The sequence below is a fragment of the Carassius carassius genome, chromosome 2, assembly GCF_963082965.1.
Source record: "Carassius carassius chromosome 2, fCarCar2.1, whole genome shotgun sequence".
NCBI lineage: Eukaryota > Metazoa > Chordata > Actinopteri > Cypriniformes > Cyprinidae > Carassius > Carassius carassius.
In genome coordinates this window covers 9,491,961-9,613,856 of record NC_081756.1, presented here as the reverse complement: position 1 = coordinate 9,613,856, position 121,896 = coordinate 9,491,961, and the positions used below count along the sequence as shown (strand labels likewise).

Genomic DNA, 121,896 nt, shown 5'->3' with positions numbered 1-121,896 from the left:
TTTAGCTAATGAGTGCTGGTCAATTCCAACAGAGCACACACTTGTTAATGAGTCTCAGATCCAAAATACACACATTTATCTTTAAAAAGCCCCTTTTAACGTAATGTATCATGGTTAAAAACAACAGAGAGATACAAACTCGTAAATAGTCCTTTTTAGTACTCTTTTAAAAGGAACATGACATTTTCATTAAAGGGATCTAAAAAAATAATAATTCTATTTTCCTTTCAAATGGAAACAAAAATATTAATATCTCACCGTAAACAGTAAAAAAAAAAAAAAGTTTAAGTTGGCAATCATTGAAAAACAGAACAAATGTTTTTGAATAACGACCTGAACCTTTTAGGTTACAGTAAACCGTAATAAACCCAACTCAATATTATTTATTGTTTGTACAGGCTATTGACTGAAAAACACTTTGTTTCATTTCTTTTGTCACATTCTTTTGCTAAATGTAAAGTCTTTTCGTTAAAAGATGCTACACACAGAAGAAGGACAAACTTTAATGGCTGTCGTGAAGATCTTCAGGACGGTGGGCTGTCCTTGGTGAAGATGAAAGCACCATGAGCAGTGATGTGAGGTTAGCATATGAGACGTCAGCCCTGCAGGTCAAACGTCCTCAGACAATGGCTAGAACAGCAGTACGCTACAAAACTCACAGTGGTTCTGTGCAAAAAAATACAAAGAGCAAAGAAAATCAGCTTATAATAATATGTCCTGAGATCTTGTGCAGAAAACATGCAAACCTTTCTCCTTGCTACAGTAGGTGGTTCTATTTGTGGTCCAGGTTTTGTGTTGTAAGTTTACGTCCAACCATTTTTATGCAAATTTTGAGGTTGAGCTTAATAATATCTACAGGAAAATGCTTGATATGACCATACATTTTCAAAATACCTTTGCACAAAAGATAATGCAATAAATTGATGTGTATTGTCTGAAGTTTAACATCAGTCAGAATGTGTTAAGATGATGGCAGCCTTTTTCCCAAAAAATTATATATATATATATATATATATATATATATATATATATATATATATATATATATATATATATATATATATATATATAAATTATATAAATATATAGGGGTGAGCTGGACCGCAGACAGAAGGCAAAAGATGTATGTATGTATATATTAACAAGAAGAAAAAAAGAAACAGATTTACACTTTAGATTAAAAAAAATTTGTAAAATTACAAATCTCGGAAAATATAAAGACCTGGGCAATATATTGGTTGACCACTAATCTTTGCACCCGGTTTACTGTATGCCAAGAAATAATTATAAGTTGGATCACTTCGAAAAGTACAAGTATGCCTCTACTCAACAAGTCACACTAGGCTAAAGTATTATTATTTTTTAAACCCTAAGACAAGTAAAAACAATATTAATAGTGATGCTCGCCTTACCAAAACCAAATAATGGAGCATCGAAAAGACAGAGGTCAAAGAAACCTAAAGTACATTTTGGTATGGTTGGCTGAAAGGAAACTATCTCACAGGGCAAAAGCTTTCATACCGGAGATCAAAATATATGTGCAGATGAATGTGTGCGTATATAAGGGAGGTCATGTTACTCCCACAACATGCAAGCTTTCACAAGGCTGGTCGATGAAGTGCTATTGAAACAGTGAGGGTTTCCTGTTATGCCTTCACAAAACACACTCACACACACACACGGCCCGAGATTGAAAACGAAGAGCATTACGGGAGTAAAAGAGAAAAATGGAAAAAAATTCCCTTAAACAGATGGCCTCCCTCTCTTTCTGTCGCTCACATCGCTCGTCTCCAAACATCAGCCGAACACTCGAGGTAAGAGGTAATTGGCGAGTGGATTAGATCTCTTAATGCACGTGAAGTAGCTAAGAGCAGCAGTGGAGCAGGATGATTGGGTTACGCTGCTGGATGCTGATACCAAAACCACAGCGTTGCATTACAGATGGAACATGACGGGCAACGGAGCAAGCACTGATCATTTCAACCAATCAAACGAACAGGAAGATGAGGAGATAGAGGAAGTGACAGGGGTCAGAGAAACCAGCGTGAGAGAGAGAGGAAAACTGAGATGTGTGGAAGTGAGGATGCTTTTGGTACATGAATATGCACATAACAGTCAATCCCAGAATGCACATGCATTTAAAGGGGACATACAGTACACTACCGCTCAAGTAAGATGCTTATAATGTTTTAAAAGAAGTCTCTTATTGCTCACCTAGGGTGCATTTATTTGATTAAAAATATAGTAAAAACAGCAATAATATGAAATATTATTACAATTTTAAATAAGCTGTTTTCTCTTTGAGTATATTTTAAAACAATTTATTCCTGTGATGCAAAGCTGAATTTTCATCATCATTACTCCAGTCTCCAGTGTCAAATGATCCTTCAGAGCTGAAAACAGCTGTGCTGCTTAATATTTTTGTAGACACTATAATTTTCTTTTTTTTCAGAATTCTTCTAATAGAAAGTTCAAAGGAACCACATTTATTTGAATCTTTTTATTTTTTATTAAAAGATATATTATTTATTAAACATCATAAATGTCAGTACTGTCATTTTTTATAAATTGAATGAATCCTTGCTACATAAAGGTATTAATTAGAAAACTAAAAATCTTACTGAGATCTAATTTTTGAATGGTAGTGTATGATATAAATATGGTTTTCTTTGATCTTTGCTTGAGATGGATTATTGGATTGAAAGGGTTGTTCACACAGCACGCGTATTTTCGTCTAAAAATCCGAGACGCAGCACTCAGGATTGGTTTTAACAAAGCACAGTGCAGGATGCCTCCTCTGCCATGTTACCGTCCAATGAAACAGTTTTCATGCTAACTTGCTACTGTGAACAAAAACACACAATGCTTGCCCCGCCTCCAGGATCTTCTGATTGGTCCACTGCTTTGAAACAGATTTATAAGTGGTGCTGCGTGTAAAAGTTGGAGTTCTTTCAACTTGACATGGCAAAAACGCAGCGAGATGGTGCAAAAGATGCAAGGCACATCCGTCTAGCGCGTTAAAAAAACAATAGAAAAGTAGCGCATTGAAATTAAAAAACCGTGTTCTGTGTGAACGGCCCCCAAGGTTGGAAGATGGAAAAAGGTTAAAAAAAAAAAAAAAAAAAAAAAAAAAAAAAAAAAAATATACGCTGTTTATTTTTTATTTTGTTCTTCTTGATTAATATAAGTGGATAAAAAATAAAAAATAGTCTGATATAAACACTTTAACTACAGAGTGACAAAGAGGAAACAAAAGGGAATTTTGTTTCCATACCTCTTGTGCACTCCTGCGAGTGCGGTCTCTCTGAGAGGAAACGGTTTAGGGTAGACGACGGTGAACATGGGCTGACTGCAGCGGTGACAATGACCCAGAGGGCACTGGACTACATCTAGCAGACTCTTGGGCAACAGGAATGGTGTCAGGAACTTCACATCTGCACACAAGACGGGAGAACGTGAGAAGATTTAGGCTGGTGAAGGTGAAGGAACCTGATGCTTTGTCGGTTTGTTTGCGACTCTTACCCTTACTGGTCCTGTTGTAGGCTGCATGTAGTACTCTGCACGCCAGCTCTTCCAGAGGCAACACATGGTCAGTGTCAGACCCGATGGCCTTCACTTCAGAGGGCAGAGGAACAGTCACATCTCCCAGCGTCAGACTGAGCTGCTTCACGTCAGAGATCTGCACAGCTAGACCACATCTGTGCATGCAGACAGATTAATAACACCAAGTGAACAGGTTGAAAAAGCCAGGAAACAACCACATCAACGACCATGAAAAGCTATGTATACTGGCAAATCAGCAACTGTCATACTTTTTGTAATTGACTTATAATGCCAGATTATTTCCACCCAGAATCTGTTTGGGATCGGCAAATCGCTCTCGGGAAAATATGCAGCGAAAGCAGCTGAACATTTTAAAAGTTAACAAGTCGAGTTGACAGTTTATAAAACTAGTTGGAAGATTAACCATAGCAAATCTTTGAGATAATCAAGAGTTTTGTTGCTCGTCTGAGGAAAGTAAGTTCTTGCAGAGTCACATGTGTGAAAGAAAAAAATCAATGTTGTTTACTTTGAGAAATGGATGGAAAGTCTGACCAAAGACTCTACACACATTTTTCCATGAGTTTCTGTGGCACCGTTTGTCCAGACGCTTACAGGCATCTCAATGATTGCTGCACGCTGATTCATTATTATGTTAAATCAACTATTTCAGATTTAAATGCCCATATTGACACATTATGTATTTGTGTGTGTGTGTGTGTATAAATATATATATAATTTAATTAGATCAACTCTAATTGTCTTGTACTGAATCAATTTGATTCTTTATTTCTGGGCTATATATGATCTGAGAAAAATAACAATAACATTTTACATTTTACAATTTAAACTTTGAAATGGGGGAAAAAGGAAATGACATTTTTCATAAAAATAAAAAAAAACATATGAAAACATCACCAAACACTATATAAAAGGCACAGATTTATTTTGACTGGTTTATGTGAATATTATGTGAATATTGTTTAATATTGTTCTGTAATTGTTACTAAATGACAAATAAAAACAATGTTATATTGATCATTTGCTTATGTTGTTTCAACCATTAGCATTTCCACATAAAGATTCAAAAGAAAATAAATGTATGATCACACGTCTTAAAATGCTAGATGTGATTTATCATGATTAATTAGAGAAATATGTGCAAGTAATTTTTAAAACATAAAGTGTGGAGAAAACGCCCTCACCCACTGCAGCCGATGACTTTGTTATAAAGATACGACGGGAGCCCCTTCAGATGAGCGTTGTTGTCCACAAAGACAAACTGCAGCTCCATGGAGCGCCCCAGATCTGACAAAAATATACAACATCAGTATATTGGCAACAACATCAAATAATTCACCTGGTACTCGTGCAGTATATTCCAAGTCATCTAAAGTGATATAATAGATGTGCACAAGGAACAGAATACTTCTCAATATTAATAACTTCTGGTTTATTCCAAAAAAACATCATATGGTTTCACAGAACTCGTATGGACTACATTTGGGCTGAGCATAACTAGACAACTGATTAATTATGATGCTTACATTACCTTTCAAAAGTCTGGGATCTGTAGCATTTTTTATGCTCTCCAAGGCTGCATTTATTTAATGAAAAATACACTAAAAACAGTAATGTAGTTAAATATTATTAGATTTTAAAATATCTTTTTTTATAATCAATAATATATAAAAAAAAAAAAGCAATTTATTACTGCGATGCAAAGCTGAATTTTCAGCATCATTACTCCAGTCTTCAGTGTCACATGATCCTTCAGAAATCACTCTAATACGCTGATTTGCTACTCAAGAAACATTTCTTATTATTACCAGTTTTGAATGTTTTTTTCAGGATTCCTTGACGAATAGAAAGCTAAAAAGAACAGCATTCATTTATTATGTAATAGATGTCTTTCAACTGAATGAATTCTAGTAGAATAAAAGTATTAATTTCTATCAAAACAAACAAAAATCTTACTGACCCCCATATTTCGTCCTTCTGTATAATTGTGAATGTAATGTAATCTTGATCCTATCTTCTCACCCAGGGGCAGTGATGTCAGGCAGTTGGCAGCCATGGAGAGCTCGTTGAGGTCGGGCAGCAGACAGAGCTGGCGAGGAAGGCAGTGCAGCAGGTTGCGGTCTGCCGTCAGGCACTGCAGGGACAGACACAGGTGCAGACGCTCCGGAAGAGTCCTCAGGAGGTTCATGGACACGTCCAGAGTCTCCAGCTCTCCGAGATCTCCCAGCCCTACCAATACAAGCACATATACATCTCTGTTAAAGTTTCAATCAGGTAAAAGCAGGATATTATAACCCTAGAGACTCTTGTTATGCCCTCTGCTGGCAAAAACAGGAGCCTTACACCATAAGACATTAAAAAGAAACCATATTTGTATTAATGCATTGCAATGCATTTCACTAGTTAAAATATTCTTTTATATTTATAAAAAATAACTGTTGGAACAATTGGAATAATTCACATATGATAAAGTTAAGCCGGGAACAGTCTCGGCTTCAGATGAAACACTGCCTAATTAAAATGGGAAAAAGCAATAAAAAGACTGATCTAAAACAACGTGTGTGTTTTGAAGCAAAGCATTTAAAGAGAGGGTCAAAGAGCTTAATCATTTTCTCACAGTCTCTTTATAAAGTTTTACTCCTTAGAAGCATTTAAGTGTCACATTGGACACAAAAATCTAAGTTTCTCTGCTAAATGAAGTTTAATAACTGCAGTGTGTACCGAGGTTTAAAAGTCTCCTCATACTATTTGAAATTGTTTGATGCGGTTAAAGCTGCTGAATTACACATGGATAAAAAAAAATGTTATAGATAACATCTATGAATTAAATGCGCTGTTTAACTAGAAGCATTATTAATTACAGCACTGCAGGAAGGCAGCACTGTATTTATACTCCACTCTCAATTTTCACAATCTACTGCAAATAATTCAGTTCGAATCACACAGACTTCCTTCAACGTTAGGAATATTTCAGGTTAAATAAGTTCATAAATGCATGTAAATCTAAATCATGTTCTATTTTAGTTGATGCATGCAGCATGCATTTATTTGCAGTGAAATATTATTTTTATTGATCTTAAGCACGTAAAAGCAATAAAACCAAATATAACAGCAATTCATTCTTTGTTTATTATCAGACTTTCCTGTGCATATCAGAATTGAGAATCACTATTATCAGTAGCAGCAATGCAACCGTTGTCAGTTTTTAGAGTCATGCTGATAAATGTTCGCGCATAACCTTGCGGGAGAAATTTCAGTTGATTGTTGGCCAATCGAAGATGTCGTAATGAGCGCAGCTGACCAATCTCTGGACAGATGACTTGAAGAGCGTTGTCACTCAGGTCCAGTGACTGCAGCTTCACTAGGTTGCCAATTGCTGGAAAAACACCATAATGTATCATGTAATGCATGAAGTACCTGGCATCCAAATATTGCTATATACAATGTGATCATGAGATAAAATTACCTTCAGGAATTATCGCAATATTGTTTGAGTGCAGGTATCTACATGAAACGAAAGAAAGATGGCGGTAGTATTTGTCATAATCTTGTTTTTCATCAGATGTCGTACAAATGTAGCACAAATTATTAGATTTTACAAAACTCATATTTGGCCTATTTACGTCACAAAGCTATTAATTATGCGTGGGTAAGAAAACGTCCCAAAGATTGATGGACCTCTACTGGACAACAGTAATATTACAGTAGAACAGAACCGGTAACTAACACAACATTGTTAGAAGACCATAAACAAAATTCAGTATAAAAATGATGAATACTCACAATTCGATCAGGTTGGGAAGCTTCTGAGCCAAACTGTCTGGCTGACAGAAGGAAAACAGTATGAGGATGCAAAATATTTTCATAATATTTCAATACAGGGCTAAATCAGATATGAAAACCACATCACTGCGACTGAGATCTTACAAGTGCAGTGAGGGAGTTTCTCTTCATGAAGAGACGCTCCAGGAACTGCATCCCTTCATCTCTGAGGAGCTCCACAGGGAAACTGTTGAGGTTTCTGTAGTTCAGGAAAAGATTCTTGTGTCGCTCTTGCTTGGCCATAAAAATGGCTTCATGGAGTTCAGACGCCATGTGCTGCGAGAACCGTCTTGGGCTGAGAGAGTTTGCCCTCTTTCAGCTTCTACTTTTCCATCCTGAAAGAAACATCTTTAGACATTTTTTTTTTATTTATATAGAATTACATGGATTTATTAAGAATTAGGACAAAATATACAGAGTAACTGATATAAAAATATATATAAATATAAAGAACAATATAAAAAAATAATATAATAAAAACAATAAAAAACAAAGGCGAGATGTATTGTACAGAATGACAGCAACACTTGAACTTGACGTTACTCATGAACTGATGTTTAGTTTACTAGCAGCATTAAAGCTTTATGTAATGTCAGATGCTAAATAAAGATGATGCTGTACTGTCATTCAGAGTCTGATAAACAAATGACGAGCGTACATGTAAATTAAGTCTCTAAATTTACACAAATCTAATCATCGACTAACATCATCTCCTCGGCAGCTCAAAGTGTTCCTTTTTAGAATCAGCGAGCAATAAAGCAAACGAAAAACACGACGATGGATGTCATGAATGAATGGGCAGCTTACACAGCATCCCTGTCGTGGATGAAATATGAATAATTCCCTGTTGAAAACCACTGCGGTTATTTATGAGTTGTTTGTGTACCGAACTGCTCTTCCGTCTGAAAACAAACGCGTCACTGGATACAGACAGAGAGCATCATGGGTAATGTAGTTTTTTTTATTTGTAGTTTTTTGTTTTTCATCAAAAGAAAGAAAAAAAAATCGGTAGCGTCTCATTTCACTGTTCTATAACTAATAAATAATCTAATAACGTTAATATGATATAATATAATTTCAATGTACGTTTTATTTATCTTTTTAAAAAACTAATTTTATGCTTTTGAACACATTTGATGCTTTCAGAAGTCCACTGACAAAATACTGGAAACACCACATTAAATTACTCATAATTCATTGTGTTTATCTGTTAAAAGCTACTGCTGCTATATTGAATAATGCATGATTTAATTTTGCTCATGCATGGCGTCACTTACAATACCGTACATATAACAGTCCTTCCTGATATGCATAAACACTGTACAAAATGCCTTGAACCATGTTCATTTTATGAATTTATTAATTCACTGACATGCAAAAGGACATCTGTAGTTAATGCAGGTGAAAATATGCAGAAGGCATTTAATTCAAATGTAATTATAATATGTATTAACATGCTGTCTTATGCATTAACTATAATGCTAAAATTGAGTTTACAGTACTGCTTCACGATTAATCCGAACCTACTACTTAATATGCAAATCGAATCACAAAATGATTTATCTGTATTTATTATCAATAATGTCTTATAATTATTTTCTCTTTGCAATATGCCATCATAATTCCATTATGATCATTCTCTCCATCTTCCTTTCCTTTTTAATTTTTTCCTTTTTCAAATGTACACAAAAGAAAACCACACAAATAAAGTTAATAAGTGTCTTTTTTAATCAGAACAGCCAGGTTTGAACAGACTTGGACCACAAAACATTCTCCATTCTCCCTTCCCATTTAGGATCTGCAACCCTCTTTAGACACGAACACATACATATCGAACACGTCTTAACTGAACAACCAAACATTGCGCTCCCCAGCATCAAGGAGTGAAAGGAAATAACTTGAGACATGACACAACCCTTCTTCACGTTCTAGATGGCGCCATCAGATCTCGAAACACCTCCAATGCTCCCCTCTCAACCCTCACGTAACTATCAGAGCAACACCACGTGTCTGGACTTCAGAACGAGCATCTGGTGAGATGATGGAGAGCAGCAGTTTTCAGCAGCAGGGTACAGTGAGCGCCGAGGAACAGGTCACTTCCTGTCCTTCTGACGGCCACTCAAAACCTTCAGCCCTGAGAAGATCTAGCCCATAGTCAACAGATCTGTTATCAAGAAATCAGCCATTGGTCGCGTGTTGCGGCTCTGTAAGCGGAGACAGTCAGAGGGGAGCATTAGGATGGTGTCTTGCACAATCACCGATTAACAAAAACTACGAAAAACGCAGAAAAAAAAGACCAACATAACATTGGTGGCACTGTATGATCATTGCTTGATATTTTTTCCCCTAAAAACTCACATTTCCCTTATAAAGTTATTCGAAAAAATTCAGGATATTTACAAGAATATCTTGCATCTGGATACTATTTCAGTTTAATCGGCTCAATATCTGCATGGACAATATTTCATCAAACTGCTGTGAATGAAATATGTAAATATCAGCTAACATTTCTTCAACTATATATCACATCTGCTTAGTTTTATTTAAATCGCACTGAAATGGTTCATTCCACATGGTGTTTTTTTAATAATAAAAAAAATATATATTGCTATAAACCAGGACAAAACTTATGATTATGTAAATTGGATGCACCTGACAACAACCAAAACTCAAGTATATCGGTTCATATCCAAAGTGTTTTTGCTTCGATTAACATTTGGTTTCTGATGCAAGTATACACAACAATGAATGTGTAATGAAAAGATAAAACAGAACAATGCCAACCGTGAAATTCAGAAACATGAAAGGGAGAGGAGAGCACAATCAGTATATACTGGAAAAAATAAAAAAATAATCCATTCTAGATATTCCATCTTTGCCCACAAGTTAAAAGATGGATAAATTAAACAGCAACAACATTCCAGCACATTTGAAGTCAACGGTCAGACCTTTTTAATCTCAGAAAATAAATAATAAAAAAAAATTTAAGCAAGATCCGATAGGAAAGAAAGCAGCTAGTCGTACAAAAATGTCCGTAACTCGGTAATTTCTCCACTCCGAGATTGTGGTTTGTAGCATTTATGTGAGGTTTCACCCAGATACAGAGAGCAGTAATATTGTCCTTTTCATGAAAAAAGGTCAGATGTACTTTATATATAGGTACATAAAAAAAGAGTGAGGTAGATAAAATGTCTGAAAAAAAAAAAGTCCCCATGGAAAAAAGCATATAAAAATATCTAAAATATAATCAGGGGTTGGGTGTGGTGGGGGGGGGGGATACAGTGATTATAAACGTATCACAAAAAAGAAAAAGGATATAGACAAAATAAATAATAAGTAATAACTTAAATAATAAGGCCAGGGTGAAAAAAAAAAAGTCCCAAAAACTGGCACTCATAGTCAAACCTTTATCTCAAATCCATATAAGTGATCTATGTTACAAACACAGCTTCTGCATAGAGATATGCCCAATCATATCTGTATAATAGTTTATCAGGCTCTGCTCGGAAGGAAGGAAGGAAACGCAGAGTTTAGAAGATCAGGGCCTTCGAAGGGCGGCAGGATCTGTCACAAATGAGGCTGAACAATCAATCCAAAGTATGAGACGAGTCTATCTTTTAGCACTGAAATCAATTCAAAATTTGCCACATTTTCAGTCTTTGTTTTGTTGATTAAAGAGGAATGAACAGCGAGACAAGAACACATCGGGGTCTGAGATCGAATCCTTTAGGAGTCTGACCTGAGAGTATTTGTTGCGCATTAATGTGAAGAGAGACACAGTGTCGAACTGTTACAGAATCACTGGGTGCCACCATTAATGGCATGAAGACACAAGATAGTGTGTTCATCTGCCATTCTTTAGCATTTAAAGAGAGATAATCTATCAAAACAGAAGGAATTAAACAACTTTTTAACTCTTAGAATGAACATTTTTTTGTCTCGTTTTGCAGAACTATAAGCATCATAAAATGGACTCTAGTGGAAAGGCAAAGGATTACACCTGAAAAACTTTTTACATTTATATATATATATATATATATATATATATATATATATATATATATATATGTATATGTATTACAACCACAAAAGAAAAACAATAATAAAATAGCAGCTTTTTTTTAGCACAGACATGTAGATGATCAATCTGAACTGTAAAAAAGGTACAAAAGTGACCGACGAACGATGCACATGCTCTGTGGTCCGACGTACGACTAAACAACCAAGAGAAAGAATTGCTCCAAAAAAAAAAAAAAGCCACTACTTAAAACCTCTTGAGCTTCTTTTTTTATCCAAAGTTTCTTTGCAATGTAATATCTGCTGCATCTGTTGCTCGACTCGTGCCTTATTTCATCCTAAATGCGTCAAACCCTAAGCAAGAAGACAGAAAAGTGGGACTCTGTGATTTTAAATGAATAATTCCATCCAAAAATGAAAATCTGCTGAAAATGTTCACTCTCTCAGGCCATCCAAGATGCAGATGAGTTTGTGTCTTCATCTAAACAGATTTGGGGAAATTTAGCATGACATCACTTGCTCACCATTGGATCCTCTGTAGTGAATGGGTGCCGTCAGAATGAGAGTCATATTTTACACATAGTTTAAAATTTTAAAAAATTTAGTTTAAAAAATAACCTGCCTTCAAGATAAATTTGTTTATTACAAACAGCTTTTCCCTTCACAAGCTGTTAACTGATGGACTGGAGTCGCGTGGATTACTGTGATGTTTTTATGAGATGTTTGGACTCTCATTCTGACGGCACCCATTCACTGCAGAGGATCCACTGGTGAGCAGGTGATTTAATGATCCATTTCTCCATCTCAGATGGCCTTAGGGTTAGTACATATTTTGTAAACTTCCTTTTTTGGGTGAATTATTCCTTTAAGTTAGTTTGGATCCCTAGGGAAAAAAACTGTCACATGTATTTAGAGGAATTTGGATGCACAGAGAATTAAATGACAATTTGGCAACATTGATAAAAAGAAAAGAAAAGACAGACATCTGGCAGATTAAAGAATTTCTTCTTCACTACGTTGCACAACCTGATGATTTGGAGAAAACGGAAGTCAAGGATTTCCATCCCCAGATCTGAGTTGGGCCAGGGGAACAAACTTCTAAGACAAGCAAAAGAAAAACCTTACACATCTTTCTCTAATTTAGACGCACGTCTTTGGAAACAAAGACAAGAGCAAGTGCTTCGCTGTTGGATTGGCTTCGAGATATGCAGAGCGTGTCGTAATAATGCCACCGTACCACTACTGGCTCTGATAGACCTTCAAACCAGTTTTGGAAGTTTAGAAAAGTAACAAAACGTAACAAAAAACAGTCAGCTTATCGAGTGCGAGAGTGAAGGTCATGGTTTTTCAGTCAGTCATCCAGTCTAAGGAAATAACAAATGAGTTCATGTCAATCAATTCAACGATTCAATCGAAATGCACAAAAAACAAAGAAATCCAAACTTTGTCTGTTGAGGTATGACTGAAAAGATTGATTGCCTGGACTCTCAGTTTGTACCATTTCATCTTTCCTTGTCTCTTTATTTTAATATTTCTTCTCAGGAGACCACACAGTGGCTTGACAGACAGGGACATGTCCGGAAACAGGACCGGGCTGCCGATCAGCAAGCCGACGACTGGGGCAGAGGCAAGGCACGCTCGTTCTTACGTCCCCCGTTCATGTGAGCGTAAGGCTGGGTCTCGTCAAATGGGCTCTGGAGAACCATTGAGGGCCCGTTTGCCGCAGACGTGGGGAGCGGGTGCTTGTCCGTGGAGCTGGGGGAGGAAGGCGGTGAGGACGGGCCGGCTGGGGTGGAGGAGCCTTGGGACGCAGGGGCACACTGTTGAGGGGAGGCCAGAGAGGGTGCGAGGGGCTGCAGGCTGGAGGACGGCTCCAGAGGAACGTTCTCCATGGTTCCCACATTCTCCATGTCTAGCTCTTCGGTGTCCGGGGGTTTGTTCTCCTCGCTGTAGAAGAAGCTTGTCTCCTTGAAACCCTCTTCCAGGTCGTCCTTGATGCTGCTGATGATCTCCAGGAAGGACGGCCGCATTTTGGGGTTGTATTGCCAACACATGCGCATCAGTTCAAACCTGAAAGAGCACAAGAGCACACAAAGAGAAGTTCAGCAACATGATCCTTGAGAAACATCAAATCTAGTTGTTGTCCAGTCCACATGAATGAATGATATTTGGCCATTTTAAGATTATGTGTGTCGGATAAAACGAAGAGCTAAAAGTCAATTACAAAGTTTCTGACAACAGATAATTATGACAAAAAAAAACACACACACACACACACACACACACACACACACACACACACACACACACACACACACACACACACACACACACACATGTATTAATAGTATTGTATTAATAGTGTTAAATTATTCTATTCTGTATATATATATATATATATATATATATATATATATATATATATATACAACCCGAATTCCGGAAAAGTTGGGAATTTTTTTAAATTTTAATAAAATGAAAACTAAAGGAATTTCAAATCACATGAGCCAATATTTTATTTTTAATAAATTATTTTTATTTTATTCACAATAGAACATAGATAACGTAGCAAATGTTTAAACTGAGAAATTTTACACTTTTATGCACTTAATTAGCTCATTTAAAATTTAATGCCTGCTACAGGTCTCAAAAAAGTTGGCACGGGGGCAACAAATGGCTAAAAAAGCAAGCAGTTTTGAAAAGATTCAGCTGGGAGAACATCTAGTGATTAATTAAGTTAATTGATATCAGGTCTGTAACATGATTAGCTATAAAAGCTTTGTCTTAGAGAAGCAGAGTCTCTCAGAAGTAAAGATGGGCAGAGGCTCTCCAATCTGTGAAAGACTGCGTAAAAAAATTGTGGAAAACTTTAAAAACAATGTTCCTCAACGTCAAATTGCAAAGGCTTTGCAAATCTCATCATCTACATTGCATAACATCATCAAAAGATTCAGAGAAACTGGAGAAATCTCTGTGCGTAAGGGACAAGGCCGGAGACCTTTATTGGATGCCCGTGGTCTTCGGGCTCTCAGACGACACTGCATCACTCATCGGCATGATTGTGTCAATGACATTACTAAATGGGCCCGGGAATACTTTCAGAAACCACTGTCGGTAAACACAATCCGCCGTGCCATCAGCAGATGCCAACTAAAGCTCTATCATGCAAAAAGGAAGCCATATGTGAACATGGTCCAGAAGCGCCGTCGTGTCCTGTGGGCCAAGGCTCATTTAAAATGGACTATTTCAAAGTGGAATAGTGTTTTATGGTCAGACGAGTCCAAATTGGACATTCTTGTTGGAAATCACGGACGCCGTGTCCTCCGGGCTAAAGAGGAGGGAGACCTTCCAGCATGTTATCAGCGTTCAGTTCAAAAGCCAGCATCTCTGATGGTATGGGGGTGCATAAGTGCATACGGTATGGGCAGCTTGCATGTTTTGGAAGGCTCTGTGAATGCTGAAAGGTATATAAAGGTTTTAGAGCAACATATGCTTCCCTCCAAACAACGTCTATTTCAGGGAAGGCCTTGTTTATTTCAGCAGGACAATGCAAAACCACATACTGCAGCTATAACAACAGCATGGCTTCGTCGTAGAAGAGTCCGGGTGCTAACCTGGCCTGCCTGCAGTCCAGATCTTTCACCTATAGAGAACATTTGGCGCATCATTAAACGAAAAATACGTCAAAGACGACCACGAACTCTTCAGCAGCTGGAAATCTATATAAGGCAAGAATGGGACCAAATTCCAACAGCAAAACTCCAGCAACTCATAGCCTCAATGCCCAGACGTCTTCAAACTGTTTTGAAAAGAAAAGAAGATGCTACACCATGGTAAACATGCCCTGTCCCAACTATTTTGAGACCTGTAGCAGAAATCAAAATTGAAATGAGCTCATTTTGTGCATAAAATTGTAAACTTTCTCAGTTTAAACATTTGCTATGTTATCTATGTTCTATTGTGAATAAAATATTGGCTCATGTGATTTGAAAGTCTTTTAGTTTTCATTCTATTAAAATTTAAAAAACGTCCCAACTTTTCCGGAATTCGGGTTGTATATATATATATATATTAAGGCTGAACGATTTGGGAAAATAATCTAATTGCGATTTTTTTCCCCAATATTGCGATTGCGATTTAATATGCGATTTGTTTTGTAAAGATTTTTTTATCCTCTTTTTTCCCCAACAAAACGTAATGAATTATTTAAATATGACCAACACAATATTAGATGCATTTAGTGTGAAATGTTCTTTCCCATAGGCTGGGCCTATTTGTTATAATTAAATTAAAACATGTATGACTTGAAATAAATGACATTTTTATTGAACTGCTCGTTGCAGAAACATCTATGGCTTTGCCACTGTGCATTTCAATAATTTAAACAAAGGTATGCGCACTTTGTAAACACTGTGTGCAAAATTTACAGTCTGAAGAAAAAAATAATTAAAAATAATAATTATCTTACTGCTCCAAAGTCAGTAACATTTCACACAACTGCAACAGCATTTGCTTTGAAAATATTTAGTAAAATCAAAATAAATAAAGTTATAAATAAAAAAATGGAGAAATGCACTTTTAAATTAGACAAAAACTATTTGAATATTATAATTTGGAATAGATCAACCTCACTTATCAAGTACACAACAATAACACACCACACAGACTAAAGTTCACTACGAGTATGGCACTGCCAGCTATAATGATCCAACAGTTTTGTTCTCAGTGGCTCACAGGTTTTTTGCTAAGAAAACCAGAATATTGACTTTTGCTGGCTTCAAGGATGAGCGAGTGCAAGTCACAATATTCCCTCCTGTGCTAAAAAGACGCTCTGAGGGAGCGCTTGTGGCAGGTACACAAAGATACTTGCGGGCCATGATGCACAACTGTGGGTAGCTGATCTTGTGCACCCTCCACCAAGCCAAGGGATCATCTTCTCCATCAATGGTAGGAGTCATCAGGTAATTGTTTAACTCTGCCTCTGCGACATCTTCAACAGGCAAAGAAGGAGAGGCTGCACTGGTCTTGAAAAAACTGCCAAGAGACCTCTTCGCCTTTTCCCCCAAGGGCTGTGCACTTTGAGGCATCTGAACAGTTTCAGTACGAGACCTCTTCTCCTATTAGATAAAAACAACAGCCATTAGTTTTCCAGTTAGATTTTACAGAAAAATTGTGTTTTTGTGAAATACATAATTATCATTTACCCGATGATATGTACGCTGTGCTAAGTCTACCATCTCTGTCTTCAGTCGGGTCTTGATAGCAGGGATGTTGTCAGTACTGATGTACTGTATTTTGAACCTAGGGTCCAGGAAACAGGCAACATCCAAAAGCTCCTGGATGTTTGGGTCTCCATATTTATTATTGAGGTATGCTAGGACTTTGGTTTTTATTGATTTAGTCAGGTCAGTGTCCTCAGCATCTTCAGCCAGGACTGATGTGGCAAAAAGGTGAAGAACTGGCTTGAGGTAGGAGATGCTCACATACTCCTCTCCAGAAAGAGCATCAGTAAATTCCAGTAGAGGATGCAGTGCCTTGTGAATCGACTCCAACACATCAATATCTTGCCAGGTTGGGATGAGGGAGCGTGCATATCGATCTCCAGACAATACCTGAGAAATGGCTTTGGCCTGTTCAAGCACTCTAGCAATCATCATTTCTTTAGATCCCCATCTTGTTGGGCACTCCGTTATGAGGTTGTGCTCAGGGAGTTTGAGCTCCCTCTGTGCCTCCATCAGTGCTGCCTTCTTCTTCCAACTGTGGGAAAAGTGTCCCACCAGCTTCCTGCACAGTGCTGTTGCCCTTGACACTCTGTCATCTTTGAGTGCATTTTCTGAAAGAAATAGAAAGTAGTGTATTACACACAATTAAATTTGAGTTTTGTGATTCAAGGCTATCACTATTACACACTCACATTCTCTGTCATTCTAAAATGCACACATCCACACCCCTGTCCTCTCTCTCTCTCTCTCTCTCTCTCTCACACACACACACACACACACACACACACACACACACACACACTTTTTGTGTTTATTTAGAACATGTAAAAAAACAAAAACAAACAAAAAAACAAAAATGCAGGTGGCCATTCCACAACAGACATAAAATCAAAACATAATATTTCAATTTACATATTAGAAAAGGAGTGGGAGGAAATATTAATTTAATGAATCCCCAACTACACATAATTTATATATTTGTATCCAGCTTATTACTAATCGACGCATCTCTCTCTTTTGCGCGCACGCACACACACACACACACACACACACACACACGCGCGACATAACTTACCAATGGCAAGATGTAATCTGTGCCCAAAACACTGGAGCCTCGTCCATTCATTAAGCCGCGCAGCCAGAACCATATTTGACGCGTTGTCCGTCGTGATGCAGACGTGATTCTCCTCGTGGAGATCCCAGCTGGCAAGCCCTTCTCTCAGGCCGGCTGCAATATTTTCCCCTGTGTGGTCGTCTGGGAAGTAGGTAGTTTGTAGGCAGCGAGCTCTGAGGTTGAAATCTTCATCAATAAAATGGACTGTAAGACTCTGGTAAGGCTCAGCTGTGCGGCTTGACCACATATCTGTAGTGCTAGCAAAAAACTCCACCGTTTTAACCTCCGCGGCGACTTTCTCTTTACACTTTTTGTACAGCTCCGGTATGGCAGTCTGACTGAAGTATGTACGGGAGGGTATATTGTACCGTTTATCAAGCGTATATGTCAATGCCACGAATCCAGGCTTGGTCATCGTGCTGAGAGGCATCATATCTTTGGCTATGAACTCGGTTATTGCCCGAGTGATTTCCCCGTGCCGTTTTGAATTACGTTCATACGGAGTGACACTTTCGAACATTTCGGTCAGTGATCCCTGTCTTGAGGTATTTGGCCTGTCTGGCGCACTGGTGCTCGGTATTTTGGTCATACAACTGTCATACATTGATTTGTGGTATTTTTTTAAGTGCTGAAACAAGTTTGTAGTGTTACCCCGTGAAGTCGCAACGGGAGCACGGCATGCTCTGCATAACACCTGAAGCTGTGCAGCATCTTCTTTTTTGAAACCAAAATAGTTCCACACCACCGACGTGCTGTTCCTCTTTGAGATTAAAGTCGCAGCTGTGTCAGTTACTGACTGTTCCGTCGAGGCAGAGGCCATTGCGCTACAGGTTAAAGATGAACTGACAGGATGAAAAGTTGTTGCAGCCGAGTTCTCCGCTCTTTCGCTCGCGTCACGTGCCCACCTCAAATCGCGCACGTAGCGATTAGAAAATCGCATTTTCTCATATCGCGATATTATCGCAAATGCAATTAATCGTTCAGCCTTAATATATATATATATATATAAATATATAAATTTGTTTAATGAATTTATTATAAAATACATTTCTAAAATGTAATTATCATAATCAATATAACATACATAATGCAATAATTAAAGCATTTATTACATATAACAAATTAATAATCTTAATTCTGGATTGCGTCAGTTAAAAAAGTCATTTTAAGTTACTACATATACATTATATATATATATATTATATATATAATTTTTATTTATTTAATTATTATTATTTTTTTAAATATATATATATATATATATATATATATATATATATATGTCCTTTTATTATCAATTTTATTTATTTATTAAAATATTAATAACAAAATATTATACTTTATAAAAAATATTATAATGTGCAATCTTTATAATATACATTATCAATAATTTAACTTTTTGGTTGGTGTCATAAAAAAAAAGTCCTTTTCATTTTAAATAATTTAAGTCACTCTACACACACACACACACACACACACACACACACACACACACACACACACACACACACACACACACACACACACACACACACTTAACCATTTTGTTTATTAATTTTAAAGTTATAAATAGTATATATCTATACTTTATCAAAATAGCATTACAATCTTCATGTATAGACTACTTGACATAAAAAACTATCAATAAATCTATCTTATTGATTTGCATTGTTAAAAGACGAAGTCTCTTCATTTTAATTAATATTAGTATGTATATATTATAAAAATGATTATAATAATCATTATTTATTTTATAATAATAAAATGATTGATTTTAAATGAATAATAATAAAAATGTACACCTTATTTATAAATACCTCATCATTTAATCATAGTCACTCTATATATTGAATATTGTGCTTTTTAACATTATAGTCACATATACTGAAACTATAAGACCTAATTTCTCCTAAGATCTTGTTCAAACCTCCTACGCCTACTTGCCGTAGCTCTGAACAACAGGTGGCAGTGTGACGAATCCGTAACACAAACATGCATGCTATCAGCGGTTACGTCCCAAACCCACAGCTGCAGTGAGCTCATGGTGAATGCTGTGACCTCTTTACTGCACAGCAAACACACAACTGTGATGAAATCACACTGCAGAGCTGGAGAGAGTTGTAAAGGAGGCCCGAGAGCGCCAGTGAGGGGGAAAAATAAATAAATAAATAAAAGCGTATGATCTCGCTGACGCTAGAGCATTCCAGTTCACCATTTTAATTATAAACAAACAGGCTAAGAATACCAGAGGAGTCTGCTGAAATAAATACTGGGATGCCTGTGCCAGCTCACACACTAGTCGAGTAACACACACCATTAGTCCTACAAACACCAGCGCCGGCTACACACCCACACACAGCTAGCGCAAACATCAGCTGACAGTCACAAATACCCGAGCACCACACACACAAACATTCACACCAGCAAATCCAAGTGTGGTATTTTCACTGTCTCACACACACACACACACACACACACACACACACACACACACACACACACACACACACACTGAGGCTTTTGGCTCTCCAGCTGTGAGACAGAGAGACTGGACTCACTGCCCTCTGTGTTTGTTTTTCCTGCATGGCACTAGATGACGTTTCCATTGATGGGGAGGTTCAGGCTGATTTTAGCACCTCCAGTGTTAAAAGTGCGATATGAACTTGACTTAACCTTTGGAAGAACAAAATATGGATTTTCGGAAAAATATGGATCACGATGTTGAAAAATTTAGCTCAATATGCAAGAGAGAAGTTCTTAGTAATTTCATTCATGTTTATTATAAACATTTAGATTTTTTTATTTATTTAGATATTTTAGAAATTGTATGATGATTATATTACAGCTATAACCAAAAATACTAAAGAAAAGTTGAGTAATTATTAAGCAAAAAGTATTACCTTTTTATCTTTATTTTCAAAGAAACATTTCATATAAATACATATTTCTGAATAACATTATTGATGAATATCATCAAGTTTTCTTAAGGTATGCAAACTTTCCTTTTAATGGTTAACCTTGATACCCCTTGTCCTTTCCATTAGTTAATTTCTTTTTTGATGATTATCATCACGACAACCAAAAAATTAAATCATACATGACAGACTTTGATTTGGCGTGCAAAAGCTTTTCAAAATTGTATAATATTTACAGTCTCTGGACAGTTATACAAAGTAGTCTTTTTTCGTATTTTTACAATTCCAACTAAAAGAATATGAAAACATGAAGAAAAAAAAAGTATGAATCTAAATAACTCAAAATAGCATTAATGCTAGCAACAATCCTGTGCTAATGTGTCATAAAGGCACTATACGGTTTTCACAGTGATCCTGCTTAGTTTTCTTTTTTTATTGCCAGAGCAAAAATAAACAGATCAGCTGGTCGTGTTGTGTGTGAAATATCAGTTCATTCACACTATTTCATTTGTCAACGGTCAACATTTTACTTCAGTGTGAAATAGGACATTAGTAACTAGAACTAGAAATAACTAGAAAAAAAATGTAGGACAGGGCTTGATTTTATACTTCAGTAATAGACTACATACTAGAAACGAGTCAAGTGGAAGGATGCGAGGAATTGAAAAATTAACTATTGGTGATGTCAACCAAAAAAAAGAAAGGTATTTCAAAAGGAAAGCAGGTTCTTTTATTTTTATAAAAAGTTGTAAAGTATTACGAGATCACCTTTAATTTGCCACTTCTAATTGGTAAGCTACGGAAGTTCTAAGCGGCCATGCATTATGTTTTTTCCCCTTCTTGTTATCTCTTTGTCACGACTTAATTTTCTCGTGATCTCGACATAACGAGAGTTGTTTTCTCGTTATAATGACTTCATTATCTCGTGATCTCGACATAACGAGAGTTGTTTTCTCGTTATGATGACTTCATTATCTCGTAATCTCAACATAACGAGTTGTTTTCTCGTTATGATTACTTCATTATCTCGTGATCTCGACATAACGAGAGTTGTTTTCTCGTTATGATGACTTCATTATCTCATGATCTCGACATAATGAGAGTTGTTTTCTCATTATGATGACTTCATTATCTCGTAATCTCAACATAACGAGTTGTTTTTTCATTATGATTACTTCATTATCTCGTAATCTCAACATAACGAGTCGTTTTTTCGTTATGATTACTTCATTATCTCGTGATCTCGACATAAAGAGAGTTGTTTCTCGTTATGATGACTTCATTATCTCGTAATCTCAACATAACGAGTTGTTTTCTCGTTATGATTACTTCATTATCTCGTGATCTCGACATAACGAGAGTTGTTTTCTCGTTATGATGACTTCATTATCTCATGATCTCGACATAATGAGAGTTGTTTTCTCATTATGATGACTTCATTATCTCGTAATCTCAACATAACGAGTCGTTTTTTCGTTATGATTACTTCATTATCTCGTGATCTCGACATAACGAGAGTTGTTTTCTCGTTATGATGACTTCATTATCTCATGATCTCGACATAATGAGAGTTGTTTTCTCATTATGATGACTTCATTATCTCGTAATCTCAACATAACGAGTTGTTTTTTCATTATGATTACTTCATTATCTCGTAATCTCAACATAACGAGTCGTTTTTTCGTTATGATTACTTCATTATCTCGTGATCTCGACATAACGAGAGTTGTTTTCTCATTATGATGACTTCATTATCTCGTAATCTCAACATAACGAGTTGTTTTCTCGTTATGATTACTTCATTATCTCGTGATCTCGACATAACGAGAGTTGTTTTCTCGTTATGATGACTTCATTATCTCATGATCTCGACATAATGAGAGTTGTTTTCTCATTATGATGACTTCATTATCTCGTAATCTCAACATAACGAGTCGTTTTTTCGTTATGATTACTTCATTATCTCGTGATCTCGACATAACGAGAGTTGTTTTCTCGTTATGATGACTTCATTATCTCGTAATCTCAACATAACGAGTTGTTTTCTCGTTATGATTACTTCATTATCTCGTGATCTCGACATAACGAGAGTTGTTTTCTCGTTATGATGACTTCATTATCTCATGATCTCGACATAATGAGAGTTGTTTTTTCATTATGATGACTTCATTATCTCGTAATCTCAACATAACAAGAGTAGTTTTCTCTTTATAACAACGTAATTTTCTCATGATCTGGACATAACGAAAGTTGTTTTCTCGTGATCTCGACATAACAAAAGTAGTTCGCTAAACAACTCTGGTTATGTCGAGATCACAAGAAAATTAATTCGTTATAACAAGAAAACAACTCTGGTTATGTCGAGATAAGGGATGGGAACCGAAAACCGGTTCTTATTCAGAACCGGTTTTGTTCTTTGAAAAGAACCGTTGAAAAGAACGGTTCTGGTGCAACACGTGACCAAGCGCTGTGAGCAGCCTTGAGCCGGTGTTCTGAATATTCGGCGTTTCCCGTAAAGCAACGGTTCTCAATTGTAGTCCTCGCGCCCCACTGCTCTGCACATTTTGAACGTTTCTCTTGGCGCTTCAGACATTTGTTTTATTCGAACATAAGTGCCCTGCGAAGTGGACATTACAGGATATTCAGCCATGATTCCAGTTTGAAGCGAACGTAGCTATATGTTCCAATCAAAGTGCATTGAAGTGTGCAACACGTGAATTTAAATTGTATTGATTTACAGAGGTATATGATGTCACAGTTGTCCATGTTTAAAGACACTGCACAGCACAAATCAGTGAATGAATGTTTCGATGTGAGGTAAACTTCAACAGATTTCCCCTGCTCAGAGAGTAGGGAGCAATGAACATTTGAAAAACAGTTCATGCACGGAGTTCATTTCTAACGAGCTGATTATCTGAATCAGGTGTGTTAACAAAGAGAAACGTGCAAAATATGCAGAGCAGTGGGGTGCGAGGATTGGAATTGAGAACCGCTGCCGTAAAGGATGTCACGAACCAAATAACAGACACGCCTCCCTGCCTCTTTAATTACTGAGCACATTGATTCCAATGACGCGCATTCCACAGACTCGTTGCGCTGTCGCGTCTTCAATTGCCAAACAAATTGTTTCCCATGACTGTATGTGCACTCGCGCCTTTGATAACTGTGCACATCGTTTTGTCTGACTGTACATCTAACGGCAGCGCGCTGCACCTGCCGCCACTAAATTGCATTATATTTGTCCCATATTGTCATTAATATACATACTGGCTTCAACTTGGACCACTAAATAAATAGACTGCTATTGTTATCCAAGTATGAGGGTTAGATTATTTAGTGTACAGGTCACAGGTCAAGAGTGATAAAGTGATAGAAAATATTAATTTTAATATTAATAATGCATTTTAAATGTTTAAAAATGTGGAAACCACTCATTGCATCACACCATCTCCTGACTGCATTATTATTTGCAAAATAGGGACTTTATGGAGAGTGTCTATACATGTTTAAGTTTAACTGTTTATATTTAATTAATTAAGGGAAATTAACAAGTGTCTCAGCCCTCAAGGGACTATTTGGCCAACAAGCTTATTCCTGCTTGAAAAGCAAAACGTTATTGATAGTGTAAAAAACATCAACTTTGAAACACATGCTGATTGATGGACTAGCATTACTCAGCATTACTTACTACCTTCCAGCAAAGCTACATTCAGTAAAAGAGTAAAAAACAGTTCATTTAAATGAAACCAGAAGCCGAACCAGAAATTTTCAAAAAATACCCCACCCTACATATGAAGATCTGTACACTGTTATATATGTTGCATTTTGACATTGCCAAATTTTTAATTAAGTTGACAGTAAGTAATAAACAGTATTGAGCATTGAATAGTTGAGTATTGTGCATTTTTCCTTACATCTATTTCTTAATAATTGTTTAATGATTTTAATGGAACCGGAATCAGAACCGGAACCGTTAGGTGGAACCGGACCCGGAATCTGAAAATTTCTAACGATTCCCAACCCTAGTTGAGATCACAAGAAAATTAAGTTGTGATAATAAGAAAACAACTGGTTGTGTCAAGATCAAGAGAACATTAAAGTCTTGATAATGAGAAAACAAGAAGGGAAAAAAATAATAATGCATGGCCACTTAGAACTTCCTTGGTAAGTTGCACATAATTTCCGGTTTTAATCAAACAGCTGGACTTCCGTTAGAGGCTGAATTTGGGTGACCGTTGGCACTGTTAGTCTCTGCAGTCATGCACTGGCTCATTAAAACACAAGACAGAAGCAGCCGCAGTAATAAAGCAGCAAGTACCAGCCCAAATCCCTCCCACATGCCCTGCTCCACTCCTGTTCTGGCTGCCTTAAAGACCACTTCATCCTTCCCAGCACTTCTCTAAAAAAGAAAGTGGTAAAAGGTGCCAAATGTTGACTAACCACAACAAAGACCCTAAACCAAACATCCTTGCGATGAAAATAAGGCACAGGCCAATGCAAACCATTGTGCAATTCCCGTCAATGGACAGTGGATTGAGAAAACGCAAACTACAATTTGTCCTGAAACAAAACATCATTGTTAATTTGTTTCGCCAATAAATAAAGAGAAAAAAATGGCTTCCTTTTTATTGTTTTTGTAAAAAAAAAAATTCTAATTAATTATTATATAATTAAAATTATATAATTAAAAAAATTATTTATAAATCAATTATTTTAAAAAATCTATATTTTATTTTATTTATTTATTTGCTATATGGACCTTTTTCTGTTTTATCCAACTAAGCTGAAAAGTGATACACAGTCATTTAATAGATTAAAAACAAAAAAATAATTAAAATAAAAATAAAATATGGTTTACACATACAGCCAATAAGTAAAGCTAAATAGTAATGTAAGCTACCTCTGACCTCCAAAACTAATTTTCCATTCTTTGTCAAGTCACCTTGACCAATAGAACATAGTCTGTTTTTCTGTTAAAGTCGTTTCATTGTTGATTCAGTGATGTCATCATCCAGCTCAGTCTTTGTACCCCTTTCATCTCAAGATGCACACACCCACCTCTCTCCTTCCTGGTATAATGTTATATTATTAAAAATGTGGAATCCCTGTAGTGCATTGAGTGTTTGTATGTCACTGCCAGCTCTCACACTTCAGCTAAAACACAGACCTGAAGTCAGACACAACCTAAATCAAACCGCGCCAAAGAAAACCCATAGCTTGGAGACTCTAACAGATAAACAAATTATACTTAAATTTGGACCCAGCCCGCAGAGGTAGAGAGTTAGGCTCGGTAGATTTAAAATCCAAAACAAATAATTGCCAAAGTCAAAAACTTGTTGGGTAAATACCATTAATTCTCAAGCGAATCCAGATTTTTAATGTCTATTCTTGTTTTCAGCTTTTTGATATTACCACCTGAATTATACAGTAGGTGGCAGACTTTCTACTTTTTAAAAGGCAGAGTCCATCCAAACATTTCAATTCTGTCATCATTTATTCACCATCATGTCCTTCCAAACCTAACATGAATATTCATATAAAGAACTTTCAAAGTATCCACATCAAGATGTTGCACCAGGTTTGTTTGTCAATGAAACCAATCCTGCACAGATGGTACGAAAAAGTAACATTGAATTTTGGTATGTAACACACTAAAGTATCATAAAGCTTCTCAAGACTGTTATATGGACCATTTTAATGGGTTTTTTGTGTCCTTTTCGGAGCCTGACAGCTCTGGAAACGGTTTACTTTCACTGGATGGAAAACAACAGTTTGGAAATTTTTCTAAACACTGCACTTGGAACAACTAAGTGAGTGAAAGGTGTGAATAAGATGACTTACAGCATGTCAGGGCAGTTGTCTGGTTTGAATAGCAGTCCTCCCTCCATAACAAATCGCAGTACCTGCTCATTGGACATGCCCTGATAGGGTTGCTCGGCCAGGGTGGCGATTTCCCACAACACCACCCCAAAAGACCTGTAAGAGAACAGATGAGAAACGTTTAAATAGATCGACATTGACAGCGACCAAAGTGTCTACAAGATGATGATCTTCTGTTTCAATTCTGAGTGAGTTCAGTTGAAAGCTCCCCACTCGCAAAAGAACTGCTCCCTGAAGAGTTTTTTTCAAGATATATCAATATTTTCACTGACAATGAGTGATGTGTGTACCTAAAACTTTCAAATGGGAGCAAGTTGTCATTATAATGAGTCAGCAGCTCAGACAAATTATATAATATAACGTGCCGTGGTCTTTTGATAATAAAGCTATTAAGCACATAACAGAAATACCTTCAAGTAATGCTTTTTCTTTCGGGTCTTACTTGTATTATTTTCCTGCAGATACAGTAAGTGTTGTACATCTAAATTAGATACAAAAGAGCTTCAGAGCCAGCAAGTTAACCAGACATTCCATATAATCAAGGCCTGACTGTGACTCTGGACAGACATGAAAGATGAACTGTAAGGGCAGACTCTCCAGACACCTGGAAGGAAACTTGAGCGCATTGTAATTAAGTTAAATCCTCTTCCTGAACAGGGAGTACTTGATTCTGATCCTTAACAAAAGATTTAAGCACAAACCTCCCAGCGAGCTCAAAAAGCTACTTATTACAACACGGGAGGACGAATCGAGTAAAGATTCCTTAAAACTCTGGAATGCCGCTCATATCAGCCGCAGCTGTTACCGTTTCCGGAAAAGCGCGGTCTAGACTCCCCAAGGCTTTCATTGAAATGAGACTAGCATGAGGGCCGATGAGGCTTGATTGCCAGCTTCTTCTGAAATATATGGAAAGATGTTTCTCCTCATTGCTTACCGCATTAACGTATGCACCATGTAATGGAAAATGTGTGTTGAGCTGTGCGAGTGTGGTTTTCATTTGTCATTCAGCTAGATGAGAAACTGAAGTGATCACTAAAGTGGCGGTCTTTGCTCAAATGCAGATGTCGTTCTACAGCTACAAAATCTAGATTGATGTACCCTGATACACGGTTCACTATACATCTCTGTTAATATCTCTATGACTGTAACTGATTCTCTATTGAACACATGAAAGCTTACCAGACATCAGACATAGTGGTGAAAACTCCATCTTTGAGAGACTCTGGAGACATCCAGCGCACAGGCAGCAGTCCCTTGCCTCCTTTTCTGTAGTAATCAGTCTCATAAATGTCCCGTGTCATGCCAAAATCTACAGATTTGAGGATAAATGAGGTGAAGTTACTAAAGGTCTATAGTTTTACTTAACAAAATAAAGAACATATACTAGCAATTCATTACTTAACAAAATAATGAACATATACTAGCAATTCATTACTTGTTAATTATGGAATTAAAATTGGGGATGCACAGATACTAAACACTAAAAAGTCAAAGTGAATATAGGCACAATTAATGGAATATAATGCAAAATAAATATTATTGAAAGTATGAAAGATGCATAATTCTTTTGAAATGTTTGCCATAATTTACTACAAACCAGTTAATTTATTGCTACAGTACACAATGGTTAAATTAATGCAGCAACAGAGATTTTCTTCCGTATTACAACAGATCCAGGAGCTTGCAGTTGATTGCAATAGCAATCAATAGAAGCGGGTTTAAGCAGAAAAATGACTGGAGTATTGTTTCACCAAAAGATCCGGTGCTCGTGCATCGCATTTGTGCTACCGTAGTACACCATATCGGTTTTGCAAGGGGAACAAAGGGCCATTTTATTTGGCCTATATTTAAAGTATTCCCATACTTTTGATAACAGTGGTCTCTGTTTTTGTGATAGAATGCAACTTTCTCCATTCCCGGTATGCCATTACGCGAGATGTAAACAGTGTGACGCGTCGACGCATTTCACGCACATCGACGTATTTTTGTAGTCGACGTAATCGATGACGTCGATGCGTCGTTGCAGCACTGCTATACACTTTTTAAAGCATTTCACATGTCAAATACAAGCCAACAGAAGTGAATACATTTCCCCCACAATTTCATCACATACCACCAATTTTGACAGCAAAATCCTCTGCCACCATGCAATTCCTTGCTGCCAAGTCTCTGTGAACAAATTTGTTGGCATTGAGGTAAGCCATGCCGTCCGCGATCTCTCCTGCCATCTGAATCATCTTCTTCAATGGCGGCAAAGGCAAGCTGGAGATGTTCTGAGGACGCAAGAGGAAGAGGAGAATGATACTGCAGCTCTACTCCAAAGCCCAGCGAGTCTTGTGCATTTCATGCTGAGGCTTTGCATCACGTGAATGGAAATCAGTTTGGAACTGAGTTTCCCATGTGTGCATGGGAAGAACATTTAAAATCAGTCACTTACAAGGATGCATTTTTCATTTAGAATACAGACTATGCAGTACACATCGAGACATCACACTAGGTTTTAGAGTTCAAGTCTTGAAGGAGCTTATAGTTTAGAAACAGTGTCTCAGAACTGCCCTTAAGACACAGAAAATAGCAGTGAATGCAAGAGCAGATGATTAATTCTGATGAAAGGAAATTGCTCAATTATGAATCAAAATTCAACTACACTACTAAACAGATGGCAATTCTTAGCTTTCAGGAATTTAGAATAGCAGTAACAAATTCAGTCCTAGTCAAACCTTGATCAATGACATGAAGATGTATCGTGTATAACTTTATTCACCTTAGCGGATCGAAGTGAACGCAAGTAACTCTTCAGATCTCCTCGTGTCATCAGCTCCATGATCACCAGGGTTGGCTGACCCTGCGAAACTACACCCAGCAGACGCACCTAAACCAATCACAAACCACATCAGAGGAAGCCACCAGCTAAAAGTCAACATTAGTTTACACCAATGCTGCCAATCTTTAAAGCATCAGGTGAGATCTGTCATGCATTCTCTGACTAACCACATGGTGACAGTTGAACTCCTTCATCACAGAAGCTTCATTGAGGAACTCGATGCGCTCGTGCAAGCTAGCCGATTCGTTGACCGTTTTTATAGCCACCCTGGTTTCCGGCTCATCTTTCACAACACCTTTGGCAATGCCCTCATACACCATACCAAAGGATCCTTGTCCAAGCTCTCGGCACATTGTGATTTTCTCTCGCTCCACTTCCCATTCATCCGGCACATACACTGTAAACAAATACAAGAGGTACAATTATTCTCGAAAAATGATGTTGAGTCGATATTGCCCTTACTGAATACTCACTTTCTGCTGCGCTGAAGTACTCTGGGTTAACAGACGTGTAAAGGTTTCCAAGCCTGTCGCTGTTTCTGTGGATTCCAGATAGCATTTGTTTATCATAAACAGCACTAAGATATTTAATAGAGAACAAGCATGAAGTATTTCAAGGTAAGTCCCTGCTTTTTTTTATTTATTACAGTATCTGGAGTGTCTCAAAAAGGTGTTTTGTCTACAGAGGCCTATATGGAGTGAAGGTGTGTTAAAACTGGTACCGTCTCTTGTTCAGATAGGTGAAAGCCACTCCAGCGATGATGGCAAAAATCAGGAAAATCGGGATGATCATGAAGTACAGGTAGTGCTCATAACCTGATTCTTGAGCGTACAAGAAGAGAAAGTTTGAAACTCAACAATCTATAACTCTTACATTTTAAAAGTTGAAAGGGATGAAATTCATAGTAAACTTACGATCAACTTGAATCACATAGAAAGCCATCGGTTCTGTCCATGACCCGTTTCCAGCCAGAGATGTAGCCCGTACACGGACAGAATAGTTCCCAGGTCCCAAGTTGGAGAGTTTCACCCCTTTGTGCTCCCTGTAGTGTTGACGTGATACACACTCATGCTTCTCAGGCTGTTGTAGAAAAAGAAATACAAACACATACTGGTAAATGTAATGCTATGGTAAAATGTGACAATGACAATGACAATTTATTTATATAGCACAATTAACTACAACAAGATTTGACAACTGAATTTATTTGTCGGTCAAACTTTAAGCCATCATCAGAGATGAAGCCAAGGTTTTTTACCCATGATTTTAAACACAGAGTCATCCCTCCCAAATCTAATTTTGGGGAATTTGAAAATTCAGATGGACCAAAAAATATAATTTCAGTTTTCTTTTCATTGAAAATTTAAAAATTTAAGGAAAGTTAAGTCTTTACATCTGCCAAACATGTCATAAGAGACTCAAGACCCACAGAGTTTCGTTTGACAGGCAAATAAACCTGAGTGTCATCCGCATAACAGTGAAATGACAAACCATGTTTTCTAAAAATTGAGCCAAGTGGGAGCATATAGAGGGAAAAAAAGCAAAGGAGCCAAAATAGAACCCTGAGGAACCCCACAGGGCAAAAAAGCATTACTCGAGTAATGCTCACCCATCTTGACTGAAAAACTCCTATTTGCAAAATATGATTTTAACCAATCTAGAGCAACACCTCTTAATCCAACACAATGTTCTAAACGTACAATGAGAACAGCATGATCGACTGTATCGAAAGCAGCCGTCAAATTCAAGAGCACCAAGACTGCAAAATCACCCGAATCACATGCTATCAAAATATCATTAAGAACCCTCAAAAGTGCAGTCTCGGTAGAATGGCATTTACGAAAACCTGATTGAAATGTTTCAAACATTGAATTGTCAGATAAAAAATTTTGTAGCTGTGAAAACACAATTTTTTCCAGAATCTTGGAGATAAAAGGCAGATTAGAAATGGGCCTAAAGTTTGTTAAAACTGATGAGTCCAGATTCTGTTTTTTAAGCAGTGGGTAAACCACTGCATGCTTTAAACAGACAGGCATAATGCCAGATTCTAAACTGTGATTAATGATGAACAAAAGATATGGAGCGATGTCAATAAAAACTTGCTTAAGTAAAAAGGAGGAATAATATCCAAGGACGAGCCCGAGTGCTTTAGATGCTCAACTATTTCCAGCAAATCTGGAAGAGAGATTAGTTTAAACGGACTAAAAAATGTATTGGCGATGGAGGAATTAGATGGTTTACAAAACGAGGGAGTTATCCCCAGCCGGAGATCACTAATTTTACCATCGAAAAATAATAACAATTCTTCACATGAAAGAGAAGAATCCCCAGAAAAACGACAGGCCGGTGGATTAAGAGTAGCATTAATAATGTTAAAAAGAGTCTTTGGTCTAGAACAGTTTTTGTTAATTATATCTGACAAATGTCGACATTTTGCTTTTTTCGCTGCTTTCTGATATTTAAAAAGAGAGTCCTTTAAAATCTCAAAGGAAACATGAAGCCTGTCCTTTTTCCACTTTCGTTCTGCTCTTCTACAACAACGTCTGAGAGAACGAATAGAATCATCAATCCAGGGTTCAGAACGGGTTTTAGGCTGAAAAGTCCTTAAAGGAGCCACAGCATTTAAAACATTAGAACAGGTGGAGTTAAACCTGGAGAGAAGTTCCTCAATGCTAACATTACAGGAAAAGTCAGCAATAGATGGCATCACTTCATGAAAAATGGATGAAAAAAAGAGTCTTTGGTAGTATGAGTAGTACGCCGAGAAAGGCGGCCACGAGATGGGACTATAGGTGCAGCAGTAGAACATGATACAGTAAATAAAACAGACTTATTATCGGAAAACCCATTTTCACAGACTTCTAAATCAGAAATACTAAGTCCATGCAAAAGCACTAAGTCAAGTGTATGGCCATCCTTATGAGTGGGACCATTAACCCCAATAGAAAAGTCAAAGGCGTTCAGCAAATGGGTAAACCCCTTAGCTAAATGATCATTCATCCAGAAAATATGAACATTAAAATCACCGAGTATAAGAAGCTTGTCGTATTTCAGAGTCACATCACCCAGGAACTCAGCAAACTCCGTTAGAAAGTTCGTATTAGATTTTGGTGGTCGATAGATTACCGCTATGAAAAGCGGATCACCAAGTTCTAAAACAAAAGTTGAAGTTCAAAGCTGCTGTAGTTACTCGCCACTGAGCGAAAAGTAAAATGATCTTTATAAATAGATGCAAGTCCGCCACCCCGACCAGTTGTGTGTGGAGAATTAAAAAACAAACATTTAGATGGCAAGAGTTCAGAAAAAGGACTCAGATCACCTGGACAGAGCCAGGTTTCAGTAAGAAATAAAAAATCCAAGTTTCGGGTAGAGAACAAGTCGTTTAAAATGAAAGTCTTGTTAATCACCGATCTGGTGTTGATCAAAGCCATCCTTAAAGACAGAGGACTTAAGGTAGATACCTTGCATTGCTTTGCCCGTGGTAGAGGACGAAGATGTTTCAAACACACTCCTCCACAATAAAAACGTGGAGAGAAAATAGGAGAATATATACCGAAGAGTGGGACCATCACAGTCGGAACCAGGGGGATTAACCACTCCCGAATCGGATCCAGGGAGCGCCGGTGAACCACACGACTTCCGAAAACTCCATCAGAACAGAGATGCTCTCTGTGTTTCAAAAGCGCAAGCCTCAGCTTAACAGATGTGCCAGTCCGTTTTCCTCGGCGTCGCCTCCGCCTCCAGGCCGGTAAGGAACATGGCCAGCAGCGTAGATATCCAGGTATGGTTGATAGTAGTGGAGGAGGAGTATAATACGAGCCATTCCGTAATTGATATGGCAACGTGTTTGCAGAAACTTGCAGATTAAAAAGGAATGCCCGATCGTAAGTCAGTATCAGTGAGGCGAGCAGCGGCTGACAGATAAAACTAATTAAAATAAACAAACAAACAAACAAACAGTACATGGAGCGGCAGACGGCAAGCCATACACATCGGTGCCATCTTCAGATCTCAGCAAAATGTCAGCAATGTGGTATAACTACCCTGAAATTGTGAATGAAGAAAAAAAAAGTCCTGTTGCATTAAAAAAGGGACAATTTTAAGGAAAAAGAAAAGAAAGCATTATTAAAAAATACTTAATTAATAACAAACAATGAATAAATAAAGGTTATTTTTTTCCCTGAAAGTCTTGAATGTTACACCACTTGACATTTTTGAACCAATGAATCAAACGTTAGTTTAAAATTGTATAAAAATAAATAAATGTAAAAAAAAACTTATTATGACACGAGTGATCAAAATACAACAGTCACCTCTGTTCCAAGACGATAATGTATCTCATACAGCAGGATCAGGCCGTTGGGCTTTTGCGGTTCAGGCCACTTCAGAAACACTGAACCCTCCAGACCTTCCCAAGTCACAGGACCAGGAATGTCATCTGCTCTGTCTACAAGAAAAAAGAAATCAGATTTGTCAATGACGTATTTGAAAACAGTGCTTCACCTTCCATTGCATGTTGATGTCCTGCTCTTACCTGCCGCTTTGGTGCGGGAAAAGATAAACGCGGCTGCGCTGCAGTGCCAAACCTCTTTGTTGCAGGCGTGCACGTCGATGCGGTAAACAGTGAAGGGCTGCAAGCCACTGATGTCAGCGCTACGCTCCTTCAACTTCTTCTCTATAAAGGAAAATTCCTGTCTAGGCAACTCATCATGAGAGAAGTTACCCTCTGTCAGGTTCCAGTTTCCCGCCAACAGAGTGTGGATGGAAGTAGCGTTGGCCACACCAAACAGATCCCGCCGTCGCCTGTCTGGAGGTCTGGAACCAAAGAGAGGAGTAAAACTGCAACTTTAAGCTCAACTTCTGGATGTGCAGTAAATTGAAACTGGCTTTATTTAAAACATTTACAGAAATTTTCATTAAAAAAAATATATAATAATAAAGGATGTTTTAGTATCAGCGCATCTGACCTCTGATAAATCTGAACACAGATATTAACTGTGACATCTGCCCTAGTTTGTAAAATTGGCTTTTTTTTAATGAAAGTTGAATGTACTGTATAAGTTAAAGCACCATTACGTTTTGTAGTTAGAATTTTGAAACCGTGTCTGTTTAAACATTAATTCCAGTGCAATTCCTTTCACCAAAGACTTCCATTGTAAATGGATTAATATGCACGTAACCTGAAAAAATAAGAATATGTATTTTATTATAATTTATCTGCCTGGATTGTATGAAACAAGCATTTTCATTTCTAAAACATATACAGAGAAGAGGAAAGAAAACACAAACTTGTAAAATGCATGGTGTATAAAATCCATTTTCGTTTATACATAATTATCACTTAGAATCAATATTGGTCGCCATAATTTTTCAGGATTTCTTCTAATATTATACATGTCTTTTCCGGGCAACTGTGTATGAAAACTTTAGTTTTAAATGCAGTTTATTTTCTGTGCTAATCGACAGCAGTTCAGACACATGAAGGGAGCTTTTTTTCCTTAATATTGGGGAGACCATTTTTAACCCCATTTATGAACGTGTGAGGTAACAACCACATGGCTGTTCTCCCATGAGAGCAAGTTACTCTCGTACTTGCCAAAGCAATCACGGATCCTGTCCTCAGATGATCTGGCAATGACTCAATCCCCTTGAATCCTTCCACACACACACACACACACACACACCACAGCTGGTCTCTATTCCTCGGCATGCTAACACTCACACGCTGGAGCATTTTGTCCCTCAACTCCCTATAAGCTGCAAGTCCTTCCTCTGCCTGCTAGACACACATCCTACCACCACAGATGGGTTGAGTTTGCCTGAGAGCATATGATATGAAGCTATGCATCCCTCTGTATATGACTGGATATGCTGGCCCAAACACAACCTTGTCTAATCGCTGGCTAAGTTAAGAATGGAATACAAACCTATTGCATACTACAATACAGATGAACTTTTTCAAAGAGATCAGTATTTTTATATACATTATTTTTTTTCAGCAAGGATGCATTAAATATACAAAAAGCAACAGCAAAGACTTTTATTGTGTTACAAAAGATTTCCATTTCAAATAAAGGCAAAAAAAAAATGTTTTCAACATTGATAATAATAAAAAAGCAGCAAATGCGCACATTAAAATGATTTCTGAAAGACACAATTTTATTTCTAACACTTATAAGAACAGCATCCAATTTAAATAGTTTTTTTTTTGTAAAACTATTAATATCCTTACTGTCAATATTGATTAATTTAATACATTCTTGATGTATATAAAAAAATGTGGTTCTGGTGTAGTCTTTTTTTATTTTTTTTTATTTTATTTTTTTAGAAAAAGCCACATGATTTGAAGTTTCAAATGAAACCCCTAAACCTAAATTATTAACAAAACCCCTTTTTAGTAAAAATACCACTAAAAACAGCACAAGTCATATGCTAGCAAGCCATTCTGGACATTTCCATTCTCTAAACCAGTGACTTTCCCTCTTCTTTTCTGTGCCTTATGTTCCCACATCTCTTTTTCATTCTCTCTCAATCTTCTTTCCGCGGCTCCCTCCGTGCAGAGCGGCATTCATTGATCTGTGTGCTCTCCGGCTGGAGGGGAACTTCCCTTTATTTCATTGGTATTCCAGATGGCATTACTGTGCATTTCCTGGCAGCCAAGCGGTTTAAGGGGGGAACGGCAACTGAATGGATATGATTTCCTCTCCTTCTCGTTCCCCCTTCCTCCCGCTATCTCCAAATCCTGAACTTCGAGGGAACTCGAGGCACTTTCCTCAATATCTCGGTTTTCAATAAAAACTGGTTGTGCTGGCCCGGGTACAGACATAGGCACAGGTGGAAAGAGTACAATAATATTCTCCTCAAGTAAAAGTACCATTACATTAATGAAATTTTACTTTAGTACAAGTAAAAGTACCAGTCTAAAAATCAACTCAAGTAAAAGTAAAAAGTAGCTCATTTAAAATTTACTCAGAGTAAAAATTACTTAGTTACATTTTAACAGTGGGAGGGAGTCAAAATGGGACAGGCCAAGGGTGTCAAACTCAGTTCCTGGAGGGCCACAGTCCTGCACAGTTTTAGATTTAACCCTAATTAAACACACCTGATCCAGCTAATCTAATCATTTAGGTTTATTTGAAAACTACATGATATGTGTGCTGGAGCAGTGTTAGAACTAAACTCTGCAGGGCTATGGCCCTCCAGGAACTGAGTTTGACACCCCTGTGATAGGTCTATTAATCTCAAAGGAATCAGTTATTTAGAATGTCAAAGCTTTATTTTAACCACCAATGCAACGATGCAATTATTTAGCTTACCTCTACATTCTTGCGAAGGGTTGATGTCTTGTCGAGATTTTATAAGCTGCTAGTTTGGTCTTCCTAGGCAAGTAAAGCTTACACTGCATAATAGAGCACATATGGCCAGGGGTTCACTTCACTTCCTTCGAGTTCAACTTCAGAATATGATGGGATTTCGTTTTCAGCGGTGTCTGCACCACTAACGCCTGTTTTGTCCGTCTGCATCTTTCTTGTGATTTTAGCGCCAGTTTGCACTCCTGCCCATTATTTACTGACGTAGTTTCCAGCGAGAGATTTTTTTTTTTTTTTAATTAATGTGTTTTAAAATGTAGCGAAGTACAATACTTTAAACAAAATATACTTAAGTAAAAGTAAAATTACAGATTTAAAAAATTACTTTAAAAAGTATTAGTACACAAAAAAGCTACTCAATTACAGTAACGCGAGTAAATGTAATTCGTTACTTTCCACCTCTGGACATAGGCTACTTCTCAGCTGTCTGACATAGTTCTGGCCCCACTGCTTTCGTCGTCAGCCAAGCAATGACAAACATGCAGAGGAAAAAAATTGAGCAGACGCAGCAGGGTAATCTAGTCCCAAATAACCCAGGCCAGGGTGGAGAATGGATGCCATTTTGATGTCCTGCATTGCCTGAATCTTGAATTCACCGATGCATTGATTTCAATAGAAGCCCGCTCAGGTATACAGCGATTTTGGCGCTCTCGGCGGGACACATGCGCCGCCCTGCCTGATGATGGATGATAATAGGATACAGATGCCGTTCCTCATTTTAGCACAGAACACTTAATGTGTTACACCTTTGAGATCAGAGAGAAAATGTAACATCTCCTGTGCTATTTGGATCCAGAACCAAGAGCCCAGCCCGTACCACATGATTACTAACAGCAGGGGCGGAGGGAAACAATCACTGAGGGAACGCTGAAAAGGTTCCAAAACAACCTCTCGGACAAGAAACGAAAGAGCCATTACAAATGCTACCATCCAGAGACATCAAGAGTCCCTTTCAATCTTCATCTTTGAGATCATGAAAGGTCATCATGGATTTATTGATAACTGAAGCTTTTAATTTGAAGTTTAATGGATGTTTTGTACTGGCTGATGCATCAAAACATGGATAGGAATGAGGTCACCTGTACAAGGCTTCAACTCTGACATTCATTTTGAGATTGTTGCCAATTTAATTAATACTGTACAGAAGGTCATGCTTATGTCATTCCAAACCTGCAGGCTGGGATTTTTCTGTGAAGTACAAAAGTAGTCTCCATACTGAGCCTTTTTCTGTACAATGACAATTTATAGTAAAAGTAAAAGTATCATGAAAGTGGTCTTTTATGGCCAGTAAGATTTTTAATTTAAATGTTTTATTTTTTATTGTACTTTGTTCGACCAAGGACACTTTAAACTGATTGAACCGATACTGGATATTGCTGATAATGATAATTGATTATTTGCAGATATATATATATATATATATATATTATTATTATTTTTTTTTTTAATCAATAATACAAACATTGAAAAAAAAGAAAAAAGAAAAGAAATAAAAAAAATTGTTTGAAAATTAGTTAGAAATAATGACTTGAATTTTTATAAATAAATGTAAATAAAATATATGTAATAATTCAAAAACAAAAAATAATTTAAGTATTATTTAATAAAAAATATGTATTTGATTATGATAAATTATTTGATTTGATTAGATTTTTCTCTCTTCTTTTTGTGTCTCCTATATTATTTTATAAAAAAATAGATAAAATAAAAAGATAAATAAAAATAAATGTAAAAATTCTTACGACCCCAAACAGTAATGTAAAAAAAAAAAAGAAGACAATTTGTTATGATATTTTTTGGAGAGAGTAATCATCATATTCCTAATAAAACTCTTAAGTTTACCTGGGGGTGAATATGGCATTGTGGAGGAAGTTCTCAAAGGCTTTGCGGTAGTAGATGTCCTCCTCGATTCGCTTCAGATCCTCCTCTGTTTTAGGGCATGGACAACAGGGGACTTTGTCCCGCCCCCCAGTTTCAGGATTGGTGGGTTTGGTGTCTTCGATTTCTGTCAAACCCCCGGCTGAAATCCTGACTGGGATCTTCAGTTCTGTCAAGAAACAACATAAACATGGTTACATTTTTCCTGTAGTGACCTTTAGTGACCAAATCTGGTATTATTTCAATATGCTCAAAATGTATATTCGGAAAGTGCTGCAGAAAAGCAAGAAAGCAAGCAAATTATATTTAAGTATGAGTAATGGGAGGCTTTGAGAGCAGCTCTAATATTATTCAGACAGAATTGAATAGCTTGAATATGCTGCACATTATTTAATTATGGCAAAGCTCTTTGCATTCTGACATTGAATACTAAGAGTATTCAAACAGAAATGAATCTAGTTCCACTAGACACATGATGCTTCAGATGTTTGCAATAATATGTTTAAACGTTTCATGGATAAATGTGTGAATTGCTGGTGGGCAAATGGTGCTCAGTTTAAGGGTGTAATGTAGACCAGACCTTTGGAGCAGTAGTTGTGCTGGTAGAGCTCACGGTCCTCGCTCTGCTGCTTCCAGCGGAGCAGGTAGTAGGTGTGGTTTCCATTGGGGGACACAGGTGGAGACCACCGCACCACCAGCTTTGATGAAGAATTAGAGTACACACGAATGTCTACAGGCATTGAGGGTGCTGGAGTAGAAGAAGAAAAATAGTTCTTCTTTAAGCAACCACAAATGTTTACTTCTGAGTAATTCCCTTTGGAGAAACCTGAGGAAAACCATGAATCATCCCTTCTGGGGTTTAAGACTACAACCACCGAGTTACTTGTCTAGATTTGAATCCACCCTACATGGAATAAATTGACACTGCTAAAAATCCTATTCTTAATCAGCAACAAAAATTATTGAAATGTTCTTAAAACACTGTCTACTTAAAAAGCAAAACTGCATAATGTGTGTATGCTAGGGATTGGGATGGTTTGATTTTCTTTAAAGGGTTAGTTCACCCAAAAATGATGTCATTAATGCGTCTCACCCTCATGTCGTTCCAAACCCGTAAGACCTCCATTTATCTTTGGAACACAGTTTAAGATATTTTAGATTTAGTCCGAGAGCTCTCAGTCCCTCCATTGAAGTAGTGATGTCCGATTCGTGAATGAATCGTTCAATTTAATCGGCTCTTCTTAGTGAACCGGTTGAACCAGTTCACCAAATCGAACTGAATCGTTTGAAAAGGTTCTCGTCTCCAATAAGCATTAATCCACTAATTACTTAAGATGTTAACTTTTTTAACGTGACTGACACTCCCTCTGAGTCAGAATACACCAATATCCTGGAGTAATTAATTTACTCAAACAGTACACTGACTGAACTGCTGTGTAGACCGAACTGAAGATGAACACCGAGCCGAGCCAGATGACGAACGAACACGCCCACTGCTGGAGCAGTTCTCGTTCTCGAGTCAAGAGCCAGTTGCATCGGTTTTCGGATCACCAGTACACTGAACTGAGAATCGTTTCTGTCGGACGCGGCCGATTTGAGAACCGATGAGCTGATTCTCGTTCTCGAGTCAAGAACCGGTTGCATCGGTTTTCGGATCACCAGTACACTGAACCGAAAACCGTTTCTTTCGGACGCGTCCGATTTGAGAACCGATGAACTGATGCTACTGCGTATGCGTGTAAAGTATTTCGGAAAGTGTGATAAAAGATCTATATACATTTTTATTATTATTATTATTTTTTTTTTTTTTTAAGATGAATGTTTCTAATCTGTGTATTGTAGATTATGAATAGGCCAGAGGGGGTTTCAGGGAAGTTGGACAATAATTAAGAACTCTAAAGACTCTATGTTTAATAGGAATAAGGGATGATTTATGAAATATGTGTACTGTATTTATAGTTAATGATGACATTCACAAAATGAGTTTGTAGTAAACAGAACATGAACACGAGTAGAGCAGCTGATTATACTGAACTGCAGCACGTGCCGGTTAGAGTGATTCTCGTTCTCGAGTCAAGAACCGGTTGCATCGGTTTTCGGATCATCAGTACACTGAACCAAAACCGTTTCTTTCGGACGTGTCCGTTTTGAGAACAGAGGAGCTGATAATACTGCGCATGCGTGATTCAGCGTGAAGCCGACTGACTCACAGCGCATCTGAACCGAACTGATTCTTTTGGTATTTGATTCTGAACTGATTCGCGGGTAAACCGAGGGCTTGAATGAAGGGGCAATCTGGCGAAACGTAAGTTCATTTAATAACAAATACATCGCAATGGTTTATGTATAGTAGTTTCTGCGCTGATGACACCTAATTTATTTACTTTATATCTTCAAGACTTAAATCCTCATATGCACATTATTGCTGTTACTGTATTTGGGTGCGTTGTTGCAAAACTTAATTGTAAACTTTTCATGATTATGAGGTTTTTAACTGACTAAAGTTATGATTACTGACTTTATATATTTTAATGTTTGATAGACGTGACGCCATTACGTCATCGCCAATGACGTCATTACATCGAGCGTAAAAGAACCGTTTTTTTCAACCGGTTTATTGAGTCGAACCGTCCGAAAGAACCGGTTCGTGGAAAAGAATCGAACTTCCCATCACTACATTGAAGCTGTGTGAACGGTATACTGTCCATGTCCAGAAAGGTAATAAAACATCATCAAAGTAGTCCATGTGACATCAGAGGGTCAGTTAGAATTTGTTGAAGCATTGAAAATACATTTTGGTCCAAAAATAACAAAAATTACGACGATTATTCAGCATTGTATTAACTTCTGGGTCTGTTGTGAGAGAGTTCACGACGCTACTGACGTATGACGCTGCTGACTTCTGGTGCGCCCAATAACAAAGATAACACGTCAGCAGCGTCATATGTCAACTGTCACAGCAGTCGCACTCACAACAGACCCGGAAGAGAAGACAATGCTGAATAAAGTCGTCATTTTTTGACCAAAATGTATTTTCGATGCTTCAACAAATTCTAACTGACCCTCTGATGTCACATGGACTACTTTGAAGATGTTTTTATTACCTTCCTGGACATGGACAGTATACCGTACATACATTTTCAGTATGTAATATTTTGAAATATTTAAATAACATATATTACTATATTTTTAATAGTAATATATTTTAAAATGTAATTTTTTCCTGTGATGCAAAGCTGAATTTTCAGCATCATTACTCCAGACTTCAATGTCACATGATCCTCCAGAAATCATTCTTATATGCTGAATTGCTACAATAGAAATATTTTGTTTGTTGTTTGTTGTGGTGCGTAATATTTTTGTGGAAACTTTTTTTTAACAGTGTAAAAGTCTTTACCGTCCCTTTTGATCAATTTGATATGCTTATTAAAAGTATTATTATTATTTTTTTTTTTTTTAAGGAAGTTTTGCTATTTTAATGAACAAAAGAATAAGTGCACAGACTAGGAAACATGCAAAAAATGACTTCAATTAAATTCATGACGGACCTGAACCTAGTTCCTTACCTGATGGTTTAGTCCGAATGTACACCACTTCACTTTTCGCCCCAAGACGCTGTCTGTCCTTGTCCCTGTCCCTGTCCTCCACAACTAGCGTTACAGCTTTGACAAAGATAGCATACTGAGTCCAGGGCTTCAGCATGGACAGTGTAACACCTGGGTTCTGGGTTTGGTCCTCCTGTAAGTCAACGTCAACCATGTTCCAGCTGTCCGATCCACAACCGTCCTGACCATCAAACTCTGTCAGGTTCTGGAAAGGACTATGAGAGAACATAAAAGGCTACTTACAAAAGCTTGAACATTTTAATGGTACTGAAAAAGGCTGCTTAAAAGACAGACAAAACAAGATTGAATAAAAGCAACACTTACGCTTCTTTGTAGTATACAATAAAACTGACAAGGTCTCTGGAATTGGGTGGTCGAAAACCATCCCACGTCAACTTAATTCTATTACTACTCGTGGTATTCGATATGAACTTAAGGATTTCACTCTCACCTAAAAAAAATCACATTTACAAACATAAAAATGAAACATTAATATGTACATACAGTCTATACTTACTTTAATTGTATAAATTGAGAACGAATCATATTTACAGCTTGCACGGTCTCCATTGTTGCGGAAATCTCCTTCCAAAAACTTCTCCTTAATTCCGGTTTTCTCCCACATTTTGCGGATCTCTGACATGCAGAGTTTGGGATTCAAGCGGAAATACAGTTTTCCAGCCTTTATGGTGAGATTGTGCTGGGACCAGTCCCACAAAAGCTGTAGATGCTGGTTATCCAAGGCAGCAAATGCATACATGCTGAAGATAACATAATAACAATGAATAAGTGACCAAAAAAACTAAACAAAAAACAGATAAAATATACTTCACCAGTAGTCTACCTACATACTGCAGTTTGTTAAAGGGTTAGTTCACCCAGATAGCAAAATTATGTAATTAATAACTCACCCTCATGTTGTTCCAAACCCGTAAGACCTCCGTTTATCTTTGGAAAACCATTCATTGAAGCTGTGTGTACGGTATACTGTCCATGTCCAGAAAGGGAAGAAAACATCATCAAAGTAGTCCATGTGACATCAGAGGGTCAGTTTGAAGTTTTTGAAGCATCGAAAATATATTTTGGTCCAAAAATAGCAAAAAAGACGACTTTATTCAGCATTGTCTTCTCTTCTGTGTCTGTTGTGAGAGAGAGTTCAAAACAAAGCAGTCTGGATATCCAGTTCGCGAACTAATCATTCAGTTCACCAAATCGAACTGAATCGTTTTAAACGGTTCGCAACTCTAATACGCATTAATCCACAAATGACTTAAGCTGTTAACTTGTTTAATGTGGCTGACACTCCCTCTGAGTTAAAACAAACCAATATCCCGGAGTAATGCATGTACTCAAACAGTACACTGACTGAACTGCTGTGAAGAGAGAACTGAAGATGAACACCAAGCCGAGCCAATATAAGAAGAACCGAGGAGCTGATGATACTGCGCATGCGTGATTCAGCGTAAAGCAGACTGACACACAGATCGCCGCTCGGTGTTCATCTTCAGTTCTCTCTTCACAGCAGTTCAGTCAGTGTACTGTTTGAGTGCATGCATTACTCCGGGATATTGGTTTGTTTGAACTCAGAGGGAGTGTCAGTCACATTAAAAAAGTTAACAGCTTAAGTCATTTGTGGATTAATGCGTATTAGAGATGCGAACCGTTTAAAACTATTCAGTTCGATTTGGTGAACTGAATGATTCGTTCGCGAACCGGATATCCAGACTGCTTTGTTTTGAACTCTCTCACACAACAGACACGGAAGAGAAGACAATGCTGAATAAAGTCGTCGTTTTTGCTATTTTTGGACCAAAATGTATTTTCGATGCTTTAAAAAACTCTGATGTCACATGGACTACTTTGATGATGTTTTTCTTCCCTTTCTGGACATGGACAGTATACCGTACACACAGCTTCAATGGAGGGACTGAGAGCTCTCGGACTAAATCTAAAATATCTTAAACTGTGTTCCAAAGATAAACAGAGGTCTTACGGGTTTGAAACAACATGAGGGTAAGTTATTCATTACATAAATTTGCTATCTGGGTGAACTAACCCTTTAACTATAGTGTTTTCTTTCATTTTCCCTCACAGAAGCGGTCAAATGTAACACATCAGCGAGGCAAAACTGCTGTCTATTTGTGAAAATGTGCTTTGATGCACTTGTTTGATAACTTAGCGGTCAAAAGCTGCAAATGCACTTTACAGACGCCGCGACCTTAAAAGAGGCGTTTTGGATGTCTACCTACTGTACCTTTTTACTGAAGCTTTTAATTTATGACTATTACAATGATTTTATTTTTGATATTTGTAGTCTTGGTTGACTTGTACTTTTTTGCTTGTATATGTTGTAGCGCTTTGAGTATTAAGAAAGGCGCATTACACATAAAATCTATTTTAACTACTGTCACTTTCACAAATACCTGAACTCTGTGGTTATGAAGCTGCAGTACGTTTGTGCCATTACTTGATATATACGCTGATGATTCACTGGCAGTGACGTAAATTATCATAAAAGATAAACAGCTTCAGTAAAAGCTGTGTTTGGAATGTAAGCACTTCACATGCATTAAGAGCAAGTGTTTCTCTTAAACCTACAGCACACTGAAAGCGTTAGTCTGATGCATGTCTTGTCACTTTACACACACACCTACATTTAATAGCTTAAAGATGCTGTCTAGTCTGTATAAAACAAATGCTCTACTTGTTGTATTTATCACAGCTATATAACAGCCTTGACGTTTGTTTGGTGATGAATGTTTTAAGGGAATGTAACGGAATGGACTTATAAACGTGGAATATGTAGATGGAGGGTTCGTTTGTTTATATTTGTCTCCAAAAGCATTCCCTGAGCTCACTTTAGTCTTTCATAACAACATGGCACAGAGAGGCCTGTTTTGATCTGTCCTGAATATGGGATAACAGTAAACAAACAGGGATTGAATTAAATTACACATTTCTTCTATGACGCACAGGACCCATTCAGTTTAAGGAAAAGTTTGACGTTAATTCTGTATGTACTTTCTCTGATTCACACACCCTTATAACCAACAACAGGCATGTGATCAACTAAGATTATTTTTTAAACCTGTTTTCCCCATTCAAAAAGACAATATAATAAAAAATAATACACTACAAAAAAAAGAAGTGTATTGAGGGGCTTTAAATAAAATATTGTAAAAACAAAAATAGTTATACATTAACATCACTGATATACAGTAATAGTAATAACTGAAGTGTATTGATTAATACAATTATTTAAGTTACAAATTAAAAAACAATATTTTTGTTATTGTTATATATAAAAAATATATATAACAACATAATTCTAATAATAATAACAACTGAAGTGCACTGATGAACTAAATAAAATTACGTTTTAAAAATATTTATATTTTAATATATATATATATATATATATATATATATATATGAATAACATTTTTGCTATTGACATTATATAGTAACATTATATAATAACATTATAAAATAATAATAATAATAATTGTTATTTACATAAACATATACTGCTCAAAAAAATAAAGGGAACACTTAACAACACAATGTAACTCACAAGTGTTCCCTTTATTTTTTTGAGCAGTTTATAACAATAACATTATTATAAAAATAGAATGATAATAGTAATTATTATTGTTGTTATAAATTAATATTTGTTGTTATATTCATATGATATAAAATATATAACAATATATTATTATTATTATTATAACAGTTATTACAACAATTATTATTTACAAATTAATAAAGAAATATATAAAATACTTTTTTCAGATATAAGCTCAATATACTCAATTTACAACCCGAATTCCGGAAAAGTTGGGACGTTTTTTAAATTTTAATAAAATGAAAACTAAAAGACTTTCAAATCACATGAGCCAATATTTTATTCACAATAGAACATAGATAACATAGCAAATGTTTAAACTGAGAAAGTTTACAATTTTATGCACAAAATGAGCTCATTTCAATTTTGATTTCTGCTACAGGTCTCAAAATAGTTGGGACGGGGCATGTTTACCATGGTGAAGCATCTCCTTTTCTTTTCAAAACAGTTTGAAGACGTCTGGGCATTGAGGCTATGAGTTGCTGGAGTTTTGCTGTTGGAATTTGGTCCCATTCTTGCCTTATATAGATTTCCAGCTGCTGAAGAGTTCGTGGTCGTCTTTGACGTATTTTTCGTTTAATGATGCGCCAAATGTTCTCTATAGGTGAAAGATCTGGACTGCAGGCAGGCCAGGTTAGCACCCGGACTCTTCTACGACGAAGCCATGCTGTTGTTATAGCTGCAGTATGTGGTTTTGCATTGTCCTGCTGAAATAAACAAGGCCTTCCCTGAAATAGACGTTGTTTGGAGGGAAGCATATGTTGCTCTAAAACCTTTATATACCTTTCAGCATTCACAGAGCCTTCCAAAACATGCAAGCTGCCCATACCGTATGCACTTATGCACCCCCATACCATCAGAGATGCTGGCTTTTGAACTGAACGCTGATAACACGCTGGAATGTCTCCCTCCTCTTTAGCCCGGAGGACACGGCGTCCGTGATTTCCAACAAGAATGTCCAATTTGGACTCGTCTGACCATAAAACACTATTCCACTTTGAAATAATCCATTTTAAATGAGCCTTGGCCCACAGGACACGACGGCGCTTCTGGACCATGTTCACATATGGCTTCCTTTTTGCATGATAGAGCTTTAGTTGGCATCTGCTGATGGCACGGCGGATTGTGTTTACCGACAGTGGTTTCTGAAAGTATTCCTGGGCCCATTTAGTAATGTCATTGACACAATCATGCCGATGAGTGATGCAGTGTCGTCTGAGAGCCCGAAGACCACGGGCATCCAATAAAGGTCTCCGGCCTTGTCCCTTACGCACAGAGATTTCTCCAGTTTCTCTCAATCTTTTGATGATGTTATGCACTGTAGATGATGAGATTTGCAAAGCCTTTGCAATTTGACGTTGAGGAACATTGTTTTTAAAGTTTTCCACAATTTTTTTACGCAGTCTTTCACAGATTGGAGAGCCTCTGCCCATCTTTACTTCTGAGAGACTCTGCTTCTCTAAGACAAAGCTTTTATAGCTAATCATGTTACAGACCTGATATCAATTAACTTAATTAATCACTAGATGTTCTCCCAGCTGAATCTTTTCAAAACTGCTTGCTTTTTTAGCCATTTGTTGCCCCCGTGCCAACTTTTTTGAGACCTGTAGCAGGCATTAAATTTTAAATGAGCTAATTAAGTGGATAAAAGTGTAAAATTTCTCAGTTTAAACATTTGCTACGTTATCTATGTTCTATTGTGAATAAAATATTGGCTCATGTGATTTGAAATTCCTTTAGTTTTCATTTTATTAAAATTTAAAAAACGTCCCAACTTTTCCGGAATTCGGGTTGTACTTCTCAGGTCAGAAAATATGAAAATCTAACATGGAAAATTAAATTATTTTAACAAATATTACTGAAAATCAACTCATCATAATACCGATTCCATGGGTTAAATTCTGAATTTGAATACGGAATTCATTAAGCATCATATATCATCTGATTGGCTCTGATTTTGAGCAGCTTAGTGTTAAACGTGGCCAGACAAACTGTTAAGACATGGTGCAAAGTGTCAAATTCAAATCTTACTCCTCCCATAGTTCCTCTCCATGGATGTGTCTCAGGCTCTTGAGGAAGGAGAGAGAGCTCAGGGCGTGTGATGAACGGATCTTAATGTATCCCGTCACTGTCTTGATGAGTCCCAGAAAGTTCTCCAACTCTGAGGCTATGTTAGCTAGAGAGATGGAGGAAAAGAGAGCGTGTCAGTGAGAAGGTGTGAACCAATCGCTCCAGTGCTGATTGAGTAGCTGCTGTGCTGCAGGTACTCACTGCCGCGGCGGATGTTGATGTGCAGGTTGCCTTTGATAACAGTGCAACCCTTGAGGGACTGAGCCGCGTCCACCGAGTCGATGACCTTTTCATCACAGATCTTGTCACACAGGCCGTCACAGGCAGTGCAGAACATGCTGCTACACACACAGGGATAAAAGGAAGATCAGGATGCGACGCCACAAAAACCAACATAGAAGAACCAATTATCTCACTTTCACCTTATCATGTGACCTTCAGCTTGGTGAAAGCTAGAGTATGAGTGCAACTTTTTTTTTTTTGCTCTTTACAACAAAGGAACATGATTGGTTTGATCAGAGTTCATCAGAAGTGTGATTTGTGAGTTTTCATAGGGTTAGTCTGATTGCTTTGCAGTTAAGGATCTGAACACTTTTGTCAGACTTCTCTGCACTGTGGGGGAAAACTAGTGAATTTAAAACTAGAGTACTACAGTCTTATAAGTAAAGTAAAGGCCATTATCATTAAATAGATCTCATTTTATTTTATACTGTGAGTGGGTTTACTTGTAAAGTATTCAGAGAGCTGTGAAATAGATGAGTAATATAGTTTAACGCAAGGAATAGAGGATGTGTAGAACTGTGCAACTGAAGGTTTTAATCTGCAGGATTTTCACAAGAAATTCTGTGGATGTAGATGCCAAAATTCTATTTTCTTATTTAACAAACAAAAATAGATAAAAATGCAACTGAACAAAAACAAATATTATCTAAAAACAGGAATAAAAACAAACACAAATGTACATAGAATCTTCACTGTTTTATTCACAAATTTTCACTAAAGCCTGGTTTCACAGACAGGGTTTAGATTAAACCAGGATTAGGCCATAGTTCAATTAGGACCTTTAAGTACTTTTTATAAACGTGCCTTAGAAATAAACATTACTGGTTTGCATCTTGAGACAAAATAATGACACTGACATCTTTTAAGATCAATCAGTTTAAGTTAATCTTTCAGTTAAAATAGTCCAGACATGCATTTTAGCCTGGGATTAGGTTTAAGCCTTGTCTGTGAAACCAGGGAAATAAAATATTACCATTCATGAAACACACACTTTAAAAAAAATAAGAAGTTAAATAGTTTGTACCTCTGGTTCTCATCACGTGTGAATCCGGGTGGACAGTCAGACATACACTCTCCTCCATGGATCACGAAACGGTCGTAATCAGGCAGGTGGACTTTGGAGCAGAGGTCCTTGGTGATGCAGCGCCAGCCCTCAAATTTGTACGTGTCGGATGGACAGTCCTCCACGCAGCGGCCCTCGTGATAGTAGTGCTGGCAGGCGGCACAGGCCCTGTCGTTGTCAGGCACAGTGCAGCTGCCCAAGCACTGGGGGTGGCAACACTCGCCTGAGTTCGTACACGCCCGCTGTCCGCACCACTTCGGACAAACTGGAGGGAAAACACAAGAGGGGGAACGCTGACGTGAAACATTTTCAGGGTTTGTTCAAAGAAAACTATGCTAAACTAAAAACTGTTTCAGTGTATTTCAGCAGAAAAAAATATTTTATGGAAACATCCTCAGGCTAAAGAGTTTCACCAAAAGAGATGAAAGGGTTCATGGATAGTTGTAATATTTGACCCTGGACCACAAAACTTTCTGGAAATTGAGATTTATACATCCCATGAAAGCTGAATAAATGAGCTTTCCATTGATGTATGGTTTGATAGGATCGGACAATATTTGGCAATAAAATTCTTAGCAATGCATACACAATCAGAAATTAGGTTTTGATATATTTACAGTAGGAAATTTACAAAATATCTTCATTGAACATGATCTTTACTTAATAACCTAATGAATTTTGGCATAAAATAAAAATGGATAATTTTGACCAATACAATGTTTTTTTTTGGCTATTGCTAAAAATATCCCCCAGCGACTTAAGACTGTTTTTGTGGTCCAGGGTCACATTTCTGAAGGATTTGCTTTTGTTTGCATTATTGCTTATTAGTGATTTTTCACAAAGAAATGTCTGAATATTTGCCCACAAATAATAATAAATAAAAAATTTTTTTGCATAAAAATACCCCTTTTCTTGCTTTCTTTTAAGGATTATTGTAAAGCAGAATAATAATAATTGAATAATTTATAATTTAATATTTAATAAAAAATACTTTTTTATGACTGTAAAGCAATGATTGTAACTTAAAAAAATTAGGAATACATTTTAAATTAATCGTAATGTGTAACAGATGCTATAACAATGTAAAGAACACAATAAAACAATTATACTATACAATTGTAATATACTATTTTAAATATGAAATTTATTTTGATATATATTATTTTATTATAACATTTGTAACATCAAAAATTGTAGCATTTAAAATGGAATATTATGAATACGACAGGACAGCATTAATCATACTGTACTACAAATACTACAACAATATAAAAAATAAAATAAACAATTATATAATATACAATTTTAAATAATACGAATTATATAAATATTAGAGGTCGACTCTGCCTCGGCAAAACCGATAAATCGGCACCGATAGTTGATTGCTGGAACAATCGGTTATCGGCAAAAATCCATGGCGATAGTTTTCCGCATTTCGTGCCTTGCTGGAGTGAATAAATAAACTGTTTTAGAGCGCTGCTCGAGTTGAACGTGATGCGCCCGGAGTGTGTGTGATACCGGTGAGTTCTCCTAGACTCAGCGCTGCTCTTTTATTAGATAATCACTTTAGTGTTCAATAACAGAAGCAGTTCAAGTGTGGGAGTATACATTGTGCAGGGATAAGTGTAGGGCCCTATGATTTCCGCGATGCAGAAAACGCGGACGGAATCGCGGAATCCATTCATAAAACGGAATTCACAGTTTAGCACACGTGACGCTCGCAGTGATTTCAGCGTCTGCCGTCTCACTAAATGAGGACGAAAACACATGAACATCTCCAGAACTGCTCTGAGAGTCACTTCATGAGCATCTGACCGTTTGATTTGAGCAAAAGCATCATGTCACATGCACAGAATTGTAAAGGCTTTCATTTATTTTGCCCCTTTGTTTGCCAAAAAAAGTTTGCTTAATTTTAAGTTTCATACCTTGATTTGATAACTTAAAACTTAATGTAAATACACACAGAATTTTTGAGGGGAAAAAATCATTAGGCTTCTTTAAGAAAAAATAAATAAAGTTGTTTTATGCGTTCAAATAATTAGACATGCTAAATCAGAATTTGGTAACAATAAAAAAATATGGTGAAAAAATAAAGCATTTCATAGGGCCCTAATCATGTAATTTTTGTTAAACTTTTATTAAACTTTTTTGAAAATGTGTAAGTTTCATGATTTTTATTTAATTAGACTTAATTTATGATTAATAAACTTTAACTATTAAAAAGGAGTGGAGCAAAATTAAAAAGGAAAAAACTGAATCCAGAAAAATGTAATAACAGAATTTGGAAATAAATGAAACGGAATTTAGGAAAAAATTAAACAGATTTCTTGGGGCCCTATTAGAGTATGGTAATTTCAACATTTACTGTTACTATTATTGTTATTATTATTACTACTAGGGGTGTAACGGTACGCAAAAATCACGGTTCGGTACGTACCCCGGTTTTAAAGTCACGGTTCGGTTAATTTTCGGTACAGTAAGGGAAAGAAATGCAAACATTAAACTGCAGGTTGTTTATTACTATAAACTTTTTTTTACAATTTGTTTACACTTTTTTTAAATACTTTTTAATAAAATATATATAAAATAAAAAAAGAATAAGAAATAAAATACTGCTGCAAAGTTCTCCACTAAATAAAATACTCTCAGTCTCAAACCAATATCATATAATAAAATATAATGAAAAATATAAATAAATAACTATGATTACAGTGCAGCATTACCAATCCCAGCTTGTAGGCCTGCTCATATTTAAAAAATATATATCACTTTTCCAGCATCAACAGTTTCAGTTTTTAGTTCTCAGATTTCGTTATTGCGATGGACCGATCGGAATTAAGAGCAAAGGTCTGTTTAAATGCCGACGGGAGCTACGTTTGAATTACAATCGTTTTTTTCCTAACGTGATAAAATGATACACAGGTGATGGGATCTGCTTTTCATACTGCTTTCAGATCCTCCTCGCAAGACTCATTTTTTAACTAGTTTACAACAATCAGGAAGTCAAATGCAGGCTCAAATAAATTTAGTTAATTTCCTGATCTGACTGTGAGGTTAAAAGCCAAGCTTAAGCCCAAGCGGTTTGCAGCTCTGGGTCAGGGTCATGTGTTAACACGTCCTTGCCCCGTTACTGTCTATCTCCTCTCGACCTCCGCAGAGTCTTTCAAGCTTGACTGATAAACGTTAATGCAAACAGCTCCAAGGATACAATGCTGTACAGTTCACAAAGGCGGTGATGTATAGGAACATACTTCACCACAGTCAAAGGATTTCTTTATGTATACACTTTCTTCTGCCAAAAATCTACTTAAACTATCAAAACCTATGACCTAATCACCATTAAACGCCCTGGGCTGGTGGGAAAGACTAATTAACTCGAGGCAGAAAGTCTCATTAAAAACTATAGACAACAAATTATGCCAATAAAATAATGTAATGTGACAAACATATATTTTATATGCAATAGACTTAATTGTTCATTTTGAGAAATAATTATGCTACTTATTTTAATTTAAGTGTTTCACATGGAAATCACATCATGTATGCAGCAAACAAGTAAATGATTATTTCTTCCAAATAAACTAAAAAAAAAAAAAACTAAAAAAAAAAACATGGAAATCACATCATGTATGCAGCAAACAAGTAAACGATTATTTCTTCCAAATAAACTAAAAAAAAAAAAAAAACTAAAAAAAAAAACAATCCAACAACATATATCTTAACAAACGCCCTTGAAATCTAAGGGGGAAATATTTCAACCCCATCAAAAAAAAAAATAATAATAATAATAAAATAAATAAACAAATAATGAATTAAAATAAAATAAATGCCAATGAAGAATAACTGTGGAGTGAAATATTGCAAACCTTCAGAAAAAAAAAAAATAATGATAAAAAAACTAATAATAAATAAATAAATAGACAAACAAACAAACAATCAAAAGGGGGAAAATTCAACATAAATGTTAATAAATACCACTGAAAATAATTTTTGGAGTGAATTATTGTCACCCTTCTAAATAATCTATAATAAATAAAATGTATTAAAATTAAATAAATAAATAGTAACATATAAGTTAATAAATGCTCCCTCAAAAATAAAATAAATAAATAAATACATTGGGAAAAAAATAAAACAATTATTTCTTTGGGGAGGAATTATTGCCACCCTTCCACATAAACTAAATCCAATATGTTAATTATATGCCCCTGAAAAATAGTTAAATGGTGCAACTATTGCCACTAAGTTAAAAAAGTGAATTTGTGATCTTCCAGGCACACAGACAGATAAAAAAACGTCAGCTCTTTTTATATATGGCGTATACAGTGCATGCGTTAAGTGTGAAATCCAGCCCCACTATGCAAATCCAGTCCGTGTCTTCTATCCAACCGAGACTACGCATAATTCGACCAGAGTCCTCTCTCTGCTATCATTCTAAATAAGAGCGGATTGTAACAGGGGAGAGGAAAAACTGATTCAGGTCAGAGCACCAGCAAGAAAAACGCCAGCTTTAGCACAAGAATGTCCTACATTTAGATCAGAGAAACTCAGCTGCCCGATCTTTCCTTACTAAAACCTGGAAGACAGGAAACTCGCTTTCCAAATGGCCACGGGTAGACGAATCACATATCTCAAAAAAGCCACAGAAAGACTATTTATTTTATTTTTTTCTTTCCACAGTGGCAAAAGAATGACGTTTTTTAGGGAGGGTCTTCGGATAACCTTTCAAGCAGGGTCGAGCAAGTCCAAGGGGAGAAGAAAAGCTGGATGCAAAAACACACTCGAGATGTAGTTTACATGCAACAGTCGTCCTAGAGGACGCTTGTGTTAATATAAAAAAAAAAAAAAAAAAAAAAAAAAAACATCTGATAAGAGTTAAATGATAACGCTTTTGTGGAAATGCACGTTAAACCTTGTCTGCAGTTTAATGTGTATCTGAGAGAGTTATTCTTGATCACAAGCAGGGTTCAAAGAGCAAATTCTTGACAAGAGAGTCGGCCGTTCACTTTTAAACAACCAAATTTAAGTTAAAGGGACAGTTCACCCAAAAATTAAAATTCTGTCATTATCTACTCACCCTCATGTTGTTCCAAACCTGTACGAGTTTCTTTCTTCTGTTTAACACATCATATATTCTGAAGAATGTTGGTAATAAAAACAGTTGCCGTAAAAATACTACGGCGGTCAATGGCTACCGTCAATTTGAGGGTAAGTAAATGATTACAGAATTGTAATTATTGGTTGAACTACTACTTTAAAACATTAAAAACATGCAGAAAACTGAGGTCTGAATCCATCTGTTTTGCTTGCAGTTACCACAGAGAACCATTTCAGCTATCATCAGGTCATAATGAAGTCAACCCAGCTCATTTTGGCTGACTGAGGTAGCCCATCTTCAGCTAAAGGACACTAACGGTGGAGTACTCACAAGGCCACCATGCTGGAATCTCTGTTAGTCTAAACACGGAAAAAAACAAACCAGAACCAGACACCCTTGACTGAGCGCCTTTGTCAGGGACGTTAAAGAGGACAGCTCTATATGCGTCCTTTAAAACAACACGTTCAGGCTCTGAAATACTTTTTTAAAATATGATAGTTGGTGCTTTTTGGATGTGCATAATTATTAAAAGATAATTTACACTTGTTGTAAGCGCATGTTGTTTTCTCAAGGGCAAAATGTGATAATTAATGGATCTGCTCTTTTAGTTACTTTAGCCAACAGCTTTTCAGTTGCTAATGTAGTTCTTTATCAGTTTCTAGTTCTTTATACTATTGTACATAAAGACCGTGTGAAATAGTTTGACTAAACCATTTTTTTCCCTGTACTGATATCAATCCCTATAATAGATTTCTATTTTTTATTTATTTGAAACTGTATTTTATTCCTGTGATGCAAAGCTGATTTTTCAGCATCATAACTTCAGTCTTCAGTGTCACGTGATCCTTCAGAAATCATTGAGAACAGTTGGGCTGCTTTCATATTTTAGTGGAAACCACAACACATTTTTTTTTTTTTAGGATTCTTTGATGAAAATAATTTATTCGAAGCAGAAACACAACACCAGTGATTCCAAAGAAACGAAGTAAAAAAAAAGAAGCTAACTGCAATTTCAGCATGGTTTTTGATATACTTAATCTGAATCTCAGAAGCGTGTTCATTCACATAGTTTCTGTGCATCCAGCTGCAGGGACGTTTAGCGAGCCGGAGTGATTCCTAACATGCTGGTCAACAAAGTTGATTTGCAGTTGTGGAAAGAGCCAGCTGTGCAGTTTTCCATGTCAACAACACATGCTGTTTTGTATATATTCACAGGAAAACTGGAGAATATGACTAAACAGATCTGAATAAATATTTTTAGAACATTTCAAAACATGTAAAAAAAATTAAGAAATAAATACAGGTTGTAAAATTGTGGTATTTGCAAAAATATTATTAAATTCAATTAAATACTGAATAAAATACAGTACAATGAATAGCAAAATGGGCAAAAAAGCAGCCAGTGTTTAGATTTACGTTGACATATATACGTTGTTTTTTTTTCTAGTCCTGCTAAAGCCATCTGCACTGCGCTCACCACATAAACGCAGACATCTGTCAAACCCAAGACATCTTGCTGTCCGGCCAAACCATAATCTACATCAGAGGTCTTCAAATTCGGTCCTGGAGGGCCGCTGTCCTGCAGAGTTTAGCTCCAACTTGCCTCAACACACCTGCCTGGAAGCTTATAGTAAGACCTTGATTAGCTGGTTCAGGTGTGCTTGAATTTGGAGACCCCTGATCTACACTGTTTTGTTGCATTATGCTGAAGATGCACAAGACATTGAGTGGATAGTTCAGACAAAAGTGAAATGTATTAATTTGCTAACCCTCGTGCCATTCCAAACCTTGGTAAGATATAACTGATCGCAATAAATATTTTTAGAACTTAAAAATAATAAATAAATAAAAAATAAATAAAACAATTATAGTTAAAAAAATAATTTGTTGAATAAATATGGGGCACAAAATGGGAACATTTAGCAAAAACATTTTTTTAAATAAATATACACATCTATTACACATTTTAGCAAAAAAAGTCAAATCAAATAAAAACAAAATGTATGAATTTCACTCTTCAGTGGAACACAGATGATGATGTTTGGCAGAATGCTGTCACTGAAAAAGCTCCTTGCATAACAAATTTTGCGCTATAGTCCGAGTCTTACAATCCGAGTCCGTACAATAGCTTTAAGTGAGGAAAACACCAAAATGTGAGGCGTTATTTACTTGAGTACCTTCACCAAACATATCAATGTCATTCTGTCATTCAGATCATTCTACCTAGTGGTCGATACATCGGCTGATATTTGCCATAACTTTTTTGGCTTTAAACTATAAACTTGTGAATTTAAATTAAACTGTGCTTTACGCATTTGCCCATTGTCATATTCATATCATTTTCACTGTGTGCTGTATGTAAAATGAGGATTACCCTGGCTATATTTGAAAAATATGATTTCCAGTAGAGCTGAAACAACGAATCGATTTAATCGATAAAAATCGATTATTAAAATAGTTGTCAACTAATTTAGTCATCGATTCGTTGCTAAATAACTTTTATTTGCCGTAAGCGGCTCATTTCATGCATATTTCAAATCTGCGGTGACCAAAGTGTGGCAGTAATGAGCCACCGGAGGTTTTACTCAGCCAGTACAGCAGGAGAAGTAGCGAATAGCCAATAGCTGGCCTCGTTTTATGTCACGTGCTTCCCGAACAGCGTCTCTGCAGCATTTAGCGGGATGTGGGAGACTGGGAGTACTTTACTTTGAGCCTTCAAAAAAGAAGAGTAACCTGTAAACTCTGCACTACTGAACTGTTTAAGGGGACGTTCACATATCGCATCTTTTGCGCGCTCAAGTTCGTTATTTCCAACACCGCACCGCATCGAGTTAAAAACATCTCAACTTTTCAGAATGCTGCAAGCGCATCGCGGGTCATGTGACAAGAACTAACCAATCAGCTTCATCCTTTCCCATAACAACGTTGAAAGCTCAGCTAAGATGAGGGAACAGCTGATCATAGCTGTATATGGATTTCCATTTTGAAATAAATTTAGTAGCAGAGCTACTGCAAGCGATTTTTTGAGCTGCAAATCCATTTATCATTTGCTGAAATTTCCGCGTCTTCAAGGAGAGAGCACGTCATGGTTGCTTAGCAAAGGCAGACGCCTCAGGGGCGCTTCTGCGCGAGCGCTTTGGAAAGAAGGATAAAGCGGCGCGCCTAGCGTTTTCCACGCGTTTTTAGGCACGATATGTGAACGGCCCCTAAGACTTTTATTTGTGCAGATTCTCCAGTACAATGTTGTTTGCAAATGTTTAGTCGTAAAAGCTGATAACATTGCTTTTTAACAGTTAACATTTAAAGCTTTACAAACATGTTCTGTGATCAGTTTGTCGTTTACCAGTTCAAAATTCAGTCGTGCAGCCTAATTATGACTGAATGAGAGAGGTAAATGTTTAAAGATATTTGAAATGCCCTTTTTTTCTAAGTATTCACTGCTCTTTTTCACACAGCAGGTTTTTTGTGTGTGACTGTCCAATTTTTTTTTCTGGACAACCTTCTGATGGATTTTACTTTAAATTGTGAGTTCCATTCAGGTTTCATGCCACTGGCACTTTATTCGAAGGATTGTTTACAATTTCACAGCATAAGCTATAAAGCTGTTTCCCAGTAAATAATAAAATACAACGCACTGCAATTTTATTCTGTTTTATCCTTATTCTTCGTGTAAATATGTTCTGAAAGATTCCTTAATAAGCTTCGTTCGGGATGTTAAACTACTTTAGGAGCTCTAAGGACTGCCATGGTGAAAACATTATTTTAAATCTCCTTGTGAAATTTGCTAGAGTATGGGTCAGTGTTCTGATTGCAGAAGAGTTCGACATAGGATTACTAACACAATAAAACAACTCCAGGTATATTTTTGATTAGGATATGACAGTGCAAAATGGTTAAAATCTCTTAAAAATCTATGCTGAAGGATAAAGACCATTTATTAATAATTTACTTAGGGGGGAAAAAATGGAAAAAACTAAAATATAAGTACATAAACCGATTAATCGATTAATCGTAAAAATAATCGACAGATTAATCGATTATCAAAATAATCGTTAGTTGCAGCCCTAATTTCCAGTACACACAAACTTCACAGAAGAGTCCTCCTGCTGGTTACAGTGTTTACTTTTCTTTTATTATATATATATATATATATATATATATTATATATATTATATATTTATTTGTGAAAATACACGTTTCTTTTACACATTTATTTTTAAATCCATTGGCAAATTATTTCAGATTTAAAAATAATCATATCAGTTTTATATCGGCCCCTCTATTTTCCAAGATATCGGCATCAGCATCGGCTGTCAAAAGACACATATCGGTCGACCACTAATTCTACCTAAAATTTTATGCATCTCACAAACAAAAAAGACATTCATAAAAGTTTCACTGACATGTGGATGTGTCCTTTGTGGCTGAACTACTCCTTTAATAGATTGCTCCATATCAGTGGTGGAGGGACAATGCCAAGCCCTGTTACATTAGGCCAGCTTTCAAAGAAGACCCCTCAGATATCCGCCCCGGCCCTTCCCTGCATTCCCCATCATGGCGCTGACAGTCCAGGCACAGAAAGGATGCCTCAGGCGTTTTTATTTTTAGTCACCTCAGCCTCTCTTCCTTATTAATTCAGGAAACTCTCCAAGTTCATCTCAGGTCTTTTCATCACTGCTGATCTTGGCTGCCACAAACCAGCATGTCTGAGAAAACCAGGTTGCATGCGCTGGCACAGTGCGTTCCCTGTCGCTCTCCAATAGAGTGAGAGCCTGCACGGCGACAGCAGCAGATAACGCGCAGAAGAATAATGTGCAACATCCACCCTGAAATATTCCTTTTGTTCCCCAGTGGGTCGGAGAACAATAGGAACGTACGGCTCCCAAGTCTCAAGAATTATTACGTCTCAAAGACATCTAATCTAATACCTGAAGGTCACATGTAGTCTAAAATGCGGTAGTGATGAAAATTTGTGGAGGATGAAATTATGTTCCTTCCTGGAGAACATCACTGATGTGTGCATGTGCAGTTTTATTGGATGAGCTGACTTTGAGATGCGGGATTTCTGCTCAAACAAAACTACTGAGATACTGAGATCAGTCTAAGGTCAGAAACGTACCCTTCACAGGCATGCAAATGCACAGCCAGTGCTTTGCGTGCCTGCCCTCGTTGAACCTAAAATGTTTTTGTGCATCAATGTGGCCAACCTTGGTACTTAAGAGGGCGAAAGTGTTCCCTTCAAACATTTGTGCCATTTAACCAAATGTGTAACTAGATATAAACTATTAACCAACTTCTCTTAAAAACTGTTGCTTCACCATGGCAGCTGACCAGAAGTAGTAAACTAAACACAGAAGACGACAAGCTTCTTCATTTATCAAGATGAAAATCTATTAATTCACTAGAATCATTTGAGTTGTGCCTAATGGGTTGCTGTTCATATGTTATTTCACAGCTACTTCTTCCAATGCATCATCTGCAACGTATTACCTTTAAATTCAATTGGGATAACCAATTAAAATAACTGTTTGCTATTGTAATATACTGTTAATCTTTTTTCTGTGATCCATCATATGCTTATCACATCATATTCCAAAGTGACTTACATAATGCAATTAATGTCATGTGCAAAACACACACATCTGGATTTGTGGCGAATGAGAGAGGCACTCAAGTTTATTTTTAGTTCTCACAAGCTGGTATTTCAGTTTTGCTTTAAATGAATTTGTTTGGGCTTGATGTTTATCCTGGAATAATTGGTTTTATAATTAATGCCACTATAATTATTTTATACTTATATATTTTTCATTCTTGTTTTGAATATTGCTAAATTGGAAGGATTGTTGTAAAGTTATGGAACTAAAAGATTTTTTTCAGAGTATTTATAACATTTGTAAATGTTTTGTTTTATGTATTTCATATTATCAATGTTATAATAAAATGTGACTTGTACATTGATGCAACTCATCAGCATTTATCCTCTCTTAATGCAATGTTGACCTGGTGTGACTAGAATAGTCAGGTATGACTTATTTTACGGAAAATATGGTATATATACACATATACACACATGCATATAAAATAATCAATATTAATAATAATTCTGGTTATTAAAACCCACATTATGCAACAACAAAAAACATCACCTGCTGTCTTGATCACCAAGAATGAATGAGGTTAAGCGTTTGTTAACCTAGAAAATACATCACTTCTCAATTATCTACTAAAATAATAATCTAGTGGTAACAAATCTAGATCATAATAATGTTCATCAAGCACTACATGCAGAGCTTCTGCAGGAGCTCAGGCTGGGCAGAGCATCACTGCTCTCACGGCCGGAGAGCCACCTGATAGAGTTTCACTATCATATCAGATGGCAAACATCACCCACAACACGCTTGGGCTTGATCAAAACAAGATCCATCAGCCTCACACTATAGAATCAGAGAGGATGTATTAAATTTACCAAAAGCCATTGTAAAGACATTTAATGTGTTAGAAAACATTACTTTTGAACTTCATTAATTCATTAAAGAATCCTGGAAAAACATGTATCAGAGTTTCCACAAAAAAAAATAAAATAAAAAAAATAAGCAGCACAGCCTTTCAACATTGAGAATAAAAGTTTCTTAAGCAGCAAAACATCATATTACAATGACTTCTGAAGGATCATGTGACACTGAAGACTGGAGTAATGATGCTGAAAATACAGCTTTGATCACAGAAATAAATTACATTTTAAAATATATTCAAATAGAAAACAGTTATTTTAAATTAAAATACTATTTCACAATATTACTGTTTTTATTATATATTTGATAAAAAAAATGCATCCTTGGTGAACAGAAGAGACTTCTTAAAAAAAAAAAAAAAGTTTTCACACAGTTAAAGTCAATGGGGTCCAATGTTGTTATAATTTCTTATCAAAAATGTGTTATGGTTATGGTGAATTAATGTGACGTGAATGCAGTAAAATGATCAGATGACATTATAAAAGAATAGCAATAAATAGGGACGGCTGAAGCTGGACAAACAAATAAACTACACAAACGACTTGAAATCAAAATCAATTCGACTTTAGTAGGAGAAACCTTCCAGAGCTCTCGCCTGTCAGAAGTCACTGACTAAAGCTGACATTTTCCCTAACGTCCTTATTAGGCTCCTGCTCAAATCTGGCGAAACCAGTTAACAGGCGTTTTACCTGAGAATAAGAGTGTCTCAGACCTGTCTGCTCTCACATAATAGGCCCGTAAAACCATTTTAATAAGCTTGAAACCTTCACATTTACTGTACTCAATCCCAGCTTACAGATCCAGAGGGCTGAACGGTTATTACAAATCAGAGAGTTGGCTAGGTAACAGTCTACCATAACATTGGCTAACAATTTCCAGATTTCTAGACCTAAATACATGAAGTGTTCAGGTGCCATTTTCCCCCACGAGCCTTGCAAAAGAGCGGCTGTTTTTGACTTGCTCTGGGGGCCTTTTCATGAATAGTATTCACTAAGATTGACTCACATAGCGCTAATAACAAGAGTCCTCATCCAGACAGCCTAAAGGTACTAATGTCAATGGTTTGACGCCTGTGATCCACCCCAAAAAAGTTTGGGGTGAAGAAAGAAAAAAAAAAAAGAACGCAAACATTGTGAACTTTTAAAATCCTCTAAAGAAACTCGCGCAAAGTGCTGTACGTGTAATAAAACAGGACTCAAAGCGGGGCCGCAGCCCAACGGCACTGTACTCATAAATCAAGGACAGCATCTGAATGACAGGAATAAGAAACTCTTTTTAAAGTTTATTCCCGTCACAGGTCTGCGGTTTGAATCTGGAAGGACTGGTGGGTGTCTTTTAGCCTCGTTAAACAGGGCTCAGCACACTCATGGGCGTTTGAGGTCCTGCGATGTTTCGGATATGCCCGGCTAGCTGGCAGCGGAGAGCTGGCTTGGCTTGTACAGTCACCTCTGCTTTGCTTTCCCCTGTCTTCATGCTCTACAGAGGCCAAAGGTGCTGGTAGTACAGGCCATCCTGTGGTGACAGGTTTTTTTACTCGCCTAAGCTTCTAGAACTGTTATTTGGTGAAGGGTCTTTTCTGCCTCTCCTAGTTATAATCTGCGACTTGTTTTAAATACAAGACATTAATATCTGTTATGCAAATGCCATTCAGCCCACAATATGATTGGCTTATGCGAAGTGCTTTTTCCTCTTAATCTTCGAATCTGCATCTCAGGCTACGTCTACTTTAATCCGGATACATTTGAAAGCGGTGTTTTCGTTTTAAAACGCTCTCCGTCCACACTAGCGTTTTTTAAAGCGCTTTCCAAAAGTGTCTCATCCACACAAAAACGTCAAAAAATGTTAAATTGGCTTTCTGCGCACGTGTAAAGCCTCAAAAAAGCTCACTGCAGATGATACTCACAGAACAGACATGAGACCTTTTCATGCTGTTTTTCTGACAGGAAATTGTATTTATTTTATTTACGAACAGAACTCACCATTTACTGACACGCGTCCAGGTTGCACAGACTCACGCTCAACTCACTAAAACCTTTTAATTTAGAGAAATTATTATTATTTATTATTGTGGATACTGTCAGGAGGAATTTAAATTTCTATAGTTTTTTAAAATCAATTTTACAACTTGTAATTGATATATTTTTTTTTGCAACTGAAATTATTATACATATTTTTTTCTTATATCACCCACCACTAGCAGCTGCCATTTTGCAGTAATGCCAACAAAATAAAAAGCTGAAGTACTAACAATATCACTTTGACATGCTACATGAAAAAAGGGCTAAGAATGGTGCTCTACTGTAAGGCTAGTTTTCACATCAAACACAGGGTCAGTAGATGATTGGGCCCTTGGAAGGGGCACTACACAAAAACATGAAATCCCATCCAGTAGTGTCGTCAGTGAAAGGTGAGAGATCAGGGCTCTGCTCCAGACGCTGGGAGACTGGAGGGTGTCAAGACCCTGGAGGAACAAACCAAAAGAGGCCGGACTACACCCTATTACAGTCACACCACTAACAGAACTGTCCTGAGAGGACTGACCAATCCATTTCAGCTTTATATACTGTAGCAAATAACTCATTTAAACAATTAAAAGCTTATATTTAGGCTTACAGAGTTCAACCTTCCTGTGCTAATATTTCTTTAGCACCTATTTCCAGTAACACCAATAAAAAGTGTAAACTTGCTTGATGGAAAAGTTGGATCGGATGAAGTGGAAAAGACTCAGTGGCACTCCAGCCCACAGCGAATACTCTCTAAATAAACTTGAGCTATATCCATCTTATATTGAGCTGGTCATTCCCTGAAACACTAGCAGATGTGGATGTAACATTCAGTAAGTGACACACTATTTCAAGCAAGTTCTTATTATAGCCTAAAGCATGGGCATATTTGACCATGACAGCTTACCAATAAGAAATCGATTGTGTAGCATTTGTAAATGGAGCTGGACTAGGGAGTGAGGGACTGTTTTCTAATTAGGGATATAAAGCAGGGGTTAAATTGGGATGGAATGGTCCAGAAAGACCTTCAAATAAACAGCTGAAAAATACAAATAAAACATTTTGACTGAAAAAAAAGTCTGATTGTCAAACCAATTCATCCATTAATGCTTCAGTAGACATTTTGTCTAAATCAATCAATCAACCAACAAATAAATGATTAAAAAAAGGACAAACATTTGCATTTTTAAAAGGGATGAAAATCTTAAAAGGGATAAAATTCTTTGAAAAGAAACATTTAAAAATAAAAATACAAATAAATAAAAGAACACATGCCGAATTAGAAAAGAAAAGCTTAAGTGATAACAGTGGGGTAAAGAAAATACTGAGCAGATATAATCGATAAAGCAGAATTTTGAACAATAATAATAACTAGAATGTACATTTCCTGAAGAAAATGTGAGTGGTGCTTGCAGTGGCAAAACTCGGCGCCCTGTAGCCACCCATGATGCCTGTGTGATGTTGTGGAGCCGAGATATAAGTACTTTATTTTGCTATATGGTTGCTAATGTGCTCTATATGGTTGCTATAGTGTGGCTATATAGTTTATGGGGTGATATTTAAAGACTATTGGCCAGCCTGATTCCAGAAAGCCAGAGCCAGTGTTTCTATATAGTAATTTTGCTGACATATAGCTTTTATATGTTGTTAAACAGTTGCTAGGGTGCTTAAAGTGGTTGCTAGGGCATAGATATGAAGTTGTTATGTCACTACTTATGGACTGCTTGATAGGCTGAGTCAAAAGAGCCCTCTTCCAAGCCTCTACGACTTTCTGATCCAAAGATATGATGTCAGATCATTTTTCCAATGTTAAGTCTATGGGATATTTTCACACATTTTCTTCGCCCGCTGTACGAATATCGTAAGTCTGATTGCTTAGAAAAGTCATAGCACACCTCTCCTTAATAAGTCGCACGATTTGACACCTCATTCATGGGTCTGCGACAAAAACTGCGGGAGGAGTAGCGCGCCAAAGTTTTGTCAAGGCGAATAGTAATAGTGATGCCTTGCCTCCGGCAAGCACCACTAATGATAATAAAACAGACAACTTGTTCACATACAAAGGAAATATCAAATGAAACTTTCGTAATGATCTTACTCTGTTTAAAAAAAGCATCTTTGATTACAGTGGAAAATAAAAAAAACACACAAAGCAATATAATATAATAGATACATCAGCTCATTATGCTGATCAACTGATAATAATAGATTTTAATCAATATTAAAAGTATTTTAATAATAATAATGCTGATGACTTATTCACATACAAAATATATACGACATTTTCAGAAATTGTTATCAGGATTTAAATTTGTATTTTTTTTTTTTATATCCACCTTATTCTTCAGTGAGGAAGTAAGCCTATGGGCCAGACTTCCGGTTCATTAGCCGATGTGGGGAAATAACGAGAAGAATAACAATGTGCAGTAAATGGTAAAACTGTTTGCAGTACAAACCACTGAGTTCATAATTAAGATAAAACATTAAAATAATATGGTAAGACACACCAATTGACAATATAAAGCAGCAAAATGAGAGCGGAAGCCAGACCCATAAAATGTACAACTGGCGGGGCCCGCTTTTACAGGAAAGTGACGTGACATTCAGCAAAGTATGGTGACCCATACTCAGAATTCGTGCGCTGCTTTTAACCCATCCAAAGTGCACACACACAGCAGTGAACACGAACACACACACACACACTGTGAACACACACCCGGAGCGGAAGTCAGCCATTTATGCTGCGGCGCCCGGGGAGCAGTTTTGGGTTTCGGTGCCTTGCTCAAGGGCACCTAAGTCGTGGTATTGCCGGCCCGAGACTCGAACCCACAAACCTAGGGTTAGGAGTAGAGTTGTTCCGATTCCGATACTAGTATCGGAAATATCACCGATACCACAACAAATTCTGGCATCGGCGAGTACATGAACCCATATACCGATCCAATACCATTTTCTTAAACAAGACCTAGTTATGACCGCTAGCTTTGCCTTACCGTTGCATGGTTCTTCTTCGCTGCTCAGAATGCATTGCAAACACAGGAAGTTGTGCTGTGTTGCCACAAGCAACCCCTGTTTAGAGCAGCGAAGAAGAAATGAAAATGCGTTAGCAGCACTGATCTATATATGACTGGATCGCTCATCGTGTTCTAAACTGCCAACAGACAGTGAAGCCACTTCTATATTATAGATCAGTGGTTAGCAGTATTTCCGCTGTTTAGCAGTATTTCAGACTGGACCAACCAGACAGTAAAACGGCGACTAGGGATGCCACAAGTACTGCCACTTCACAACCAAGTCGGTGCTGAAAATGTAAAAATTGTGATGATACCAGCGTCTCTGTAGTACCGGTAGTAAGTTACCGACTCCAGAGTATATTCTGTACCCGCAGCTGCGTTCAGTCACTTCCGTGTTAGTCTAAGCGCAGGGCTCCAGACGGTAGCCGAATATATATTAGTTTCTGTGAATATTAAACTGGAAAATACTATTTAAATATTACTCCTGCAAATTCTACATCTCTGTGGGTGACGGGCGCAGATGCGCGGGAGCTCGCTGTTTTGTAGTCTCTGCCGTTTGTCACTATATGAGGACACGAACGCATAAACCGTCCCTTCATGAGAATCTACCATTTCATTTGAGAAACTGTCATATCATAAACACAGACACTCAAAGATCTTCATGGCAACCCAATAAAATAAATGTTCAGTTTAACGTGAGTAAATTGACAATATATTAAGTAGGGATGCACTGGTTGACCGGCCATAAATCGGAACCGGACGGTTTTTGCGTAAAATACGCGATCGGCAATCGGCCGGTTTTTTGTCTTTTTTCGGCCGATTTTTCCGGAAGTGCGCCCGCGTGCACATACTACATTGTAATCATTCGCGATGTAATTTGTGTGGAAGTATTTTGAAATCTTTGCACAGGACACCGGCAGCCGTTTAGTACTGGAAATGCAGAGCTTCATGTCTGAGGCACAGATAGCAGGAAGTGATCAGCCGTTGGTGTACTGGCGCACAAATAAGAGTCCCTTTTCTGCACACTCTAAAGCTGCACAAGCATACTGTATGATCTGTCTGCACCCTGCACACGAGTAGACCGTGAAGAGATGTTCAGCTCAACTTCTTGCATCTTGGATGAGAAACGAAACGGACTAAACTGTGACAAAACTGAAATGCTTTTTTTTTTTTTTTTTTACATTAGAACTTGCATACACATTTGAAAAGCCAGAAGTAAACGTCAGTTTTGCATTAGGATGATTAATTTTATTTTACCTTAAAATTACACCTGCTATAGCACACTGAAAACAAGTGTTTCATTCATCCATTTAAAGATTTTAAGGGTAATGATTCACATTTATATTTTTTTACTTTTGACAATAGTTTTTTAATTTTTTTATTGGCTCAAGTAAAACAATATAGATGTGAATCATTAACCTAATTATTTTTTTTAATTGGATGAATGAAACACTTTGCATCATTGTTTTATTCGCACCAACATTATTTGATTTTAACATTTTGGAATAATGTATTTATATAGCATTATTTATATAGCATACTTTTATTTAGTCTCACTGGTAAAGACCTTTTTTTTAATTTCAAACAAAATTTAAAAACTAAAACAAAGACTGAATGCTGATTAAGAAACATCTTATTGAATGTGTGTTGATTGTGTTGTTTGGACTGTAGAACTATGCAGTTATTGCCTTTAATTTCACATGGTTACAGTTAATCTTTTCATTTAAGGCCAGTTCTATGTAGTTTCAACCCAATTCAAAAACAAAAGCTAAAGGCTGATGTCTGTACCATTTATGTTTGTATTGAATGTAGGCTACTTCCTGTGCAGTTGCTGCTGTTAATTTCAGATGGTTATGGTTATTGTTTTCAATAGCCAAAAGCCAGTTTGGCCTATTGTAAAAAAATCGGTATCGGAATCGGCCATGAAAAATCATGATTGTGCATCCCTAATATTAAGCTACTGTTGTAGCCTACAGTAGATTTGGCTATGTCTCTATGGAGCAATAATAATACATCTCTATTAATAATAATAATTATGCTTAGACGATTGCTTGTTTTTTTACTTTTGTTGTAAAGATATTATCTGATTAATATATAATTTTTTATATTCCTAGACTTATTTGTTGCGGTTTTTTATACAGTTATATTGTAAAACTAAAATACCTTTTTTAGTTTGCGGTGTTAGATTTTTGGCTGCATTTGAAGTTCTTTTTTGCTTAGGAAATTAAATAATATTACTGTCAAATTCATGTCAGATAATAAAAATACTGTAATAAATACAGTAGTTCACCATGTATTTGATCATGTTTTATTAAGGGATAAGTCTGAAGCACACCATAAAATAATTCTAGCAATTTACACAGGGCTAGTAGTATATACAGCTGTATATACAGAGACACACCCAGGTATCGGATCAGTACTCGGTATCGGCAGATACCCTGAGCCCAGGTATCGGAATCAGTATCGGGAAGAGAAAAAGGGTATCGGAACATCTCTAGTTAGGAGTCAAACTCTCTAACCACTAGGCCACGACATAAAGTGGATATAAAAAATATCTAATTTTATATCAACATTTTGCTGAATATATAAATAATAAATGAAACCGTATTTTTAAATAACAACACCAATAATAATAATAATTTATATTATTATTTATGTATAAAAAGAAACAATAAAAATAAAAATAAACATAAGACTATTTAAAATTATGATTATAGAACTTTATCAACGATTTACTGGTTATCACAAACCACAAGACATGAAAATAATAATAAACAGCTTATCAGCATAAGATATCATTTTTTTATATATATGTGCATACCTAACTGAATAATTTAAATTAGAAGGCATAAATGGGTTTTGAACCAGTTCGTGTCTAAAAAGTATGAACACAGTCTGGTGGGTTTAGAGCAGAAGGGCTGCCCCTGACGCTCAAACGGGATTGAGGTATTCGGTATAAATAGTGCAACGATAAATCTGGATTCTGATTCATGATCTAATGAACAACGCCAGTGGGCTAAACCCATCAAGCCAAGCCCTAGTCTTTCCACTTGGTCATTTGAAGCACCAGCAGAATCAGATGTACTAGATTATAGTCTTATTCTGTATTTCCACTTGATGGCAATCAGGTAGTGACCCACTTCACCAGCTTGTTTAGCAGCAGCAGCAGCGATGGGAGTTTAGTAGGTGCCAAACGTGGCAGCCGTGGGGAGGACGGGAATAATAATGAGGGATGGAGCGGCAGTCAGTAAACAGCAGCAGGCTTAGGCAGATCTGAATCATAGGGATTGATCCCTGTACCAGACAGGTGTCCTGTTCCTGCACTCACTGAGTAAGGCAGTCTGCTTTGGGCCTGGAGGATTATCTTGGCCGGGTAGTCTATGAGGGAGTGAAATGATGTCTGCGGAGGGAGGGGTGGTCAGCGGGGGTTGAATAAAGTAGACAAGACAATGCTTGCTCTATTCCACCTAGTTTCGAGAGCAGCGGTGTGGCGCTGGCCCTCTGCTCTTCCTTGTTAAGTGATAGCTAATGGACAAAGACATGCAGAACAGGCTCTTACTGTACTTCACCAGACCGCAAGACACAGTATAGAACACATTAGATAGCGAGATGATGAGTGTGTAATGCTATGAGTAAACGAGAAGGACAGAATTGCCTCGGCTGTTACAGCAGAAAAAGGATTACAAGGATCTTAAAAAGGTTAGTTCACCCAAAAATTGAAAATGAGCCCGTAAATACTCACCCTCAAGTCATCCTAGGTGTATGTGACTTTCTTCTTTCAGAAAAAAATATTTGATCTTTCAAGCTCTTTAATGGCACTCGGCGGGTGCTACAGTGATTCAGTCCAAAATAAGTTAAATAAAAAGCACACATCCTTAATAAAAATAAAAAAAGTAAAAAAGGAGTACAAAATGAATGAGCAATTTTATTCGCGTTAAAACTAATAGTACGGAGGAAGGAAGGAATGATCGTGCTCCGCTCTGCCATATCTGCGGGGTATCACAGCTCAGACACAGGAACCAGAGCTGAATGCAGCCGCTCTAGTCAGTGCTTGTGTTGGGATTATACCATCACGTTTCTGAACCGTCCCAGAAGTGGCTCTCCAAGGCGTTTATACAGCGCTCTGTCGTGCCACATAAAAGATTGTCAAAACGGCATTTATTATTTGAATTTACTGAGAAACAACCCCAACTGCATTCTTATATAAACTCTATGGTACACATGCGTATCGAACCGAAAGACCCATACTGAAATGGTTCGGTATGAATACGTGTACCGTTACACTCTCTCTCGCACACCTGCGCGGTTTAAAACACCAAACAGTTCCGCTATGACAAGAACAAATAGTCTCTCTCTTGCTCCACCCATGAACGATAATATCGTGTATCATCAATCTCACGGGCTGACGATATGACGATTTGAATAATGACCATATCGCCCAACACATGAAAATATAAAATTCTCATAACTTCTTGTTAAAAGTTATTAGCTGAAAGACTAATAAAATATTTTTTATATGAAAATATTTTATATTTAAGCAAACTTTATATTCTAAATGAAATACTATTTAATATTAATAAATTAGATTTTTATACAGTTGCCCAAACATATTCGATTCGTATTAAACCAAACCTTAATCAAAAGCCTGTAACTCAAAAAAAAAAAAGAAATAAAAAATAAAAGTACACTTACACCCAGCCTTAAACCTCCTGATACCCAATGCATTGACTAGACAGTAGTACGGGCTCTCAAGATGTGACGGAGAAATGCCCTGATGTCTGAGGCTTGATACTTAGCAGACTCAGCAGGTGTGAACATGGTGCTTTAATTTCCCAGAGGATTGATTTGTTTTCGTCCTCAGCATGTCTCCAGCCGTTCATGGGGGACTGCGATGTTTGCAAGGCTTCTGCGGATTTGTGAAAGCAAAGGCGTGCTGACGTCCCACAACTATACCTCTCTCTGTTTAAAGTTTCCTCTCTCACCCCTATGCTAAAACACATGCTGGCAAAGCAACATTTGACAGCGCTCAAATTTCCTACAACAACCATCCCCAACCTAAAGTCACAGACAAAGAAAAGCGCACAGTAGCGTCAGCAGTCCTATAGAAGCCAAGCTTATCTGATCAACAAATAAGCTTTTCACATTGACTTCCAAGAAAGGAAACAACCAAAAACTCGGTGACTACTTGTTGGGACATGACCACAAAGCATCGACGGACTTCTGGGACAACAAAAGCCGCCGTCGTTTCATTCATGTTTCAGAGTGAATAAATCTAGGAGCTCCTGGGACCCACCGGCAACACATTCAAATGCATTCCTAGGCTTTATACCATCATGCCTTTGTTGATTCTGTTGAAAGACATGCTTGAGGGAAAACAGAACACCTTACACTGCCAGAAAAAAGAAGGCGTTCCGAGATTAAATGACTAACCTTTCCGAGACAAAAAAGGAATAGAAGGATCTCTCTATCAGTTGTGGACTTTCTCCCAGAGGTGAACAGTACAGCACAAAGAACAGAAGAAATCTAAGGTGTTCTATTATATTTCAGCTACAGTAACCAGATTACGGACACCAGCCTCTAGTATTTGATACCTACATCTCTGATAACTGTGGGAACTCACCTGTGCAACAGTGTGAATCTACAATTTTCATAGTCATGAAAATAAAGAAAACTCTTTGAATGAGAAGGTGTGTCCAAACTTTTGGTCTGTACTATATATACACACCCACACACACATATATATATATATACACACACACACATATATATATATACACACACACATACATATATATATATATATATATATACACACACACACAGCTTTTAAAAAGTGATATCTGGCCTCAATTAGAGCCATAGCAGAACAAGTGTAGAGCAGCAACAGCTGGAAAATTAAAAACTTTTGAGTAATAAAGCTTTTAATATTCTCATCATGAATTATCCTGGATTTTTTTGTCTCATAACAGAGCTATCTGGGAACGCTAGAGCTCTGTTCAATAGCCTGTGGCTCATCTGAAAATCTTCCTATTGCACACAGAATGACTCAATGAGGAGTGGATCACCGGGGTGAGCATTAGGAATCGATGTCGTCATCCCCCAAAAGCTGTCTGTAAAAACACACGCAACACCACCCGGGGCTGTCATTAATATTCTAATTTTTGGCACGTGGACAGATCGGAGCAGTGGGACACACTGACGTGGTATCCACGACATAAACTACAGTTGAAGCACATGCTGTCACCACAGGGACAGATGCAACAGAGTGAGCAGACGGAGCACTTCCTGTTACACTAAATGCCACACTGATGCCAGCCAAACATGGGGCTTTTGAGGATCATTTGAAGTTTACTGTCTGAATGCATTTGCTAAAAGGCAGAAAACATTTCAAAGGAAGGATGGATACATGGAGGGATGGATGAATGGATGGATGCATGGATGGATGGATGGATGGATCCATCCGACAGTTCTTTCTGGTCATCAAATCTGATTGGCTGAGAGCCTTTTCCAGCAGTGTGATAGTCTAGTGATAACAGAACTCCAACCGTTTCACTATTTTTATCACTCTGTTGCAGCTTTTCTCAGCGAGTGTCATGGCAGATGCCCAAATCCACTACAGGCGAGAATGTACTTGTTTAGACTTCAAAAATGCGGTTTGTTAATAAAGATAACGATAATAATGATAAAAAGTTACTAAACCTTTTATACTGTATTAAGGCCACTTTTAAACTAAATTTTCATTACTGTGATAATACCGTATACCGTGATAAAAGCATAGGCAAATTATCGCCATTATTATCATAAATTATTATAATTTGATACCGCCATATCCGTAGTATAAAATAAAACAAAAAGGTTTTCATGTACTGAAAACTTGATATTTAAACTTATTTAAAGGTTTTTTATGCTTTACATGAAAAGGCCATGTCCACTCAACCATAGGGCTGGGTGATATATCTAACATGATTATGTGCATCTAGTCAGTAAATCTGGTTCCGTGATGGAGCGGCATTTAATAGACAGAGCCGTAGATCACTGACAAGCTACACAATATCGCGTTCTATATCGAAGGTGATTCATCTGGTAAAATGAACACGATATTGCGTAGCTTGTCAGTGATCTACGGCTCTGTCTATTAAATGCTGCTCCATTTAAAATCAGGTGATGGTGATTTAGCGTAATCACTGAACTAGATTTACTGACTAGATGCACATGATCATATCGTTAGATATATCGCCCAGCCCTACTCAACCACATCCACTAACCCATGAAGCATAGATCTGACAAACTGCATTATTCGTTTGCATGCCAGTGCCACAGTCTGTAATACAGCAGACTATTGACTTCTGTGGCCTTTTTTAACCTTATTGATCAAAATTGGAAACATTTCTGTTCCGCTTGGCATTAGCTCAAATTACACTGTTTGAAAATAAAACCTGATAATGCCATGAGCAAGAAAAGCACATTGGATAACACAAACACATTTCTCAAAAAACCTCAAATGGCATTATGATTTGATAAAGTGTGTGAACTCCCAACAGACCGACTGTGCTGAAGAACATAATATGCTTTCAGAATATAATAATATATATATTATTAAATGGTGTTTAAAAAAAATGTAAACTAATTGTTAAAAAAAATTATAGTAATAAACAACCTGCAGTTTAATGTTTGCATTTCTTTCCCTTACTGTACCGAAAATGAACCGAACCGTTACTTTAAAACCGAGGTACGTACCGAACTGTGATTTTTGCGTACCGTTACACCCCAATACATAATAAATGTAATAATTATATAATATTAAATTTATATATATATATATATATATATATATATATCTTATTTTATATATTAAAGATATATTTTGTTCTTATTTTCCCATATATACTTGTTTTTCCATCACTTTTTTTTTTTTTTGAACAAACTGCAATATTAGCTGGGAATTATACAGTTATTATTAAACAGGAACTCCAGATATTCATAAATATATTTGCTGGAGAAATTATGGCAAAGCATTACTGACTGGCAAGTTTTGACTCCGACTGCAGTGACAAGCTGGAACTCCACGTTTCTCTCGTCCCTCTCGTCATACGCCTCTCCATCATTCATAAAATGTCTGTTACGCTACAGTTGCTGAAGTCAAATATATGGACAGAGTGGAGGGGGGGGCAAACACAGCATGATCCCGCAGTCGTTTGGGGATGTTCTTTTCTGGGAATACGGCATTATAAAACCCTAGAATGCCTAAATCTCATATCCCTTTAAAAATCTTTTCAAGGCCTCTCCACCTTATTCAACAATGATGCTTTGATAACAGCATGGGCCTTATGTTACACCTCTCATTTCAGGAAGGACAAAACCTGTAAAATAGTACCAAATCAGCTCCACATTTTATAAGGCCTACAGGAACAGATGTGCCAGTGGGATACGAAAACAAGAAAGCCTTTTCAGATCTAAGAAAGAAAATTATGTAACTAGGACAGAAGACACATAAATCATGCAATTTCTGCGCCACTTTGGGGTGGTTTCTAGGGTGTTGCTATGATGATGATAAAGTGTTATGAGTGGTTGCTAGGCTGTTTAGGGTGGTTTCTTGGGTAATAAACAAATAAATAAATAAATAAAAAGAAAATAATTTTGAATTTAAATGTGTAATTATTTAATATGTATATTCATACGTTCTCATTTTAGACAAATATATATATTACAATACTAATAAAAACATGAATACTATTTTAATATATGTAATTAATTTCTTTCATAAATTTATGATCATATATATTTTCAATACAATATTTAAGTATACATTTAAAATCAGAAACCTAATATAATAAATGTACATATTTTGAAATATTGTCTCAAAGTAGAACATACCTAAATCTTTAATGTGAGTTTATAGGATGTCTTTGCTCGAGATCAAAAAACAAATAATCTAAATTGATAATTTTACAAATACATATGATATCAAAAATTAATGTACAAAAAAATATTACAATGTAATAATTTAAATATATACAATTTATTTTAATAATATAATATTCACTTAAAAATACTATAACATTTAATTTAAAAATAGGCTAAATGTTTTCAAACATGCATTTTCATGCAGTTTCATATTTTATCTTTTTTTTTTTTTTTTTTTTTACACATTTATTATGCCTTACACACACACACATACATATATATATTGTATTTTTTTTATAAAATGTTTTGTTTTCTTTTAGAAGAATACTTGTAATACTACCAAGGAATTATACAATTATTGTAATTAATCAGGAACTCCGAGACATTCATAAACATGTTATTGCTGGACAATAATGGACAACAAATTAAAAACTGATTAGCAATTTTCATGTCATAGGCCTATTCCTTACGCTACTAGTACTAACATGAAGGAAAGCAGAGGGAACCGTATGCCTTGTGCACCAGCGGGTCATCCTTCCTGTTCAGCCTGCACGTTTAATACGTAAGATGACGCTTTTAACTAAACGTTGACGTTACTTCCACAAACTGCCCATGTCTTTCGGTTGTGTTTGAGCATGCCTGAGGAGTTATGAGGGTTTCGCTATGTGCACAGAGCACAGACTCACAAATTCACACACATGGGCGCTTTCAAGCAGCAGTATAAATATTTTAGCAGCTAATTATGGTGAGGGGGCACACACATCGGGCCACATTGCACTTGTGTGTATGTGTGTGTTTTGATGGTGAGGCGAGGCTACCGAGAAGGCCGGCAGAACAGGACCAACACAAAAAGCTTTTTCAAAAGGCCGGAAAACGAGTGGAGTTCCAGGGTCTTTGTGGGAACTCCAAGCTGAAGCCGCACAGCTCGGCCTGTGTGCTGAGAAGCTAGGCCACAGTGTTCGTCACAGCAGCAAGGTGAGGGGCTTCTGGGTAGAGGAATGGAAGGAGACGGCAAAGCACCCAAATAACCTCTTCCCTCCACCCACTATCTGGCAAACCCAAGACTACACACTCCTAGCAAATTCCTCAGGGCGACTACAAACAGTTCATACCTGTATGAGGCCACTGAGCGAACACAGGAGACGTCCCAGTAAAAGACAAGCCTGTGTTAGAAGCATCCAACAGAACGGGGAGGGGAGAGGAAGGTCGTAACGTGTTAGGAATGTGATTTTGAGATCTTTATGAGGACAAAAAGGCCATGTCGAGACACACTGGAGAGACACACGTCTGTCCTGGTCGCCATTCATGCCTTTCACTTCTTAAAAGAAACAAACTTTAAACTGTTAAACTGCAAAAACGTTTGTTTTGTTTACTCAAAGCCAAAAAAAAAAATGCCACTTCCATCTGGAACTTGAGAGTTATTATTTATAAACCCATTACACACAAAAAGATTTTGTTTACATATTTTGGCATATAATGTTTTTATTCTGTATGCATTTTCTCTGGCTAGTGATAAATGGATGATTTTAGCAACCTACACTACTTAAAAAAAGAATTAAAATACAGGAAAACTAAAATAATAAAGTGAATTATTAGGCATGAAAAAATTATCTACGATATCTAATATGGACAAAAATTCCTTTAAATTATAAAAAAGTGCTTACAATAACATTAAAAGGATTTCTCAGATGCTGAATACTGGCATTATTTTCCAACAAAAATCATGAAAGTAAAATAAAATAAAAAATAAAAATGATATATTAATAAAAGTAAGTGAATGAATGAATGAATGAATGAATGCATAAAGTTAACTAATCAGCCAGTTACCACTACAGTGCTGATATTTATTTGTGCATACCTACAAAAATAATATAATTACTAAAACTCAATATTAAAAAAAGTAAATAAGTCTTCATTAAACTGAAAAATGCAATTTAAAATTTTATTTTCACACCATTATGTTGAAATATTTGTATCAACACGATTTCAGCAACAGGCTTCCCTGAAGTCTAGATATAAGAGCAGCTGAGCTGTTGAGAATGTTTTATTTATTTGTTTGTTTATTTTTTTAAAACAGCTTTTTTCTAAACCTTTATTTTCATTTCATTACACTGAATATTTTATCAGTAACAGGCATCCCTGCACTCTAGAAATCTGTAAGAGCCATCTAAATAAATAAATAAATAAATAAATAAATAAATAAATAAATAAATAAATATATATATATATATATATATATATATATACATACATACATACATACATACATACATACATACATACATATATATTATATATATATATATATTATATATATATATATATATATATATATATATATATATATATATATATATATATATATATATATAAATCATTTTAGTCAACTACAAAAGACAAATAAATCTATATGTAAATTGCCGATCTACAATTAGACTCATATGGGCTAAATTTTTCTTTATTCAGTGTCAGCCCAACACACCTTGAAACACACCTATCAAAACCTGAGGACAACCAGTACCAACCCAGACGATGGCAGTAAGTCACAGGTGTAAGTAGAAAGCAGAAAATAAACCCTGTTCTCCTGAAATACTTCAAAGGGATCTTCACTTAAATCTAAGTGTTTCCCTGGGGCTTCCGGAGCCTCAGACAGGGGTTTTAATAAAGAGCATGAGAGCTTCATGATGGTAATTACAGAATGAGCAAGAGCTATAAATCCAACTTAAAGTGCTATGCAAGGTTTTATCCAGGAGGAGAACAGGATGAAACTATCAGCACAGGATAGGAAGCGAGAAGGATTCATCTTTACTACCTTCAGAAGGAGAGGAAGGCACATTGCAATGTACTGAAACAAAAATACTGTAAATGACACACAGCCAAGAGTAAATGCTCTTCGTTTTTAAGTAGCAAAACCAAAGAATGTGCAAGATGGCTGCAGGGAAGAAATATGAGGTGCTAAAAACAGAGAACATGCTATTTTTTAATGGGGATTATTCTCATGGGAAAGCAGCCCGGAGCAGGGTACAGTGGTCAGGTGCTTTCTGTGGGACTTATAGCATCCGCTGTGGGAAAACATGGGGCACACAATGGGTTTCTGGGATTATAATATAAGGCTCATATAGCTTCTTCAAGGGCATCAAGTACAAACTCTTACATGTTAAAGCTGTGCCACAATATGAGTAACTCCTACAAGATTCTGTCAAGCGGTTCTTTATTTAAGGACATATAACATGAGTTCAGTGAATAAAGACCATCATCTGTCATTTAGCTGATGGATCCGGTTACACAAACACAAGTCAATTCTAGGAATTCCTCAAATGAGGTCCCAGTGGGGAACACTGCGCTAGGAGCCTCTTGTACTATCATAACACAAATGAAATACTCTACAAATGTAGTTTACTGAAAATTTGGGCTGCAGGTAAAATTTTTAGATACAGGAATATTATAAAAAAAAAAAAAAAAAAAAACTGGATCCAAAACCTCTCAAGAGGTTACTACTTACAAGATTGCGTACATGGATGTTAATTTTTTTTCCATTCTGAAACTACCTTGTAATACAATCAGTAACTCAAAACATTAGAATTATTTCCCCATTTTTGTCTTTTTGCTTTTCTATAGTTAAAATACATTTTTCATATTCCCAATAATGTCAAGAATTTATAACAATTAATAAAAGTGCAAAATAATAACAAATATATAATAATAAATATAACAATAAATCATCTTATCCAATATTAATAACAATTCTTTTAATTATATAATTGTTTTGCACTAATGTAATAATTTTTTTTTTATATAAAATCTGAATGTATTTACACAATAAGAACACTGAAATAAAATATAAAAAGAACATATCATAAGAAATTAAATAAAATGTAATATACACACACAAACACATTTACAAATTATATAATATAAATAAATATTAAAATATACATAGTTTTTACATGTTATGTAAAACTTTTAATAAATCAGTGATTAAATTCTTTTTTAGCCTTTTTGAGTAATGCCACAATTATATCTAGAGGTCGACCGATATATCGGTCGGTCAATATATCGGGCCGATATTTGTCATTTTTTATATATATCGGCATCGGCCGATATCCGTGTTTAGTAGCGAGTTAAAGTCAGGCACGTCGGCGGGCCACCCCGTGTTATTGGTGCGGTGGAAAGTGCTGCTGCCGCATGTGAAGGACCCCAAGCCAAAACTTTTGAACGATTCAACAACAGTCCTGGGAGATAAAGGTAGTCAGAGAATTTCACTCTGTCAATGGTGTGGAGAAGTTGGCAGCTCTCACAAACACTGCAGCGTGATTGAGGGCTACGTTACTCCGCCCCGCTCACAGACAGCACCGTGCTCGGAGAGACAGTTGTCCTGGAGCTGCCCAGAACCGTGAATCACATTTGTTCGGAAGCATTGCTTGATGCAGACAATAACCAGGTTTCCATCCAACTCATTTGCAGTGAGTTCACGCAGTATTTTCAACCACCATTTTTATTCAGAACATTTTCTAAATATTACTGTTATCGTGTCATGAAATGTAGTTTTAAAAGTATTTCATGCGACAATGTAGTTGTTTTAAACTCAAATATGCGGTTTATTTAAAAATGTGTTTCGCCAATTTTCGGAGGTTGTCTATTCGTGTCTTTGCATTGACTTAACATTGAAATCACTTGCGCCAGACGCTTTATTTGCATCTGGTGTGAACGCACCATAAGAGTTGGATAGTGTTCTGTTTATTGTGCAGTAACTTTAGGCCTAACATACAGTTACAGAGATTTGCACTAATGGCCAGGGTTTCCTTTGTTTCTTTTTACCCAAGTTTAAATTTGTTTGTCTTAATTTTGTACTTGAATTTTATTTTCAATATTTATTTTTTATATGTTTTTATTTCTATGCATATCATATGGCAGGCTGCAATCTATGGAGTTCAAATAAATACAACATTTTTTATTCTTCAATCAGTTAATATAAACATCTTGTATATTAAAGATGTTATAGGACGTAATCGCGTTATAGAACATAAAAAATAACGTCACAGTTACTTTGCTGAGTAACTAATTACTTTTACAATGTGGTAACTGAGTTACTAACTCAATTACATTTTGGAAGAAGTAATTTGTAACTGTAACGAATTACTTTTTTCAAGTAAGATGACCAACACTGTGTGATTATGATCATTTGATAAAATGAAGAGAGCGCACCATACGTTTGAGATCATTTTACTTTGTTGACTGTTTCCCTTCAAGGGGACCGCTGAATGCGTCTCTTTAAATGGTTTCATGGTGCTCGTTGTTGTATTTTAAAACGCAATTGCAATGCTTTCAAATGACACTATAGTATTAAAAATAAAATTATCCCAAATGTAACTGTGGCGCTTGTGGCTGTGGGATGTGTTAAGATTCGAGAGATGGTTCAAGTCAGTGCTCAATAAATGATGATAAGTTTAGAAATGTTATTATTAGTGTGACATTTTAGCATGCAATGAAGGGAAAAACTTCAAGATATCGGCCCTGAAAATCGGCAGCAGATATCGGCCATCGGCTGACCCTGACCTCTAAACATCGGCATCAGCTATAGAAAAGCTGTAAATCAATGAAAGACAGACAAGTTTGGTCCAGTCATGCTGCATTCATGAAGCCCTGAGATCACACTGACCTTACATTTACTATAAATGTTAGAAGTGAGAGCACCAGCACTCCCTAAACATCTGAGAGTAAAGCCAGAGAGAAAAGCAGGAATTTGTGGATGAGGATAACCAAGGAGAAGGCGTACGGCCCGTATAATGAGTATTCCTCCACTAATGCCCAATCAGGGAAATCAATATGGCGAAAGCTTTGAGAATCCACGGCGATTTTCACAATAAACTAAATAGATTGACCATTATATGAAGTCTGACTGCTTAATGTGAAGAGTCAAAAAGAACACTTAGTTCTCACTAAAAACACATTACAACTGAAGTCCTAAACCGGTCAACATACTACACGAAGAGTGGATTATTTTGAATGTGCTAGGCATGACAACAGCAGCAGAGAACGGGAAATTACTGTAATTGCTTTGATTAAAGGGAAATGAAAGACAGGGATGCCATTATATTGTAGCTACAAATCAGACGGTCGCATAGAGAAAGCACTAAAGCAATGTTCACATTGTGATTGCTAGTAAGAATTCCCGCTCAACGTGCAGTTGTATTTAGGAGAAGATCACATGAACTTGATTCACTACATTCACCGCATCACGTCACCTAATTATTATTTTTTTTTAATGTTCCATGAAGATATTTTGTAAATTTAGTACCGTAAATATATCAAAACTTAATTTTTGATCAGTAATGTGAATTCCTAAAGGACTTTATTTGAACAACTTTAAAGGCGGTTTTCTCAATATTTAGATTTTTTTTGCCCCCTTAAATTTCAGGTTTTCAAATAGCTGTATCTCAGCCAAATATTGTCCTTTCCTAACAAACCATACATCAATGAAAAGCTAATTTATTCAACTTTCAGTCTACGTATTATTCTCAATTTCGAAAAGCTTTAACTTAAGACTTAACTTAAGGTTTTGTGGTCCCGGGTCACATTTAGTTTTTCTAGTTAGATATATTATATTACTTTGTTTTGCTATTTCTTTTTAATTCCTTGCATTTAAATTGCAATTTTGCATCCTGTTTGCTACCTTAATTCACATTAAAATTCAGATTCAAGAATGAGAATTTCATCTTACTTTCTGGCCATACAGAACATTTTTTTTCTCAGTTTGGGCCTCTGAACAAAAGTAGATGTTTTATATACTGTACATTCGGGTGCATTTAAACCAGCTCCTATGAAGTGATCTTTTAAATGGAGATATACAAAACAAAGCAATAAACTCAGAAGTCTGATGTGTAATTGAAAGTCTCAGGGAAATTACTTGGATGTACTAAAAACCCACTGATACCACACTAGTATCTCTGGCCATTCCCAAGAACGTGTTTACAAAACGGAGCAGCATCAGCTCTAGGGCAGCACAGGGTTTATACTCTTTCCCTTGTGCTTCATCTTTAATAGCTCAATTTTTCATTTCCATCCAAGTAAAATTCACAACAGCAACAAGATGAACCGTCCTCCAATCCATCAACTTTTTTTTTTTCAGCCACAGCTGCAAACTCAAATGTGTTTACTGGAAGAGGTCATCTATGAGTGAATTCCACCGGTCATCTGTCTGGTGTGGGCACAGCATTACGGCCCCCCTAAAGCCCCCGAGTTTGTTTACTTTTGCATTGAGCAGTCCAGTAGAACATTGTGCTCGGTTTCGTCACTCAACGGCCGAGTGCTAATCATGCCATCCCACGTACCACCTCCTCACCATCTGAAAGAGGGGACTTCCAGCTCCACGCACAGATTTACTCCTTTACACTTTCAACCTACCACTTAAGACATTTTAACATGAAATATGTTCGCAAACATTCACTTTACATAATGTGATGTTTTTCCAAAGCAAAACAGGATATTTAACAAGATAAAACGCAACGGGCTGGAAAATGAAAGGTTGAGCGATGTCTACAGAAATGAAAGTGAGTATAGAGGTAGATTAAGTAATTACATTTTCATTAAATCAATGCAACAAGAAGAGCAAAGGCAACAAATAGGGTCATTTTATTTTATTTTATGTGGACCTTAGTAAAGGAATAGTTCATTCAAAATCGAAAACATCTGAAAACTTACTCACCCTCCAGCCATACAAGAAATAGATGGGTTTATTTCTTAATCAGAACAGATTTGGAGATCATTGCATCACTTGCTCACCAAAGGATCATCTGCAGTGAATGGGTGCCATCAGAATGAGAGACCAAACAGCTGATAAAAACATCACAATACAAACAATGTTGTGAAGTGAAAATCTGCATGTTTGTAAGAAACAAATCCATCATTAAGGCATTTTAACTTTAAACCGTTGATTCGGTCCAAAATACCAGTCCATAAACCATAATAATGCTTCCTCCAATGAAAAAGTCAATCCCCCGTTGTCCTCTCACATCAAAATCCATCAAAGTTTCACTGTTAAACGGTGCTTGATCTGTGCATATTGTATTATTTACAAACTATAATTGTAGCTCTCTACATTTACCATTATGATGACTCTAATTTATTTTATAGTCTCAAGCATTTAGAAATCATGCAAAAGAAAATTAAGTAGTTTTACTATGATAAAACCATGGTTTATTTTTGTAAGGGTTGTGATGTCCACATGTTTTTGTTGAATAAATTATAGAGGCGGTGTCATCTATAACAAAAAGGTTGCCAAAAATGAAAGATTAAGTGAATTAAATGTTTGGCCAATAGCCAAAACAAGGATTTGATTGTCCTATAAGTGTAACAGCAGCAATTACCAGGCCTTTGGCTCCCTTTGCCAGCATTTGTAATAACATTTTATGTACATAAATTGTTTATTTTGTATTAGCCAACATAATTTATTTTAACAGTGTTATTAACCAATCATTATTACCTCAATGTTTTTATATAATGCGTTTTAAGTCAAGGCTATTGATGGCTTATGTCTGTTTTTATAACAACAACAAACTACAGTATACAAATATTACTACAGTATATTAATACTTCTTTGTAAATTATAGTTAACAAAACCATAGTTAATTTGCAGTTACTATGGCTACAAGAACCATGATTTTAGGTGTTATTCTTGTTAAAACTATGGCTAAATTTCATAAGGGAACCTGGAAAGTCAGAGAGAATATTAGATGCGTTGGTGTTGATGAAATTATTTCCGACATTAAAACTTGTTATTAACGTCAACAGCCAAAAAAAAAAAAAAAAAACCCTTTCACAGGAATATGCCTGAAAGTGATACACGGGTGTCATATTTACCTAAATGATTTACAATTTATTTAAATAAATATTATAAAGGTGTGCATGGTAGGTGACACCTATATGAACACATTACAGTTGTTTTTATGAGTAAGTATTTCTCCTCAAATGCTAATGAGCTTCAAATTTGCGTTTCAGGTAGGGCTGGGACAACGCGTCGAGGTCATCGATGACGTTGACGCAAAAAATACGTAGACGCAAAATATGCGCATCGATTCGTCGACCTGTTTTTATTTCTCTAAAAAACGTTTGCAAAACGTTTACCTTATGTGCGCTGAATATACGCGATGGCCGGATCAACATTCTGTCCAACGTTATATAACCAATCCAGGGGTTTTTCTGCATTGATCTTTTTGTTTTGGCGGCTGTCAAAGCCTTATTTGATCGGTGAGTGACAGTGACAGAGCGCGTACGAGAGAGAGCCCCGGCTGCGCGCGCACTCACAGTCTTCAAACAACACGAGCGCTTCTTGCTCTCCCTCTCCCTTGTGAATATTAATCAAAATCATTAAACACGATAGGAAAAGGGCGAAACACCAAAGTTTCACGCGCAGTTTCACTAACAGTCTTCAAACTACACGAGCGCTCTCTCTCTCTTTTTTTTTTTTTTGAGCAACTGGGATGGTGCCCCCATGAGAGTTGGTGCCCTATGCAAACTGCGTACTCTGTGTATAGTAGGGCTGCACGATGTGTCGTTTAAGCATCGATATCGCAATGTACGAATCCAAGATTGTCACATCGCAGGATGTGCTATGTAGGCTGTCATAGTTGATCCGTTATTCAGAGAGAGAGAGAGAGAGAGAGAGAGCGTGAGAGAGAGCGTGAGAGAGAGAGAGAGAGAGAGAGAGAGAGAGAGCGCGCGAGAGAGAGTGTGCAAGAGAGAGAGAGCGCGCGAGAGAGAGAGAGAGAGAGCGAGCGCGTGAGAGAGAGCGCGAGAGAGAGAGTGTGCAAGAGAGAGAGCGAGAGAGAGAGAGCACGACAGAGAGAGAGAGCGAGAGAGAGAGAGAGCGCGCGTGAGAGAGAGAGCGCGAGAGAGAGAGTGTGCAAGAGAGAGAGCGAGAGAGAGAGAGAGAGCGCGAGAGAGAGAGATTAATAAATATAGTAACAAAAGTATTGCTCGTGGTAAGTTCATGTTAGTTAATATGTCAAACCATATCCTAAAGTTACAAACAAATAATTTACTCTTATTGAAATAATACTATAATCAATTATAAATAATACATAATTATTTAAAATTAAAATGTAAGTGTGCTCACCCCATTTTTGTTTGTAAGAAAAAATTTGATTATATTTCATATCGCAATATATATCGCAGAAAAATAAAATATCACAGTCATTTTTTCCAAAATTGTGCAGCCCTAGTGTATAGGGAGCGGTGGTACTGATGGATTTTACAGTGAGTAAAAAAATTAAAAAAAAAGAAGTTGATGGATTATTTATTATTATTATTATTATTATTATAACAAACATGCAACTTTTTGCTTCAGAAAATGTTAATTGATGGACTGGGCTGCTGTGGATTACAAGTGGATTATTGTGATGTTTTTATCAGCTGTTTGGACTCTCATTCTGAAGGCACCCATTCACTGCAGAGCATTTATTGGTGAACAAGTGATGTAATCCTATACACTGGTAACCAAATATGTGTCAGACATCCCATGTGTGAGACGTGTACACAGAGACATTACTCAAAATATTTTCTTTTGAGTTCCAAAGACAAAAAGAAACCCAAACTGTTTTGGAGCAACATGAGGCAAAGTACACTATAGCCGCGTTTCCACCGCTGGAACTTTACCCAGGAACTAGGGACTTTGGGCAGGTACTCTGTGTGGTTTTTTTTCAACAGCAGGAACTCTAAATACAGTTCCGGGTAAAATATTGCCCCTCAGAAAGTCCCTGCTCGCAAACTGGTACTTTTCAAAGGTATGGAACTTTCGGGGCTTGGGCGCTAAACATGCTGATTGATCCTTTAGTGGTTAAACATAAAATATAATTTGTTTTGGGTAAATCTAACAACTAATCTTTTGTCTTTATTCAATTAATCGATTAATATGTTAAAATGAAAATAAAAGAAGGCAGTGGTGTCTGATATAAATTTTTTAACTTATTGTAAATATACAGTGAGGAAAATTGCAGTAGCCAAGGCGAGCTGAATGACGTCATCAAGTACGCTGCTGTTTACAGACTTGCGTCGTCCCGTCAAACTCGCAAAGTCCGAACTACCCAGGATGCAAGTCAGAAATTTGCACTTTGTACAGACTATTAGACTATTTGCCTAATCTTCATGGTACTTTAGACCACAGTGGAAATATAGAAAGCAACAGGTCTGGGGGGGGGGCGGGAGTTCCTGGTACAATTGTTCTGGGTAATTTCAGTGGAAACGCGGCTTATGAGAAAATCATACGATTTTGGGTGAACTTGAGTGATATTTAAGTTTAAGGAAAGGCCAAAACGTCCCCCATTTCACCTTCCCTCTCTGGAATATTCACTAACTATCTAATACAAACACCTAGTGGCCATCTCAAATCTCTATGAAAGAACATCAGATGCTAAGCAATAAAAAACAAGCATTCAATTGTTTGGCCAGAAATGAATAATCAGACCTTGGTTGCAGTGTTCAATGAACAAATGTAAATGCAAACACAAATCTAGACTCTCACAAGGTGAAGACAATGGAGTGCAAAAAAAACAGCACATAAGTCGTGATTTATTGCTGCATGCAGTACATGCTGTTATGCCGAGCCTCTGTGATATCTTGCCACGTCAGAGCGACCAGGAATTCTTCCGTGCCAGAGAACAGTCTGGGAACTTTAGCACCTGCTCAGAAGCAGCTGTGAGAGCTGCAGAGGAAGAAGTTAGAGGAAGAGAGCACACAGAGCATCATATGGGCCATATATATTCAGCTACAGCTGCACGTGGCCGGTGTTTGTTCAACACGACACTGCGTTTCTTAAAATGAACAACTAATTCTGTACAGTGTACACACTGGGCTATATGGATGAATACAATGCTCCAACATCGCAATAAAGGCAAATGCAATGCATTTAATTTCTTGTGAGCTAGAAAACACTAAACAATGGTCACAACATTGCAGATTCAAGCACTTCTAATCTATTGCATTATATTATTAATATTATTAGAAAGAAAGAAAGAAAGAAAGAAAGAAAGAAAGAAAGAAAGAAAGAAAGAAAGAAAGAAAGAAAGAATTTGGGAGCAAACTTTTTCCTTTAATGGTTACATTAACAGTTCTTTTAGTGGTTTTGGGAAAAAAATATTTGGAAAATAATACGGAGAAGAAAAAAAAAATTTGTTTTACTTAAAAGAAGCTTAATTCAAAAAAAGCAATTTTGTAATTCCAAAAAAGAAAAATAAAAACATTTTATCTCAATGGGAATTTTTTTTTATCTCCCTGTAAAATATCACAACCATCAGCCAACATGGCATATAGATGACATCGACTAAAAGGTTAAAAGGAAAGTCATTTCAGATACGGAGCTAGACGGAAGTGGACTTTGTTTAATGTAAATAGGGGTCGATGCTGGTTTCATGCTGACTTCAACAGTGGCATAAAAACTCCCTTCTTGTCTTCATTGGTTTAATTGATGCCCTGAGGTGCACAAGGTTAAGAGACTAGAGTTTCAAACCGGTTGTAGAGATGAAAGGGAGACTAGCACGCAACAGTGAACTCGGTAACTTTCCATCAACTGTGTCCACAACTCAGTCGAGTGAGCGGAGAGTTGCTGAGTTATTAAACAAAGACACGCTCAGTAAACACACTCATGAGCTGGATAGACAACAATACTGAGTGAGGGGTCAGCGAGGGTGCTGCTCACCTCCACAGGTGAAAAAAAAGTTCTTCAACATCTTCAGGTACTGTAGAAGGATGTGTGGTTTGTATCCTTAGGCCTCTCTGAAAATCTCTGAGCTGTCTGACGTCCTGCCCTGAACTATGGATATGCTACTAGCTCAGCTTAATATGGCACATCAGACTTTAGGATTGATGTTATGAAAGTTTCTTCACAAGCTTTTCACTGTGCATTTGAGAAAAAGTATTGAAATACATACTGAAATGCAAAGATCTTCACAACAAATCACCAAGATAAGTCTGGTTTTACTTGAAGAACCTGTGGCAGAAACATGTTATTGCTCTATACTAAAATGTACTTCTCAAATTAATAATAATATTTTTAAGGAATATAACCAAGATATTTTTTTTCATACAGATTTTAATTTATACAGTTCTGTTTTCCAGCATCTTATTTAACAGAAAATGCAATGTATTGTTCTTAATTAATTATTATTAGTGGTCAACCGATATATCGCCAAGGCCTATATATGGGCCGATATTTAGCATTTATCAAATATCAGCATCAGCCGATAAGCTTTTGCCTACTGTAATATTCATGTCATTTTCTCTGTGTGCTATATGTAAAATGAGTGTTACCCTTGCTTTATTTGAAAAATATGATTACCAATGCACACAAACTTACAAGAATATTGAGTGCATTGTTGGTTAAAGTGTTTACTTCCTTTTTAATTATATATTTATTAAATATTTATGAAAAATACTTTGTCATCTAAAGTATAAGTATGTTTATTTTACACATTTATTTTTAAATCCATTGTCAAATTATTACAAATTTCTTAAATATTAATATTTAATATTCATTTTCTAGATATCGACATCGGCTGTCAAAAAAATAAATTATATCGTCAACCACTTATTATATTTGCTGTCATTTTAGCATATTTTAAAAGATTGATTAAATTGGTAGTTTTAATTAATTAATTTTATTAGACACCATTTTGATGATAAATTTGTATCAGCGTCAACACAAAAAAAGATTGGGGTTGTACTGCTGGTGTAGCTGTGCAGTGAAACAAATTTATTTTAACCTCTGATTTAGAGCCCGACCGATATGGATTTTTGGGGGCCGATGCCGATATTAACTCGAAAAGAGCCGATTTATAAGCCGATATTTTGCTTTTAAAAATAATCTGGATATTAGACCCATTTCCTATAAACTGCACTTACACAACATTCAATAGCAAAATATCTGCCTGTTCTATGTATGTGGGCTGTATAAACCATTTTCCAGAAGGGATTATGTTAAAAAAAGCCTTAGATTACAGTCTCAATGACTAAACAATTGCACATCAAAAGTATATATTTTTTAATGATCAAAAAACAGCCTGGTTTTAAACATTTAACACTTTTACTTTCTTCCAGTTGAAGCTGGTTTTAACAGTCTGTGTGTGTACTGTAAATAAATTATAATACTAAAGTTAAAGTATTTGCAGAAGTAGTCCCACACTTTGCTGCTACAGCATTCACCTTTTTCAGCCATCTATAGGCAGAAAGAGAGACATAGAAAGAATAAGCATGTGTATCAATAATATCACCATGTATCATTACTCATGTCATCATTAGAATTATAATAATAATAAACTGGGATCTCCTACATAGCCAAAAATGAGAAATATATATATTTTTTTATTTGTCAAGCAATAGGTATTACCTACTTACATTTAACAATATTATTTCAACATTTTCCTGTTATGTCTGTAAAGCTGCTTTGAAAAAATATGTTTAAAAAAAAGCACTTGTTCAGCTCACATTTATTTACATGTCCCCTCTGGTTTAATCATTTCTGACGCACCTACTGTAGTTACTGTAACTACACTATATTTGCTCTCACAGACACATTCACAACAGACCCGTATATCTTCTCCTCTTCTCTTTGTGCATTCAGAATCAAAACATCGTCTTGCCAACTATTACCGGAAGATTACGGAATCAATTCGAAGTTGAATGGTTAACGTTAGTGTCATAAACACACCGCTGTCAATTTTGAGAAGAACCACCTTCAAACAAGTTAATAGCAAGCATTTAAGGGGCCTGCTAAAAAGGAAGCTATATTAGCGTTACAGTAACGTAACCAGCCTGAATTCACCAAATTGTTCTCTGGACCTGACGGTAGCCTCTTCTTCCTTGCTTCTCTCTTAATTCTCATCAGCAGGACTAGCGCTATCGCTCGCTTCTTACAACGGGACAGATACATGTTGGCTGCTAACCGAAAGGAGGAACAACAGACTATGAAAGAGCTCCCGCTAAACGTTTTTAATAGGGATGCACCGAAATGAAAATTCTTGGCCGAAACCGAAAACCGAAAAAGAGAAAACCAAGGCCGAAAACCGAAACCGAAACACCGAAAGAAATTATCCCAATTATTAGTACCATTGCATTTATTGCTATGACCGTGTACTAACTTTACTAAAATTAAAACATTGCAATTGCATAAATTAATATTAAAGTTTCAAAGATAATTACAATTACATAAATTATAAAAAAAACATAAAAATGCATAATTACAAATTATGCAAATATTTATTAAGCACATTGCAACAATGCACAGTATAAAATAAAATTCAAACTAAAATTTAATCCCACTCATCTGTATATTAAATAATAATGTACAGGCCTACTGGCCTGCAGAAAGGTTTTAAAATTAACTGTTCTCTCATAAAAAGTGCATTTAGGTGAAGAGCATTTGAAATTTTTCTCTGTAGTACTAGAAAGTGCATTACTTCTCCAGTAGGCAAGACTGTTATCACTTCTGGGGATGGGGACTTCAGACAGATAACCATCTAGCTGTTGAGCAGTTGAGCTTGTCATCTGCCTGACATTTGAGAAATATTTGAGAGAGTGTATTTAAATAGGGCCAGGGCATAAATAAACATTTTTATCAAATTAAAGCAGAAATCTAGCAAAAAATCTAGCAGAAATATGGCTACAATCTGATATTATGCATGTATATGTATATGTGTGTGTATTATATATGCAGAGACGAGTCTTTTTTTTTTTTGCGCTCTGATCTCAGTCTCCTGCGCTTGGCGCTTCTCCGTCTCCACGCGGGTTCTCCGCATCCAGCGCGGCCTGGAGCATTTCTCGTGTGCTCTGCCATATTTCCGCGTCCAAGTAATGGTCTTTATAACGCGGATCAAGCACATTCGCGATGAAGTGCGGAGGATCCGAAAAGATCTCAGTGAGACGTGTGCTAACAGACTCTATAAGACTGTACTTTTCTTTGTTTTCACTTCGTGGTCCGTCTCAATCTCTTTGTTAGGACACGCTTTAGTGCTGCGAATAAAGGAATAAGAATAGAGAGAATGTTCTCTATTAAAACCCACTGGTGTGAAATGAATGACGCGGGGAGCTCGTGGTCTGCGCTATGCAGGTGCACGTGCAGGTCGCGGTTTCTGTTTGCATCATCATAACATTTCGGCCGTGTTGTTTCGGTAATAAAAGTGTTTCGGCCGAAAACCGAAAATGCACTTTTTGGCCATTTTCGGCCGAAAATTTTCGGTGGCCGAATATTCGGTGCATCCCTAGTTTTTAAAACTCTGCCTACGCCATAGCACAGCTCAGCGCAAATCGCGTTGTATCTGAAGGGCAACGCTGAACCCAGCGGCAAGCGCCGTGCATACCACGTCCTGTGTGAAAGTCCCAATTACGCGGTCATTATGTGGGAAACACCGCAATAGAATAAGAATAAGTTAAACGCTAACGTTATAGTTTGACCTCCTATTAAGGTTCGCGCTCTTCCACTGATAAACATGGTATTAGCTTTGTGGCTAATCTAATATAGCAATGCATTAGCGGCTGTAAGTGATGTTACAGAATATTTAGAAGTGATAATGATAGGACCGTTAGCTAGAACTACCACACAGTTTTTATATACAGGGTATGAACTAAATCTACAATCATTTCACATGACGAACGACAGACTCACCGTCAAAACAGTAAGTTACATCTCCGTGGCTTGGCTGCTCGCTTTCTTCTGTAGTGAATTTCTGGCGCTGTTGTTAACTCTGGAGCTGCAGAGCTCCCTCTGGTGGGCAAACTATGCAACACTCATAACATGAGTGAAGCATGAGACTCTGTTTCCGACTCCGATGCCGATTTAAATGCAATTAGCTTATATCGGCCGATAATATCGGCCGGCCGATATATCGGTCGGGCTCTACTCTGATTCTTTGCAGCCTGATCTGAAGTGAAAACAAATGTACTTTCACAGCGTAGGACACGGTGCCTTCTCGACATGATGTTAACCACATAAACAAGCTACAGTGTCAAGGGCAGGTCAAGTTTTTTGCTGCCGGCCAATGTAGAACATAGGCGGGCATTATGCAAATGTATTACCCCATGACAAGTTGTATTTGAATTATTGAAAACTCATTTAGGCTGTTTAGAGTGGATTCTTTCTTTTGGGAGACAATAACTTTATTTATCATGCACTTTCGGTGTTACAACTTTGCAGATCGTTTACATTCACACACAGCGACATTACACACTGCTTGAAAGGACATATGTGAAATGGCATAATGGGGCACTTTAAAAATCAATACTGGTCTATCAAAACAAGAATCAGTTAAAATTGTGAAATCAATAGTCACCGCATCCCTAGTAGGCACTAAAAAAATACAAGGAGAAAATCAAAAAGAAGTAAAAAAAAAAAAAAAAAAAAAAAAAAAAAAAAATGTAAATCTTAAAACCAACACTCAATGAATAATTAGCATTTGGTGACCCCATGTAAGCTGTGCTATTTGCCCTTGCTAGTTCGTTTCATATGGAACAGTCTTTAATAAGTGTTAAGGTACATCGTGTGCTCTACTCAGCTATATATAACCCGTACTAAGTCCACATTATCTTATGATGAAACCGTGAAACACTTCATACTTATCCACTTTAATCTCTGCCATTATTGGAGCAAGACAGCAACCATATCTGCTCAGATATCCGTCTTAGCGCCATGGTTACTTGCTTTGATGTGGGGAATATCTCGACTCAGACATTAGGCCATTTACCTGGCAGGGAGCAGCTCCTCCACCCTCTCACCTTCTTCCCAAGTCAGTTTCTTAATTACATAATGCCTTAATTGCCAGGTTGTGCTTCCTATGCATAACAGAGATTTTGGGCAAGCTGTAAGAAAACAGTAATGGAAGTAGGACTGCAACTAACGATTATTTTGATAATCAATTAATCTGTCGATTATTTTTGCGATTAATCTTTACTTATATTTTAGTTTTGCCCATTTTTTCCAATTAAATTATTAACAAAGGGTCCTTATCATTCAACATAGACTTTTAGAGATTTTAACCATTTTGCATTGTCATATCCTCATCAAAAATATACCTGGAGTTTTGTTTTATTATATGTCAGTAATTCTTTGTCAAACTCTTTTGCAATCAAAACACTGACCCATACTCTAGCAAATTTCACAAGATTTCAAATAATGTTTTCACCATGGCAGTCCTTAGGGCTCCTAAAGTAGTTTAACATCCCAAACAAAGCTTATTAAGGAATCTTTCAGAAAATATTTTCACGAAGAATAAGAATAAAACAGAATAAATTTGCAGTACATTGCATTTTATTATTTTTTTCCTGTAAACACACAACTTATACCTGGGAAACAGATTTATAGCTTATGCTGTGAAATTGTAAATAATCATTTGAATAAAGTGCCAGTGGCATGAAACTGAATGGAACTCATTTTAAAGTAAAATCCACCAGAAGGTTGTCCAGAAAAAAAAAATTTACACACACAAAAAACCTGCTGTGTGAAAAAGAGCAGTGAATAGTTAGAAAAAAAGTGCATTTCAAATACATTTAAACATTTACCTCTCTCATTCAGTCACAATTAGGCTACAAGACTGAATTATGAACTGGTAAACGACAAACTGATCACAGAACATGTTTGTAAATCTTTAAATGTTAACTGTTAAAAAGCAAGGTTATTAGCTTTTACGACTAAACATTTGCAAACATTGTACTGGAGAATCTGCACAAATAAAAGTCTTAAACAGTTAAACAGTTCAGTAGTGCAGAGTTTACAGGTTACTCTTCTTTTTTGAAGACTCAAAGTAAAGTTCTCCCACACTTTGGATGACTTCGTTCGATTAGTTTTATCTTCCGCTTTTTTCTTTTTCTTTCTTTTTCTTTCTCAAGCTTACTCCACTGCCGTCTGTCTCCACCAACTCGCTGAATGCGGCAGACGCAGTTCGGGAAGCACGTGACATAAAACGAGGCTAGCTATTGGCTATTCGCTACTTCTCCTGCTGTACTGGCTGAATAAAACCTGCGGTTGCTCATTACTGCCACACTTTGGTCATCGCAGATTTAAAATATGCACAAAATGAGCCGCTTACGGCAAATAAAAGTTGTTTAGCAACTAATCGATGACTAAATTAGTTGACAACTATTTTAATAATAGATTTTAATCGGCCTAAAAAAAAAAGTTTGGTTCCGGTTGGTTGTCAGTTGAGGTCATTGGTCGGTAGGGATTTATTTTTTTTTTTAATTTATTTATTTTTTTCTCCAGTGGCAGTTTTACACACACACGCGCTGATTTTAAATGTGTGTACCGGTACTTTTACGACAGTGATTCTGTATTCCCGTTTAAAGTCTGTTGTTGCCATAGACACGCAAAACGCACACACACACACAAAAAGCCTTCGCGGGAGTTTGACAGGCGATCTCATAGTAGATTAACATGGAGGATTTGAACTTGAAAAACGGAGTGTACAGACATCTTTTTGTAGTCAAACAACATTCTTTGTTATGTTCATTTATGTGGTTTATTTGATTTTGATGCTATAAATTAACTAGAAGCAAGAGACGATCAGTTTTAACTGATGATCTAACTTACAGCGATCTGTTCGACACATTCAAGAGCCACAAAACGGTATTTATTGTTTACATTTCTTTAAAAAATGACCACATTTGAAAGGTGAAATAACCAAAATGAGACTTTGTTTCATATTAAAAGTAAGCTGGTAATGTTAATGTCCTGTCTGTCAGCATGTTGTCAGTGCCCTCTCTGTTCCGCGATATATTGTTGACTCCCCCCGTGTTTCTCTTAATGTTACGATTTCCAAACCTTAAGTTATAGCTCACTTTAGGAATTGACAGTTAAAGGGTTTTGATGCAATACTTAATGGTTTTTAACGGATTACTTAAGTGTAAAACAGCATTTAAAGGAAACTGTAATTTAATTAACGATGTGTGAAAGACCGTTCTTCCCCAGTCTCATAAAATAAATTTGGGTCGCACATAAATTGACAGGGTCGGTCGGAAACCGGAACCAAACAAATTTTTTTTTAGGCCTTAGTTGTTTCAGCTCTAAATGGAAGATGGAAGCGATTAAAGAAACCGAAATGAAATTTGCATATAAAACTGATCATTCCAACTGTAAAATCTGACTGGATGAGCTACATTTGAGCAATTATTAAATAGCAGATTTACAAGTGAATGCTTTAATAATGCCCCAAATCTACAAGAGCACCCGTTTATGTAAAAAAACCGATATTACTTGGTGGAAGAATATGTTATGATTATCATATTGCTATCGCTCACAATTGGAATTCCAAGAACGATGAGGAGAAAACAACATGAAAAAACAGAAATACAAATGAAACGGTTCTTTTTAGCTAACCAAAAAAAAAATTCAGCATGACCGGTGCAGTCAATAAATCGCAATAAGCAGCCGTCCTTTAATAAAATGTGGTATACCTTAAAAAAAAAAAAAAAAAAAAAACTGGTAAAAATCACTGTTTTTCCAGTCATTATTGCTTTATTTAAACACGGTCTAATGAATCTCCATTAGAGATCTTCAAAAACAAGTTATTCAGATTCAGAGTTGGTTTCTTTTAGCGGCTTGCATACAATTACAGCACAGAAATATCCGGCGACCTTTAAGGAGTGACATGCTGTAAATCATTCGTTATAGCTTTACGGACAAGTATGGCCGGGTGTTCCAGAAGAGACAGACATGAAGACAGCTCGACAGGGCGCTCCCAGCTACCTGTGGCCATTAGGGACAGCGCTGACAAGCGTAATGAGGCCCTGAATTGAATCTAACTGTCTGCTCCAAAACAGCAAACATATCAGCATCAAGACTCACAAGCAAAGATGAACGCCTTACAGACAAGAATAAGCACAAAATGACAGAACACAAATATTTTGACATGCGTCATCAACCGTGGCAAAATCATTCCATCTGAAATCACCCAAAGAAAGAAGGATTCATCTATTAAAGCAGCAGCTTTTAAGGCAATTTAACTAAAAGTGAAACTTCACTGGTGCTGGAATCACACTCTGACTGTGGGTAATCTACAACCCAGCCAGCGTATGAAACAGGAAGCAGCATCACGCTAGTGTTTCTATGAATGAAACACTGAGTGTGTGGGATAAATCACTGCTCCCCTGTAAATCTGCAGGAAACTCTCTCCACGCAAGGCTTATTTCCCCTTCATATGCTTCAGTCACACAAGAGGAAGAAACAGACGGATGCAAATGATCTCTGTTTGCTCCTCTTCCTGCACTTGTTTATGTGGTGGAGAGGATGTACTAATCTAATCCACCCAAATATGCTGTAGTAAAAAGAAAAGTTCACTTCCAAGCATCTATAAAATTCTAGTCTTTAGAAATGGTTCCGGCCCTTTATTTGTTTTAGTTTTTTTTTAATACTCGGAATATTCTATTTATCTTGCAATTCCGCTATATTTTGGCAACAATGCTGTGTTTAAAAGCATTTTAAAAGCACAAAAATTGTGCAATAGGCTTTTATTAAGCACTAGCAGCCACTATCCTAAACAAAAGGCATGTGACAAACAAAAGGAAAGATAAGTCTTCCCTGAAGCTATCGTCTATGCCCAAAGGTTAGATCATTCCTAACATGTTTGGGCAAAATTCTAGAATCTTACTGGTTAAACAAGCTAAGGGAAAACTCACACACCCCCAGACTGCCCTCACAAAGCACCCCCTGCAATCACCACAGCAAACACACCCCTGCCCCCTTGATTTTCACACACATTCTTGCTGATTGATTGAGTGAGCCAGTGGTCCCTGCAACGGCTGAGAGCGATGGTTTTCCCCTTTATCCTCTTTATACAGTGGTGACTAAAGCCAGCTGGAATTCCTGCCTAATTATATGCCACTTAAAGGGACAGATTACTCTCTTCCCATTCGCTCCTCCAAAGCCACACACAGACAGTCCGATAACGGATGTTTCGGCAATTGGCATGCCTGAGCTGACACTGCAAGAATCCGATTAAGAGAGTTGGCCTACATGAAGTGTGTACTTAAATCACAAATAGGACTCAATATAAGATTGTACATATAATGCCTCATGTGTAGGTCTCTCTGTGTGACAGCACAGCTTTTATTACATTTTTTGATCGAATACGGATATGTAAATTAGGGTTTTATGTTGTTAAATTAATGTTTATTGCATTGTTTTAGTGTAATGTGTGCATGATGGCGTTTTGTATTTGTGAGAATGACACTGTGTGTTCTCGCTATATCAGTATCTACCTCAGCTTGCAGAAATGCTGTTTATGACGAACTTCATTCATCACTTATTTTACCACTTGTAAAGTTATCGGTATATTATAAAAGGTAAGAACCAAATTTTAAACTCTCCCCAAAATCTCATTATCATCAGGGCTCGCAAATGTTCAAAATCCCTGGTAGCCCTTCGAGCAGGCATTCTTCAGGTTTTGGTAGCCCAAAATGAATTGAACTAGCCTGAATAAAAAAAGACATTGGCTGAACTTTACTGTGAAGAAATCAGCATGATCAGCAGAAAACCAGCAGTACACATGTATGTAATGATTCACTAAACTTAAGATGCGGTAAAATTCACGATACAGATTACACAATACAATTTTCTTACAATTTATTGTTTTACAAAATGAGATTTATGAGAAGACAAATTATAAATGAAAAGGTGTCCTTATTTCTCAGACAAAATGCTGCATATTTCTTTTGAATTTAATGTAGCATTGAGATCTGTGATGAGAATTGATATAATTTGGGGGTATTTATTTATTTGTATCAATTTTCTAGATCTAAATTTATTGACTTTATAATGGTCATACATATATAAATACATAAATGCATTAAAAAAGTATAAATATTTATTAAAAATACATTTATTTGTCAAACGATTAACAGTCAGCTGGACACTATCATGCAGCGATTCTACAGAACTCAACAGTCACCCAACTGGAACTTATACTATTCATATCTAAAACAAACTGTTATCATCACACAAAGTTTAACAAACGTGAACTTGATGACGAGAAGACATTCAACACGATACTGTCAAGGGCAGACTGTGTCTTTGACTGTGACTCCAGCATTGAGCCGCTCTGGCGGAGACACAATACTCAGGTGAAAGAGTTATACTGTCCGCCGAGGTTAATGAAGTATGTGGGAGAGGAAGAACACAAAGAGGAAGTCACACTATTGTGCTGCCTGGCCAGGCAGAAACCCAGCCTTTACATATGGGCAGATAAACGGACGTTAATTAAAACGAGGCCCCCATTCTCAGGCCGGCCGTTTTGAGAGAGTCCCCCAAGCGTTTGTCGGGGCCTGAATGTTTCTGGCCATGGTGCGGAGCGGATGAGATCACTCAGAGGCAGCTCATTAAGTGATGAGTGCTTTTCTTCCTGCGGGGCACCGCAGCTCGCTCTTCGGCTAGATAACACAGCTCGTAACTTAGTCAGCCACATTGGTAGTAGTTAAATGTCTACATTTTAAATCAAAACAAACTTGTATGCCTTAGGTTCTTTACACTAGCCATTTGTCAGCAAGCACTGCTAAACATGTTAGTTTTTTTAAGTAGTGTTTGCTAAGGGCAAGAGTCACTTTTAGTGCTACTTATAGTGTCAGAGATTTATACAAATCTATTGTCTACAAATCTATCTATCTATCTATCTATCTATCTATTAGGGATGGGACGATAACCGGTTTTATCGATAACCGTGATAAAATGTGCTGAAGGTTAGTAATATCGTTTAAAAAGGAATTATCATTAAAACCGTGTTTGATTATCGCGGTTTTAATAACTCGCTATTAAATCATGTCCAGCCAGCAACAGTCTGACGCAAGTGCAGCGCACAATGTTTTTTTGTTTTTTTTCGAGAAGGAATGGCGAAAGTCAGTGACTTTTCTATGCTTTTCTATGCTTCTACACTTTTCATTGTAAGGAAGGAAATGCCACAGAATTTAATCTTTCTTTAAATTAAGTGCATAGAATTGCTTGTTTTATTAGTTGTTTGTTGATTATTAAATATAAAACTTGCTGAAATGTTTTCAGTGTGAGCATCAACTATTTTTGAACACTTTCATCTCGTTTCAACAAAACCGTGATAATATTGATAATCGTGATAATTTTAGTCACTATAATCGTGATATTAAATTTTCATACCGTCCCATCCCTACTATCTATCTATCTATATATATATATATATATATATATATATATATATATATATATATAGTAATTAGGGCTGTGCAATAAAAAAAAAATTACAAATTCTTTGATCAGTTTTGCGATTTCGATTTTAATCACGATTTTGATTTTGTGTGTGTGTGTGTGTGTATATATATATATACACACACACACACACAGTTTTACATTTTCAATATATATTTATCTTAAACTTTTTACAGCAAATAATTCCTTAGATGTCTACTGAACAATAACTTGAAACTCTACAGTTCTATATATTCAACAGTTTTAATAAAAAATAATGACACTGGTGCAAAACTTTGCCCACTTCATTTTAAACCTCTCAGAAGACCTTAGCATCTGCATAACAACTACCTAGCAACCAACTTAGCATTGTGGCAGTGAGTTCTGCAGAATTTGTTATTTTATTTTAAAGATATAGGAGAAAACATATCACAATTTAATAAGCAAACCAGCACTTCATGGCTTGGATACTATTAGCGCAGAATTTTTGACTTAACGTTTGCATTATAAAGAAAAGAGAGAAAACCAATAACGCACCAAATTAAAAACTGCCTAATGCCTTGTGGTATTCAGAGCAAGGAAGAAATCTCCTATCCTGAGTCATAAGACATTGTAATCTATTTGGTTAAAGCGCTTGACATTTCAGTGACATTTTCGCTTGGTCTCCACCCAAAGGTGGTCAGCAGAGAGATGAAAGAAAGCATTCACCTGTCACCTGTGAAAGACCACTCCAAAATCTCTCTACTTCATCAAATCCTGCAGCAGACGTCCAACTTAATTCTACCACCGTCCCAAAGCACAACATGGCAAACCAGACCTTATTTGCAACTTCAAAGGACACAAAAGACACATTCCAGAGCTGCCATTCTGGTCTGGACATTTTTTCCACAAACGGTTCATAAGATCCTATCTAACTTTTAACCTGTAAAACAAACAAACCAGCTTTACAACACCTAAGCTTGAAAATGCACTTACAACATACAGCATGTAGAGATCCAAAACTTAAGGATTATTTAGATATGCTTTATTTTTGATGTCTTTTACCAGATCCAGCTAATTTTGCGCTGCAAAAGAAAACACCTCATCAAAAAGCATCATATTGCACTGACGCATCTGTTACTGCGATAAATATCCAATACGTGTGACATTTACAGCATTGAGGTCAGTGATATGATCAAACTGTAGCTAACAAGGTATAGAAAAGGTCATGTTTGGTTTAGCTGGTTCCTGCTAAGTAATCACATGTTTGTGAAGAGCTTTGCATTGACATCTTTTCCCGGATCTCTTCCTGATGAGTACCTTTTAAAGTCTATTCAATCATTATGTATTCACCTTCATGCCATTCAAAAGCCGTAAAACTTCACTTTTTTGTGGAAAACAAAAGAAAATTCTCAACACTGTGACAATCACTCTTTCACATGCAGTTACAATGAACAAGGACAGGGGCTTTCAAGCTTCAAAAATGACACAAAAGCAGAATAAAATAGCTCATACGACTCATGCTAAATAAGTCTTCCGAAGCCAATTTTGTAGGAAACAGACGACAATTTATTTTAATAATCAATCACAGCGAGCAATTCACAATGTCAGCCAATTGAACTGCTTCTTGAACCAATTATATCCAATACTTTTTATATGGTGAAATGTAATAATTGTGACTGTTTGAGTTTTACTAACGTTAACTATTGGTCTTCTATTGGTCATAGTAGCATATATTCTGAACCTGAATATATTATAGCTATATGGTTTCTAGGTATTTGTATGAAAAACAGTAATCTAAATACATTTAGTAAAAATTGTGGACAAATGGTCCGTGTGGCACAGCTCAAATGAGTAGTGCTGTTTTATGCTTTTGGTACATAAACATTGTATCAAACATTTAACTAACTCGTGTTATAGTTTTATATATGAAAATTATATCAGTTTATCACCCAGCCCTAGCTGTTTCCTATATTAAAATATATATTTTTTTAAATTATACCTGTAATGCAAAGCTGAATTTTCAGCATCATTACTCCAGTCATCAGTGTCACATGATCCTTCAAAAATCGTTCTAATATGCTGATGTTTTGCTGAAAAACATAGCGTATCATCAATCAATGTTGAAAAAGGCTTAATAGTTGGACAAATCAATAAAAAAAATTTGGATTCTCTGAGAATGTTTAAAAGAATAGCATTTTTTTTAAACTGAAACCTTTTGTAACAGTGAAGTGAATTCGGTGGAAAAACATGTTATTAAAGGCAGGGTAGTTAAAAAAAAAATGTATAAAAAAAATTTTTTTTCCAAATTTGTTTAAACTTTATTTATATATCAATACATAATTAAAATGTAAGTACTCTGAAAAAGAAAGTATAAAAATCGAGTGACTGTAGACCTCTCACGACTGTTTTAAAGACAGCTCATTATTTCCATTCACTCCACCCCCTCCCTTCTGGGCTCCTTCCAAAGCCTCTACTACGGCTCGCTAAGTAATGTTATGTTAGCTATATTACGCAGCTACGTGTGCTAATGACACATGCTTCATGAAAAAAATATGTATGATCAAAATACAAAAAGAAAGATTTACCTGTCCAGCAGAAATAAAGCCATCAAGGAGTCACTATTCAGCCCCTTGAGTTCCCTCAGTTCTCGCCATCGTTGGAAAGCCACGCTGATATTAACTCGCGTTTTATTTCTTTGTTTATCCAAAGACTTTTTGTTCATTGCCTTTTCTTGTACTGTTACTGTCTTCCTTTTTTTGCCTGGATTGCCTTCACTAACTGCATAGGCTGGTACTGTGAATTTTGCTTGCTGTTTCTCTGCCATTGTTTTGGTATTCCTAGGATCCGTGCCTGTTGAATTCCTCAAATCAAACGTGCACGCGCAAGTGGGCAGGTCATGTGTGGCAAAAGGGTGGTTGCCATGGTTGCGAGAGAGTGACAGTCACCTAAGCCAATCCTATGTTTCGTGAAATGGAAATAATGAGCTGTGTTTAATACAGATTAAATGGTCTAGAGTCACTCGATTTTTATACTCTTTTTATCAGAGTACTTACATTTTAATTATGCATTGATATATAAAGAAAGTTTAAACAAATTTGGAAGAAAGTTGTTTATACATGTATTACTTACCCTGCCTTTAAATGTGTTATTTTCAAGTGCTCTCAGATGTAGGGCCCTATGATTTCAGCGATGCAGAAAACGAGGACTGAATCGCGGAATCCAGTCATAAAAACGGATTTTACAGTTTAACACGGAATGTCACAGAATTTGTCCAATTTTGAATGAATTAATCAAAAGTAGGTCATTGCACTCACATCAAATCACGATATGGACTAGTACCTGTAAATATTAAGCCGGAAAAGTTGAAATATGAATATTTAAATATGAATCCTGGATGTTTTGCGTGTCTGTGTTAATGAATGGCGCAGAAGCACGACTTCGTTTATTACACACGATGATGATTTACTGCTCATTACAGAACCTGCTTTACTAACAAAATGCGCAGACAATCGCATTCGATTAATCGTCCAGCCCTCTAGCAACCATTTATGATGTACCAGATCTGCTACATACTCAACAATTCAACTTGAACTGTTAAGTAGTTTATCTGATGTGGGCTCTTTCCTGTGTGCAGACATTTGCAGTAAGCTCTATCTACTCTAAATGTAGCTGAAATGCAAAGTACAAGGCTGGTGAACAACAAGTCCTGACTGGGTAATTAAAGAGCTGAGAAGAAAAAAGGCAAGGCAGACTGACTGGAAACCACTACCAGCCCTTGAAGAAACATCTGTGTTGAAGGAAAACAAGGTAATTATATGGAAAGAGGGAGGAACTGCTAAAGTATTTTCCCTTTAGAGAGAGGCGCTTTGTCTGCCACTGCAGCATCCTTCTGTCCAAAAAGACCACAATAGTGGAAGACCACAACTAGACCTCTCAATACACACGTTCTGCACGTATTTCACATTCATACAAGCTTTCGGGATCATTTATTTACCTCGTTTAACTCATCTTGGTGAAAAATGTTACATCTCTTTAACAAAATTACTTGTTTGTTTTTTTTATCCGGTTCACTACTGTTGACAGGATCTCAACATTTCAACACTTCCGGACATAAACTTTCCTGTAGACGAGGCCATTATCTTCAAAGTCTAGCGCCATCCCCCTGCAACGACCAGACTCCATTTTTCATTGTGAACTTGAGGCGAAGGAAAAACCAAACATACACAAACACGCCCTACAGCAAACTTGCTTTTTCTTCTTAACTGTAATACATGATCTGCCAAGATATGAAGCCTACAGACAGAGAATGAATGCTGGATGACCCTGCTCTACTTAACCGACAACAACTAGAGAAAAGATTTGTGATGACAGATGCCTGGATTTAAGGATATCACTGACAGACAGACAAATATGCAATTCAAAAGAAACTGGTGAAGATATGTACTATTTGATTTGTGCACAAAACATACTCTACATAAAAACAGAGGTATTGAGAAATGCAGAAATTCAGAACTCAACATAAGTTGCATTCTCAGGATTACCACAAGAGGTGCCATATAGACTTTTGGCGGAAACGGTCTACATTTAAATTTCTCTTTCAGGAGAGCATGTCCCAACAGCATCATTAAACTATGTTCATGAGGTTGTTTTTACAACAACACTCAATGATTCAATGCTTTACGAAACTTGGGCAAACAGCATCGCATAGCTTTAAGGTTGGAACTATAGTCTCAACCTATGGTAAGAAGCATATTTTCTTGTCTTTACAACATGGATGTTGTAAAAATAGCAACGTATTTATCAAATGCTGTTCATTATTTATAGCAATAATAATAACAGATGTTATTACTCCACCACTTGTGTAAATTCATTAATGACAGTTCGAAATCATCGAAACAATGTGGCTCGAACGATAGAAGTTATTACAGTTTTGGGAAACTAGCTAGCTCTCCATAAATGCATCCAACTATGGTAATTAATCGGTGAGTTATGTAGTTTTATGGGAAATGCACCCCAGGTTGACAACAGTTTGAAAAGATCCACAAATCACCTCAAATCAGCTTAATAGTCTAAATAGCAAACACAGACAGACACACAGACAGACACACACACACACACACACAAACAAGATCAGATGTTTAGAAAACCAGGTCCAAATTGCAGTTGATACCTGAAAGGTATAGCATCATACAAAACACACAATATTGTCAGGAGCCATGTCCAAATTCACCCACTTTTTCCTCGCAAACCAAACCAACCTACTATTGATGTCCTCGCTACAGCATCCAACATTAAACAAACACTAAAAGAACTCACCTTTCTGGCAATGGTTGGAGGTCCAGCATCTGTAGTTGTCGTTGTCGTTGAAGTTTGTCTTGATGCACAGAGGGTTGTCCTCCATGATTCCTGGGCAAACATCTCCACACTCCTTGGACTGCTTATTTCCAGCAATGAAATTGTTAAATTCAGCATGCATTATGAGAGACCAGTCCACAGAATCCAGGTAGCAGAGCTCAGGATTCTTCTCGATTCGTATCGCACCCCGCGTGATGTTCCGCAGGTTGTAAAGGCCGATGTCCTTCAGGCTGGTTAACTCAAATATAACCAGGGCGTAGTTGTAGAACAAGTTACGGCCCCGGATCACGGCAAGGTTTGGAAAGAGGGTGCTGAGGCTGTCCAGCCCAGATACACGGAAGAGGAGAAGGTAATCCGTAATCATGGTCAGTTTGGGGAAACTGAGGGTGCGGAAGACCTCTTGGTTATTATTGTTTTTGCTTCCAATGAGAAGGATCTGCAGGTATCCCTCAACCACCGTACAGTTCTCCAGCCGCTTGAAATTACTGATGTCATTGCCAATGTCAATGCCTGGACCACAGACTGGAAGGAAGAAAAGAGAAATCACCAGATGATAATCAATGCAGATTGTAATATTCAACAGTCACAGGCAGCTAAAAAAAATTGACCTTGAATATTTGAATGAATAGTTTTGATTCATGGAAACGTAACAATCTTGAGATAAAAATAAACTGTAGGTGACTCTTTTCTGTTATGAATCTTAGTCATGGATAGACATTTAATTTCAGTTTAATTCCAAGTCAGACTGTACAAGTTTCCCTCATATATGCATCAAAATAGTTGTACTTGTGTCTTTTAACTCATCTATGTGTCTTTCCAAACCTGTATGACTTTCATTCCACAGTGGAACACATAAGAAGATATTTTGAATGTCTCAGTGTGTCATACAATGAAATTCAGTGGGGTCCAATGTTGTTTGTGTTCAAAGGATGATATTTTCAGTGTCTCGTGCATTTAATTTTTGGACCATACAACACAATTCAATGGGTTTTAATGTGGTTTGGACCCCCAACATTCTTCAAAATTATTTTGTGTTCCACTGAGGAAAAACATGAATATGGGTTTGAACAACTTGACAAGTACACTAAAACAAAACAAATCCAATTATTTAGACCAATAAAATGAACACGTTGACCATTTACTGACTTTCAACCCAAGCAGACATGTAAAAAGTTTCAACCAGCTGCAGTTTTTTTTTTTCTGCCAGTGACACAGTGCCACGAAATCTTTTATAAGGCAGATTATTGTATTTTTATGACAGGTATCCTGAGACGGCCATCTCTGCTTTCACTTTCCACCCATTACGTTGTTTATTTCTCACAGCGCGATTTGCCCAAAAGCTAATCACAAAGAAAGATCCTTAAACATTTAGGCCAAGCTGAAAAATTAATCCTGGATAATTACATAGCTCTTGAATTATAGATCCTAAATGAAACTATAAAAGATAACATTACTTAAAAGTTTATAACCCTTTTAATCTTAGATAACACTCTCAGAGGGAAAAGCCTTGCTCCTTTCTCTTGATGGTAATCTTTTCTTTTAAAGCCACTGATTTTAACAAATATGCATTGGTGTGTTATATCCATTATGCTAGAGTAGAATAGAATTTAAAAAATGACAAAAACAAGCATCTTTCACCGCCCTGCAGACAGACAGCACCGAGCCTGTCTGTGGACTCTTAACATTTTCACACTGCTGAGTAAACATTGCTATCTTTATAGCTTTGATGGCACTCCAAATCTCATGTTTACATTTGATAACCCAATTCCAGCCTGCCATTGCGAACTCTCGTAGGTAGCAGAGTGGAGGCATTTTGAAATTAGGTCATAACTGATGTCATTGTTTAGAAATGAAGCAGAAAAAAAAAACCAAGCTAGTAAACCCTAACACTTCAGATTCTACAAAAAAAAAAAAAAAAAAAAACACAGATTGCAACAGAAAGCTTTCTCATGAAAACAGAACCACGAAACAAGACAACCTCATATTTCACTGCGATGGTTGCCTCAACTCATCATTTCAATGCTGAAAGCATCTTGAATGCATAAAAAATATATAATACATCTCTATTGTTTACATTTTTATGTTAAAATGTGTCTTAACGCACTTGAAAACTATTTAAATTTAAATATTAAACTTTAAAAAAATATCAGGTGAATTTTAAATATTAACTACAAATTTGGCTTTAAAAAAATATTGGGGTTTCTTCATATTTATCTTTCTAAAGCCTAAGCATTTTAGGATTATTTTTTTTACTTTGGAATCAATTAGGCTAATACATTTTCATAAGGACCACTTTTTGGTCTTTTGTAAAATCCCTTTGACTAAAAAGGTTTTTTTTCTGGCATAATCTTCCAAAAAGTGACCATTTTTAGAACCAAAACAACATCACAAACATTAATACTAACGATTCATTTGATGATTTATGTGATGTTTTGGAACTCTAAAGCATTCCAAGCTGTTAGATAAAATTACTGATTTCAATTAAAATGTAATTTTAAACCGAATGTAAGCTAACACTCAAAAATAATCACCCTATAATGATAATACACACAAACACACAAACTGCTTTAAACCAACCAAAAGAGGCAGATCAACAAATAAGCCAGTGATCTTAAGATAAGTCAACCAGTTAACCCGAGTCACATTTATACCCCACTGGGAATCTTTAACCATCCTATGCCAAGAGAGATAGGTTATACTTAGGATTTCCATTGAGAGCCTCCTCGGCCTCACTGCCCTGCAACCGCTGGGGTGAACAGTAAAACCCAATTACACAGACTTCACAAACTCCTCACTCTTCTAATCAACAGAACCCAGTCTGTTTTGCTAGAGCGGGTGTTTTTACATGTTCTATTTTAAAAACACACATTTTTCCTCTCTCTCTTGATGAATCAGGGGGTCTTATTTGCAGTTTACTTGGAAACATGGAGATCATGTGGTGGCCAAACATGAAGGAAAGCAAAAATTGAATTTTTTTTGAGAACTTACCAGGTTATTGATTTTAAAGAGGCAGAATAAAATAAACACTGAATATCTTACATGTTTTTTCACATATGCATGGGCAAGTTTTAGGATTTTTAAAGAACACAGGGCAGTTTTGCATAGAAAAACAAAGGCAAATTGCATTGCCCATGTGGGCTGAACTAATATTAATTAGAACTCATTGCATGCCGTGGTTAATATTCCAAAGAATCCATGCAAACCCAACACAGCACCAACAACATGCGACACACAATAACAAGTAAACAAGCATGCCCCGTCGTACCGTGCATGTCAGTGAAATTCCAACATGTGTCGTCATCACAGCGTCCCAATATATCCTACTAACCTAACAGCGACCCGATAGCCATCTCGCTTACTGTAATCACACTTATCAATACGATCTGTCAGTTAACCAAAAGAAAACAAATAACCTTTCCAGCCTTCAGTGTCAAAGTGAAACAGATTTAACAAATCTATGATGGACTCTACTTTAAATTAGAGCTGTGAGACTACTGAAGACTGATTCTCTGGTCTCAAGGAATGAGTCTAAACCAGAACCTAAAAATACACTTGAGTTTTAAACTCTCATGTCCAGTGAGCACTTTGTGTGAACTAAGAATGATTAATGTTTCAAGGACCTGCAGACAGGTTTGAATAGGGATAAACAACTCTAATGTTTTAATATCTAGTCTAGCCTTTTAAAAATCCCATTGGTTTGTAACTTAAATGAACTAGATTCTGTCACCAAAATCCCCCATGCTGCTATGGTGGTAACTCAAATTAAATTAGATTATCTCTGCTAGATCTGTACTTACAGGTGCACATAATATGGCACTTGTGTACAACCAGACTAGATACCAAAAGTAGTATTATTTAAAAGATACAGTTGTAAAATACCTATGAAATTACTATTAGAAATGGCAGCGTTTGCATGACCAAACTTGACTTTGTTGTGTTCTTTGGCTTTGCATAGCCTAAACACTCAACAGACACTCCTGTTACACATAATGTGTGTGTGTGTGTTTCTGTTTCTTTTCTTTTAAGAAATGTATAAAGGGAATGAAAGCACGAAAAGCGTGCAATTAAAAGATAAGTAAAAACAGTTTAAAAACAGTTGGTCTGGACATTGAGCCAGTTTACTTTCCACACAATCGCAAATGAAAGCTTAAACTACTCTGAAAGAAAAAATGAAAGTGAAGGTTTCTTAAACCAGCAACACTTCTGATGATCTTAATCGAAATGTATCCATATCACTAGAATAACTTACTTTCTCCATGACAAAGTGTAGAGAGGACCAGGACCAGACCACAAAGCAAGGTCCAATATCGCCTCTGTCTGCTAGACCTCATTCCTGTACAAAAAAACAAGGCAGGCAAAAATAAAGTAATTAAAAGTGTAACAAAACAGGGGAGACAGCTCAACCCTTCAAAGTGGATGATGATGCTTGACTCTTGAAGTCTTCTCAGCTCAAAAATATCATCAAAGTTGGTTATGGAGGGGGTAAAAAAAAAAGATAGATACACAACAGCAGGAAATAATCAAACAAAGCCAATCTCGCCCATCTTCATTGTGTTTTTGCTGGGATAAATGACCCTCCAGACACCCCAGCGAGATTCTCCAGCAGCCCCAGCCCGCTCTGACCTCACCATGAGGCGGATTCACCCGCACTGAACCTCGCGCTGCTTAAACGTGTTTCAATTTATTTTTGGCAGGGTTTCCTCGTCGATATATGTGAAAATAACCCAGAAAAAAACGTAACTGATAAATAATCCGCAGTTCCGTGCTCCATGTCGTGGTGAAATCTTGAAAAACACGTTGTTGTAGGGGCTCCTCGCAAGCTGGTTTTAGCTGAAACCCGATTAGATCTGCTGGCTTAAACACTCTGGACGAGTGAGCCTATGTGTGTGTGATCTCCATCAGCAGCAAGAAGCCTAGCACTTCTCATCCAGCGTCCTAAAAGGCCTAAAAAGCGGTGGAGAATCTCAAAAAGATGCCAAATAATTTCCGTCCAGGCTTTAAAATGGTCTCTCTCTGCCTCCCACCATCTTCAGTCTGAGATTACAGATGATTTTTCCCTTCGAGACGCGGCCAATGGAGGACTCAGATGATGTGTGAAGGATCGGATCTGCGTTAATTTAGGAGATGTGAAGGATGTGGAGCAGATCCTGTAGTCGCTCTCCGTTGAATTGACGCTGTAAACAAGGCTCTATCTCGCTCACACTAGGCTAACGTTACGTTGGTATGAGGGCAAAACCGAACTGGATTCCACAAACACGGGGGGAAAAAGGGATTGGGATCTTATTTTGGAGGTTGCCAGGACTGGTGAAAACACTTGAGTGCTGCTGGCTGTGTCTCAGTAGGACATGTAGAGCTTCATAACAGCGCGCGGCACTCTTGTCAAGTGAAATATTTATTCAGGCTATTTATTAGTTATTGTAATAATAGTAACATTCGGCTTCGAGACTATTATTTTTTTTCACTAAGTAGTTTCTTGTAAACTTCACAAATAATTAGCCTAAAAGAAATGGCAAATATCACATCGGATTAAATAAAGAATTTTGACAATTTTAATTGAATAATCATTGTTTTATTTACAACTGTGAAAAATATTTTTTAAAGCATACGACCAATTAAATAAAATAAAATAAAAATTGCAACCACAATTTCATACAATCTTTGGTTACATTCTTACAAAAAATGGCATTCTTATCAGAAGAAAAAATATATATTTATTGTAAAAATATATCATTTTCGTAGCCTATATATAACTTTGTTTGTTTGATTATTCATTTATTTAAACTGCATTCACATATAATAATTAAAATATCATAATGTATGTTTCTACAAGAGAAAAAAATATAAAAAAAAATAATATTTACATTTATTTATTTAATATTCACACAGAATAGCTTATCAAATTTTCATTTATTTTTCCTGCAATTTTTACAATAGTCTTAAAACACACGGTAAACAGCTTTTTTATTTTTTTTATTTTTTTTGTCAGGCTTCTGTTGGGAATCAGATGCAGCACTTGTAATTTAGTCTCACTGTAATTTTGCCTCACAAAACACACACTGTTCTGTTGGTGGGAAACACTCATGCAATATGATGTCATAATATGACATCACTGGTTTCATCCAGAATTAGTGCAAACTCATATAGCATGATTTTGCATGACCAAATATATTATATAAAATAGTAATATTATGATGTAAATTATATATATATATATATATATATATATATATATATATATATATATATATATATATATATATATATATATATATATATTAAAAAAAGTTAGATAAAAAAGTGCAATAATAGGATTGTTTCTCTCTTAATCATAAGATAAATGTTGCTTTATTTAAATAAACTATAAGTTACATTAGTAATTATCTCCTTTAAAGAGCTCTTGGTTGTATGTGCTCTTGTCAGTCTATTCATCATTGAGTCATTGCACAAATAACAGCCGGCGTGGGTTACTTACTGAAAGCAATATTAACTCAAAACCAAAAGTAAAGGCTTTGGGCTACTAGAGAAATGATATACATTTAACATGAGTTAAAACATCATAATAAATGGTTCCATTAATCTGTTTTCTTTGAGACACGGCAAAATATGAGACTTTAAACGAATGACACATCCTCTGCTCATGATCTGCATGTCTAGACAAGGAGCGAACAAAGTTTTTTGGCCTGGTATAGAAGCCTTTATGACCTCATTGAATGAAACTGCTATTACTTTTCATAAAACAATATGTTTTGTAATAATAAATGAATTGCATGAATCAGGTTTTTGAGTGTGTAAGTGGATCTAGACAAGATAATTAAAGTCACTGAACTTTGCATGATCTGAATTTTGTGCTTTGAAAAGGTAAACAAATTAAATTTAAATAAATTTTTTATTGGCCAAATTCATCTGCTGCTACACAGAGTTCAACACTCATCAGATTTTCTGTACAATGACTATCACAGAGTGATTAATATCAGCCAAGGAAAATCATGTCATGCAAATGTGTTGATGATTAAAAAACAAGGAAAACCTGAAGCACTTGCACATTCAAATACAACGTTCAGAGTAGGTTAATTATCCATGATTCTGTACCATAAATAAAACTCTACAATCTCACAAAAGGTGTGAATACAATCTATTTTGAAATCACTTTATTATGTTTAGACATCTATAACCCTTTAACTCTCTCCTAAGGAAAAGTGTGAAATCTTATCTGTAATAATATATACATACATTTAAAAAAAATGGTTCTCACAACACCAAACACAAAACAAAGAATAAAAACTGTGAAAAGACACACAGAGCAATACATTTACACAAAACATTAACCATAACAATATTTGAGCAGGTGAACCATGCAGCAACAAATTTAAAGGTCTTGCAAGTAAATATTTATACATATTCACATAGAGTATATTAATTTTAAAATAATATTGTAAAATCTAAACATATAAAATAAAATATGACTAGTATTAATAATAGAAATTATTTACAAATTATGTCTAAAGTAAAACAAAATAAATAAAATAATTATTTATACTTACAAAACATTGACATATACATCTGAAAATAAAAAATATATAAAACTTAATAAATAAACTAACAAAAAAACACATCCAATAAATAAATAAGTGCATAACCATGAATATATTCATCCTTTCACATTGTGCTGTCCATGAAAATAATGCTAACAGTAATCATTTACATATGCATCTAAAAATGAAATAAAAAAATATATAAAAAGTGTATAATCATGAATATTTTCAGCCCTCTACATTATAGTGGCATGAGTAAAAATACAAATAAAATAAAATGAAATAAATAAATAAAAAATTACAGCAATAAAAAAAGTGCATGATTGTTTTCAGGCCTCCTCATTACCCACAATAACAAACAAGTCATAAATTCTGGAGTATTATTAGGAAGAGACAGGGGAATGGGCATTATTCCTTTTGAGATCGTCTAAAACCAGTTCTTTTAGACATAATAATGTATAAATAACTGTACAATGCCTTCCAGTGCTGAAGATCATCATTTAACCCTGTGGCTGAACAAACAGGGCATCCAGAGCACAGCAAGCTCAGGGTTTGTTTGGATGTTGGTGGTCCTTTCTCTAATGAAACAAGAAAAGCGTTTTTGCTGAAGTATAATCTGCGACAGTCTTGATCATCACCATAATTACAGAGCTTCTTCGGCCCAAAGAGGAGAGCACAAAAGAACTGTGTTAATGCGGCACAAATAACTCGATCCTGGCACACACATTTAAGCCCCTGTCACATTTCCAAAATTATAGGGTTAGAGCACACAATACACCCATTAAACAATGGACTGTACATCCACGGCCACCCAAGACTACAACTACAGAAATCCAGCCTTGAACGAGTACAAACTGTACCAGCATGCCCTTCCGATCTCCCCCACCCCTCTCCACCCGCTCACTGTTTTGCCTGTCTTCTTGCATTTGTTAAATCCTCATAAACTGTCCCAATAAAGGCAGCATACAGCCCACCTACCTCGAGAGCCTCTTGTTGGTTTCATTCTCTCCCTGCACTCAAGTGGAAATAAATGTGTTTACCACCAGCAGGTCACACATGCTAATGAGCCACTGTTTGTTTTTGAGGAGGAATGGAATTCAGGATGAGATGGGAAAAAGAATCCAAATATCTCCTCATGCTCCTAAAATAAATGTTGTTTATTGACATCAGTGGTAATGTATCTAATGAATCTTTGGTCATTTTAATATTATTTTGGTAAAAAAGAGTGGATGCCAAATGCACGGGATTTTGCTACAAAATCATTACAATTTCGAGAGTTGTGGTGCATAAAAATACCAAACAATAAATAACTCACTCCAGTTTTTAAAAGCAGCTGTCACTCCCGAAAGTATGTGACCTAAGGAAAATATGTCTTTTTTTTAAGAAAAGTTCTTTTGGGAACCTAAAATGCTTCTTATATGGCACTGCTGCGAAAGCTCCTTTTTGGAACCTTTATTTTTAAGAGTGAATCAAACACAAAAATACACAATTCTAAATAAATGGAAAGCTTTGGCCTTTGTGATGACCCATATAATAAAATGTCTTACTTAGAATCTTCATGAGAATGAGTCTAGGGATGTTTTTTTCTCTCGTGTTTCCAGGAATCTAGCGAGCACTCAGACTGTGGCAGAATATTAGTGATCCTGTCGTATCTGAGGTATATAACCAGGCTGACTGACTGCTGGCTAAACAACACATTGCTATTTTAGTTATTTTGCAAGTCATCGGTCATCAAAGGCTTGTAATCAACAGTTCCCCTCACAAATACAATCGCTGGGCCAATAATTATTATGTTGTAGGGATGCATAGTATTACACTTCAGACTGCATTACACTAATGCAGTTTACTCTGCAAGAAGATGTGATTCATAATACTGGCATGATGACAACCCCTAGATAGAAAGTCCCTTCTTACCCAAAAAAGGCTTTATAAAAATCGCTCTGGAACTAGTTGAATATGATGTTATTAGTCCAATGTAATAAATTACAATTTATCCCACATAATTATTTGTAGAGACTTGGCCAAGTTGTAAACTAAGTTAATTTGTTATTCTGAGCAGCAGAGGGCGCCACAAAACAAATGTACAGCATTCATCGCTGGATCAGAACAACTGATGGATGCAACAGGATGTCAGTTTGAGATGACATCTGACTTTACATCAATCAATCAATCAGTCAGTCAGTCAGTCAGTCAGTCAGTCAGTCACAAAACCACAAAAACAGTGTAAATTTGAAAGCTGAATAAATAACTTAATATCCTAATGATTTTTGGCATGAAAGAAAAATCAATAATTTTGACCCATATGTATTTTTAGCTATTGCTACAAGTATACACCATATATGAGGTCCAGGGTCACACACACACACACACACACACACACACACACACACACACACACACACACACACACACACACACACACATATATACATATATATATACATATATATATATATATATATATACATATACATATATGCAAAAAATGTAAATGTATGTATATATATATATATATATATATATATATTCTAAATATATATATATATATATATATATATATATATATATAAATGTTATGTTACAAATCTTTCTTTGTCAGAAGTGTTAACAGCTCAGTACCTTATACACATATTAATGGTGGTTCCCATAGATTGCATTGCAGCTAGTCAGTCAGTTTAATATAGATCAGACGGCGGGTCAGCAGACTGTGGGAGGTCCATGGGTGTGTCGTCTGAGACTGAGGCTCTATTTGACAGCACTTTATACCTGAACACTCCCTGTAATGTATCAAAGCACACCGAAGGTCAAGTGAACCTGCTGTTGCTCCTCAGATCTCCCGAAAAGCATCAGAGCCACACAATCAGTGCATTGAGGTGCAATACTTGATTTGAAAGCAGCAGTGGGCCTGTCTAGGCCACACAGCACTGCTCAGTGGGATATGTGGGCTGTCTGATGTCCCTGCCACAGTGGTTCCTTGAACTTTACGTCAATGCCATTGTCCACGAATCCAGCTCTAGTTTTGATATGTGCTAAATAAAGGAATTTGTTAGAGACATGACCTGCCATATGTAGTAATTTCTTTTAATGCCAAATAAGTAATTAGTTATCAATTACTGTATGATATTCAAATGATATTTTCATAGGAGCCAGATAAAAAAAGCTAATTTGAAAGAAAAAAAATCTCAGATGGACTTAGAGATTTTTGCATCTGAAGTCTTCATGTATAAACACTCTCTGAAGTTAGAACTCTGAGTACTGGAGCCCCTCAGGGTTGTGTTATTTTACCAGCGTTGTATACTCTGCATACGGATGAGTGCAGAAGGTGCTACCCCAATAATTATATTATTAAATTCTCAGATGATATTGCAATTTTTTATTAAAAAAGGATGGAGACCTGTCCGAATATTTTTCAGAGATAAGAAGATTTGAAAACTGGTGTGATAACAACCACCTAGCTCTAAACGTAGTGTCACGGGGTGAAGAATCACTCGACAAGGTTTCGTGAATGTAAAGCCCTGGAGGGTGGATTTATTTAAAAGTGCCTGGTGAAGTGAGGTGAGCCGCTTCGTGATGGCTGGTGCTTCCCGTGCGTTCCTGTGCTCTTGGGTGCAAATCCAAAACGAAAGTGGGTGTCCAGACGTGCCCCAAGATGAGTGGGCTGTCGGTCACTCGCTGCTTTCTGAGGAGAAACGAGAGAAGGATTAGACCAGCATTTCATTCGTCTCGAGACCGTCTTGTGAGTGCAGCGTGTGCTGCTTAAAAGTGCGCAGGCTGATGGGGAGCAGCTGTGACCGATCAGCCGGCGGTGAGGACGTGCAGGTGTTCTGCGTTGATTGCCAGGGCGACGCTGATTCCTCCAAGGACGCTCGTCACATTCCCTCCCCCTAAGCGTCGTTCAGGTCCTGTGAACATATGCAGAGAGTAGGGGTGAAGTTAGGGGAGGGTGGGGAATGACCCCTGACAGACCTGCGTAAGCTGTCCAGATTCGGGAGAGACCATTGGCGTTCGTGTTGGCGGCCCCGGCTCGATGGCGAACTTCAAAGTGGAAGTCCTGGAGCGCTAGGAACCAGCGAGTCACCCTGGCGTTGGTGTCCTTGGCGCGGGCCATCCACTGTAGGGGCACGTGGTCGGTTACCAGGGTGAACTTGCGGCCTAGGAGGTAGTATCGGAGCTCCAGGACTGCCCACTTGATGACCAGGGCTTCCCTCTCCACGGCGGCGTACTTCCTCTAGGACAGCTTCCTGCTGATGTAGATGATCGGATGCTCCTCACCTTCCTGAACTTCGGAGAGGAAGTCTCCCAGTCCCGTGTCGGAGGCATCGGTCTGCACCAGGAAGGGGCAGCTAAAGTCCGGGGCACGGAGCACATGCGAGGACGTGAGTGCCGCTTTGACCTGGGCAAAGGCCTCTTCCGCCGACGGAGTCCAGCATACTTTCTCCGTCATCCTTTGGAATGTCGCGGGGGCCCCTTGCAACCCGAAGGGAAGGGTCCGGTACTGCCAGTGGCCACTGAGTGATGAGAAGGCCGTCTTCGGTTTCATAGCTTCCGAGAGTGGCACCTGCCAGTAACCCTAAGTGAGGTCCAGGGTGCTGATATACCGGGCCCTTCCCAGGCGGTCCAGTAGCTCGTCGACCCGAGGCATGGGGTACCCATCGAATTCGGAGACTTCGTTCAGGCGGCGGAAGTCATTGCAAAGGCGGAGGGTGCCATCCGGTCCAAGACAGGGGACGTAGGGAATCATGAGGTCCCAATCCCACTTGTCCTCTGCCGCCACACGTCTGAGCATTTGTTTGAGCCTCCGTCTGCGGGTGGTAGACCGTGGTCCTCAACTGTTTCACCCGCAGCAGCCTGCAGAGATCCGCCATCAGCCGGGACATGAATGGAGTTCCCTGGTCAGTCAGGATCTCGATGGGGAGGCCGACTCAGCTGACCAGCAGAAACAGCTCCTGGGCGATGGACTTCGCCGTGGCCTTCCGCAGGGGGACTGCTTCTGGGTAGCGGGTGGCGTAGTCGACGATCACCAGGATGTGCTCATGTCCGCGGGCAGACTTTGGCAACGGCCCCACTATGTGCATTCCAATCCGCTTGAGGGCACCTTGGGAGAAGCGGGCTGGGGGGAGGGGTCCGAGGCGATGTGTGGCCTGGCAGGTCGGGCAGGCTTGGCAGAAGCCCTTCACTTCGGCCTCCAGGCCCGGCCAGTGGAAACGGTCGTGGATGCGTTGGGTGGTATTGGCTCCCCGAGGTGACCTGCCATAGGATGGGAATGGGCCAGCTCCCGGACGGTTTCGGTCTTGGACCGGGGTACCACCAATAACTTCTTCTCCTCCCCCCTCCGCTGGGCGACACAGTACAACAGGCCGCTCTCGACGACAAAATGTGGGAGAGGGTGGGGCCGTGGGAGGACGTCCTTCCCGTCGACGACTCGCACCTGAGTCCAACAGTGCTTGAGTCGGTCGTCCTCCCGCTGTTCCTTGGCGAAAGAGCCCCCTCCAGCGGCCTGTTGGAACACATCATAGAACAGATTAGGGGTTTGGGAGAGGGACTCACCTTCTCTCCCACTGTCAGAGACCATTCGACGGTTCCCCTTGGGGCTGGCAGGCTGAGTAGAGGCGGTGAGCAGCTTGTCGAAGCCGGGCCAATCCCTCCCGAGTAGTACGGCCACCGGCAGGTCCTTCACCAGGCCTACCTCCACCGGCCAGGTGCCTTGGGGGGACGAAATGACCATTTCACGGGCCGGTATTTGGCGAGTTTCTCCATGCACGCAGGTAATTGGTAGGAAGCTTTTCTGGCCTCTTCAGGGGGCGCACAACCGTGACTGGATGAGGGTGACCACACTGCCTGAGTCCAGCAGGGCCCGGAATCGTCTCCCATCCACCGTCACCTCTGCTTCGGGGGCTCCCGCCGGTATACGCTGGTGGACGATGCAGCCTGCCAGCCAGGCTCGCGGGGGTGATGGTGGTTCAGCGCTAGGCATTGGCTCCTCTCGCGGTGGGGGAACCGTCAGCCTGCTGACCGGTCACCGGGTGCCTTCGAGCTGGCGTCGCTCCTGGACCACCGTCCGGGGGAAAGGCGGCAGCCTTGCGGTGATGGACAGCATCTGCCAGCTCGATCGCCTCAACTAGTTCCAGGACATTGGTCGGGTTCCTCATCCCGACGGCTTGACGGTGGGCGCAAGGTAGCGAGCGGAGGAGGCGATCAACCACCACTCGTTCCGCTACCTGTGTTGGGGTGGGGTTTCCCTCCAGCAACCAATGCTGGACGATGCGGCCGAGTTCGGCTGCCTGGGCACGGGCTGGCACCCGGGGCTTCCCATTCGTGGAACTGCTGGGCGGCGCAGACAGGGGAGAGGCTGAGCCTCGCCAGGATCTCTCGCTTGACTTCGGCATAGTCGTCGGCGGCCGTCAAGGGAAGCGAAAAGTAAGCCCTTTGTGCTTCGCCGGTGAGGAGGGGTGCCAGCACCCGTGCCCATTCCTCCTCGAGCCATTCCTCACGGTGGGCGGTGTTCTCGAAGACCTGTAGGAAGGCCTCCACATCGTCATCGGCTGTCATCTTTGGTAACAGGCGGGTGGCTTGTGCCTGAGGTTCAGGTAGCGGAACGCGCTGGGATGCGGAGGCCCGGACGGCGGTGAGTTCATCCTCCGTCCTGCGGAGTCCAAAACGAAAGTGGGTGTCCAAACCGTGCTCCAAGGTGAGTGGGCTGTCGGTCACTCGCTGCTTTCTGAGGAGAAACGAGAGAAGGATTAGACCAGCGTTTCATTCGGCTCGAGACCGTCTTGTGAGTGCAGCGTGTGCTGCTTAAAAGTGCGCAGGCTGATGGGGAGCAGCTGTGACCGATCAGCCGGCGGTGAGGACATGCAGGTGTTCTGCGTTGATTGCCAGGGCGACGCTGATTCCTCCGAAGATGCTCGTCACAGTAGGTAAGACAAAGGAAATGGTGTTTGATCCTAGAGGAGTGGGTGATCACAGGCCACTGAGCATCCGCAAACAAAATGTAGCACAGTTCTCATCATATAAATATCTTGGTGTCTTTTTTGATGATTCACTAACATGGCATATACATGTGGATAATCTCTGTAGTAAGATACAACAAAGATTGAATTTTGTTTATTTTTCAGACAGAAACGCAGTATCTGGTGATTCAACTAGAGGGAAATCTGAAGCCTGGGAAGCACTACTGGCTCTACACAGAGTTCGAATACATGGAAAATGGTGGAAAAAGTGAGAAGTTGTTTGTGGAAGCAGTAGTTTCTTCAAAAAGTACATCAACTGTCAGACAACTGTCAGATTGTCATTCTATTCTACTCACAACATCAAACCAAGTGGCATCTGCTATAGATTTCTCAGAACTAACTTCGCTTTTCTGAGTCATTTCTGCAATTACTTCTAAGCAACGGCTTTTGAGGATGTTTAGGTGGATGTGCGAAGTCATTTTCTCAAACAGTTCTATTGCAGACAAACCACAGGTGCACTTCCCTTCTTTTTCGGCAAACAGAAATGCCATTCAAAATTTTCTTTTGAAATTTTAATTTAAAAGTTTGGGATCAGTACCATTTTTTTTTATTATTAATTCTCGCAAGGATGCATTAAATCGACCAAGGGTGACTGTTAAGACATTCATAATGTTACAAAGGTAATGTTATTTGGAACTTTCTATTCATCAAATAGCTAAAAGGTTTCCAATTTTTTTTCAACATTGATAATGAGAAGAAACATTTCTTGAGCACTGAATTAGATTAATTAAATTTTAGATAAATTAAATGTAGAAATATGACATCTCACTGACAAACAAAAACTATTTCAATATAGTGATGAAAACAAAATATATCACTATATATATTTATAAATTATATGACAAATTTGACATTTGTTGATATCAATTTATAGTTTAGAATTTATAGTTTTGTGATCGAACAACTCTTGAATTGCTTTTATGTTTTCCAGAATTATTGCCATCACTCTGTCACAGTGTCTGGGTTGTGTTCCCTGGGTTTCCACTAGGTGTCCTCAGTTCCCACAGTGTTTATCATTTATCACTTCCTGTCTCCTTATTTGGTCACCTTCCTCCTTGTCTAGTTAATTGATTGTTCCCCACCTGTCTCCTGTTTCCCCATTATCCTTTTGTGTATTTATACCTGGTCTGTCTGAGTCTTAGTCACGGAGTCCTTGTTTAAATGTAATGTTAATTCATGTCCGTCAGTTCTTGCCCTTGCCTTGTCTTCTTGTTTGGTTTATGTTTGGATGGATGTTTTTGGTTTCGACTCATGCCTGGACTGTTTACCCTTTGGATTTGCCCTTTAATAAAGTCACATACCTGCACTTGGTTCTCTCTCCTGTGTTCTCTGTAACACCGATCGTGACAGAAGGACTCCGTCGCACTGAGATCCAGCGGTATGTCTTTTTCCCGTTCCCCAGCCAAGATGGCGGAGCGGAGAGCTAAGTATCTCCGGCTGATCGCTCTCCGCCAAGAGGGCAATGAGGTGGGTGCCCTGGCACAGGTGTTCTGGTCCCTGGCCGAGGGTATGGGATACAACGATGCGGCCTTGAAGGACTACTTCAACGGCGGGCTGGATGATCCAGTGTCTCAGGAGGAGATGGTACATTTAGAGACACTGGAATACTGGGAGTTTGTGTACTATGTGCAGCATCGGCTTCTGTGGAATGCCCCAGCCACTCCGGTCTCTTCCGGTGGGGCGGTCCCCAGCCCAGCACCACAGCTCAAGATGGCCGCCAATCCAGGGCCACAGCACAAGATGGCTGCCAGCCCAGAGCCACAGCACAAGATGGCCGCCAGCCCAGCGCCACAGCACAAGATGGCCGCCAGCCCAGCGCCACAGCACAAGGTGGCCGCCAGCCCAGCGCCACAGCACAAGGTGGCCGCCAGCTTGGGGCCACAGCACAAGATGGCCGACTCAACGCCTGAGTCTCCAGATAAGGTGTCACCGGCTCGCCAACATAGAGGGCGGAGGAGGAGGAGACAGGCGTCTACCGTTCCTCAAGGCCCAGAGGACGTTCCCGAGGCGGTGCCCGATGCTGTTCCGGAGACCGAGGTGGTGCCCGATGCTGTTCCGGAGACCGAGGCGGTGCCCGATGCTGTTCCGGAGGCCGAGGCGGGGCCCGATGCTGTTCCGGAGGCCGAGGCGGTGCCCGATGCTGTTCCGGAGGCCGAGGCGGTGCCCGATGTCGAGGCGGTGCCCGAAGCCGAGGCGGTGCCCGATGCCGAGGCGGTGCCCGATGCCGAGGCGGTGCCCGATACTGTTCCGGAGGCCGAGGCGGTGCCCGATACTGTTCCGGAGGCCGAGGCGGTGCCCGATGCCGAGGCGGTGCCCGATGCTGTTCCGGAGGCCGAGGCGGTGCCCGATGCTGTTCCGGAAGCCGAGGCGGTGCCCGATGCCGAGGCGGTGCCCGATGCGGTGCCCGATGCCGAGGCGGTGCCCGATGCCGAGGCGGTGCCCGATGCTGTTCTGGATGCCGAGGCGGTGCCCGATGCCGAGGCGGTGCCCGATGCCGAGGCGGTGCCCGATGCTGTTCCGGAAGCCGAGGCGGTGCCCGATGCTGTTCCGGAAGCCGAGGCGGTGCCCGATGCTGTTCCGGAGGCCGAGGCGGTGCCCGATGCTGTTCCGGAAGCCAAGGCGGTGCCCGATGCCGAGGCGGTGCCCGATGCTGTTCCGGAGGCGAGGCGGTGCCCGATGCTGTTCCGGAGGCCGAGGCGGTGCCCGAAGCCGAGGCGGTGCCCGATGCTGTTCCGGAGGCCGAGGCGGTGCCCGATGCCGAGGCGGTGCCCGATGCTGTTCCGGAGGCCGAGGCGGTGCCCGATGCTGTTCCGGAAGCCGAGGCGGTGCCCGATGCTGTTCCGGAAGCCGAGGCGGTGCCCGATGCTGTTCCGGAGGCCGAGGCGGTGCCCGATGCTGTTCCGGAAGCCGAGGCGGTGCCCGATGCCGAGGCGGTGCCCGATGCTGTTCCGGAGGCCGAGGCGGTGCCCGATGCCGAGGCGGTGCCCGATGCTGTTCCGGAGACCGAGGCGGTGCCCGATGCTGTTCCGGAGGCCGAGGCGGTCCCAGATGCCGAGG

The 121,896-nt window shown here is 37.6% G+C and overlaps 3 protein-coding genes across 6 annotated transcripts; all 3 read right to left on the bottom strand.

Moving 5' to 3' along the window:
* Positions 1-539: 539 nt before the first annotated feature.
* LOC132101746 (leucine-rich repeat-containing protein 28-like) lies at positions 540-8,299 on the bottom strand. Of its 2 annotated transcripts, XM_059506930.1 has the most exons (10): positions 8,191-8,299; positions 7,489-7,718; positions 7,345-7,385; positions 7,028-7,065; positions 6,800-6,937; positions 5,584-5,790; positions 4,746-4,848; positions 3,523-3,698; positions 3,275-3,434; positions 540-666 (listed from the first exon to the last, which is right to left on the bottom strand). In XM_059506930.1, exons 2-10 carry the CDS (start codon positions 7,654-7,656, stop codon positions 597-599), a joined length of 1,101 nt encoding a protein of 366 aa, XP_059362913.1. In that variant the 5' UTR covers positions 7,657-7,718; positions 8,191-8,299; the 3' UTR covers positions 540-596. The 2 variants fall into 2 exon arrangements, with proteins under 2 accessions (XP_059362913.1, XP_059362921.1); XM_059506938.1 differs by lacking the exon at positions 8,191-8,299 and having other exon boundaries at positions 546-666; positions 7,345-7,381; positions 7,489-7,610.
* A 3,960-nt stretch (positions 8,300-12,259) lies between these two features.
* LOC132101715 (insulin-like growth factor 1 receptor) lies at positions 12,260-109,514 on the bottom strand. Of its 3 annotated transcripts, XM_059506870.1 has the most exons (22): positions 109,039-109,513; positions 108,547-108,630; positions 104,259-104,819; positions 49,210-49,513; positions 48,105-48,244; positions 47,865-48,009; positions 42,761-42,969; positions 42,533-42,659; positions 42,170-42,423; positions 39,184-39,351; positions 38,568-38,772; positions 33,890-34,170; positions 33,669-33,802; positions 30,270-30,435; positions 30,077-30,176; positions 29,829-29,893; positions 29,523-29,752; positions 29,296-29,403; positions 28,645-28,804; positions 27,711-27,840; positions 26,493-26,627; positions 12,260-13,470 (listed from the first exon to the last, which is right to left on the bottom strand). In XM_059506870.1, exons 2-22 carry the CDS (start codon positions 108,626-108,628, stop codon positions 13,002-13,004), a joined length of 4,173 nt encoding a protein of 1,390 aa, XP_059362853.1. In that variant the 5' UTR covers positions 108,629-108,630; positions 109,039-109,513; the 3' UTR covers positions 12,260-13,001. The 3 variants fall into 3 exon arrangements, with proteins under 3 accessions (XP_059362853.1, XP_059362861.1, XP_059362870.1); XM_059506878.1 differs by having other exon boundaries at positions 48,105-48,241; positions 108,547-109,514; XM_059506887.1 differs by lacking the exons at positions 12,260-13,470; positions 26,493-26,627 and having other exon boundaries at positions 27,707-27,840; positions 108,547-109,514.
* LOC132096589 (E3 SUMO-protein ligase ZBED1-like) lies at positions 15,486-18,646 on the bottom strand. The gene is made up of 3 exons (XM_059502038.1): positions 17,698-18,646; positions 16,605-17,233; positions 15,486-16,517 (listed from the first exon to the last, which is right to left on the bottom strand). The coding sequence occupies exons 1-3, from the start codon at positions 18,554-18,556 to the stop codon at positions 16,131-16,133; spliced, it is 1,875 nt and encodes a 624-aa protein (XP_059358021.1). The 5' UTR covers positions 18,557-18,646; the 3' UTR covers positions 15,486-16,130.
* Positions 109,515-121,896: the final 12,382 nt, after the last annotated feature.

Bases quoted from the DNA above. Each gene is read 5' to 3' on its own strand.
- LOC132101746 (XM_059506930.1), bottom strand. From the start codon at position 7,656: ATGGCGTCTGAACTCCATGAAGCCATTTTTATGGCCAAGCAAGAGCGA. The intron at 3,435-3,522 runs GTAAGAGTCGCA...TCTTGTGTGCAG, and splicing joins CTACAACAGGACCAGTAAGG to ATGTGAAGTTCCTGACACCA. The intron at 667-3,274 runs GTATGGAAACAA...TTTTTTGCACAG, and splicing joins CTCGCAGGAGTGCACAAGAG to AACCACTGTGAGTTTTGTAG.
- LOC132101715 (XM_059506870.1), bottom strand. From the start codon at position 108,628: ATGAGGTCTAGCAGACAGAGGCGATATTGGACCTTGCTTTGTGGTCTG. The intron at 104,820-108,546 runs GTAAGTTATTCT...TCTTCCTTCCAG, and splicing joins TACACTTTGTCATGGAGAAA to TCTGTGGTCCAGGCATTGAC. The intron at 42,970-47,864 runs GTAAGATTTGAA...TGTTATCTTCAG, and splicing joins GGAGAGGAACTATGGGAGGA to CATGTATGCATTTGCTGCCT.
- LOC132096589 (XM_059502038.1), bottom strand. From the start codon at position 18,556: ATGGCCTCTGCCTCGACGGAACAGTCAGTAACTGACACAGCTGCGACT. The intron at 17,234-17,697 runs GTAAGTTATGTC...TATTTCTTTCAG, and splicing joins CAGATTACATCTTGCCATTG to AAAATGCACTCAAAGATGAC. The intron at 16,518-16,604 runs GTAAATGATAAT...TTTATCTAATAG, and splicing joins CACAGCGTACATATCATCGG to GAGAAGAGGTCTCGTACTGA.